The 133,176-nt window shown below is 39.9% G+C and overlaps 3 protein-coding genes across 5 annotated transcripts in view; 2 read left to right on the top strand and 1 right to left on the bottom strand.

The window, feature by feature from the left end:
- LOC149289117 (2-oxoglutarate and iron-dependent oxygenase domain-containing protein 2-like) overlaps window positions 1-1,948 on the top strand; it is a 4,833-nt gene extending 2,885 nt beyond the window's left edge. The window contains exons 6-8 of the mRNA XM_089491028.1: window positions 266-390; window positions 575-832; window positions 1,673-1,948. Coding sequence (XP_089347154.1) covers window positions 266-390; window positions 575-832; window positions 1,673-1,948 — 659 coding nt within the window. The remainder of the gene's footprint in view (window positions 1-265; window positions 391-574; window positions 833-1,672) is intronic.
- A 1,974-nt stretch (window positions 1,949-3,922) lies between these two features.
- Window positions 3,923-10,042, top strand: LOC149289118 (uncharacterized). The gene is made up of 6 exons (XM_089491029.1): window positions 3,923-4,020; window positions 4,985-5,181; window positions 5,840-6,154; window positions 6,577-6,694; window positions 9,335-9,404; window positions 9,989-10,042. The coding sequence occupies exons 1-6, from the start codon at window positions 3,923-3,925 to the stop codon at window positions 10,040-10,042; spliced, it is 852 nt and encodes a 283-aa protein (XP_089347155.1).
- Window positions 10,043-15,171: 5,129 nt separating this feature from the next.
- Window positions 15,172-73,351, bottom strand: LOC149289119 (membrane-associated phosphatidylinositol transfer protein 2-like). 3 transcript variants are annotated; one of them, XM_089490977.1, is made up of 24 exons: window positions 73,268-73,351; window positions 53,398-53,612; window positions 53,046-53,167; window positions 49,520-49,753; window positions 42,416-42,745; window positions 41,211-41,306; window positions 40,786-40,890; window positions 40,080-40,147; window positions 34,051-34,295; window positions 32,903-33,092; window positions 31,144-31,263; window positions 30,416-30,627; window positions 30,104-30,279; window positions 29,178-29,348; window positions 27,962-28,111; window positions 24,473-24,637; window positions 19,505-19,653; window positions 17,942-18,058; window positions 17,460-17,576; window positions 16,950-17,098; window positions 16,643-16,792; window positions 16,374-16,557; window positions 15,708-15,836; window positions 15,172-15,510 (listed from the first exon to the last, which is right to left on the bottom strand). In XM_089490977.1, exons 1-24 carry the CDS (start codon window positions 73,343-73,345, stop codon window positions 15,172-15,174), a joined length of 4,011 nt encoding a protein of 1,336 aa, XP_089347103.1. In that variant the 5' UTR covers window positions 73,346-73,351. The 3 variants fall into 3 exon arrangements, with proteins under 3 accessions (XP_089347103.1, XP_089347102.1, XP_089347101.1); XM_089490976.1 differs by lacking the exon at window positions 27,962-28,111 and having other exon boundaries at window positions 30,104-30,228; window positions 73,268-73,345; XM_089490975.1 differs by lacking the exon at window positions 27,962-28,111 and having other exon boundaries at window positions 73,268-73,345.
- Between the last annotated feature and the right edge of the window lie 59,825 nt (window positions 73,352-133,176).

Below are 133,176 nucleotides of genomic sequence, written 5' to 3' on the forward strand. Positions count from 1 at the left end.
AATGTGCCCCCTTCTTTACAGTAAAGAAGGTCATAATATATGAAGGTGCCGTAGCAAAAAATCATTTCATTATTTAGACCAACTATTGTAGGAAAACTATATTGTGGATGTCTCTTTATACTTCTTTTTAAATCCTAACCATCTTGCAAGGTCCCAAAATAACAAATACTGAGAATTTTATAAATAAGTGTTTGCATCAGATAAATAATGTTAATAGTTAGTGTGCTCAAACACAATGATTCCAAAATATTTGGTTTATTCTTAGGAAAGAGGGCCTATCGGCTCCCAGTGTTTGTTCCGGAGTTTTGCAGAGATTTCTTAGAGGAGCTTGAAAATTTTGAAAAATCAGATTTGCCAAAGGGACGTCCGAACACAATGAATAACTACGGGGTAAATTTGGACTGAGACGTTTTTAAATGAATCTGTGGACGGTAATATGATTATCTGGGAAGATCAGCCCAGCTTGATGTACATTGTTTAATTGTACCTTAGCTGTATCGTCTATGGACTGTTTCATAATATAACTAGCTCCCTTTTATGTTATCCGTGATGGGTTGGCTTTTTTTTTTCTCAGGTTCTTTTAAATGAGCTGGGATTAGATGAAACATTCATCACTCCTCTGCGAGAGAAATATCTGAAGCCACTCAGCGCTGTCTTGTATCCGGACTGGGGTGGGAGCTGCCTGGACAGCCACAAAGCATTCGTGGTGAAGTACGCACTACATGAAGACTTGGACTTAAGTTGTCACTACGACAATGCAGAGGTTACACTAAATGTTTGCCTGGGCAAGGACTTTACTGAAGGAAACTTGTATTTTTCAGATATGAAAGAGGTAAGATGTTGGTTTCCTTCCTACTAAGCAACTATAATGTTAAGGCTGCTTTTATAAATATACATATATTTAGAAGAAATACAAGCAATAAAAAAAGGGGTTGTGGTCACTTAAAGTTAATATAAAACAAGTGAATTGCATGGGAGCTAGAGAAGTTCTAAAGATTTGGTGGTGTTCTTTCCCGGGAGGACTGGTCTCTGATCTGACCATAGGAGGATGGTCGGGGGAACAATTTTGATGCCGATTGAATGCCAGTGGAAGTTTAGGACTCTTCAGCTATGGAATCAGCAGAGCACTGGGACTTTTACGAACATCTAAGAACTTGGTGACCCTGCTCTGTAGCTTGGCGTGGTCTACTGCTTCATGGCTGAGCTAAAAGCTTCCACTTTCCAATACCACTTGCCGTGGAATATCTAGTAGGAATTAAATTTCATGTACTGACACTGCAAAGGTGGCATCCTATCACAGTTCCACGCTCAACTTCACTGAGCTCTCCAGAATAACCCATTTTTTTCACAAGTGTTTATAAGTGCAGAGTGCATGATTACTTGATTTTATACACCTTTGGCAATGGGTCTGATTGAAACACCTGAATTCAATAATTAAGAGGTGTGTGATTTTAAAGGAAAATTAACAATTTCTTGCAGCTCATAGTACATGACATTGCAGAGTTATATATCAGGGGTTGCAGGGCCAAGATACAATTATATCATGATGTGTACGTTTATTTTGCATTTGAGGGATTACATGTCAATTACAACTATTGCTAGTTTATTATTGGTTTCTTTATAAACCGTGGTTGAGCTGACCTTATCCTGTTTTCACCTTCTATTGTTCAAGGTCCCTTCCAATGAGAGAAGGTACACAGAGGTTGAGCACGTTGTTGGTCATGGGATTTTACACAGGGGGCAGCAAGTTCATGGAGCCCTTCCAATTGAGTCTGGAGAGCGATGGAACCTTATTGTATGGATGAGAGCCTCACAAGTCCGAAATAAACACTGTCCTATGTGCAACCAAAAGCCCCAGCTGGTGGAGACCCTGGGGGAGGGTGATGGATTTACGTATGTTGAAGGGGAAGACCGAGCAGGAACCGTAGATGTTTGTTCTTTAGTTTAACAGAGGCTTGGCTGGTCCCAGATACTTTATAAAAGATAATGCTAGTCAGGTGACTATTTAATGCCTTACGGGAAAATCCAGCCTCGCTTAAATGATAATGGGACCCAGAACTACTCGGATTGATACAAAAAGATTGTAAAATCTAAATACCTTGAGGCAAAACTGTTGTTTGGTCAAATGCAAACAATGCTGTGCCCTGGTTGTTATTTTAAATTAAACAAAAATGTTCATTTATTTTATCTCTATGCATACTTTATATTCTAATTGTATTCTATCTATACTTTTGAAGTCTTTTACTGCGATTGGGACTTGTGACAGATGCTGGTGTCATTTATGGAAACCAACTAACCTTTACATTAATTTTATTTATTTATATAGCACCAGCAGATGCTGTAGCAATAGGGGACAGTGTAAATAAGGGGGGCTGAGTCTAATTAACAGGGAGGGCTCTGGGTAGAAGGAGCCTGGAAGTTCTCAGGTATGTTTGTGTGTTTCTCGGAACCGGTGGTGAGTGCATACCTTTTATTAAAGTACTTTATGCAACACCGTGCTACATTTTGTGAATTGTGTATAACTAATTTAAAGGTGGATGGTTTTGGTGATTTTGGATCAGTTATGTAATGTAGTGTGAAATACTTTTTTCTCACAGTCTACACAGTTTTTACCAATATCAAATAAAGTTATGTTATCAGCCCTTTGTTTTTTGTCAGTAATGGCTGTTTCTTTCCCATATCACAAGCAAAATTAGTTTATTTCCACCTTCACCAAATGGGAGCAATACCTTAAGAAGAAGGAATAGCATGCAAACCCTAGAAGAGAAGATCACTGCTGCCAGTTATATTTATATACTAAGAGGGATGGGCACCTGATACCTAGAATGTTACTTTGTTTTTTCTTTTCAAGGGATCAATAAAGCAAATTCATTGTCTCTTTATCAGTGACTTTATGAAATTAGGGCGCTCTAATTAAGAAAACTATGGTTGATATAGCCTTGATTTTTGCAGCACTGTCTGTGTGGTGGAAATAAAATGGGGTTATCTCGGTTGTAAAGAACACCAAGTCTAAATTAACGTAAATGGTATTAATGTGGGACCTTTTGTAAGGTAAAAAATATAATTATTAATCAGTCGCAAACAGAGGCTTTGTAAACCACAGCGCGGAGGAACTGTTGGAGAGAGTTATGTTTGCTAGGGGGCTGAGATAACTGACGGACATGTAGGCGGAAGTCCAACATTCTGGGAAAACGAGATTCTTAAGTATTATGATTACATTAACAGACCGGGTTATTGCTGTAAATCTAACTAACAGTAAGTACGGCTGTATTTATTCACACACTCCTGTGGACAACATCCGGTCTTATAAAGAAGGTGCTTGATGAACGGAGACAGCAGTGCACATGCGCTGAAATAGTGCGAGGAAATGTGTTTGTTTAGGGACCGGAGACATGGCCGTATCAAGCAGCTCTATATCCGCACATTACGTTGTAGCAATATCCGGGCTCTCCAGGGTTTTACGTCATGCTCCTGGTCTGTTATTTTAGGGCTGTCTGCTTGATATTCTGCATTCTGTGCATTCAAGGACTGTTTGAAGGCTTGACTGCCACATTCACTGTGCCACTAGTGTGGGAGCTTTATGCTGGGCCATTATAGAGTTAAAGCTTCAGTGTCGATACATTTATGGCGGTGTATTGTATGGTAGTGATGTAATGACATTATTTTCTGAGGCTTTATGTATTTATTTAACGCTTAAAGTGGATACTGATTGTGTTGCTGTAAATAGTTCACTAGAAGGTGTTTTAGAATATTGTATATTATATTATAATTTATTATTATTATTTATTGAAGAGTGACAGCTAGCAGATCCATTATGATTTCCCCACGTCACTGCTTGGTTTATTAGACCTTTATTTGTATAAATCATGAAGTTAGAAAGTCAGTAACACAAACAGCACCTGTGTCCAGTCCTGTAATAGAAATGGCGTACAGCATACCCGTTCCTTCAGAGCTTTACGTCTTCATTGTGGCAGTGCTTCAAAGGCAGGCCGCAGACATTAACTATATGATAGCGGCACGGCAAGTTAATGGAGATGAGGTCCGAGACGTTGAGAAACCATAAACTCATTTAAAATGACCTCGCAAGGCCATGCAGCCAAATTCACAGTAAGCACTCCTTGACCCATCACCTTTGAGCTTGTTCTGGAATCTTGTGATTTAGCTGGGTACAGGCAAAAAGAGCTGGATTTGAACATAACCTTCTCACGCTAATAAACTGATACACCAAATACATTAATATTGGATTGGCAGAGAATGAAGACCAGGTACACACTCTCTCTCTCTTTCTGTTTTTCTTCAATAATTTACTGATCAGCAAACACTAGATAGCGATGATTCAGGTTCTGACCTCCAGTTGTTATTGAACGAGAACTATCTGGTCATAATTCCATAGATGAGGTGTTTTTAAAGAAATCTTAGTAATTTAACTATATATTATACATGGCCAACCAAGTTCCTCCCGCCAGACCAGCTCGCAGACTTGGCTATTTATAATGCAGAGTAGAGTCAGGGAGATCTGAACTCCTGTCCACCTCTGCTTTAGTCGCTGAATCTCATAAACTGCCAGTAAGCGGGTCTACATTTTACTGCCCTGTGTGAACCCTAAAATAATAATAAAAAATTATCCATGAGCATAAAATACAATGCTGCACGCAGTCATGTAGGAAAGAATTCACAAAACCCCAGGTTTTATCTTATTTACTCAAAAAAAAAAACTTCCTTTATCTGCAGACCTTTTGATGACAATGCCAATGAAGTTCAATACTCAATAGGTAGTAGGCTAAGTCAATGTGTTTCTACTATTCAGCTGCTGGAAAACAGTATGCAAACTGTTTAAAAAAGAAACTGCATGGTATTTTTGAAAACGTAATGGTGGAGGTTCCCTTTTTTTACTTGTTTCTATAAATTTGTAATAATGTATTTCACATCGTGAGTGCCTGTACATCAGTTCATTTTTAAGTCAGTGATTTGTTATTGAAAGCAGACTGTATGGTGAAGAAGCAGTGATGGAGAACAGTCTGACAAAGAGATGCCGGAGCAGAAGCTCAAGTACATCTCGCAGTAAGTCGTTTAAGAAGAAGAAGAAGAAATCTAGATCACGTTGCAGCACTCCTTCTCCTGTCAGGAAACCATCCTCCCTCGCCAAATACCATTCACAGTCACCGGAACGAAGTAAGAAAGGCAAGTGTAATAGTCAGTTATGTGCCTGAATTCCACATCTGGGTCTATAGTTAGGAGTTTGATAAAACACTGGTTTGCTGTAAAATTAATTCTTTTGGACGAGGAACTGAAACTGCATAAATACTTTAAAAATAACATACAGATTTGCAAGGTAATTAAAATCTTTCTGTTTGGCTGTGTAAGCAACATTTTTAAAGGTATCTCAGCTTCTGAGCCTATTGGCTTTATAAATTAAGATACCTTTAAAAATGTTGTTTGCATTAAAGGGGGAGAAAAGTTTAAATGAAAGAATTTATGAAGCCAATAGACTCAGAAGTCTTTCGTTTAAACTTTTCTCCACCCCCTTTAAGTATTCATCTTCGACTGTTTGTGAAGGCAAAATCAGAAGGTTTCACCCAGGATGCAAAAAGCAAAGTTCTGAAGAGGTGAAATAAATCCCTACAATGTATCATCATCTGTTTAAATGGTCACTGAAGATAGGCACCACTTAAAATGTCAGTTTTCAGCACACAAACATGAAATAGATTATGTTTGCATGACCTTGGTTACATCGTATAGAGGCAGCAATATTTGCATGGTTGCCTCTTATTGTAGGCCATATTCATTTTACCCGTTTGGTTCCAGTCCTCAAGTTCTTCTCATCTTTGTGACATTTTAGAAAGAAGAAAGAAGAAAATGAGAAAGAGGAAGGCTAGCACTTCATCATCTTCGTCTTTCCGTAGCTCAAGTTCTTCCTCATCGTCATCATCTACTGGCTCATCCTCAGATGACTCTAGTGACAGTGACAAAAAGTATAAACAAAAAAAGAAAGCAAAGAGCAATAAAGGGAAAAAGAAAGTGAAAAAGAAAAGCAAAAAAGTGAAGAAGAAAGATGTAGCCAGCACCCAAGATATCAAACCCAAATCACAAGAATGCTTTCTTGGCCCATCTCCAGATTTGTGGCAGAAAGACTCTATTGAAGACTGTGATCCGGGTGAGATGATACGTGACTATACTATACTATGTACTATGTACAATGTGAAGGAAGCGCTCAGTTGTGTCTGTGTTTCCTTGAGGTACCTGCTTCATATTTGTTTTAATTAAATTGTTGTTCCATGACTATCATGTAAAGCAAAACACTAACGTGTGCAATTTTTTATACACAATGGTACTTCAAACTGGCTATATGTATCATGCAGCAGCAGCATTTTTCATGTGCAATCATTTTGGTAGCTGTGAAATAGCACACATTTTTTATATAGCACAGATATAAAAGTAACTTGCAAATATTGGAAAATAGTATGTACAAATGTTTTTTAAATGGCTTTCAAACACACACCCAGTCATTAAGTATCCTAATATTAGGGAGAATTGGAATCCATTACAAGTATATTATTGTCATTTTTTGCCTTCTAGCTCTGACTGATGAACAGAAGACCCGAATTCAAGCGATGAAACCGATGACTAAGGAAGAGTGGGACGCACGGCAGAGTGTTATCAGGAGAGTTATGGACCCAGAGACCGGAAGAATGAGGTACTGCTCTGCATGCTATTAACTGGTATAAATGGAGCACTGAAATACCTTCAGGTAATCACTTTGATGTTCGTTATGATTTACAGAATTATAAAAAGGCTGACTTAGCCAAAAGGGAAAATTATGTTAGATATCCTCCAGAAGCATTTATTTTGTTCAGTAATCATGCCTGTCAGTGTTGACATAGATATATTGTCTCAACATCAGATGTATTCATTTATTCGCTATAATGGGAACATGTATATGTATGATGTATTCTCAACTAATAATTGACAAATATAGATGTATTGTTCCAATAATCCATCATTTGTATTAAGATTTTTTCCAGCTATGTACATTTTCAAGAACATAAATGCTAAGAATATACATTTGTATCCAGTGAGTTATTGCAATAGTGATAAATGTGAAATGTGTGTAGCACGTGTGCATTATAATCAGCTCAGTAAGGCATACTCCATGATTGTCTCTTTATGTACATTCTGAAGGCGAATAGATTATTAAACTAATAAATAGTCACTATGATACAGAAATGTTTTCATTGTGGTATCCTTATATTATTTATCCATCTATCTAGCATTTGACAGAAACACGTATATGATTACTTTTCTTTTGCCACTAATTTATTTTGCGAATGACATAACTGATGAAAATGTGCATAATCTATGCTTCTTTTCAGTCCATTAGAGCTGTCAATGTCATTCTTCACATAGTAAAACACAGTGGCAGTGTATACTAAAATGTACGTGGGGTTTATGGGAAGCTGTAGCTCGATGGCAGATACCAGGGAACTAACAGTACGGCTTATAAATTAGTATTACTTTCATTATCCTTTATTTATATAAATGTGGGTAAGCCCGTATAAGTGTGGTACAAACCAGAGCCTAGCCGTACAGTTCCAGATCATGGCCTACACATTGGACCATGAAATTGTTTGCATTTGATTAGTGTTAGTAAATTCACGTCTCTTTGCATTTACATTTTGTGTATTACATCATGATAATCTGGTACGATTGTTATTAAGTTACATGATTGTATACAAATACCGCCAAGTCAAGACAAACAGGAGATAAGAAATTGGAAAAGAGGGCTACGGGGCAGTGTATCAACAGCATCTTGTGAAAGAAAGAAAAAGTCGTTAATAGTCTAGATATACCATGGGGTGTGGTGGTATAATAGTAAATGTCACATTTTATTTACTGTTTGATGTCATTACTGTGCTGGATTCTGATGGTGACCATCTCCTGATTTATTAGGATTTAGTGACACGAGCTCTGGACACCAATCAGAGCCGCACTACCTTCTATTTATACTTCAATATATTCTTCCATTGTTTCCCAGCTATTTAATTACAGAGGGCTCCGTAGATGTCTTCAGATTGTAAATTAGAAGCAAAGCTGCTTTTCGGGACCGTGAGCCCCACCACTAAAAAAACCAAACCTTTTCCTTTTACAGTAATGCATACTCAATCACTTTGATGAATATTCCGAATGCAAAAGTTTCACTAGCAGGAAATGACCCATTTTTAAACTGCTGAATGAATGCAAAAGAAAATCCTGCAGGACAAGCAGATTCTTTAAATAGACACGGGCTTGGCATGCTTATGGCACGTTCTTTTTTAAAAGCCAGTTAGCTGTCAGGGAGACACAGGAGGCATTCAGGTTATCTATTCAGCTATCCCCATCCATAGCAGAATTAAATTCAAAATACTCACTCTATCCTACAAAGCTCTCACTAACGCCACCCCCTTCTACCTATCCTCCCTCATCAGCAAATATAATCCAGCCTGTCCTCTAAAATCCAACAATGACCTGCTCCTCGCATCTTCACTCATCACCTTCTCCCACGCCTGCCTACAGGACTTCTCTCGCGCAGCACCAACCCTCTGGAACTCTCTTCCCCGTGCTGTCCGACTCTCACCATCTCTACCCTCCTTCAAACGCTCACTAAAAACGTTTCTCTTTAGGGAAGCCTACCACTGACATAAACTCCCCCTACATTAACATCATTCACTACCAAGCAGTCCTCCTGTTTCTCACCCCTTATCCACCTAGAATGTAAGTTCCTGCAGGGCCCTCCATTCCTCTTGTATCTGTATGTCAATTGCTTGTCATTTTGTTCTTGTGGTTATCTGTAAAATTTTTACCTTGTACAGCGCTGCGGAATCTGTTGGCGCTTTATAAATAAAGTATAATAATAATAAAATAATAATATTTGTGATACTGTTCCTCATTTACACATCACAGTATTTTTCTGCATCACCCTTATTGTATAATGCAAAAGAGATCATTTCTTTAGATGGGGACTTGTGGCAAAAAGTTTGATTAAGATTGGCAATTCCATTAATAATTTAATCTATTAACGTTATACGGTGCGTGTGAGTGATTACATTATAGAATATTGTCAGGAAGCACCATTAGTATGGGGAACAAGCAGCGTTTTTACCAAACCACTGTTTACTTTGCAGAGAGATGTCCTTCACTGATCCATCCATCTCTGACTCGTCGAATACGTTTCTATTCCATAGTATGATACAACACTTCTACATATAGCTAAAATTGTAAAATATACATCATACAGTCCTTTGAATTTCCCCAAATTCACATTATTTGAAGCCACCCTCTAACTTTTTTCTTTTTTCAGATTGATTAAAGGAGATGGTGAAGTTCTTGAAGAAATTGTAAGCAAAGAACGGCACAAAGAGATCAATAAAGTAAGCCTTCTGCAAAATAATTTTGATAATAAACTGAAAACTTTGTGCTTGTTTCAAGTAAACTGTCGCCAGTCTAAAATAAGATTCAAATGCATTGAGAGATCTTGTGTAGCCGGGTGTATGAGATGTACTCTATAGAAACATAGACTCTGAATTAGATTTTTTTCTTCTCTGGAATTTGCAGGCAGCAATGGGTAACTTTATCATTTCGATTTTTGTTTCAAGCACCTACATCCCTATGCATGAATCTCTGGCGTCATGTGTGGCCCTTCTGTAGTCATCTCAGGCTAGTAGCTCCCCTTAGTCTCTGTATTTAATTCAGGAATTAAGGAACATCCATGCAAAGGCTTATTTAAGTTTTGTTACTTGAAGCAGAAAGCAGGAAAATCTACCTGGCACACATTGCTGGGTACCCTACTGCCAATTTAATCATACATATAGGGGAGGGGTCGGCTATGAGAGTTCCTCTATAACAAAAGGTTGTGACCACTACAGATTGGTTCATTTGCTTTGTGAGATGCAAATGTATGGATCGCTTGAACTTCAAAACACCATTATAACAGTCTCCATTTTTATAATTGCAGCAAGCTACACAGAACGACGGCCTTGCTTTTCAAATCCGATCTGGGATGTTCTAGACACAGGCACTTCAAGGATGGATGCTACGCAATGTGAATCATGTCCATGTTTTTAGTTAAAAGGCAGTTATCGTTTATATGTCATTGTCTAGAACTCTTATTAAAAAAAAAAAAAAAAGCAGAACAAAACATAAAAAACTTGTAAATGAGATGATAGAAATTTTATTTAAGCAAGATAAATAATGTAAACTATAGAATTGTAATTTTTGCACCAACATACAATACGTATAGTAAGATGGAGTATACTTGTGATGTAGTCTGAGGTCCATCAAGCTCAAATTTCTGTGTTTCTCTCACTGTAGTCTGTATGATCGTCTGCCGGTGTCGGCCTTGAAGACTGAGATGAGGATTTTTTTTTTCTTTTTTAATAAAGTTGCTTCACGTACCCTGCCTAGTTTAACACTTTTTAGTAAAAACACAGAACCAGAAACACGATTCATATTACTGTTAAATGCCCAAATATCCTTTAATCACGTAAATATTTGGCTCGCTCATCATTTTTTGGTAAATGCTTGTCATGTGATGAAAGCAGACACGCATAGCTACTGAAAAGGCATCATGAAGTTTAGAGAATGAAATGACATCTGATTAAAGGGGAGGCTTTGTGAATTAAAAATAAAGCTGTCTTCTATAAAATAATATGGTCACCAAGACAGCAGGGTTTCCTGTTGCTTTGTGTATATGTAGATCTGGTTGCCATTGTAAGGAGGCACGTAATAATGATTGCATTCTAATATCAATCACCACACTGAGCTGATTCCTTATGGTGATAATTAAATCCCGTTCCCCATAGACCTTAATTGATTGGTCAGAGTTCCTTCAATGTGGCATTCAAGTGAATACCACAAGGCAGTGTGATAACTTTGTATGTTTGTCTAGTAGATTAGGTCACAATAGTAGGTGCTTAGTGGCTTTGTGTGTGTGTGTGGGGAAGTACCCCAGCAACTTTAATTCTACTTTTTTTCCCCTCAATGGTTATGGTGACTGATAAATTGCAAAGCCTGTGTCTGGAGCTCTGGCAGTGTAAAGGATCCATCTACAGGAAAGAACAATGATCCCAGAGACATTTCTATGCTCTGAACCTGTCTCTCTAGTGTTTGTTATGGAAGTGTTATATATTTTAAAGAGGGTATTGGAAGTTAAACTGCTTCTTTGTAAACATTATATGCTCCTTCCTGTACTTAATATTGTCTGAAAATGCATTGTTTATCCCTGGTAGTTACTTACAGCTGCTGAACCGGCAATCAGACCGAAGAGCAGATAACGGTCATCTGATTTCTTGTTTTGCAGTATGGAAAAATCCAGAGCCCTTCTGAACGGGGAGGGATCCACGCTTGTTTGAGAACAACCTCTCGTCACTTCTAGCGCTGCTGTCTGAGTGAAGTTGCCTTTCATTCGGAGTGATGCTTATTCTGTCATAAACAAAGCGTGTCTCTTTAAACTCCCAGCTCTCCAATGCAGCCGTCTGTAAACAGGCTTCTTGGCAGGATGGAGACCAACTGTCAGCACCTCGTTTAGTATGACAGCACAAGAAAGGTTCTCAAGTGTTTCAAAGTGGGGAGAAGAGACCCTTGTTCCCCTCTCAGATTAAATCACGTTGCTTTCACACATGGAAGAGTGACTGAACCCTGACATCTGGGTCTGCAAAGCCACAGTCACTTTGGTTATGACCCGGGGAGCAGATCGCCTGTATCCATCTATGTGTTAATATCATGCTGCAGGCGCGCACATCTTTTTATTGTATTTTTATATACCAGTGGCTGTGCTCTGTGAATCCATTGTAACCCCCCCCCCCGGTCATATCTTAGAAAAGTAATTCTGAACACAAAACTCTTCACACACCATCAAGTCAATAGCCTTCCCAAATCTTTAATCTGTGTAACGTATAATGGGTACTGCACAGAAAGCACACAGAATTGTGGAACAACGCACAACAGCAAGTGGTCGGTATGGATTGTCACATACAAGCAAAAAAGCATTTATACACATTTACACCAAAAGCATACAAGAAATGAAAACCAGGAAGCGACAGACATTTGGAAGAAGGTTGAGGTCTAGTGCCAGTCTGTCTAGCATTAATACGCCTTTACTTGTTTTGTTTTTTATTATCCTTAACAAACATCTCTTTATAAATAAAATATTGTTAGATATAAAACAGGTAGCTATAAGCATGGTGATAATACAGAGCAGGATAAGAGAAATGTAAGGCTACTGGAACTCACTGGAAATGCAGCAAAGGTGAAGCCCCTCTCTGTCCAGGCTTCTAAAAGTGCAGGTTTAATACTTGGAGAGGGGGGGCATCTACGCTTTTATTGAGAGGGGTTGTATTTACAAGCCACCCTGGCAGCAAAAGCGTTAAAATCCATAACATCCTGTGAGTTACTGGTTTTCATTTATTGTATCAAGAAATAAACAGATATGGGAAAGGCTGAACTTGATGGACGCATGTCTTTTTTCAGCCTTATGTAACTATGTATTTTTGAAATGCTGTAAACCTTACTTTTTATATTTTGGTTAATTGTGACTAAGATTTTTTTTTTAACTAATATAAAGACAACTTCTAAAAAGGAGAGGTTGACAATAAAGGATGATAAAGCATTTTGAAGCAACAGAAACCATGAAAACAGTTTATCCAAACCCATAAACGTTAGGCATTTTTACCTAAACATACTCAGAACGGGCTAACCCCATGTCCCAGTTAGAAGCAGAATTCAGCTATTGCTACTGGATAATGATTACAAACTAAGGAGGTGATCACGCATTCACTAACGGGTAATAAGGAGCTTGTGGGCAATGGAGTTTCGCAGCACAATCCTGCTGTCTGCTTATCTTCAGAATCGGATGTTATTGCAGCCACACTTACATACTCAGTTCTTTTTTTTGTTTCTCGCTTGGCAAAACACCCGTTACTCTATGTAGGAAAGGCATGACACTGACAAAGCTAACAAAGGGTTAATGTATAGAGAGAGATATGATTGTCAATTCTACATTGAAAATATAGACTATGGAGCTATAGAGGTGAATATATATATATATTGCACTTCTGCAAATGACAATTACGCTATAATTGGTCCTTTCAATTAATTGCTCTGTACATAATGCCTGAAACAAAACTAAAACAAACGAAAATAACTAATGTTTAACCTTTTTTTCCATTTTGAACATATTCATTAAAAACCCAGAGGGTTTCCCACCCACCCAATGCATTTTCTACATAAATAAATAACTCACTTTTTATAGAACCACTTTTCTGAACATTTACAATGTTATGTTTTACAATATCTACACACGATAGGTTATCATCCTTCTGCACATTACAAGAAATTTACATACATCGTCTCCCTTTTGTGCATTTTCGAACTTTTAGCAATCTGGATTGTAAAGGCCATATCCAATTCTTCACCTCCATGTGCTGCTTTTTAAGTAAAATAATGGGTTTCAGATAAAAACAAAGATTACATTTACCTATCCTTTAACTGGTGAATAGTTTTTACATTATTTATAAAAAGTTACAGGTGGTATGTTTAAACAAAATTAAAATGTTAAACTAAAAGTCAGTTTTAGGGTTCTAAAACTTTATATTCTATATCTATATCTATATATCTATATATAGATATATATATCTCCATCATAATAACATGGGTATTGAGTGGAGTAAAATGTAAATGTAATACCACTTTCTGGCAGCAGAGGGCCTGGTGGAAAATGGGGCTTGGCTTCTTAGAGTGAGCGATGTCTTGCAGTATAAATGTGCCGATGTCCACTCCTGCAGCATTTCTAGAATAGGGTGCCGCTGTCTGAAGCTGGCATTTAAAGCTCTTCCCTGCCAGAGGAACAGCGGTGAGGCTTACTAAAAACACAACTTTGTACACATAAAATTCTATTAAACTTCAAACTTATCCCTTCTTGGCTCCTGGGCTAATTTTCTAGGCAAAGAACGGGAACATTTCACAGTGCTGGATCTAATACAAATGTACTGCATTCCTTATTTAACACGACTTGCTGCATAATGGTTATCTCCTCGAATAAATGTGCACATACTCGGTAGAAAGCCATTTCATATATAATATTTTGGAATAGATACCGAGATGAAGTCTTTTTGACAGGAGACCATGTTCATGCATAATTGTTTCGTATAAATGGTTCCAATCACCATTTCGAGGAGCAAAGAAGATTAAGATATGGCCTTTATCTTCTCTACTACTGTTTGACCAGCTTTCCTCCTAACTGCGAAGAAACATTTGCACAGAAAAATAACTATACCCTGGCTTAGCAATATTTAATTAACATGCACTACCGACAAGGATGTGTAGCAACATGAGATGGTAACAGATCTCCAATCTAAAAATTATTAGTGCAAAGAATAAAAACAAAACAATGAGGTCTTACAGTTGAGCAACCACACGCAAAGTAGCTAGCTTGGACACTTAAGGAAGCTTAGAAACCAAATGATTCCGCTTTACTCGTTTAGTTCTGCTCCAATCACAGAAATGACGTTTTGTTACATCTGTAAGGTGAGTTTATCCTTATCTAACTTGTGGCGTTTTCCTGAATCAATATACAACAGCAATATAGAGCAACTAGCGCCATTGGGGTTCTAATGTACTGTGCCTTGGTATCCAAACGATGAGGAGTGTGTGTTCCGGGCATTGCTGGCGCCTACTGATTCTAAGGGTTTCAGCATCATATTATGGACGTTTCCTCTTCTGGCAATTATAGTACAACAAAAACCAATGAAACACCCAAACCCTTATTTCTTTTTGATCCAGAAACGTGTTTGTGCATTACTCAGGATCATTTGGAACATGGCTAAGAAGGTATAGGAGGCACGTATTTACATTTATATGTCTCTGAACCTGGATTGGGGCAGAGAGGCCGAAAAATCTTGGGCAGTATACATCAGTTTGACCCACGGTGGTCCTGTCTGAATTTATCTTACGGGTATCACTACCCGGTTTTAAGGCCTGCAGTTTGAACTCGTCTTATGTCACCAGCTTTGCTAAATGTTGTTATATTGTAGCACCATTTGATTAAACCTATCTTTCCCGCAAAGTTACGCTCTGTCCCTTTTTTCACCTCCAGTTCAATGGCAAGAGCCAAGCACAAGCATATGTCCAGGGTGCGAGAACTTATTTCTGACTTAAAACGCCAGATTCCAGCTTAGCAGTGACTGCACTCCTCCCCCAGCATCCTGCCGCAATGCTCATGCTTCTTTGGCTACGCTCTTTTTCACGATCCCGGTCGCTCTCTGACTGGCTTTGCGTTCTCTCGGGTTTATGGTTGCTGCTTCCCGTGGGCTGCGAGGAAATGGTGCGAAGCAAGTGGTTCCTCTTCCTCAGGAAATCCGACTGGCCAGGTAGACAAAAGCTCCCCTTTCGCAGAGCCATCCTGCTGGTGTTCTTGGCAGGCCTAGAGCGGTGGTTATATTCCAGCTGAGCAAGGTGAGCAGCATAGCCTTCAGTGATGAACTGCAGATAACACAAGTACAGAGTTAGTTAAACATTCCCTTATGCAACTGGTCATTAAGTCTTTAAATCGTTCTTTAGTGCTGAGGAAATTCTACCATGACATCAAACTGGAATCAGAGTGGTTCATGACAACTAGTGGGTTACTAGTGAGACTACAACTTTCCTTCTCTGTGAGGATCAGAAGGATGGACTGTTACCTGACACTGGTGCTGTAACTTCTTGGTAGGTCGTCCTACAATATAAATCTGCATTGGCGACAGACCCAGGGAGCTGTACACAGAAATATCCTTAGTGGAGCCATATGCTGCATGGACCTTCATATATACCTGTGGAATCAGACACATAAATGAGCATGGATGCAAACAGATTGTATGCTGAACCCCAATTCTATTCCACAACTTTTTACAAGTACACTTTAAGGTAATTACTTTTTAAGGCTCTTGTAAAAGGTTCCGAACCTTAAATAGCAAATATGAAAAAATTGCATGCATTTAAAAAAGGCAAAATGCCAATATTCATTCTACCAACTAAATTATTAAAACATGAACTAAAAGATTTTTTTCCATCTTATATCTGTATGCTGGCTTTGAAACACAAGCTACAATTATGTTAGCTTGTGAACTGCATGACAACTATGTCATCATTTTTAAAGGCTTATGAATCTCCAAATACCACTTATAAGAAGGGTGTCTGTGATAGATTCATTACAGCTACCAAGCTTCTAGTATACCATACAACATCTAGTGCACAACGGAAGAATGCAATAAATACTGTCACAAAATTGATGTTGGGCACTGGAAATGCTAGAGCTTTAAGTGCACACATACAAGAGAATAGAATCTGACTCCCAAAAAGTAACTTACTTCTGTGATGAGGCTTTTCAGAAAGTTTGCTTTGTGCCGCAAGGGATCGTGGACCAATCCATCACAAAATGACACAATGCCGTGGGGAAAGTTGTGCTGTGCGAGCCATGCCACCACCCTTTGCTTCTGCATGTCAGGTCTGCCTGTGACATAGATAATGAGGTAGCCAAGGTCTTGCCAGTGTCTGCAGGGATAACAAGGCATGTGTTAATTCAGCTGCCTGTCACCGATCCATAGATGATTAACTTCAACAGACAGAGGCAACAAACCTCACTACATCAACTGCCCCTGCTCGGACTTTGGGGTCGCTGCCCATAATAGAAACGCTGGCTGCAAATGATCCATCAATGCTGAAAACCACAAATTCTGTCCCTTTTGGTAAAATCGTAAGATAGCTGTCGGCAAATGTGTGGTCTCCTCTATCGCAAAGAAAGCAAAGCATGTTAAAATATCAACACAGCTTGCCATTCTTACAAATAACATACACTAACATTTGTTATACTGCAAGGACTAAGACCATATAATTTAGTCATTTGTGAGTGAAGAAACTAAATATAGTACAGTAAATGACAGCACCTGACAACCATTTTGACAGGGTACACCCCAATTCCAAGTCTTTTATTTTCGGGAATCAAGTAGGAAATCCTTCCACTGCTATTGCTTATCTCTGTATCAAAGTAGACCCACTCTCCAGCTGGAGGTTGTGTCATAATATGAATATCAACCTAAAAGGATAAAAAAGCAACAGAAAGTTCTTGTAAAGGGAAACTGTCACATAACTATGACTGAATCCGGTCACTTGTGTTATTATTTTTAGTAAATCAGGTATAATCTGGAATGTGAGTTTTCTTTAAAAAATCCTTATTGATATAAGTTTAAATTCCCTAAAATTAGTTAATGAACATGTTCTCTAACATGGGAAGATGCCTAAACTGATTAACAGATTACCTAGAGATGTAATAAAGAAGGTATAACTTAAAAGTATCGTAGGGCACATACATGGCATTTGGTATCATTACATTATTAAAAGGTCCTCTCATAAACACACAGTGTATGCACAGATTGATAAATGTAACATGAACAAACCTTTTCCCCCGTCAGAGTGACCATATCTAGAGGACCGTACATAAACCTTCCAGTGAGGGTCTGCGGACCATCTTCATTGGCAACCGCATCATTAATTCTGTGATTGGCAGCAACGTTCTGCAAACAGAACACAGAGGATTCACCGAACACAGGAATGCTGTTATGTTAATGACACTTTGAACACTAAGGAGTCTCAAATGAATACTTGCAAAAATATTTATTAGATTCTGTGTGCGTTCCCCAATATTGTTCTAGCCTCCCTTAAAGTGATGGTCATCCACTATGTTGTGTAATAAACATATGCTAATGTAGAAGTTTCATTCTTGATTATTCATAGGATTTGTCTAACCGGGTGCCTTTCCATGATGTAGGCATCCAAGCCCACTTAAAGAGTTTATATGCTTGCAAAATCTGTGGTAATGTTGCCCTACATGGAAACCTGTTACACAGGGAATGTACTGTATACTGTATTCCACAAATACCCTTAATTTCACATGAGTTCTCTTCCTCAGCCACTTCTCCCTCGGCTTTGATGGGCTAAACACAGAGACTTCTTTTCCAACCAGCTCAAGAATGCTAGAATTTTCATGTCTCATGACCTGTGGGGAACCCCCCCCCCCCCGAAAATGATTAGCAGGATGAAACCATCTTATCACATTATTAAACATTTTCACAAAACCACTATGACCTAATAACAGATAAGCCTCACTTAATATTAAATACAATTCATTTTCCACTGTTTTAGTTAAGGTAGGGTTATGTCCATGTCAGCAAAAAACATCAAGAGTGTTTATCAGGGAAATTCAAATTTTGGTGGTAAAGTGCCCTTTAACTTTTCTTTCGACAGGGGATTGTAAAAATGTCAGTTAAAACCAAAACCCCCTTGGGTACATGCCTTGCCTCCTGCAGATATGGAAAGGTCAAGGCACAGATGTATAGGAGTGGCGTTAAGAGGAACAGAAGGAAGGTAACAATCCTAAAATGAGACATGCAAAATCATAAGCCTATGAGGGAAAGCCAAGGCACATAAATGTGCAAAAATATTCACAGCACTATTGTCAGGAATGATGGATTATCTGGGGAGAGCAAAGTATTTATAGCTATGTGATGGAGAGAAACAAATAGGATACAGAGAATGGAAGAGGGTCGGAGGTTGACTAAGGAGAAACTGGTCAACATTGTAAAAAGCAGTAAAGGGGTTAATATGACTGGGATTGGCATCGTGAGATCGTCAGCTAATTTACATAGGGCTGCCTCATTTCTGTATGTGGCGTAGAAAGCTAATGGGTCAAAAGATCTTGGGATGTTAATATGCAAGGCAAGAAATGGCATTTAAGGCCATCAGTAATAAGAAAAGTGATCAAGTAATATCAAGATCAAGTTACAGTGAATAGTAATTTAAAGAATTAACGTAATAATATAAATATGAGGTGCCAGGAGATAATTGTGAGTTGAAGATATTAATAAAAAATGTGATGTGTTAGGAGGAAGAGCTTCAGAGTAAAAAAAAAAAAAAAAGACAGTAAGACTAGCACAGCATGCAACAGAAGCAGTTGAAAATGATGCTATACGAAAAAGAGACTGTGACTGTAGACCATCAAGGGGTAAGCAAAGTGTTTTACACGAAGGTAAACAGAAGCGGTTACTGAAGTTTGTGTTTAGTAACTGTTTTATATAATGCTAATATTACATGCACCACTTTTAAAGACTGGGATTATAAATCCCACTTGCATTTCTCCATCATACCATTTTTCCCAGGTGAAATGGAAGGTAATTCATCATCTGGTAATAACTATTGACGATAGTCCTATAAACTCTATTACACACCCATAGTTTAGTGAATGTATACAGGCCACCTTATGTCACACTGCTAAGAGCCTATTTTACAACATCTAACACAGTACCTTTTATGTGTCTCCTCTTTGGTGTATGCTTGTCTAATAACCTCATTGAAGAAGTTAATGGCGAGTTTACTAAGAGCCTAGGCTCATTGTGGTCAACCTACTTCTATGAAATGGGAAAAAAAATAAAGGTTACCCTCTTACCTGCCTCAATAGGAATGAGACTACATCTGTAGATTCCCAGTAGCTGGCATGGAAAAGGTGAGGGAGCGCTACCGTTGGGAAAGCAGTGAGGGCGTCAGGACAATACAGAGCGTAGTCAATTCTCTTTGTGCCCCACCACTTAGCTGCAACTGACAGAGGATGTGTGTTAGCATTGCAAACCAAGTACCCGGAAAAAAAGACAAGTAACCAGACCAGTTTGTAAATATCGGGTGATATATACAATATATTACATTGTAGTAAAAGCAGTAAGACATTAGTTGCCCCTTACATTTTCCCGGAAATGAGGTGCCACCAATTTGCTTAGCAGTGAAAAGTGTTCAGATATTAGTTTTTGCCCCCCGGTTTATTATAAAAAGTTTTGAAGCAGGTTACTGGACACAGTTTAATCAAACATACGGATATATTAGAGCAGAAGCTGTTCCGGCCCCCTTTTAAATATTTTGTTTGCTAAGGATGCCCAGAGACATTAATATTGCAATATGTAATGATATATAGGATATACACATAACCCATATCAAACACCTACTTTCTTTTTCGATGAACCAACTTTTTATAATCGGCATATGATTTTGTATGATTTTTTTTTTTTTTTTTCGGGCCAGCTGAAGAATTTCCTTGCTTTAAAAGTTCACCGCCTAACAAATTAGGACCCTCAAGCAGTTATTGTGTTATTTGCAACAAGGTTAGAGTTGCTGCATCAATGTGTTCCTTTAGGAAGGATAATGTGTAATCAACATGGACACAGTTAGTAATTAGTTATTAACACATCTTGTTAGTTTGTTCCTGAAGAGGAGTCTAAATGCTGCAATATTTTTATTTTTTTTATGAGAAACGCACAACAACATCTCTGCTGTAGCAATCATAATACGACACACTTGCTATTCAGACTTAAATTCTTGGATTTTTTTTAGGATGCCTTAGAATGTGGTTATGAGAAATGGCACTTGTTGCTGGATGCTAATACAGAAAGACCTAAAACAGCTGGCATATAGAAGGCTTTGCTCTAAGTAAGAGAAGTCCAAAGATTAAAGAGTTTTTACTGAATGGGAATACCCAGAACACCCAACTCCCCAAAGGAGAGGCTAGAAAATGAGGCTGTGCCCAGGTAGCATAATACGTACCGGGAAGAGAAGTCAACGGAATATGCCATTGTGCAGCTTAAACTCATCAACAAGAGATTCCATGTAGGGGAGCAGAGGATGTGACCCCCACAAGGGTACATTTGGTTATGGTTAATCAGTTAAAGAATGGAATGAAGATAGGTAGACATTGTTTACAGGAGTTGAATTAATCACTTTTAACCCATTTGTTGGCTTAATATTCCATTTGACTTGAAAACTTACAAAATCTTCTCTTCATAGAGCTTAATTTAGTATCTTTTTTTAAAGACATTATTTTCTTGGAACCCGGTTCTTGTCTCAAGCAGGAGTAGGCACGTGTGTCAGTACATCAACATCACTGTCTTGTGGAATTCAATGGCCCACATGGGATATTTGGCGACCGTCTCAACGTCAGTTGTTGCCTACCCCTGTACTTAAGAAGAAGGTGTGAGTATTCCTTTCAGCCACAAAGGGGTTAAGTTGTGTAATGATAGCTGATGGGTTAATAGTAGAACCGCTGCTCTCGCACAATACCTTTGGACATATCCACGTCTGTAATATGTGGGATCATGGTGTGTCTCCAATCCCCCACCTCTAGCTTCCTTCCTAAGTGAGTCTGTTCAGTATGGTATTTTCTATGTGTTACGGGGGGCTCTGGTTTTGTATTAGAGGTGTATGGGAGGGCAAGCTCTGACAGGAGACTTAGCTTTCTCGAATTGTTAAGTTGAGTTTTGGTTTCTAAAGGAACAAAACAAACACACCAATTAAGAACACAAACATGCAAAATCATAATGGAGTTTAAGGTTTGTCTTCCAACACAATGCACAGCATTAATAAAAACATATACTTAAAGGTACTGCTCCATCTACTCTGTTCAGTCTAACACTTTTATAACCAAACACAGCATCAGAAACATCCAAACCCTTTGCAGAAATAATTAATCACAAAAAATGTTGTCTCATTCATAATGGTTTTTACAGGAGACAATTGTTCTGGGACGTTGTTATTACAGAAACTTAAAAGTTTCTGTGATCGGGTGTTTATTTGCGCAAAATACTAGAAAGTGCAATAAATGTTTGGTCTAAATGGAACGGCACCGTTAAGTTGGCACATTTGTATTGGTTATTTTATATTTTTGGGAGTTAGTGTCACCTGCTGGAAGACAAAGTTAATAAGACATGAGCAGTGTATATCTTCAAGATAAAAGTGGGCAGAATAAGGATTATAAAACTTCTATAAGAAATGATAATTCTGAATTGATTTATATAGCGCCATCATATTCTGAAGCGCATATGTTACCACTGCAGGACCTTGTACGATCGCTGCACTTTGCTTGTTCAATTATTTCCCCAAAGACTCTGGTCAATCCCCCTAAACCTTGAGCGACCAGGACCCAAGTAGCACCACAGCCTATTGATACTCACCTTATTTATCCATGAATGACTGTTGTTGCCTAGAGAGTCTATTTATTCACTTAATAATAAAATCCCAAGAAAAATCTTGGAGTTTCCCCTCTCCAGAATTTGCCTTCTTCAAAAACCCCACAGCACGGATCCAAAAACCAAAACATTTAGCTAGTTTACAGATAAAAAAAAAATGTGTGCAAGAAACCCTGTGCCGCTTTCAAAGAGAAACACGCGCTCCACTATTTAGACCTGTTGACAAAAATGATGGTTCTCTCCCTTTAACTATTCCCTGGAGAGGTTTTTCAATCTGCCGTCTAGAAAATTGGAACCAACTGGTTTGGAAGGTAGCGAACTGCCCAAGAAAATGATGTGAGCATATTTAAAAGGGCACAGGTTATGCGGTGCAAGGGCTGAGAAAAACACGCAGGAGTCAAGATGAGGAATTCCAAAGTAGAACTTCCATATTTAGCATTCTAGATATTAACGACCATTTAATATTGAGGTAAGATAATAATCTTCTGAAACAGCAGCGTGTGCTGGTTATATGTTACACAAATCCGTAAGCACTTTCAATCTATTGACTGCCAATGATGCCCACAAAAAGCTAATATTATAGGGTGACCAGATGCCACCATTCACTGGGTATGCTCATGATTGCCTTATGCAAAGGAGGAGTGATACTTTAAGGATCTGATTACCCCGTAATAGTGTCTTGGGTTTGCAAACATCTTAAAGATGCTCAATGAAATGCCTGTATATATCAAGCAAGTCTCCCTCCAGCACCGAAGCAGATATAATGGATTCTATATAAAGCATGGATTCACCAGGGTGGACCATGATCCATATCCACAGTCCTCATTTAACTCTTTCAAGTAGTACTGCAAAAGGCATCCATGTGACAATGTTTCCATCAATCTCAGAAGCAAGCTAGTTTCAAGGGGTCTAAGGAACTTATCAGCCAGGTGATCACTTGTATTCTGTGGCTCAAATCATAGGAAAGAGTGCAGAAGACTTACAATAAATGTAAATATGTTGAAGCAAAATCAACTAAAAAAAAAAACAGAAATATAGCAGAACATACACAAAGCACACGTGGAACACATTTAGCTTTTGCATATGTATCGTTTCAGGCCTTTAGATGTTCTCACTGACACATATGCTCTGAGCTTAAAGTCTGGCTAGAGTTGAAAAGAGAGAGAGAGAGAACATCTCTGTCAAACAGAAGCTTAGAGACTGAGCCCTAAATTATTATTTTATTTTCAGTACAGTAAGGCATCCAATTAAATTCAACCGTCACCAGCCTGTCCAGATCTGCTTCCAATACACATATAGTCAATGTTTACATTAAAATAACTTTTGATTATTTATTTACAACTTTTAAATGGCCATTTTTTATGATTACATCTAATTTTAAAAATAATATTAACAGAGCTGTCTCCTCCCCACCAAAAAACAAACAGTAATATGTTCCTATATCTGGATAACGGTATTTAAGGATCCACAGCTTTACTCTAAAATAGGAATGAATGGGGACACACTGAAGTGTTTGAATGAGCCGCACTGAGCGATTGCTCCCTACAGTCTCCTTTCAGGCTTTCAAGCACGTCTGGAATGGTCATAGGGATAGGGTGACCACATGAGTATCTTTTTCCAGGATAAATATACATTTCACATGTTAGTGCTGCCCTGCAATATGTGGGATGTATAAAATAACAGAAAGGAATCAGTTACTCCAACACATTGCAGGGTATCCCCTTACATATGCTGGTAAGCAACATGTGATTTGTATCTGTAAATATGTTGTGGAAAAAATGGCCAATGCGGTTGCCATAAATAGGGTAAGTAAGCGGTCAGACGTTGAGTCTATTTTTCAACTGCATAAAGCATGCAATCATCTAACCTGTTGGATGGTCTTTGATGCACTTAAGATGGTGATTAAGATATAATAATACTAGAATATATAGTAAGATGGCAGAATATTGTTTCATGATTTTACTGACAGTTGTAAATGCACACATCAAAAAGTGATTATGAGACACAGTTATAGCAGCAGTAAAACAACCTTTTCTGTATATACACAATGCAGCGCTATCCATGCTCTTGTACTGGAAAGGAGACATATGTTTCTGTGAATTAGCCACATTAAATGACATTTCTCTTCAAAGTTAAGTAGATCAACACCCACTGAACACAGCACAGTGGCACACTTGTTAATGAAGTATGCCTCCTATCACTCCCAGTGGGTCTGAGGGTGATGGGCTTTGCACTTCAGCAACAGGTGACGGGGCCACTTACATGACTTTGACATTAGTTGGCGTGCTTGACAGATTAGGGTTGAGGCTCCAGTAGCAGTACTGAGACTTGTATACTCCATGAACCCTCCCTGGGGTAAAACTGGCACTGAATCCTTGACCACACTGTTTAGGCAACAAGGCACTTACTGTTGGCTATGTTGGAAGCTGTGTAACTGTCTGCCATTCCAGAGACCTGACTTGCAATGCTGATCTCACTTGCTCTTCGGTATCCCCTGAAGTGAGGGGCTGTTATAGGGGAGGAAGGGGAGGCATTTTCCACGAAGACTGCACCATGAAACTGAACAACATCCGCTATGAAACCGAAAAAATAAAAACAAACAAACAAAAAAAAAGAACAAAGAAACAAAAAAAAAAGAACAAAGAAACAAAAAAAAAAAACAGGGGAACAGGGGCGTGGGGGGAAAAAACAAACAAAACAAATTAAAATTTAGACCCAAACAGGACAAAAAACAAGAAAGCATTAGGAGGGATGAAGATGCATAGCAGACAGCTTAGATGTACATGTTAGAGAGCATTCAGAAACACAAGATAGAATGCACCGAATCCTCATAGCAAACCCGCTACAATGGCAAGCAAATGAAATAACATTATTTCATTAATGCTTAGAGACAGCACAACCACACAAACCATACAGCTCTTCTTTATTTAATCCTTCAGCTTCCATAACACACAATACAGAAGGATTAAGAGAAGGACGTGTATCTTCATGAATACAGGTGTGTGTATCTTCATGAATACAGGTGTGTGTGTGTGTGTACATGGCCTTGCAAATATATTCAGATAACTTACAAGTTCTGTCATGTTACTTAATTATAATTGGTACACTGAAGTTTCATTCTGTATGATGTTTAAAGCACTGGAACTCAAAATCAATTATTTAAGGCCACGATGCTTCCTTTCTTTTTTTTTTTTTATTAAATATGTTGGGTAAATAAATATTAATCCCCCGCACTCTGGAAGCTCCCAATTTACACAAATGTTTTTAAATGTGCTAACAAGGGCACAGTTACTTTACCAATGGCTTCCATCTGTAAACCATTAAAAACGGAGTCTGAATGTCTGGTGTTTGCCGGAAAGCAGAGGACATGGCAGAGGACGGAAGCCACATGATGAGACCCAAGATAGGTTGCTTTAAAAACATCTTCCCTACAGTGTGTGATGTTAAAACCCAATGAAGAATGCGTGCAATAATCAATTTTGAAACCAAACTTTTAGGTACCATTTGCAATTCAGTAATATGAGACAAGTGGTCTAAACAGACTTGCAAGGCAATGTTCACGTCTGTTTATATCAACATATGTATGTGAACATACTTATATTCACATACATACACACACATGTATATACACATATACATATTGATATATATACCTATGTTCGGATATATATCCGAAGATATGTAATTTTGTGCGGCAATAAAAGGAAAACAGAAATATTTTTGAGGAGCATATCTTGTACAAACAAAAAAAAATACATAAAAGGGAAGTATTGGTTTCATAGGACTGTTCTTAGGATTTCCAGATACTTTTAAAGAGCTTATGTTTTTAATAGGCTTTTTTCCCCTAAACTCTTCTTGCTGCCAGAATGCCTCCTGAATAGTTTGTTAGTAAGCATTGTAAATGTGAATGGAAGGACATAGATACAGACTGCTACTCAACAGTTAAACAGGGCCCCCAAAACACCTCTATACACCCTGTTCTTTTTAAACAATCATTTAGAATACGTTATATTAATATACAGAGAATGCATATTTAAAATAGAATAGAACTATCGGAATATCTCAAAGCACAACTGGCATCGTTGTCATGTATGCAAAGGAATATATTAATCTATTTCTAGAAGTAGGTATAACCATGTAATTCACTACATGGGTAAAGAGTGTAGATCATACATAGATGTGGAGATGCTTTGTTTGTTATTGGCGACAGTAAGCACTTTCAAATGACATTAAATATACAGCGAGGCAGGAGCCTCTAACATAGAGACTAAGAGAGAACATACTTTATTTAGGGTAGCAATTATTGTGATAAGGGTCCAGCAAGTAAACTTTTTAGCTTCAATTCTAATTTCCACAGTGCTTTATTGAAGATCTGCAAACTAAAGGTTAAGTTGCTATGGGTAAACCCTGGAGGTGAAGCCTCTTGGATTAACAGCTCTGCACTACTCACACGAGTTTGACGTCTCTGGGCTACAATAACCTGGCAGGATCCCCTGTGACAGTAATCTGTTTAATGGCGATCCGACAGAAATCTGCCATGATTTACTGGAAGGAAATCCTGGACAGTTCTAACGTCAGCTAAAACAATTGTTTAAATAGATAGATTCTTTGGTGGGAGAGACTAAGCCATAAGGCAGAATTTTATATATAACCGGTCCATAATCTTTCAGAATAACAGCACCCCTATCAGATAAGGAAGGTCAACAGCTGGCCAGCAGAGGTCGTCGAGGCTAATACAGTGAGGAAATGTAAACATACATGGGATAGGCATACAGCTATATTCAATCTTAGACAAGTTAGGCAGAATAGATGGGCCAATTGGTTTTTATCGGCTGTCTATGTCTATGTTTCAATGTTTTATCTAGTCACGCTGTAACTGTTACTATTAGTAATGAATATTTTAAAATTAAATAATAACAATGAATTACTTATATTTCCTGTACATAAGCACATAAATAAATGGCATCTTGACTTAGGATGCTTAGACCTCTAAACCCTCACACCACAGATTTATAATATGAGCAAGGATAAAATATGGAAAGAATGGTTGTCTGATCATAAATTCTGCCTCCATTCATGAAATACTCTATTAATGCAATAAAAGTCCAAAAGTGATGGAACCCCCTATGGAATATGCTTATAGCCTAGCTTGTGAAAAGGTACCTTAAAGGTAAACAACGTATTCAGTATGATGTCTGATGGTGTGTTCTAAGGGTTAACATTATCAAGATGTTAGAGGCAATTATTTAGAATTGCTTTTCCACTGTATGGACATATTTACACAGCACACACTACTTACTACATAGTCACACACAGCAGTCACATAACAGCTACCGCAGAGCATGATATCAAACGTTCACGTGTTCAACCACATCAGCTTATAAAACAAAGGGTAATACAGCAATGAGACTAGCATGAGCGTACACTCGATACCAAGCATAAGGAAGACTGGGGAATAAGGCACAGCCATATTGTCTATTTTGTTTATAAAAGCCATGCATCAAAAGGGAAATTGAATTAACATCTTCACACACAGAAAGAACCATTAAAACCAAAAGCTCTTCTACTTTTTTGATACCAATGGTCATGCTGCTGTTGAAACGGTTAAAGTCATCACCTCCTTTACTAAAACCAAAGAATATCGCAGTTGTAAAATAGCAGGTCATAGTGGCTGGTGCGCTGTGTTTGTGGATTAGAAAATAATGACCCATTATCAGAAGAGGTTGCTGTAGTCCTTGATATGTCTTATGTGTAATTTTTGGATTCAGGGACCCAGTTTTTTTTTTTGTTGTAATTCTGACCATTTATCAACTATATGAAGAAAAGCTTTTGGTTGAGAAAGACATATTGAACAAGAGTATGGTGCAGAGAAGACAAAATGAGAGCAGCATACACACATTCAGAACAAGTGGCATGTTTACTGGAAGTGTCTTGGCAGCTTAGGACAGGAACAGGGATACTGGTTTCCATGACGCCATCTTGACGCTGGAGAGCAACCGCTGGGCTGCCTTCCATGAGCAGGATGGGGTTGTTCTGCACAGCCTCAACTGGATGTGGATGAGAGGGAAACAAAAAAAAAAACAAAGGACAAAACACTACAAACATGTAGCAAGACAACGCAGGGCCACTTTGAAGGTGGATGGGAGAGGAGAAGGGAAAAAAGGGTATTGACCTGGGACCAAGGTCCATCTTTGGGCAGAAGTGTCCTAGTAGACTATTGTGCTTATGAGCCAACTTAGCTGTGGGAATCTGTTCTCCTTTGTGTATTAATATGGAGACTGCTAGCCTACTCTGAAATATCACTTCTCTGAGAAGGAAAAAGGGACTGAAATGGATTTTCTAGTTAAGGGGAGACATAGTGGATGAGGAAAGCACCCTTTACCGATTACATGTTGAATGAGTCAACTGGGAAATAATTCAGTACATTGTTGAATAATTTACATTGTATTATTTCAATTTCTTTGATAACCAACATAGATGCGAATGTCAAAACAGAGTGTGTTCTAAATCATTTCTCTGCTATAGTGTTTTTAAATTTAAATTTTAAAGCATTTTTTTTCTGGAAATCTAAGATCTTAAAGCTACTGTAGATGGACTTGAGCTGGGATATTTATGGCTTGCCATCACTTTAGAAGCAAAAATTGCAACATGTGAAGTTATAGGAATATTAACTGTTCAAAGTGAAAACTGTTAAGTGTTAATTCAAAGGAGGGTTGTATATAAAAAGATATTTTAGTGCAAAGTCCATTCTGCAGGAACATCTCAGTAGTTGCTATGGTGAGAATGGTTGCTATGGTGATAAGCCTACTTTTTAAAGTTTCCACCGGATGCACACTTTTATATATTACCACTAAAGTTCTCCCTAACTTTGGCATAAGATGATACATTAAATATTCTGCCCTACTTATTTTTTAAAACTGCTGGTAGCCTAAGAAGACCTGTTATATCCTTTAATGTACAGGAGGCAACATGAAGCCTAGTCCTAAGCCTTAATGTAAAATGTCAATTTCAAGTGCATGTAAGACAGCACTTCAATATATTTTTACACAAATTGCAGTTGCAGACCTGATGTTAATACAGGATAGGAGGTCATGTTACAGGCTGGCCACTTACCCAACACAGCAGAGTTGCCGTCACCCAGTGGGAATCTCTGATATCGAGGGACATTAAAAGGAGGCAACACATGAAACTTCTTTTCCAAGAGTGGCTCTAATCGAGAGGCAGAAGGGTCAGCTGGGTGAAACAGATTATAAACCTGCTGGCAGCCAGGTCTGAGCTGGAAAACTGGCAAATAAAGATGAAAAATATTGGGAGAAGATGAATCACAAAAAAATAATCACATCTGGTTAACAGAACATAAAAAAATTACAAAACAGAGGTAAACACTGCTCCGCAAGGAGTCCACTACAAAATATGTGTTCCTCGTTCCAGGGTCAAAAGAATGTATTCTCTAATTGATGGTGAGCTGAGCTAGGACACATTGAAGGAGTCTGTAAACATTTAAAATAACTTTGGCTTCTTTGATAGAAGCCAGTAATTTTTAATTTTCTTGTTTTGTCTCAAACAGTACAGGGGATGTACTTGGCCATTTAACAGTACTAGGAATGATGTTTACCCGAAGCTGCATTTAGTTACAAAAGTAATAGTAAGCTATAACCTTTTAACTATTCTGTTTACGTTTCAACCCTTTTACGTAGATATCTAGTTTACTATTGAATCCCTTTACATCTATAAGAAACTTCTACTCTTAATCACTTAATACGAAATGGGGTTCTATTTAATTCATCTTATACTTCCACACAGCTTTGTGTTCTGGGTGATGGTCCATATGTGGATTTAGATTTTGCATGGCAACCTTATGCTTTCACATTCTAGAAAAATGCTACTGGATGAAACTATGGTCCATGCTACATTAAGAGGTTCTTGGGTGAACAGTGAATTGTAGGTAAGTCACATAAATAAAAACATTTGCAGGACACTATAACAGTGGAATACTAAATCCCTTGACCTGGCATGTCTTTGAAATCCCATACAATTACCGTCCAAAGCAGGAATCACTGTTTTCCTCAGAGCTAGTACTAGACCCAAAGGTGATCCAAACAGGAAGAAATCTGTGACCTCAAAGTCAAACTTTCCAACGTTCCCCCCATCCAACATTGTGGAGCTACTTGATCTTCTTGATCCTGGATCATTCCTCAGGACGCTAGAGTGTAAACTGAAAAACAAATGGAGACAACTCCTATAAAATAATCAATATCTATAGCAATTTTAAGGCCTTGGCCTTTTTAGGGCCATACTTTGTGCTGCTAGGCTTAAATGTCCCACGTTATAAAACAGGGTGCTTTATGTACCTGGAGAGAAAAGCTTGGTGCTGTTTGATGGTATCCAACTCATAAGTAGAAGAATCACTCCGCTTTCGAGGAAGATGTTTCTTTGGGTCCTCACCATTGCTCCGAGGTATGTCAATATTGCTACGACTCAGATGCCGACTGGTCTCCAAGTTTGAACTGCTGGAGCAGTAGCTATTGTTGACACTGATACCGGGGGATAAGAGATCTGTGTCCTAGCACACAAGTAGGAATGGATATTAATTGTACCATGATCACTTCAAAATGTAACAGCTTCTGCAAAAGCAAAATGTTCTGCAAAAATAATAATGCGGTATCTTATTATTAAAGGGACACTCCATCCATCATATACACATTTAATAAAATAAAAAAGCTCTTACCTGACCTAGAAGTTGCAGTCCTGCTGCAGCAGCTGCCCACCTCCTCCATGGTCTGACATTTCTTGCCACTGATTGGCTGCTAGAAGCAGCACTTACCACACATGCACACTGGGGTCTGAATAGACCCCTGCCCAATTCCCCTCTCATGCATTTGCAAAATGGACATAAAAATTCAAAAGGGACCATGCAGCTATTGCATGCATTAAAGTGAACACGATGGCTCTAGTGTGTCTTTAATGCCTGCCACAATACTACATTTCCAAGACTGATATTCTTGTTTATTTTACTAAAGTAACACATCAGACTATGAGAGGGAATGTTTTGATGAGGTCAAGCATAGCTGGTTTTTACCTGCACACTCACAACACTCCCTCTTCTGCTGCTATTCTGACTCTCCGACACGGTCTGATTGCTGTAACACAAGGCATCAAATCCTAGGATTCCTCCCACGCAGTCGCCAACTAAGCACACCTGAAAGGAACGGCAAAGGGAGGTAAAGGATGCAGAATAAACAAGGTTTGGGGTTTTACAGAAGAAAAAAAACACAAGTAGACCTATTAGTATAGCTCGATTTGTTCTTTACTTATATGTCACTGTAAATAGGCTTCAATAGTCATTTTCCCAAAAATCAATTCAATAAATAAGGTGGATCTTCTTGGTGTTCTAGGGATGCCTTATCTGACATTTTATTTATACAACTCTAATTTTAACAAGTTGCTGGCCACTACCTGCATCACAGGTTTGTATAAACCTGTAATTCATTGCCTTTTGTGAGTTTATATACCCCACATACTGCAGAGTAGAACTATAGGTTGTATTGTCAGATGTGTGCTGGGGAAAAATGACCTTTATGGCAGCCCTACAGACTTCCTATTTGGAGCTGAAAGAAGCGTGAGGAAGCTTCCATCTGATGCTTTTGCAAGGATCACAGCATTCCCTTTACAAACAGAATTGATGCTGCTAAGAATGCAGATCTAACCAGCGTTCCCTCAGCTATCTTACTATTAAAGGCAGCTAAAACAATGCAGGATGAGCATCCAGCCACATAATCTACTGCACTGAAATACCCTGCCAGAGATGAAGCCAAAGTGAACTTTAACAGTCTAAAGAACGGTCGATAGAACAGTCGATGACTGCAAATATCAATAAAGTGTTACTGGCACCCATAGCCATGAAACAAAAAGGAAAATGTGAAGTCCAATGCTTTAAAGGGGTTCATTCACTAAAGGAATTCAGTAAGATTGAGTTTGGGTAATGCAGATTAATACATTTGTGACCTCTTTCTATAATCCTGTAATTACCTAGTGTTCAAACAGTGGGTCTTGGTTTATCATGTAAAAGATTAAATCCCAGAAGATTTCCTTGGCAATTTATAGCGATTAATTCCAACTTTATTTTATATTTTTGAAGTTGAAAGGACTGAATGGGGTTTCATGTTGCAGTAAAATGGTTGTTCTACTCAGAATCCTTGGTTGCAGATGAAAAATGCTTCACTGGATGTGGACACTTAGGAGACATCTAACACAACTGGTGGTGCTATCCCAGACTTGAACACAATACAGAAGGATGTGTTGAACTTGATTCCAAGTTGCTGAAAACCAGTTAGACTGCACATCCAGGCTGCCATGTTGAGAGCCCCTGACATACTTTGCTCAAATACGGCAATTCTTTTTTGGCACAATGTGCTTGGCGGCTAGAAGCTGCTGAGCCCTGAACCATAAAAACAAGCATACTCCTTACTTCAAGTGACACAATGCCAAATCAAACTTATTTATGATATGGTGAACAGTTGGAGAATGTCATTGATCACTCTGGGTATGGTAGTTCCTTTACAGCAGAACACATTCATAGTTCTTTTTAGAACCCTCAAGACAGAAAGATTAAGGATACTCTCACAACAGTGGTGCTGAGCTTTTTCTAAAGCTTAGCGTTTTGTTTTACAGGTTGAAGAAGACACATTAAAATACTTACAAAGTACTTTAATACACATTCCTTTGTTAGTAGTGCTGCATGGGACACTGGACTGTGCGGTGCGGCCCAAAACATTCCCCACCCCCCCAAAAAACATGCATAATTAAACAGTAGCACTCACTTTCCTTTGACAACTCACCTGTCCAGTGAAGGAAGCCCCCTCATGTGACTTTGTGAACTCTGCATACACCTGGTTGGCACGATGGATGACTGTGGCCACTGCTTCCAGATATTGTGGAGAAGAGGTGGCCAGCAGCGGCAGGGCAGCCAGTGGTATGTGATCCTGGCTGTTAGATAAGCAGCCTTCATCATAACTGTATGGACTCAAGCTGCGGACACACACAATTTCCATTCTCAGTTACATGCCTGGTGCTGCATCCCTAGTACCCTATTTATAACCAAATGCCATTATTATAATTGCATAATCAACTCAAATGTTGGCTTTTAGGCTTACATTCCTTTGAGAAATGTTTTCATTTTTAATCAAAGGCACATTGAATATAATACTTAAGTGGTATTACTGGTTATGTACCGTTTATATTGCAACTCGCTTACATATCATGAAGCAATATGCGTTATGTAAAAAAATTGTTAAATAAAAAAAACAGTATCCTCCAGTACAGTTAAATTTTTGGTGAACAGCACCTTGGTGAATAATCAAAAATATTCTAGATGTTTAGCTCAAAATAAACCAGGTTTCAAAACTGTTTGCACTGTCAGCATCATGAAGAACCTAATGCAAACGAACTACAGAAACAGAGAACAGTTCATTTGCATAAGGCAAGATATGGTGATATAAACATTTCAATACAATAACTTAACGTTTTTTATTCTTCTTCATGAGGCATACATCCCAACGTTTCAAATGGCTAAAGTGGCTAGTACCAAGGTTATTTATGAGACTTTCTGAATTATTGATTTCATTGAGTGCAGCACTCAAAAGATTATATTTTATTTACAAAATTAAACAGAATTATGTGACATTTATACTCAACACTCTGAGCTCTTAGACAGATGGATTTGCCCCCCCCCAAAAAAAGGACACTTAGCAGGTATCAAGAGGTGTCACTAATTTATTTGCAGTTCTGCTACAGAAGACTGTGTTCTATGCTTTTTGCGTTGTAAATACTTTTTCGTTGAGTCCATGAAATGGCATGAAAGATGTGAAAGAGAGGAAGAGATGACTGAGAAGATATATATTTGGTAGGTCATAATACGGAGAAATAGTATAGGCAAAGGCAGAATAGAACACATGGAGGATGAGTGGAAGCAGTGAAGGCAACTTACTTGGAGACCAGTGAAAATGCTTCTGAACAGATGGCTGGGCAGGGCACAAGCTTGACTGCAATGTGTCCCAACGCAGCAGGGTAATGGACCCTCATCACGGTGTCAAAAACGGAGTTTATGGTGTTGACGTCGCCCTGCTTGGAACTCTGGTCTCCACTGCCTGTATCCAGGATATTGCCCCCGTGGAGTACCATAATTAGGACATGGATCTTACATGGCTGCATGGAGACCTGTGCGGAATCATCCTGTCAAACACGACCAGCAGAAACATTATATAATGAGACCAAGATGCACTAAATGGCTATGTCAGATCTAGTAGGTTCTGACAGCTCAAAAATCTTAACATTGTAGGCAACATTCCATCCACAGTGGTTTCCCAAATGGGCCATAAAATCCCATCACAGACTTTGTACTGTTTGAATAAAGGGGCATGTTGGGATTTATAAAACACAGCTAATGCGCGGCTGTAAATAACTTCATACTGTTCACATTTTAGATGGGTCTATAAGCATAACCATGTGCTGACTATGACTTGTGAACCCAATAATAATTTGATGCACACTCTTAGGTTACTCTTTGAATTGTAAGGACGGGGACAGCTTAGAGGTACCTTGGTTGTGCAGCCAAAAGGAACCTACTACAAATAACATTTACATGACCTTGATATTCTTAAAAAAGTAACCCTTCAATTGAGTATCCTTCAAATGTTATGTAATGAAGTTATAACTGTGGCACAAATAAAGGAATAATCTCCATACTACGTGACCTGATAATCTGCCCTGAGATTGGTGTAGAAAGTCCAGAGTTCTAAGGTATGACTGATGTCATGGGCAGAACTGCATAGGGGCCGCTACACACACAGGCATCTCGCTGTTCTTGCTATTCTGTTTAGGAATATTAACATTCTTAATTTATATAGTTAGGGAATGTAAGCATGCATGGAATAGGCATAAGACTATTACGCTCTTGTTCTCATCTTATTTTATATGAGCAGACTAGACAGGCTGAATTGTTACCTGCTTTCAGATTCTGCTCCTACACAAAACATGCCCCTATATAACTCACACAAAAACTATACATCCTTAGCCCATACAATACAATTTTGTAAACATGCATCTCTGAGGCATCCTGTTATTTTCCCATATTCTTGACTAATAAACCCAGGACTTCAGCCTCCCCTAGTAACAATGTCCCTGCCTTGCAGAAATAAGTCCAAGACGCCGATCACTATGTAGCTCTCCACAATAAACATGCAGCCCCTTAAAACCAATACATAATCAAGTCACTAATGGTATTAGCAAACCGGCTAGCTGCTCTCCGCATGTTTATGTCGGATTCCACGTGGCTCAAAGAAGTGGCAGGATTCAAACACAGAGATGTTTCAGACTGTGAACGTGTTTGGCGCATGTGTTAAATGATTTGTTTAGACCGCATGCTGTCTGCAACTTACATGGGGAGAACATGGAAAGCGACAGACACTAAACTTACTGCGTGTGAGGAAACACATCTGGTGCTTAGTGGAAACTGAAAAATGTAAAGATCTGATCTTTTTTTTCCAGGGTAGTTTAAACCGTAACTTGTACAAAGTTTGTGTATTGTGTAGTAAGAGTTTGGCAGAGTTTATGATATCTTTAAGACTATATTTTAATTACCTTAATATTGAAATCATTAAATGGGGAACTTTTATAGCCTGACGCTAGTTTACTGAGCATCTTAAAGATTTCAAAACACATACGCCAAGCACGCGATCAGTGGGGAGGAGGTCAGGCGCGTGAAGAGAAATAATGGTTTAGATCAAAGGTGATGTGAGAAAAAAAATGCTATTTTATAAGTATCTCTGTATGCACATAAAATGTCTGTCTGATACTAGGATGAAGACTAATATCTCTAAAGGAGGAAAAGCCAGGGTCAGAGTAATTTTCATGCCATCATTTATTTCAACCAACCAATCCTTGAATCAACCAACTCAACCCCTTCGGGTGCATAAGGCAAAAGATAAGGGTGGGGGCAAGAGTCCATTTTTGCCCCAAGAACACTGAAGCATGAGGCAGAAGTCCACAGAATGCCAAGTGCGGAATCGGGTGAGTTGGTATCCATCTAATTGGATACCACTAACAGATAAGTCAAAATGCATGTAAGTGTCCTCAAAAGGACTGGACCATGCACAATCCAGATTTAGACAGTGGAACACAATACATTCAATAACAGATGTTCGGTTTTAGTGCACACACCTGGGATCCATTGCATTATCCATGAGACACGCCAAAGCATGCAGAGGGCGAGGACCCGACGGGTTAGACTTGTGTGCAAATGGTTTCCTTGCACTATTCTAATAATACTACTTGTATTGCACACGCAAGGCAATCCACAAAGCTGTGTCTTGCTGTACTTACTGCCGCAGCGGAGGTTGCAATGACATTTGTGAGTGTGACAGCTGGAATGCTGGGAATGCCTTGTGCGTGGATAACAGCTGTGTGCATCTGCACAGAAAAGCACAAACACGGCTCGCTCTCTGTGCCAGTCTGGAAACAAAATAAACTCAACAGATACTCACAATGTAGAGCTGTCTGGCATGCTAACAAATATGGCTGTTTAAATTGCTAAAGGTCAAAATATAAACTTGGAGGCTCCTTAACATTCACCAGTTCATGCTCAAATGCCTTCTCTTATACTACTCTTCACACTGAAGTACTGGCCAGCACTGGGTTAAAAGGTAAAAATACAGCCAACATGCTAAGGATTGCTACGGCTGTTAGCCGTCTCCATGATGTCATAGCAGTGAAGCATGACGTTTGATAACTTCATGGCATTATTAATTAACAGCTACACCCGACTGCAGCAATATCTATAACTTAAAAGGAGTAGATACGGATTGGGAAAAAGCAGACTAATTTACAAGGATAAGATAGGCAGACAGCTAGCTTCATAAAACAAATGCACAATGGTAAGAGTTGCACAACACTTGCTTCAGTGGTTAAAATGCAAGCATGAAGCTGAATGTGAGCAAATAATCTAACAAACATGATATTTTCACCATCTTGATTTCCTAACAAAAAGAACGTCCCTGGCCCCACCACATATACAACATAGGAAGAGACGGAACCTCTCCCATGTTGGAGGGGGTGCCATTCTTCTTCTAGGGCTCTATGAACCATCACGCTAGCCTTGGGGAAAAAAGGGCTAAAGGGAGAATAGGCACAACAACATATTTATAGGATACAAGACATTAAAAGAGAAAAGCACAAGGACTCTTTACTACTGCTAAACATACACTATGTCAGGGGCGTCCAACATGCGGCCCACGGAAGCTCGAGGTGCGGCCCGCGTGAGATCGGTAGCCAGGATCACAAGAGCCCTGCTGCTTAATTGTGGGAGGGTCTATTCTCTGCTCCAGCTGCTTCCTCTGTGGGGAGAACGAGGGAGGCCGCGCCCCCTGCTGAAGTCTGTGAGCAGCATCGAGAGCTGTAGAGCAGGTAAGGGGGTGGGGTAGGTTGTGTGAATGAATGTCTGATTGAGGGAATGAATCTGTGAATGAATGAATGAGTGTGCGATAGCATGGATGTGTAAGTGCTGGAACCTAGGCATGATGGGACTGTGATTGCTGTTAGCAATCACACTCCTATCATGCCAAGTCAGCCAGTACATGCTGAAACCTGGCTAGCTGCCCCCCTTGTGTATTGATGCTGCCAGCAGTACGGGGTCTGCACTTACAGCCACCCTGCACCAGCACGTATTGGCTGACTTGGGATGATAGGAGTGTGATTGCTAACAGCAATCACAGTCCCATCATGCCTAGGTTCCAGCATTTACTGGTTGCCTGGGTATAAAAAGAGTGTGTTTGCTGTTAGCAATCACACTCCTATCCTGCCAAGTCAACCAGTACATGCTGAAACCTGGCTAGCTGCCCCCCCTTGTGTATTGATGCTGCCAGCCGTATGGGGTCTGCACTTACAGCCACCATGTACCAGCATGTATTGGCTGACTTGGGATGATTGTCCAATTGTGGTGTGTTACTTTTAATAAAAGTGTGGTTACACACTACAATTGGACAAAAAATACAATGCCCAGCCAACCAGTACATGCTGGAATCTGGGTATGCCTGAGATTGCTGTTAACAATCATAATATATAATTTTTTTGTACAATTTTGGTGTGTAACTTACTTTTATTAAAAGTGTGTGGGGGGGTCACTTTCAGTTTTGGCTAAGTGAACCCTGAATTTTCGGTTTTGGTCCAGAATTTAAATTTTAGTGCATCGCTAAAATAAATAGAACTACCGTATTGGCTCGGATATAGGCCGCCCCCGTATATAGGCCGCACCCTAAAAGTTTGGTGCTTTTTTAAAGAAAAAACTCTGCCCCCCCCGAGATATGCTGCCACTGTGTCTCTCCCCCCCCACACCCGAGATATGCTGCCACTGTCCTCCTCCCCCCCCCCCGAGATATGCTGCCACTCTGCCCCCCCCGACTTACCAGAGGAGACTCCCGGGTGTCTTGCGGGCACTCAGCTGATGTGCCGGCACCGGAAGTTGTATACGCGTATTGCGTAGATGTCCCCCGCTGGCCCCGCAAGAGACCCGGGAGTCTCCTCTGGTAGGTCTTGGGGGCAGAGGTAAAACGCATCGTGCGGACGGTCACCGGTGACCATCCGCACGATGCGCTTAGACAACCTCCCTTGCCGGCACCCCCCCCCCCCCGTGGAAAGTGCTGGCAGGGGAGGCTGTCTAAGCGTATCGGGGAGTAGGATGCAGGTCCCCTGCACCGCTGCGGGGGATCTGTATCCTAACCCTGCCTGGCGCTAGACCCCGAATATAGGCCGCACCCCCACTTTAAAGACTTAAAGTGGGGGAAAAAAGTGCGGCCTATATTCGAGCCAATACGGTATTTCATTTTTACTTATCCAGAATCCTGAATTTGTAGGCCCAGAAATCCCAGAAATCAGTGAGTGAGAGGAAAAGTAAAGGTTTTGTGTCATTTACTTTATTTTAATCTGCATATTTTATTAAAGGCCATATTTTCTCTCAGTGAAAAAAAAAGTGCGGCCCTCGCACGTATACAATTCTGATGAAGTGGCCCACTGCAGAAAAAACTTGGACACCCCTGCACTATGTGGTACAACCTCTCTATACTATCTTTTGACTGAAGCCAGCATTATACCCTAAACAGAAATGTGTATTCATTTTCTTCTTTAGCTTTGTGTGCCAGACTGTTTGCTACCTAACGTAACACGAAGGGGCAAACAAATTGGACTGAAAATCACAAATGCAGGGTAATCAATAAACAAAAAACAACACCACATTATGACCTACACCTTGACAAATGTCTTCCTTGTCCTACATCATAAGTATGTATAGGGTTAAGATGATGTATGTAGTACAGCTACTTCTGTGTTATTGTGGGTCAGAGGGGCAGTAAAAAACAGGCTTTCCAACTTACTTTTATGCCGTACAGCTGTGTATATCCATATGTTATCATGCTGCAGGCTTAGTAATAAATGGAAGCTGTGCTTAACACCAGTGCATGGGGGACAGACATTTGTGGTCTGGTGTGGCTGTAATTACTACTTTTTAATCACAATTACAGATTCGTCACTCAGCAGGGAAGTGAAGATCTGCTTTTATACAGATGAGCAGACCGTGTCATATTTTCAGGCCAGGTCCTGTAATATACCCCTGTTTGTACTTATCACAGAACCCAATATAATAACAACAGACAAAAACAATATAGCTGGTGATTTACTAATAGACAGACATTGAGGTCGGTGCTGATCAAATGCAGTAGTGGCCTAGGCTAAATCCCAGGCCTATTTAAATCCACCACCTTGCTGAAAGGAAGAACAAACAGACTGGAACATATATATTTACAAAGCTAATTGGATGATGTGGGTTTAGTATCAATAGCACTTCTCCATTAGGTAAGGCGTGTCTTATAGATCCTCTATAGTGCATTTGGCCAAGATCTTTATGGCTAATGCTAATGGAGATCCTGGAGCCGACACCGTAATTAAGTCATCAGACTCCCTGGTACCTACCTCCATTATGCTTAATCCTTCCACACTTGAACTGACTGTGTATTCTGCAGTTTCATGGTACGAGTCACCTAAAACAAGGAAAATCGAAAAGTCAATATCCCTGACCGGGTAAACATATATATATATATATATATATATACACACACACACACACACATATATATATATATAGCGCAAAGGAATGTCGGATGACCTGGAATCTGTTGAACAGATACAACAAATGGGACATGGAATCTTGAAAAGGCCTGCTGTGTGTTTCGGATGTGACATCTGCTCTTGAGTAAGATGTAGAACATTCATGTCAAACTCCAGGCCTCAAGAGCCATTAAGAGACCAGGAATTCTGCACACACTTGCTCAAGCCTGTTTGCCTTTTCTCAAGCCAGGATAGCAAAAATGAACCCTGCTTGTTTTAGAACCCTTGAGGCCTGAAGTTCAACAACCCAGATATAGTTGTTCTTTCTTTTAAGGGACTAGAGCTTAACATTAAAACTGTTATGTCTGCAAAATACTCAATTCACAGGAACGGCCTACGTGTGTCCAGTTAGAGATATTTGGAGGTAAAACCTTTATGTTGGATTAGAGGTCTTACTTTGAGCTGGGTATTTATAACAGTGATTGCCCCACACGGAGTGCTGTATAACCATGGCTGTGCAATCTGCTTTCTAGGAATATCAGAGACGCTAACGTGATATACTCACACTTACCTTGCAATTCGTCAGTTTCCGTTGTTTCAATTTTGTCCATGAGATCGTTAGAACTCCATTTTGTGATTTCTTTAGGCAACACTTCCTCATTATCTGACAAATCTTCTAAACGCAATAGAAAACAGGGTTATAAAAAAAATTATTGAAAGGATGATTATTGTTGACATAACAACCATGCATGGTGCACAGTTTTACCCATTCTTGCCTAGTGTCATCATGCAAGCCAATAAGATAACTTTAGACAGAAAATAGTCATTAAGTAGTTTTTATATTATAAATAGCATTCTAAATATTTTTTTTTCCATAGCACACAAGAAAAGTCAGACGATATCGTACAACAAATTCTGTGTTCCAATAGCTCCAATCCCAAAAGCAATCATGGAAAACAACATTGATCAACCAACTAATCAACTGGTAGCACTTGCCATGGGCGTCAAAAAATTCATCATCCGAACTCTCATCTGAGTCTCTGGCAATGCTCTGCATCCTCCATTCTGATATACTATGGCGAGACGGGCTGGCTGTGAGTGATAGACACAGGAAGGGAATGTTTTAGCAAAGTGTGCAGCAATACATAAACCTAGCACGTCATGGAATATACAGACGGATTCATTTGTAAAGACTGGGAAGCATTGTGCTTCTACACGATCTAAGCCAAACTCATGCGCTTGCAGTTACTTAGCAAAATCATGGTGTTCCAACTTCAAGAAATTACATTATTATTATAAATTCAAATCTTGTGAATTTTGTTCTGTATTGGCCGATATGTTGAATGTTAGTGAATGATTCGTGCACCGCCCTTACTACATTTAGTATCCTAAACTCTCTGCTAAAAAAGCATAATACTGCACCATTGTCTTTTGAACATAATTCTCTATTATCCTAAAGTGGGGCAGGGTGCGGAAGAATATGTATTTCCTTGTACTTAAGGTGATACCTGCTTGCCCTGAACAAGTGTGCTATGTGTGTGAGGTTTCCAGCAGTGAAATGGTTATCATTAGGATGTCCTTGCTATCTGCATAAGCCCCATGCCGCTCTGCTCCAGCATGTTCTGTTTATTCTATGGAAGAAAGGCAGCGAGGAGCAAGCAATGTGCTCCAGTTCTCCACTCATGCATATCAATTCGGAATCATAATTCACCTTTTCAGATGTGCTCTGCACAATACAGGTCACGGGTTGCTGGATTATACACTGCTTTCAATACAAACTAAATTGGGGTTTGGTTTCGCTTTTATGAATATGTTTTATTAAAGCTGGCAATTTTAAAGATGTTCAAAAGGAATGACTGATGTGCACGTAGACAAACATATGCAATGCCTCTCTCTTTACAGCATCAAACAGCTTACTGTACAGAGCAACAGGCATTACGAGAGGCAAGGAGATCTGCGTGAGTCTGTGGAAAGGCTTCCCAACTCATTAAAACGAACAGTCTAGTTCCCAAAACTGTCCTTTTATTTTTTAATGCATATTGGACTCAATTTTTCATGGACTTCAATGCATTGTACGGCACACAAATCAGTGCATGTATTCTTGTTTTGACATACGTCTCATTTTGCTCCTCCTCCAGATGCCTGAATGCTTTCTGAAGAACATTTATACAAACTGGGTGAATATTTGTGTGCGCTCTTACCACCTCTCTTTGAAGACCTAGATGATCTAGACGAAGTGGACCACTGCTTGGTAAGTCCTCTCCCTGATAAGGACTCTGTCATGCCACTGGGTTCATTGCTGGTCTCTATGGACGTAATGGCCTTGTTCTCTGAATCCTTTTCACTAGGGGATTCCTTTGTTCCATGTTGTTCTGCTTCATTTTCATTCAGACTGAACTGTGCCATTTTTTGGGCCAGCATTAGCTGTGCTTCCTTCTCCAGCTGTCTGATATCCTCTATGGTGAGGCCATACCATTCATCTTGCCAACACCAAGCCTGCCTGTGAGCTCTGACCATTACTTTCCGGAGTCCTGACAATAAGGGGTAGATGTTTAAATAGAAATTTAAGATATTATCAGCAACTTCATAATGATTTAACTTCAATAAACCCAATTTTTTTTTTTATATAAAAAATAGACCAAAATCAAGATACATGTACAATGAATTTACTTTCAAGTTACTCTTAAAGGTTGAAGTATGGTATCTGGGGAGAAAGAGAAATGTAAAGGCATAAAAAATGAAAGGGGGAAAAAAATAGAATGAACATTATTTTACAAGTAACCAGAGCAATGTGCACAATCAGTTTATTGCCAGTTTGTTGTCCTTAGAAGAAGAAGAAGAAAAGAAATATTTAAAACGTTGAGTCCTGGAAACAGCACACGAAATTATAAGATGTTATAGAGAAATAATGTTGCAGATATATCATATAGGTTTCTGTATTATTAACATTTTGAATGTTTTTTGAAGGTGAAATGTTATGTGAATTAAGGTATTTTAAGGCATAGTTCTTTCCGTTATTTTTTAATGCAGTTTAGCTAGCTAAAGCAGGACTTGCAGGGCCATAACTTCCAACGGGTAAGAGGGGCAGTCGCCCAAGGCACCACGAACTGAAGCGTGCTTTTGCATCACATGCGTCTTTTAGAAAAAAGGTATCATGTCAGAATTTACGTTTTTGAACTGACTGTATTTGTCAGTGGAGGAATTATGGAAATACATATATTACCAATTGCACCTTTAGACATTGACCCACACTCAAGTTCCTTAAATGAAAATGAAAAAGATTTCCATCATCACATAGTAACAAGATGTTCTCACTACATCAGGGTCTCTATAAAAGAAATCAGGGCCTCAAAGTATACATACCAAATAGTTTCCAAAGTAAGAATTTACAGCCCATGACATGACATTAGGCCTCGGAGAAGTTATCATGTGGCTTTCCTGTATCAGCAACATAGTTATAGCATATCAGTACTTTTATGACAATCACTGTCCTAGAGGCTAATGTAATATCAAAAGATTAAAAAAGAAATCATTTATAATACCCAAAGTTCTATAATTCTACATACCAGCATTAACATAATCTCCACTCTAGAAAATGATTTCCAGGTTTTAAAAGAAGGCCATCATACAAAAAATAAACAGGTTCTTCTGCAAATATCTACAGTCGCCACTTCTCTTATCTTAACTTTGAGTTTTATTTTTAAAAGAATCATGCTACTGCATCTTATGCGGAATAGTACTTCTTCATATATAACGTGTATAGACGTGTATTCTTAAAGAACGGACATGCAGTGTTGTGTGCAAAGTAACATCTAGAAATGGGATGCTCCCATGCCATGACTGGCACAGGACAACCAAGCTAAATACTTAATAACACATAACTTACATTAAGTTACACAATAAGAGTATAGTAAGAACAACCGCACAATCTGCAACCATGCTCCTCAATTCCTAGGGATACTCCATTACTTCAAACACCAACATCTAGACTGACTGCTATGTGGAAGCTGCCATATTGTAGTAGTTTTATGCTGCTCTACTACAGATGCTGTTGGGTGCAGTGAGTCCATACCAGTCTAGTATTATTATTTATTTTAACGATGCTGACACCGGGATTCACGTGCGTGGATGGAACATTTAAAAAGTTTGCACTTCGTGTGTAGATTGCAGAAGTGGTAGAGGCTAATCACAGCAAGGCAATTTAAACATGCATGGGACAGACATAAACCTATCCTGGATCTAAGACCAAGGGCTGATTAAGGTCTGAATCAGGAAAAATAGGCAGACTAAATGGGTCAAATGGTTTGTATCTGCCATTAACCCCTTAATGACAAAGCACGTACATGTACGGGCTCAAAATGCATTGTTTTCAATGGGTTTAGGAACTGCCCATTGTCCTTAAGGGGTTTCTAGTCCTAAACTTTTGTTTGTGTATGTCAAAATTGTTACATAATATACTTCTTGCTTTCCCATTGTATAGCGTGCTGTAGTTATTCTACAGCACACGATACAATTGGAAAGCAAGTAGCATCTCATGTAACAACTACAAATAATAAATGTAAATATGTAATATAGCGATAAGTACATATGAACTATGTGGCCGCACACAATTTTGAGTGAACAGATCACATGTGCAAACTCCTCATCAGAACACAGGAAGCGTGTTCCAACTTCATGCTCAGCGCGACCGCAGGATTCCTCGCGGCAGGGAATTATGGGAAATGGAGGGAAAACTATTTCACGGCATAAAAAAGGATAACTTAAAACATGGAACATAAAGGTCACACAAAAGTTGGATGGCCGCTACTGTACAGCAGATTTTCCCCAAAGAAGCGTAGCTATGATTATAATAGTTCAATATATATTCCTACAACCAGACATAAAATGTGCTATGAGACTGTATTTTACGGCACAGGTATCGAGCGCCAGGCAGAGGTGTAAGAAAAGCGAAGTGTTAATGTAGACAGAGTACAGTAAACCTCACAACAACGCAAGATGACTCTTTATTATACACACAATGTTTTACAGGTGCAAAGGCTTGTCAAAGCTGTCACTTGTCTGGAAAGTGTTTTCCAGAGCACAGCGAGATGCATCCAAGAGCACATAAAGCTATCATAAAACATTAATAAGCCTCAAATGAGAACGTAGGACTATGAAAACAGCACAGAACAATATGTACATTCATGCCACAATGGAATCGTTGATCTGATTTTTGTTTCTTTAAAAAAAAAAAAAATTATGCTGCCCAAATCTCAGCTTGGACCTACATTAAATAAGCCACTTTGTATGATCCAATATATCCCTTAATTAAAAACACCCACATGCCAACATGCAACTGGAGTAGAGACCTCTGAAGTCCCAAAAACTCAGTAACTTTACATATTTTACCATGTTTCCCTTGGGCTATCATGGCTGTATCGATTTTCCTGATCAAAGTATGGTAAGTACCCAACTAATCTCAGCTGGCGTCGGTGCTTCAAGACAGAAAGGAAAGATTTCCATGGATCACAGATTACTCTGCTACCTTAAATATGTGCTTTCACAAAAGCAGCGCCTGCATGCTGCTCTACCTTCTGAGGTTGCCATGGTAACAGTTTGGCATATTTTTTTTTACTGGTGGTCTAAGTTTAGCTATAAAATATTACAGTAATTGCTTCTATTTGAACATACAAATATGTTAAGTTGACCTTGTACCGCTCAGCATATTCTCCAGCCATATTTACTTTAATGCATAGGGTAGCTGACGGGGCCCTTAATGTTTCATGTGGTCTTGCAAATCCATAGAAGGATTCTACAAAATCTCCTCCATTTGCATATGACTCTTTCCCTGTCCTCCAGCTACTTGGCTTGTGTTTGGCTGAACACCCTACTGTGGCATATTCATCACCATTCAGCTCCAGTGCTGGCTCTGCCAGGGTTCTAGGGGTGGGTGGTCTACTGAGACCCCACACACAGAAAGTTCTCCTGTAATTTGTTTTAGATGAGCTCCAGGTTAGTAGTTGAAATGTAGTGTAACAATACCATACATTCTACACTATTCTGTATGATACTTGCTCAGTTCTGATAGAAACACAAGAAAACCCCCCAAAATAACAGGTAATAATATATTTTGGTTTTCTTAAGATCTTATAGCAGAAAGTACAGATTCTAGACTCGCTCTAGGCAACAGATCAACATGAAGGGTTAAGGATGTTCAAGCTATTGCATCTCTTTATGAGTCTCGTGCCAAGGCATATTTTAGAATCCAATATCCAAATAAAGCGTGGTTCCAGCTCTTACTAATCATGAACTTGGCAAACTCCCTATGCCCGTGATGACATGCTATAACATTATAAGTTCTCTTCTGGGGATGAAGACATCAAGATGAACAGGCAAGCAAGTTAAATTAAATTATTAACAAGTTGTATTAAGTAGTTTAGCAGCCATGTTTGGTAAATATAAATGCAGTTTGATGATATTTAAAGCCTAGTTGAGCTGCATTTAACTTGGCTTTGACTTTAGAAGATGTCCTAACTCATGAAGTTGAACTTTCTAAACTGTGACTAATAAAGTGGAGGGTTAACGATCCCCTGGGATAGCGTAGCACTATGTCATTTCTGGAATTTGTTTCCAGCGGGCCTGTCAGGATGATCATGAACTTGCTAGCAAAACAATCTTTGTCTTGACAAGAACTGACAGAGCTGTGTGTCATTTTGGTTTATAAAAAAAAAAACTGTCAAATACACAAACACACACACACACACACACACATATATCGCAGCTTCCTTATCTAAAGATACGTGACTGTGAAACTAACACACTGAGAACGATGGTGCTTAGAGAAGGGAAGCGGAGATTTCCTTGACGTGTCTCTGGCCAATCTTACAAAAGGTCACCGTCACATGCTGTTCTCACACAGACGCTCAGCTGCTGGCAAAACAACAGCTTTTTCTGCAAGTGCTTCTGCAGGGAAATATCCATTTTTATTTTTAATTAGAGATGAGCAATGACAAGAAATTCCTGGTACCCTGAAGTGGACTATAAAATTAAGGCAGCTATTGAGTAAATGGACCGTAGTGTAGGAATCAGTTTATAAAGGAATAGAGATTTCCAGAAAAGGGAAAAAAAAAATGCATATTATCTGGTAAAACTGGTAAAAAATATGGCGAAAAGAAAGGTTAAAGTGTCTTACCGGGTTGTTTACACAGTTAGGGGAGGAAACCTTACACCAGTAAAGTCATTATGCGGCCGTTTGCTCGGTTCAAACCAAATAAACACATTCTTAGGCCAAAGGATGTTAGGGAAGCTGAATTAGTACAGATATCCACAGCTGGCTATGGATAATGGGAATTTTAATCAAAACACAATTTTGTTATATAGCTATAAACTGGATAGGTGGCATCCTACGGGTAAGCAGTCAATTATTTGGGGTACTTTATTAATTTTTATTGTTTTATATAGCGCCACCATATTCCACAGCGCTGTACAATGGGTAGACAGGACATGATTAGTATATAACATAACAAGATGACATACAGAAACGGGTGAGGAGGGCCCTGCTCGAATGAGCTTACAATCTATATGGGGCAATAATATTATACAATGAAACAGGGACATTTTCTAGAGAGACAGAAGAAGGCACTTAAGGGCATGCATGAGAATTATTGCTACACCAAAAAGGATCCTCCCATGTAATACATGAACTTGTCTTTGTGAAACAAAAGCTGTATTTCTGTATACCGCAAAAAGAGGGAGCTACTACCCCAGTTCCTTACGCCACTATAGATTTTAAGGACCGATATTTAATGACAGCATGAATGATGGACGGGGTTAGAGGTGTCCAACTTAAGTATAAAAAAAAAAACCAAAAAACTTAATCCCTGGCACTGCTGACTGCTTAAACCCTTCCTACAAATAATTTATGTATTTCACAAAAAACTGGGCTTCATTCATGATTCGTGCAAGGAACGCTTATCATGGGAAAGTAAAGTTGCCACTGATTCAGCCACACGGCGTTTTTTTTGGGGAAAAAACGCTGCGGCCAGATGTTAGCTGTTCTTCAGTAGGAAATCGCACAATGCCATATCCACTTGGCGTTTTTCTGTTTGGCGTTTTTTCAGTCCTCTTTGGCATTTTTCTCCTTTTTTGGGCTCTGTGGCAGTTTTTCTAAATTGCAGCATGTTGACACTCTGGCGTTTTTTGCAAGGAAATCTTGGCGTTTTTCTCCAATAGAAGTCTATGGGAGAGAAAAAACGCCATGAAAAAGCCATGTGGGTTTATTGCCTTGGCGTTTTTTATGGCGTTTTTTTCCACAGTTACAATGCAGAGGATGGACCCAGTATCTGTGTGTCCTACGAGAAATAGGCTGGAAACAAACAGTTTTAACACAAAACAAAGTTCATATTGAATTTTACACCATTTGGAACAAACAAACCGACTGGACCCTGCGTGCCAAAAGCAACAGCAAACAATTTGCACCATCATTTGGGGCCAATCTTCCTAGAGGAGCAGACATTCGGAATAAAGCATGCCTTACAAACCACAGAAAAGAGACAAAAGGGTCCGCCGGGGCGTCTTTAAGTAGAACTCTACCAAGTAAATGACATCAGGGGGCAGATACTTGCCATTTATCCTAATCCCTTTTAGCTGGGTGACAATTCTAACGTGTAAAGGATGGAAAAACTGCCTAAGGTCAAAAAAGCAATTTCCACAGAAAGGTTAAAACGCCAGAAAAAACTCCAAAACGCAGGTAAATGCAGTGGCAGTTTTCTTGGCGTTTTTCCTGGAGTTTTTCATCAAGAAAATAACGCAGGACAAAAACCCAAGTGGAAACCTAGCCTAAAAGTTTGTGTTTTTTGGCGGAAAGAATAAAATGACAAATCTGTTAAGGGTATACTAGAAAGCGCACTTAATGTTTTGTTTAAGTGGAACAGCACCTTCAGCTGTGTATGTTATCTATACGTATACATTTTAAAGTCACTAGAACGGAAATATTTCCATATTACTGGCAAACACATTTTAAAATGCGCACGTCATGCTCACAAAATCCCATAACGATCTCCAAACATGGTGTGTACTTATAGTGACGGCAGAAGTTTGCAAATAAGTTTGGAGTACTATGGGTTATGAAAAGAATGTCTAAGCACTTTAAACCAAAATCTATTTTATTGACGAGGCTTTTTTTCCCACTGCATTTACCTTTCTCACTAGACCAACATAATAAATTATACAGTGCTATCATGTGCTGGTTCCACAAATGGGGATTGATATATATCGATATATATATTTCACACTGCGGTGATAAAGCAGGATAAAGCAGGACTTACCAACATCATGAATGAACCTCTCAATTTTGGACTGCATGCCCCAGTAGCGGAACTCCACTTTACACAGTTTATAGGCGCACATGATGGGGCAGTTTCCAAGGTTATTCCTGTACTCCTCTATCCAGTCATCAGACAATGGACCCCTCTTAGTCTTAGAGGACTTGTAAAGCTTGGGGTCCTCTTCAGCCTTGTACTCGTGTGGTGGAATTGGATCCTTCACAATGTCAATAGGATCTGTCCACGGGTAGGTGTGGGGGGAAAAAAAATCAAAGTTTATTATAATATAAAACAATATGGGCAATGTAAAGGTTGCCAGAGTACGAGTGTATATACCATTGTGCTTGCCTCAGCACCGTTCTACATCTTTTCCTGTACTAGAATAATAAAATGTATCATCCTCGACGACAGACTTCATCTTCTAAAAGCCCTACACGGCTATGTCCATGAGAGCGCCTATTGGGCCACTTTTGGTAAGCAGAATTGGGGATGCAGGATGAACCAGTTCAGTTCAGTTTCCACTCACTTCATTTCCTTGTAAACCTGAATGTCTGCTTTGGATTATTTACGTGTGCCCTGTTTTCTACGAAACCTCTTTTGAACGAAACATCTTTAAATGTCCTTATGTATGTTCCACTTAAATGTAAAATATGCAGTATGTATATAGTAGTATTAGCAAGTGTTAAATACAGCCAAACAAAGGGAAAATCTATAAACTTGCATTTAATGTTCACATGTATATGGAGCTATAAATCAAACCTTGAAATGAAACTTCTTAGGTAAGATCGGCATCTTGCTTAACACATCATATAACGGCCAGTGCTGCTTATGTTATTTCAGGCTGAAATTGAAATTATTAGGTTTTTGCACCATCACTGTATGTAAAGCCTTTTAAAAGTTGTTGCCTAATTGTTCTCAGGGCTATCCCACTTTTACAATTGGTTTATAAGCAATATTATCACAATTGTTGTTGCATCGAAGGGTCTTACAAAAACCTAGGGTGGCTGTTTAAGGTAATGAGGCTTGTGTTAATTGTGTTAATTCATATCAAAAGAATGTGCGCTAAAATGAACAGCAGAACATCTTTTGTAAAGGTAATTCATCTAAGAAAAAAAGTATACGTGTATAATAGGGACTCCTTGAAAAGCTTCTAGAAAGATGGAGATGCGTCCAGTCAATAATGAAAAGGACTTATTGCAAAATGTCTATTTGTAAAACATTTGAAGTTAGAGTTTTAGAAAGAGAATATGTTCCTCTGTGAGAGTTTCTCTCTTTACATTACATCGAGTTAAGTCAAATAGTATTACTGGAACTTAATCAGCCTTAGAGGTGAGGTTTAGGCTCCTATCCCTTCTCCCACTGTGTACATGGGTGTCTATAAATACATGTATGCACAGGATTCAAATATGTGTTTGTATGCTTATAGCAGATACAGGATTGTAAAATCCCACTAGCACGCTCATCTTTTGTGTGTGTATAATATATATATATATATATATATATATATTATACACACACACACACACACACATATATACATATATACACACACACACTAAATAATTTTGCTTGTATGCAAATTGCACTCAGCCATAAAATGTAGACAACACAAAGGAATGAAAGCAACATTTGTGATAACAGTCAACATTTCAGTCGAGCCTCAGATCAAGATCATGATAAAAATTCTTAGGACAACGGAAACACTGATTGTTATCAAACATTTGTTGGATGGATTTGGACAAATGAGCAGTACTTCTAACAGAACACAAACATCCAAAGAATAAATACAATTCCATTTATCTGCATGGTATTTGTTGACAAGTAGCTTCTCATAAGGCAGGAATGCAATGGGACTTTATGGCTTGCAGCCGACAAATAACATGGATGCAGTCGGTATCTAGCAGGTGGAAGCACGGCAAAGGAATGGATTAGCTGCGTGAGCATTGGCGCTATCAGGCACCATCCTAAGGGATGTTTACTAACCAGTCAAGGCCTGTTGTCAATTGCTTTAAGAATCCATTTTTTTTTCTTCTAAACAATATTTTACAATTTTCAGCCACAATATGACATTTTATCTAGGCTATTCCCAGCCTAACCTTAAACTTCTATTTCTTCTAGAAGGTCATTCCTTGCATCCACCTCCTTTTCCTTAAAAATCCTAACACCATTCCTTCGCCAGTAACTACACCATTCCAGCCACCCTACTGCTAAAAAACAGTGCACTGTTACAGAAACAGGCCCCGGCCAGTGTGCTTTATCACGTGCGGTCATTAACGTCTCCGAGGTGCGGGGCGGCTCGTGTTAAAAATGAATCAGCAGCTGCCTGTGACAGACTGACTGCTCGAACATACAAAGAAGTTCTAACACCTCTGTTAAAAGCCACGGGCTGTATTTTAAACTATTTTTATTTATTCGTGCTGTAGCAACTACTGTAAACATTACTTGAGCTTTGTCTTGTTGTATTTAGTTAGAGAGCAACTGATATTCAAACTGTTTATAAAATGGTGACATTTACTACAGTGAAAGAATCTCCATGAAACCTTCAGGATTCTACTGCAGGCCCCGTTTGCTGCTGTAATTCTGGCTGCCGCCTCTCACTACATCAAAAGAATCCAGGCAGTTTTATTTTTATCATGCTATGAGAATTGGCCGCCTTATATGTTTTCTTAAGTTCATCCCCCCTCCCGATATTCCTCCCTTCTATTATTTTCTGCCTGCACTTCACCTGCCCACCCACCAGCACTGCCAAGTGGGCTAAAATTAGCCACCTGAGTTACAGTTTCCCTGTTCTAGCGTCACCTAAAGAGAGGCTAATTCAGAATTCTCCGACCAAACTGTGCTACTGGGTTCAGCTGGCTACGTCACGCTTCTCTTTTATGTCAGCATGCATTTATTCCTCGCCATGGCAACAAGCTTAAAGGATGAGGAATAACAGTTCTCTTACGAACGCCTGCCTGGGTGCTAATTAGTGTCTATCTGAATGGCGGCTTCAGGAATGAAGACATCTAGCCAATAAAAATAGTTTATCTCCCTGAGGTCGATTAGCTGTCATTAGTGGGCTCTCTCAATGATGGTGGAGCTGCAGATGGCAAAAAAAATGCAGGCTCTAATATATGTACACAGTACATATAGACAAACATGACATGGTAAAATAAATAAATAAATAAATAAATAAATAAATATATATATCAATATTTAACGAAAACTCTTAATTGCCTATTTTGGTTACTTTTTTACATTGTCACTTGTCTCTACCCGAGGAGGTACGGATCTCTCTTTTGAAGGGCTACATTCAAAAGCATAATGAGTCCCAGTTTCTATTGGTTGGGAGGTGATGCACTAGCCAATAGGAAACTGAGCCAGTGTGTTGGCTCCAGGAAAACAAATGAACTAAATACGGCTTAAGAGTTTGCAGCCCGAAGCAAAAAAAAAAAAAAAAAAATACAGCTGGATAATCCGATGTGCTGTACACAAATACAAAAATATTAAACAAAGAGTAGCTTGAAGCAGCGAGAGGACAATCACTTACCAAGCGTTGTCTGTCGTTTTTCTGCTGGAGACAGATTGAACACATTGGCGAGCTCTCCAGATTCCGTTTTATAGAAAGTTTCTATGTCGATGGAAAACTTCTCCACAAAGGGACAAGTGTATCTAAAAGTGAAATCACAAACCTTAAAACAGCTGTAATCTGTGTAATTCTATGTAACATTTATCATACCATACATAAGAAATATGACAATATTTCACATATATATACACACGCCTTTGTGTTTAAAAACATTTTATTACATGAAGTCATCTGCCCTACATATGGACTGTGCAATACTCTGTGGATCTGCGTGGCCCATCCACATTGCTGACATATACAGGCTAAGCGTTACCTTGTTCTTGTGTAGGGATATGCATTCCATGATTCTTCTTCCACCCGTAAGGCAGCCTTGGGTAGAATGGAGCGGAACCAGCTCGGTATGTGCATGCCAATGTGGTAGACCTTGTGTGTGTACTGACCAGCACCCCCAGGGCCATCTGTATATGGTCGATTTTCCAGGATCTCCACCCCACTGCCCTCGCCACATGTCTCCTCTCTGCTCTTCTTCTACAATGAAATGAAAACCAACATTCTGACATTTCAGATCTAACATTTTCTGGTTACCCCAAAGCTACTTACAATCAAACTTATCCATATCCCTCACATTTCAAATTTCAATTAAATGCAACACTGAGTAAGACATCTAGAACAGTGTATTTTATTCACACAGTTCAATTCCTACACATTATACGCAGTTGTCATACACATTATAACGAGTTTTTGAAGACACACTAAGCCAAGGACTCCAAACTCCTAGAAAGAGGGGCATCAGGGAAGGAAAGAGACACATGGGAATTTGGAGCCTGAAGAAGGCCCAAAAAAAAAGTATGCCTTTCTGCTGAAAGGCATACTTTTAGGCTATTGAACTTGACCCCTGTTTGTTTAGACACAGGGATTGGATAATAATGTAAATGTAAGCTAAAACAAATATGAGAAAAAAGGTTTCTATGAAATGAGCTGATGTCTGATCTGTCTGAATCCTGGAACGCTATAGATAGAAAGACAACATCTTTGTCATTTTTTTTAAAAAAACACTGCTGTACAATTTAAGTTAGCATTTGTTTCTTTTGTTCTATACATATAGCCGAATATCGGTGGCAACAGGAATTAAGATTTGGTTGCTTATAAACAATAGTAAATTCTGGAGTATATATATATATATATATATATATATATATATATATATATATATATATTTATTAATAGCTCATTATGAATCCAACATCATTTTAAAATGATGTATTGGCTTGTCAGTAGTTCCGTAAGCAACAATGAAATTATATAAAGCTATTTATGAGAGTGGACATTGCAATAAATCTGCAGAACTTGTGACTTTATGAAAGAGAAAAATCATTTCAGAGAGAGGTCTCTGAGTTGTATCAAAATAATTTTCATGTGACGGATTGTAGAGCGTGACATGGAAGACAACAGCGCCAAAGCATCTGGTTTGTGTATTCAGGGAGAATGGAGACTGCACTAGGCTGATCCACACCGTAACACACCATTATAATAATACTTTCCCAATGGTCACTTGGCTTCTACAGAGTGGTTTAGAAGAAGAAGAAGTATTTATTGACATGTTCTGCTGTTTGAGACACACTCATACCTACCTACACACTCCTTCAGGAGGGTGCGGGGGGGGGGGGGGCAAGGGCAGAGGTATTTGGCTCCCCAAAAAGTTGTCATTTCTGACCATAAACCAATTGAGTCACTCAGAATGCTCAAGCTCTTTATTTGGCTACATATTCAGATGTTTGTTCTATAATCCACTAAACCATACTGGTTAGGAATTTACTTATTTATTTTTTTTTTTTAAATAGCAAAACATTACAAAAGGATATATATATATATATATATATATATATATATATATACACACACACACACACACGTGGTTTTTTTACAATTTTAACTGAAGGCATAGTTCAAGTTTCAGCTATACATTTAAGTGTATTCCTTTTATTTACTTGTATTGTTTCGGACAGACAAGGTAGCACCTGTGCATGTTAAGTAACATGCTAAAAAGCAACAGGTCATTTTCTCTCGTTAAGCAGAAACACAATAGTGTCTGGTGGTATGGAAGCAGAGCCATTCAGCTTGCTAGTGTACACTGCTTATGTCACTTGGGCAGATCCTAGAATTCAACAGTCCTTGAAAAAATATATAAGGGGAAATGTACAAGGGACACCGTTTCACAAGGTTAAAGAATTATTTCTAGTTTGGGGAATTCAAAACAATAAAGATAATAATTAACTTGTCAAGCTGTTATATAGTTAGCAGAATATGCAGAGCCCATTTGTCTGGGAATATGGAAAACTAGAAAAACTAGAAACTAGAAAAACTATGACTCTGGCTTCCATTTCTTTTCTTATGTATCATAAAAATATACGTCAGCTTGTCATTAAATTGTACTGCACTACAGAATGTGCTGGCATAATACGGTAATAATAATAACACAAATTCAGTTTAGATTCTGTTTTGCCTTTTATTCTATGTGGTTATTTGTGGGTTTAGACATATATATATATATATATATATATATATATATATATACACATATACACACACACAAACTGTATATGCACATGTATTTGCTGGAGTTAAAGCTCGTTCTATGAGGGATAACAGCCACATTTTTGGCAGACACACCACTGGCAGTATTGGATATTGACCAGACAACTTATATTCCCTGTTTCCTCATCAATGATGCTTTACAATGATTATGGGCCTGTATGAGCTAGGTAATTTAGAAATAATTGAGACATTGGGTTGTGGCAGAGCATACAAGGACCAAATTCCAATAACCTATTGTTTTAATTTTTTGAGAATTAGGGTCCCTCGATTAGTGGACAACTTGTTAATAAACTAAAATATACAAAACCATCTGACAGTTTAGTTTTTACCCAGCTTTAAACACTTTTTTGACTCGGTCCAGCAATGTTTTTTGGATGAGGGCTACATCCATGACCTATATCGGTGACTACTAGACTGGTGCATTTGGACTTTCTGCCAATTTCAGCAATTCGTACAGACGTCCAAATAGAAGAGATTCATTGTTTTTTTCACTCACACTCTCTCACGTACTCTCTCAATGTTTCCTTCTTCTTCTTCAATGTTTCCCCACTTCTTCTCTTGCCTCTTCTTGTTCTTCTGTATTCTTTCTTAATCCATTTCTCTGTGAACCAGGCCTCCCGGAGCACTTCCACGAAAGGCAGAGAACTCTTCCCCAGTCAGAGGAATGGTGATGAGTACGCATGAGACAGTGAATGAGGAAGTATGTATGTTCATATGCTTGTGAGCATGAATGTCTATGTATCAGTGTATATGAGCATGGATGTGGATGTGTAAGTGGTGTGAGATGTAGTGTGTGTTAGCATGACTGGTGTGAGAGGGATGTGTGTGTTAGAATGAAAGTGTGCATGTGTGTGTTAGCATGTGCAAATTTGTGTTTTTACATGTGTGCCATAGCGTATGTTGGAGGGGGTGGCAATGATGGTACAGACACGCTGTTTGGGGGTACTGATAAGCTGTTTGGGGCCAAAGGTGGCAATCTGTGACATGTTACTTGATGAAGTTGGGGGGGCCCAGGGCAATTTTTCCCACCAGGCCCTGCGGTTTCTAGTTAAGCCCCTACACTTAGACACACACAGCAATACATGTACAGTCACACACACACACAATATGGAACATCTGCGAGTGAACTAAACAGTAAATCTGCATCTAAAAGATTTATCTGATTTAATCTAAATATTGTTGCTCCGTACATAAATACATTTTTTTGTTAAGTATGTAAAGCCACGCCCACTTTAACTCAAAGCTCAGTATATCATAATAGGCTGGAGTTATACAAGCAGGTTTTCCATATAAGGCTTGTTAGAGCCACACCCATATTACATCATAAAGCTTGGCTGGAGCTATAAAAGCAGGAGCCTGTGTGTGTGAGCTCAGAGTTACATAAAAAGGATCTTGAGTTATTTAGAAAACAGACGTCTTTAGTTAGGGTTTGGAGATCCGTCCGTCTCCCTCTCAGGCAGCACAGCACATTATCAGCTCTTGATTAATGTTTGTGTGGATCTGCCATCCCTCTTCGATCCAGGGACATTTCATTTATTTTGGTTTTATTCCGTTCTGTAGTGTTAAAGGAGCCGATCGCCTATTCAAGGGGTAAGGAAGGAATTTTTTGCTTAGAATAGAGACAACCTTTTCTCCCCCAGGTTTTTTGCCTTCCTCTGGATCACTAGGCAGGGAGTTTGTTGTAGGTTACTGGTAGGGTCTACAAGGATTTTGTTTTCCTTTTTTGCCCTAAAAATTTTTTCCTTCATTGTCAATGTACTTTTTTCTGTTATAACGTAAATAAAATGTTTTTTTTATGTAAACTCTTGTGTGTTTTCATTTGAATATGATCTTAACGTAAGAAAAAATGAGTGTGAATGGAACTCTTATGATGTCATAGCACTTCAGCATCAAAAGTAAGATTGCCTAAATATTTTCACAGCTATGGGGAGGTAATACAAAATGGCTCAGAAGAAAGAAAAATAATAAAATTCTCCCTGGGAAGGGGATGCGGGGTTAATGGGGACGGTACCCCTGATAGAGACTAAACCAGCAAAGCGAGATAAAATCAGTACTCATCAGCTAAAGGGGCCAAATCAACCCAGCTAAAACGAATCGCTGGGCTTGATTCAGGACGGTAACATAGTGTCCCAGGTAAATCCTATGTTTATTTCCAAAGCCATCCAAATGAACGATGTGGCCTAAAATCAAAGGTAGCATGTTCAGTAAAGCAAAAATGGGATAACATACCTCCTAAGTGTCCCAGTTATCACAGGACAGTCCTGATTTTCAAGCACTGTCCTGTTGTCCAATATAGCTGCCATGATTCATGTTTTATATTACATGAGCAAAAAAGATTAGAACAAAAAATCATAATCAGGCTTATTAATGAACGGAACTTTTACTTTCCTGAGAGGGTGATAGACAGCCTCCCAGCAGAAGTAATAGAGGGTAATACAGTAATGGAATCTAAACTGAATCTAACTCACATTGCACCTCATGCAAGTTAAAAATGTTTAAAATACATTTATCAAAAGATCTTTCACATTTTTTTAATGCTGATTCCTGTACCAGTTGTAAAATAAACAGGGAGGATGGAAAGCCAGTAGCCGGTATGGAAGTAGAGGTCAAGTGTGTGTTGGAAAAGAATATAGGAAGGAGACAGTGAATAAATGTTAACATACAGCATGTAAACTGATACGTGCTGATAAGTGGCGAGTCTGCTTTGTAATTTCCTGGCTTGATACTTTGGTGCTTAAGATAATGTAATAACATCAGTATCAATGACAATACACTAAACAACAAAAAATATGTGGCCACCCCTCCTAATTATTGAATTCTGGTGTTTCCACCACACCCAGTGCCTACAGGAGTATAAAATCAAGCACAGAGGCAGTCATTTCCATAGTCATTGGCAGTAGAATGGGTCGTACTGAAGAGCTCAGTGACTAGTCATAGGATGCCACCTTTGCTACAAGTCTGATGGATTAATCTGGGTTTGGCAGATGCCAGGAGAACATAACCTACCAGAATGGATATTTCCTACTGTAAAGTTTGGTGGAGGAGCAGTTCGTTAGGGTTTGGCCTCACAAAGGCTTTTTTGGCTGAATGGATACAAATTCCCACAGACACACTCCAAAATCTTGTGGAAAGCCTTCCCAGAAGAGTGTGTGTGTGTGGGGGGGGGGCAATCCCATATTAATGCTTATGGTTTTGGAATCGTTTATATAGGTGTGAAGGCCAGGTGTCCACATACTTTTGGTCATATCGTGTTATTTATGTGGCTTGCGGAAAGGAATATACACGTGTAGTGGTGTAACTATCTGGGGGCCGGGGTGACCCCTGCAACCACTTGTTCCTACTTTCTCGTGCCCTTCTCTTTCGTACTGCCTACTATGAAGGCTGCACTGGCAACGCTACCCGTCATCCTCCCTGGACGTGCCCCGTAAGCCTAAGCGTGTATATACCACAAGCTCAGTTAATGTCGTCAATCTAGTATCTGAATAAAACAAGAAGCAGACAAGTGTTTTGCCCTGCACGGCAGATCAATACTTATAGAGAACAGATGTTCTGCTAATCTCCATGACAAACGGCTAGTTGCACACAGCAACAGCATGAAAGCTGTCCAGAGAACACCACTGTAAATAGTCATACATGATGAGAACATTCATGTAGGATTTTGTTTCTATAGTTTGTTTACAGCAAATAATCAGCTTGTAACATAGAAAAATCAGAAGCCTTTTGGTGGAAAAGGGTAATTTGACCGGAATCTGTCCAAAATGCTACATATTTCTGAACAGGAATATACTTTTACATAAATTAAGCTTTCCTGCATTTGTATTTTGTTACATGGGTTATTTTACGTGTTTTGCCATATGGAATGTAATCATCTCATTTTTTCCAAGCTATCATTAGGAAGCAGACATTTGCTTCATGGTATATGTCATGGAAGGAGGAAGTTATGCGAGGTCAGTGTGTTCCCCGAGGGAAGGATATAAGTAGGACGTGCGCTGGTTGCACCATCAGCACGTGTATAACAATAATTAAGGCAGCATAAGCCATGCATCCAAGGCTAACTTTGACGTTATAGCTATGTACACACCTCAACACACCAGCAGTAGGATTGTCCTCCATATTACACCCCATGGGTCAGGGCAGAGCAGTACATACATAGCAGTTGCAGTCTCACTAGAACTGGACTTCTGGAGTGCTGCCATATGCATGCTCCATCCTCTGGGACAATGACATGAAAAACTAGTTATCGATGGGCATTTACCCTCAGACATTCATGAGTGTTGCAGCCACCAGAATATTAGAGTTGTTTAGTTGACTTGTAGTCACTTAATATTTTCTGATGACTCCTTAAATGCTAAATGTAAGTGGCATACCGTGGCCCATTACAAGCGCCCACACTGCTGTCACGCGCGCTCTCATTGACAATTTACTTTGCTTATTTGTTCATCAGGAAAAATACATAAAATAGATTAGAACACAAGAAATCGATTTCAGAAACTATAAGAAAGACTCAAAAAAATATTCAATGTCAAAAGCTATATGAAAAGTTAGAAATGGGTGAATGAAAAAATTGTATGAATAGCTTCTGACGCAGGTACAAGCAGTAAGTGGGATGCCAAGATGTCAGGAGGAAAGAAAGCCATTGTTTCTTATTAAAATTTGCCAAGATAAGCAGCAATTATTCTATCTATAAACCGGTTGTCACCAGGTATTAGGTATTAATTTGAGGGCTTATTTTGGTAGCCTTATCTACAAAAATCTCAGATAACAAGTAACTAAAAATAAATTATGTTTTAGGACTGTAACTTGATTTGTAAAGTTAAAAAACAAACAGAGTTTAGGCCTAGATACACCAATATCACATTATGACCACATGCCTAATATTGTGTAGGGACCCATTTTGCAGCCAAAACAGACCTGACCCATCGAAGCATGGATTCTGCTAGACCTCGGAAGGTGTGCTGTGGTATCTGACGCCAAGAACTGAGCAGCGGATGCTTTAAGTCCTGTAAGTTGCAAGGTGGGGCTCCATGAATTGCACTTGTTTGTTCACCACATCCCACAAATGCTCATTTAGATTGAGATCTGGGGAATTTGGAGGCCAAGTCAACACCTTGAACTTGTTGTTGTTCATCCCTAAACCCTTCTTGCTTTGTGGCAGGGCGCATTATCCTGCTGAGAAAGGCCAACACCATCATGGAATACCATACGTGTCAAAGTAACATCCACATGTATAGCAAGCCCCAAGGTTTCCCAGCAGAACATTGCCCAAAGCATCACACTGCCTCCGCCGACTTGCCTTCTTCCCATGGTCCATCCTGGTGCCATTTGTTCTCCAGGTAAGCGATGCACCCTCATCCAGCCATCCACATGATGTAAAAGAAAACGCGATTCATCGGACCAGGCCACCTTCTCCCATTGCTCCGTTGGACAGTTCTTATGGTCATGTGCCTATTGTAGGTGCTTTCTGCAGTGGACAGGGGTCAGCATGGGCTAAGCAGCCCCAGCCTTCGACCCCTGCTTGCATCAATGAGCCTTGGCCAACCATGACCCTTTTGCCCCACAGAGCTGCAGTTTTGGAGATGCTCTGACCCAGTCATCTAGCCATCACAATTTGACCCTTCTCAAAAGTTGCTCAGATCCTTAGGTTGCCCACTTTTCCTGCTTCTAACACATCAACTTTGAGGACGTCAGGTTCACTTGCCGATTAATATATACCACCCACTGGCAGGTGCTATGATAATATCATCAATGTAATTCACGTCACCTGTCAGTGGTCATAAAGTTATGGCTGATCCGTGTATTTTATACTAACAGTAGTATAGGCAATACATAAGACAATATTTAATTTGTTTGGTGATCATTGTTTTTGTTTTGCCTTTTAACACTAGTTAAAACTTGGTTTGTTTCTTTCTAAGGAACACTTAAGAAATTAGCATACTTAACGTTACCGGTGCTTTGCCACCTACTCTGCTGAACCTTTTTGTAACTAAATGATTTGAAACATCATTCCTAATACTGTTGAATGGCCAAACCCTTCCAAAGTATAATTGGGGTGTAATTGTATAAAATCAGAGCCAGCAAAGACAATGTTACAGAATTCAAACACAATTTTGGGTTAGATTGAGTCATCATTGTGTTTTTGCTTACCTTACAGAGATCTGCTGAGGATAGGTCTAATTAGACAAGGAGATCATTTGTGACAGGTCTAATTACATCCTGCTTGTCTAATGCTAATTGCCTATTTGAGTTAATAGGTGCCTGGAATATACACTACATCACCAAAGGCACTGACCATTACCAATGGGCAAGTCGGTCCTTGTGGCATAGTTTGGAGATGATTTACTGCATCGGGACCGTCCGACCACCGAAGTAGTAATGTATTTGGCTTTTAGAGAGCTCTACAGGAATATGCACGGCCGTCTGTCAATCAGTGTGCATAATAAAGCGAGGAAACCGTGTCACAAATTGAAACCTAAGCAGTCATTTTAGGAGAGGAAGCAAACACAAGCGACATGCATTGATAAGAGGCTGGCACAGATGAGTAGTGTAATACAGGCAAAAGAAACACTTTTATATTGGAAAACTAAATCACTCTTCTATGCCACACAGCATTTGTATACAGAAAGAAAATGGTATATAAATAGCAGCTAGCTTATCTCGTTTCCTGCAAAGAACGAGGTAAAAAGTGTCGTTCCCCCAGCTATTTTCACTAAAATATTACATTTTAAAGTATATGATTAACAAGAATCTCAGCATAAACAACATGATGTGTAGGAGGTATTTAAAAAAATATTTAGATTAAAACATTAAGGAAACAGTATGATCACTTTAAATTCCCAGGATCAACAAGGCCAACATGGCTTAAAACAGGGGTCTCCAGCAGGTTGTCCACCATCTACCGGAAGCCACTGGAGTAGCAATAAGCATGCTAGGTGGCTTCAGAAGTACGTGGTGCATGTACCACAACTAATGCCATGATAGAAACATTTTGTTAATTAAATATCCACAATTTCAATCTCTTTTGGGACTCCATGAACACTATATAAAAATGTGGAGAGAAGCAATGCTATAACCAAGAATCAGCCAAGCTAGAGTTTTAAGCTTCAATCACGTGGAGCAGCCACAGCTAAATAATAATGCGACAAACACCACATTGGACTGAATGTCATTTTACCCTCATTTTGTTTTCAAGTAACTAATGCGAGTAAGGTCTCCAGGAAAGCAGCCATTATGAATGCAATTGTGGACCCACTCAAAGATCGTTATATGGCAAATATCATTAATGTGCTTCGTTACTTATTAAACTGAAAATATAAAACTGCAAATATGTCTGTTAGGTAGCTAAGTGCTTTCTCATTATTGTGTTACTAAGTGTTCTTTGTTTACTTACATGGTTTGCTTTGTGTCTTAGAATTCAAATATCAAGAGAAGGCAGTGGGGGCAGTAGGTACCATATTGAAGAAGAATCTTCGCAGAGGCTGAATCTTTTTGGAAGATGGGCTGTGGTGTGCAGTTACCAGAAGAAATGTTAAGTTCTTTCATTACAGAACCGGGTTTAAATCAAAAAGAAACTTGGATTCTTTATCTTCAGGCTTCTCCTTTATAACATGCATGAGGTTAGGGGTTGGAGAATATGTGGGGAAATTTTAAATGCCAAAAACAAATTTTAAAGTTGCAAAGAAAGAGCTACCTATAAAGAAGGGGGAGAGAGAGAGAGAGACAGACCGAAATATCAGTTTTTAAAGCTATGGCTCCCACAGTGCAGAAGTCCGTCCTGTTCTGCATTGGACGACACCTAACCGTACCAACTATGAGTCCTGGTGCACATTCATAGAACCAAGATACCGATAAACCTTATGCAGGTTGACGGCATTACAGTTTTATCCCAGTGCTGCCTACCCACTTCTCAAGGGACACCCAACAATGGCTTTCAAGATCTCAACACAAGCACCACTGATGGTACAAATGATTTGCTGGGTCTGAAAAAAAAAATAAAAAAATAAAACAAATATATATATGTATGTATATATACCGTGTTTCCCCGAAAGTAAGACAGCGTCTTACTTTCTTTTTATCCCTAAAAGCCCCACTATGTCTTACTTTCGGGGTATGTCTTATATTGGGAAAATTTTTTCGAATTTAATGCTTTCCTACCTTTCCTTTCTTCTTTCAGCTTCTTTTCCTCCTCTTCGCCAGTTCTTGTCTCCTTCCGGGTCAGAGGGCACGGACAGCGGTGGGCGCGGCTTCAGTGTTGTGCGCCGGGATCTGACAAGAAACCCCGGCGCACAACAGCTGTTGCCGCGCAGATCACAAGGGAGCGGTATCGGAGGTCATTAACAGACCTCCGGCTCCCTTGAGTGATTTTAAGCCGGGTTGAACCCGGCTTAAAATCACTCAAGGGAGCCGGAGGTCTGTTAAAGACCTCCGATACCGCTCCCTTGCGAGCCTGCTCCTCCAGCGGCGGACATTACTGTCCGTCTCTGGAGGGGTGCCGGGTGCCGCAGGTTGGCACCCCCTGGAGTGTGGCGCCCTGTGCGGTCGCACACCCCAAAGGTCGGCCCTGCTCTAAGGGGCCGGCCTTAGGGGTCTGCGGCCGCACAGGGTTTAAATAAAAACATCGGGGTTTTTTTTCAACTTTATTTAACATCCTCCATGTTAAATAAAGTTAAAAAAACTTTATTTAACATCCTCCATGTTAAATAAAGTTTTTTTTAACTTTATTTAACATGGAGGATGTTAAATAAAGTTAAAAAAAAAACCCCGATGTTTTAATTTAAATCCTGTGCGGCCGCAGACACGTAAGGCCGGCCTTGGTGGGGACTTCCCGGCCCCTTAGAGTGGCGGACCCGGTCGCAGGTGCGGCGGGCCTAAGGGGCAGGCGCCCCTTATGCCCTGCGTTAATGCGGCCGTAGGCCGTAGGCAAATCCCCCGTGTTTCCCCGAAAGTAAGACATATGTCTTACTTTCGGGGTACGGCTTATATTAGCTGACCCCTCTGAAACTCCCGATACGTCTTACTATCGGGGGTGTCTTACTATCGGGGAAACACGGTATATATATATATATATATATATATATATATATATATATATATATATATATATATATATATATATATATATATATATATATATATATATACAGTTTCAGTAAACAAAGTGGACTATATATATCTCCCCACCATATATTATATATATATATACGAAAAATGTTGTGAAAATATTTTTTGCATAAAAAAACCAACACACTAGACAGCATGTGATCTAAAATGATTTTGCACTGAAATCCTGGAGATTAATATTACTGAAGACTTCTTTTGGAGCCTTTTTCCATAGCTGAAGAGAGAATGAATAAAGAACTGGCTTCTTAGTAACAGATATCGGAAATCAAACAAAAGGAAAAATAATAATAACTAGGATTATGCGGATCAAGCACTTCAGTGTACAGTGTTGGATTAACCCTTTAATATTTATATCTGCATTCATCAGAGTAACAATCTAATGGGTTTTATTTATTTTTTTAATGGTCACAGATCCTTGTATAACGCCACTACTTTGTGTCGTGTCTTTCCATTTACTGCTTTAACCACTTCAGCCCCATAATCACATCTTCTGCAAAAACATTTACCCCGTTGTAAACCATTAAGGACAATTGTAAGAAAGAATTAACTATAACTTGGTTATCATTGTGCTTACCGATGGTGATACTAAGGGATTACTGGAAGGCTTTATATTTAGATTGAACTTGTATTTTTAGGTGGAACATCCTCCCAGCAGAAGTGGTAGAGGATAACAGAGTGAGGCAATTTAATGGAGCATGGGATAGGTATAGGTGGCTATCCTGAATCTTTGAGGGGGCCAAGGACTGATTAAGGTCCAAGTTGTTAAAGCAGGAGAAATGGGCAGACACGGTGGGTTGAATGTGATCTGTCAAATTCGATGGTTTTATATTTAATCATTATCTGTACTTACCAATATATGCTAGACAAGGTTTCAATTAATAAACAATGCATTTACTCCCCTTGTATCATTTAGTAATTAAAGGCTTACTGAAATATTCATTTCCATGTTTTGCTGTACTACACTTTCCATGACCCCTGGCTGTTCAAGGAGCTGCAGAGGATCTTATAGGAAATGCAGTTCTGCTACTTTATGGCCGCAGGTCAGCCTTACCGGTCTATAGTTAGAGGCCTTTAGCCTACTTGCAACCTTGTAAAGTTTACATTTGCATGTGCTCATACTTTGGGATTACTCATGTCAATTGCGACTGGGTAATGGATCGGTAGGAGGCATAGCATGCATATCCCTTAAGCTCCTTTATATGCTTGGCTGTATGCCATCTGGCCCATTCATCACATTATGTACTTTCACTTATAAGGGTTCCTGAAGGATTTGCTCCAATGTAAACAGATCGGTGTCATTGTCTGGCTAACCGATACCAGTTGAATACCCGCTGTTTCAAAACACACACACTGCCTATATTTGTTTCATAAACACGTGCAACATCCGCCGCTGCACTCGCAACCAGCGTCTGCAATCAAGCAAGTAACTCCAAAGTCCACACTTCCCCGTAACATTTCCTAGGGTTACTGACATATAAGAACATACTGTACTGATAAGACAAAATGTACCTATACAAAAAAAGAACATGGATCCATAAAAGTCGGTTTCTGGTGGATGAGTATGATGAGAATTGTTGTACAAATTGAGAAGACTGTCAATCTCTGCAGTGGCAGACACTCAAGCAGGTAGTTATGTTCTCAGTAGGGATGGGCTGATAAGGAGATTCCGGGGTTACAGGTTTAACTTGCTTTGAACTAAAAAGCATGCATTGAAGATAGGCTGAGCTTTCACAGGGTAAGTGAGTTGAGTGCGTGTTGCGTGTCTGGATATGTTGTTGTGTGTGACTGGGTATGTCTGCATATGTTTGTGTGTCTAGTCACGTTAGTGTGAGGGGTAAGTGTGTTACAGTCTGTATTGATGCGAGTGTCTGGTAGACATGTGCACGGTAACCAAAAATTACTTGGGCAAAAATTCGGAGGCCACTGTTTTAACAAATTCTACTCAGGAGCAGTATTTCATCAACTAAAGCACAGTCACACTGCGCGCATGCACCGTCAAATGCCTAGTTTTCACCAATAAATTTAATAACAATTGCTTTGTTTTTACCAAGGTTATTGTGGATGTCAAGTATAGAAACCAGGCCAGATTTAAAAAGTAACAAACAATATCTCTCACTTAGTTTCATATATTATTTTCACATGTATGTAATCAGAAATCACTACATACATGGGCAGACTAGACGTGCTGAATGGTTCTTGTCTGCAATTGAATTGTATGTTTCCATACATTTGTCTGGTCTCTTTATAGGGGCACTCATGTTAATTTCATTTAAACTGTGTCTGCTTCACCATGCCTTTCTCCCGGAGATGTGAGAATGTCCCATGTGCATAAACGTGCCAAATAGGTTGTGATGTTGAATTTTCACTGGTGTCACCAGTCACTTTGCGGAAATGACCCAACAATTCTGGGTTACTATGGAACAATCTGGTTAAAAGCTGACACGACGGCAGCATTCCTCCCCTCCGTTAATAAGAGACTTTTATAACGTGTCAAAACGTGTGCTGCTGTAGATTCCGGATTCAATTGAGCCGAGCAGAAATCTGACAAGTTATCATAACAGAAGGGGAAAACATGTACTTCCAAACAGACAGTCTATATTAAGGCATCTTTTGGCTCAGATTGATGAGAATGTGGGCGAGCAACTCAAAATATATATTACCAAATGAAAAAGAACGCTAGCTCGTTAACCCTATCCCTCCTAAAGGCGACTGCCTTATGTACATTCTAAATATTCTGGAAAAACTTTAGCGTTCTTCAGCAGTAGTATAATAAGCATCAAAAATTAAACTGCAAAAGGCTACAAATACATAGTGTAGTACTAATCTACGCACAACAGAATATATTGTGTGCTTTATTCTTAAGAAGAAAAAACTATTCTCCAAAGGATCTGCAACTATATTTTGCATGCCGTAAGCAACAACGGGCATATAGCTGAACAGAACAACGTGCTCATTATAAATTGTCTGTTAAATATAGTCCTTGGCCTCAACCGTAACAGCGCTACGGAATCTGCTGTGTTTGGGCCTCTTATCGACAGTGTCATTAAAAAGTATACTTAAGAAGGGTCTTTAAGAGCAATGCTACCTATTCTTCCAGCAAAAAACCTTAAGACTGCATAAAGCTTCTTTTACAACAATTTAGAAGTTTGAAAAACATTTTTGGTGTCAACCTTTTTACCACGGGGTGCACTGTTCTACTGGCATCCATGGCACATGTTTCATTTACACCCCTTCTGTCTTGAAGACCATCTGTCTCCTGATTACTGCACTTCTTATGAAACTAAAGGCAAAAATAGAAAAATTAATCAACAAATTTAGAAGAGGACGGCAGCTGCATGCTGCTTAGTATGATGGCAAGTAAGAAGTGCCAAGTGTAAGATAAAGTACAAGTAGCAGAATTGGAAACGTTGCAGCCAATCGCTGAAAGGAAGGGTCCCACAGACTTCAATCTTTCTGTGTATGCAGGGGCGGAGGGAGAGGTGTTTGGTGGTCCCATCAGGCCCAAAAGAAACCCCTCATGAGCCAACAGTGGAGTTGGCAATAGTATCCTCACATGCATACTTTTGATGCTTTTGATGGAATGCATCTCCTGCAAGTCTAACGTGTGTGTGCGTGCGTGCGTGCGCGCAAGAGAAAATCGTATGGATTTATTTCCTAAATCTATACTGCTCTCTTCTGCATCCATGACTAATATAGGGTGGTTGGTGCTAAGATTTGTGTGACCTGCTGATAAAAGATAGAAGACAAAACAGATCAGTCATCATTGCACTAAAGATATAAGCCAGAGATTGGGAAGCTGTCAGGTAATGACATCCACTAAAGTTGGATTTATCAGCACATAAACTGTTCTGCAAACTCTTTACAACTAAAACAAAACATATAATAAAGACAACTTGGGAGTAATAGACTTAGAAAGGACAGTTAATCACCTAATGGAAATTTGGTAAAAAAAAAAATTCTACTCTGCTGACTTTAACTCTTTTATGATTAAATTAACAATTAGGAAACATCACTGGTAGTAACATTGAATGTCCAAATCCTTCCCAGACATAAAATTATTTGAGTTTGATTTTGTTTCATTCGTAATTTTGCAGGGAACATTTAAATGTCACGTGACACCAAAGTAGTTAATGAAAGGTTGTTGCTATAGAAAAAAAGCTTCTTAGAAGTTTTTTATGTGATTTAACCTCCAAAGAAAATATAAAATAACAGACTGCTATTGTTTATTTATTTAACATACTATAGGTGCGATGTATGTTTAGCAAGGAAAAATTCTACATCATAGCTTAATATAAGAAAATGATGTAAAAACACACTAAGCAATGAAGTTGTTGAAGCATCCTGCCCTGGCGGTAGTAATAAATTAAGAGAAAATGTTACTTAGATGTCATACAGAACAAACCACACATTGGAGTACGGGCTCTGCACGGTGTGTGTTTACGCTATCAATCGTTAAAGCCACAGTGTACTTTCTGATTTACCCGTATATACCCATCTCTTCCACGGGGTTATGCTTCTCTGAATCCCTTAATACATACAGAAGGACCTATAGTCATCCCTCACAAGTATTTCTGCACTAATTGGACGAGGGGGATGCAATAAAAAAGAACTGAGCATCCTTATCCCTAAATCCAGGCTCAAGTAGAGCTCACTTCCTAAAACCATACCTGCTTTAGCTAAAAAACAAATAATATGAGCACACTGTTCGAATCATAAAAGATGCTCGGAGCGCACGCATTATCACAAATACAAAATCACTTGATGTGGGCTCAGCTGCCAGTATGAAAAACAAAAATAAAACAATAATCAAGGGAACATATTAAAATTAGCTTGAAGCGGCTGCCTCTTCCTGGAGCCAGAATCAGCCTGGGTTCTGTTAATGACTCCTCTGTGTTCATTAGTTCCGACATCACGTTATTGCATTCATTCTTTCTCTTCTTTTGTGTACGGATACAGATCAAGAGATGGGGCCTCATACCAGTATAGCCTTTTACTGAACACCAGGGATGTATAAACCTAATTTCCTTAGATTCCAGACACACTTGTGGCCCAAGCAACAGTATTTGAGATACTTTTATATTAATAATAATTAGTGGCTGTCAAACTTCACTGAAACACTAGCATAAAAAGGGGTGGCTTTAGCAGCCAGGAAAATGCAAGCAGGACACTCGAGAACGGCAATAAAACCCCTGCCATTACCAGAATTCAACAAAAAAACTTTGATAAGCAACCCCTGGATAAGTTATGGACCGGACAGAAGGTTCCTCGGGATTTGTACAGCTTTGAATCAGAGGAATGGTTTTAGTACCAGCACAAAGTATGGCGCCTAAACGCGTTAGGATGTTTTCCCATACCTTTTTCCAGCTGTGACGGTGTCTGTGTTTGGCCATGCATATCCGTGACAGCAAAAGGGTGGACACACCAAATATTGATTTAGATTTTTATTCCGTTCACTCACTTTACATTTTGTTAAATTACATTAAAAAAAGTAAACCACTGACATATCTATTTTAGAAAACTTACTGACTTTACAGACTTTTTTCAAAAATTGACATGTCAATGCTAAAACTTTGGCACAGGACTCCATATATCTGCTAGAACGCAAGACCCCTTTAAGTGATTCACTGGCGTTCAATGGGTAAGTTAGGTGCAAGACTAATTATTGGCATGCGCATGGTAATACGCAAGTTATTAATTGTAATTATACCCCATGTGAGAAGACTCCATAGAGATTCTGTTGAAACCTCTAGGGCCATGCATATCAATGGACTTGACCCCCTATTGACTTGACTATCACCAGTAAGTGATTACAGTCTGTACCTTTTGATTGCTATATTTAATCACTTTTGTTATACCTATAAGATTATCAAAAAGTCTTCAGGAAAAGAAAACCGCTTTTGAGACCTGGGTTCAGCGAAGTCAAGCTGTTCTAATACCACCTCAATTCCTCATATAAACACTGCCCCACCAGAAGATCCCGACTCAGGGACAGCCGCTAACCCTTCTCCTTCCTTCACCCCGGCCCCAAACTGTAACAGAAAGCACACTTTTAGATCATCTGTTACCCTGGAAACCCGAGTGCATGAGGAATCCATCGGGTTTAGCTCAGGACAAAGCCTGCCGCACGCCCTGCACACACCAGCCTGCGCCGCACATAGTGATGTCAGCCGTAACCATGGAGCCCCGCAGCTGAGGCTCGCGCCTGCCCTTTCCAGCGTAATGTGCATCCTTCATGCATGACACAAGATGATTTTAATCTAATTAGCACTGTGAGAGGGTGTACAGTATTTGGTTTAACCCTACCATGTTTATAGACCCATCATACCAAGTATTAGAAGTCCTTCTCAGGCTGGGTGTTTGTATTCTGATCTTTCTGGGCATTGAACACATTCCTGCACTGCAGGATTATGCACGTCTTCCTTCAATGATCTAAGCACAATGAGTTAAGTGTCACAAAGGCATCTATCTGATGAAATCCGATGTTAATATGCATTACTGTACCAATCAAAACCTATATAAGCTTGGTTACTGCGTGAATTTTAACCAGTTACGGTAACCACTTCTTTAAAGTCTAATGAAGCCTAGCACGTTTATATGCTTTTGCATGTTCTACACACAAAAATACTACTAATTATGACATATACTCTTTATAACATGACCTTTGCTTAGGGGAAAGAAAAATACTGCAAACTCCTCTGCATGATGGGAGTTGTAGTCTTCAGATCCGGTGTATAGCTTTCAGTTTACATACAACTCCCCACAGTCAGATTCTAGGCTTTAGGACACCTCTAACTATACTAAGAAGACTCAGCTAACACATATGACTCAGATATCTAAGAGGGCCGGTTCATGTACAAAAAGTCCATTTATAGACCAACATATATATCCAAACCTCTCTGGAGGTACAAACAAAGAAGTGAGAGCTCCATGCTGAGAAGGCGAGAAATGAAACACAAATTATACATTTATCTAACAAATGAGAATCATATTAAAGTCCTGAAAAAGGGAGCATCATTTATCTCCACTATGAAATGTGATTGTTTCCACTGGGTAAAAGATACTCTTCTTAAGAAAACAAGCTCTCCAAGTCTTTTGAGAATAAGGACATAAAAGAGGCTCAGCAGATTGGTCTTTCCATATCAGACTATCATTGTCTCAAAGACCTTTGGGCTTCAGAAAAGGAATCTAATATGGACATGGAAACTTTTGTACCCCAGTAACTGACTTTACACCAAACATCACGTTTACCTCTCACATTGACGACTATCCGCATAGTAGCCTTTTTGTCCAAATGGTTACTAGTGAATTAGAAGCATTAGACGGGTTACCCGTTCCATATAATTTATCCCTCCTGTGAAGGTAAAGCTTTCAGGGAATCAGCATAAAATAACAACATTGTTATTAAACCAGTGGAAAGCAGGTAACATTGTCATTTTAGATCCAACAATACTTACAGATGTGTAAAGATATTCTATCAGCGGAAGGGGATATAAGAGATTGAGCAGGGACCCTACAGAGGAATAGCTGCTAGAAGTGAAGGAGCCCCTACTGGATGCTTATCAGGTGCATATTCTGGCCCAAGGGGAATAGAAACACCTTCTACTAGACTTGGGCGCTAACAAAGTCTTTGTGATTGTCTTTGGGGGGGAGGTCTTCTTATTCCCCCATTCCAGAGTTAGTTTCAGGAGAATATTCGTATATGTTTTTCGTATTCGTTTTTCTCTTTGTTTTCTGACGGTTTTCTTATCTTCCTAAGTCTTCCGTAGCATAGCAGGGTTTAATACGTGAATCGGTAGGATGGCGGCAGAATGAAGATTCTTCGTGTTGTGTGTCTTTGTCTTTGTGTACGTTTATCCTCTGCTGTATTTATTTGTTTTACAGCTACCACTGGGAAGCTATTTCAAAATGACTTTGTTCTAGACTGTAAATATACTACAGCATCTCAGCCCGGTGTCATAATAAACTCCACAGGTATTATATATTACAGCTTTCATGTATGGAAAATTAAACTTCACAGTTAATTTACAATCCAGATTTCCCTTATGGAATGTTAAACTCCACAAATTATGTATAGTACAGCAATCCTTCCTGGAAGAGTGATATAGAACATTCATCTATTCTATGGTAATATAACAGCATGTGTTAAGAAGATCCACAAGAAATGGATATTTTAGTAAAATATGCTACACATTGCATTCCTTGAGTAATAGAAACCCCAAGGTCGGTAACATACAGCTCTTCAGAAATAGTACAGCTCTTCTCTCTTCTGTCTGGTGTAAGGACAGATCATCAGACAAGATCTTCTACAGCTACGCTGTCTGGTGTAAATATATAGTATATGAAGCCATCCTCCTGTAATACACTCTGCAAGCAATGTATACTACTGTATGACACCACTGTGTAAGAACAGCCTCTACGATTAAGTTTTCAGCATTCTAGTCTGGTCTAAAACACATTTTTAAACTTCAAACCTGAATCATGTAGAGCTGGGCAATACGATATTCCTCCACGGTCATAGGAAGCGGGATGCGGTATTCCTTAATCAGCATCTTGAAGACCAAATCTTTGCTTCTCCAAAGCTGCCAGAATCAGTCACCACAGGAACGCAGCTTAAAGGTTTTAAAAAGCCACCAAGGAAGTCATTTGGAGGAAACCTGAAACAACACAACATATAACTATTATATTGGGACACCTGACCATTACACCAACAGGGACTTTTATGATAGTGTATTCTAAATACAGATATTAACATGTAGTCCCCCCCCTTTGCAGCTATATCAGCTTCCACTCATTTGGGAAGGCTTTCCACAAGATTCTGGAGAGTTTCTGTATGATTTTTTGCCCATTCATCCAGTAGGGCATTTGTGAGTTCAGACACTGATGTTGGACAAGAAGGTCCTGGCTCGCAATCTCAGTTCCAGTTCATCCCAAAGGTGTTCAATGAGGTTGGGGTCAGAGCTCTGTGTTTCCCACTCGAGTTCTTCCACACCAAACTCATCCAACCATGTCTTTATGGGCCTTGCTTTGTTCACTGGGGCAATGTCTTCAAATATCTTGGTACGTCCATTTGAATAGGCTAAGAATCCCACAAACTCTCCAGAATCTTGTGGAAAGAAATCCCAGACACCCGTTTGGTGTAATAGTCAGGTGTCCCAAAACTTTCGTCCATATAGAGTGTGTGTGTGTGTGTGTGTGTGTGTGTGTGTGTGTGTGTGTGTGTGTGTGTGTGTATAAAACATCTCCCTTTTCTCTTTAGATGGATCATCAAATTAATAAATGGGTCAACCACTGTCCTCGATCCTTGATTTTGGTTCCTACCTCACAACAATCATTATTAATTACTAGAGACACCAGCTATAGTAAACATTACAGGGAGAACATAGCAATATAACTTATTTAAGGAAAAGAAATTCCATATAGACAATATTTTTCTTGCTTCTCTTTTCTCTAAAGCTGCATTACATATACGTTCCGGAGAAGTCCATAAAACAATTTAGTTGAAATAAATATTGTGTTGCTATAGCAGCAATCTTGGTATTAAATTGTATGGGAAAAGTAACCAGCAACCCCTGGATTAACAGAAGGGTTTCAGTAGTAGATGAGAGATAATTAATCAGGCATTCATTACATATTACAGAGTAACGCATAAACATATAGTATCCCAAAACATCTGTCTTTTGTACGCTTTATGCATATTTGCGTTCCTTAACCCCTTGACTGCTAACGACGGAATGGTGACGTCGCTAGCAGTCCCAGTCAGATGCTAACGACGGCACCATGCCGTCGCTAGCACTACCTTACCTTGATGGAGGTCTGTGGACCCCCATCACCACCTACCCCTCATATTGAAGGGCATCACTGGGACCACCCGATCCGGCCGGTAACGTCGCGCGTAATGACAATTGTCAGTTAAAGCGGTATGGGGGCATGCTGCTTAGATGCCTGTATCTCAGGCATCTAAGCAGCTACAGACCCCCAACATATACCGTTGGAAAGGTAATGCTTGTGAAAAAAGAATAAAAAATATAAAGTTAAAAAAATGATTTGGGGGTCTCTAAAGGCAGATAAATAAAGATCAAAATTGCCTAGAGACCCCCTAATTAAATTATCTAAACATAAACTAGTTTAACTTTATAAAAAAAAAAAAAGTTTAAGTATTCTAGCTAAATGATCACTGTGGTAGCCAATGTTACCACGGTGATCATATAGCTATGAAAAGTCACATTCCCTTTTTAAAAATGGCCGATACTAAATTTTAACCCCATGATCCCTTTGATCAAAATCCACCATTTAGCCTGTGCGGTATGTGAGTAACCATCTCATCGCTGGAGCGCCTTGCATTTTTTACTGCAAAAACTTATTTTTGCTGTAAAAGTGATTTTTTTTTCTCCCTTTACCATCATTTCTTTGGGGTTGTAAGAATGGTGTGTGTGCTTCTGTGAGTGAATGTACGGAAAGTATGGTGTGTGCTTCTGCGAGTGAATGGTCAGTAATTAGGGTTGACGCCTTAACGTGGCATTACTGCTCACGTAAGAAGTTAAAGTACACATTTGCAAAAACTACACCCCTTGGCGCATCAAATGAGGGGCTGTATGTGTTTCTAGTACAAACCTGGAGTGCGCAAGACACAAATGAACATGTCGCTATGGTTAGAAAAAACATATTTTCTAGCCAAAGTGACATATTCCATCAATATTTGTTCACTCAACTTTTGTCCTAGAAATACATGTAAGCTCCAAGGGGTGTAGTTTCTTGAAATGTATACTTTATGTACCCTAATTTAACTTCCCAGATGTCTAGACCACTTTAACTTCAGATATAGCAGATTGGAGAATCTTGTTAAAAAATTGTCTTAAAACATTTAGGGGTGATGTCTGCATTTAGACAGCTCTAGACAGCTAGGAAATTAAATTATGGTACATAAAATATATATTTTCAGAAACTACACACTTGGCGCATCAAATGAGGGGCTGCATGTATTCGTAGCACAAGACTGGAGTGCGCAAGACATAAATGAACTTGTCGCTTTTAATAAATTTTTTTTTATTTTTTTTTTTAGAAGTGTGAAATTCACTTATTTGTTGTGCACGTCAGATTTGTGATCCAAATACAACTAAGACCTCATTTGCTGAAGCTGGGGGTGTAGTTTCTAAAAATATATAGTTTTGTTGGCATATTTTAACATCCGAGGCAGCTAGAGCTGTTTAATTGACGGCAGCCATGCATTAAATTTAAAGATGTCTTTTGTGATCTAAAATAAATTTAACTTTTAGCAATAAAATATTAGAAAAACAGTCTACTGTTCTCAATTTCTGTTTATTTTAGACCGGTTACCTACTACAAATATTTAGCAACACAGCTTTTGATATTAGAGTTTAGAAAAATAACATTACAAACTAGTTTTTATTGAGTCGGAAGTGACAAATTACACTTTTTTCCCATTTTTGGCTTTATTTTGCAAACCTAATGAGACATACACATATAAAAATTGTATATTTGGAATCTGCTGGGTGTGCTGAAAAAGACAATATATGGTTTGTAGAATTTATTCCCAAGAAATGTACTTCTAAACGCGTTTAAACGTGAGATGCACCAAAATGCCGAAAACCAGTTTAGCACCAGGGTGGGAAATGGCTTAGCAGCCAAGGGGTTAAAATACAGTGCTGTATCAATATAAGCCTTCAATACTTAACATTCTGTCCAGGAAGATGTCATTTTCTGCTATAAAAAATGTTTATGCTCCAAGCATAAGAAAAACATAAAGCAAAGACTCATGGGACTTTAAGAGTTAAACAGAATAAAAATATAAAAATCTAAATGTCTTCATTTTTTTAAATACAGATTTTATGTCTTCTTAATTACTTTTCCATTTTGTTCCAGGTGTAGACTCTTCCGCAAAAAAAATATTCATGGAAAAGCCATACATTTCAGAAAGCTGGGTCCAAACCAAGGCGAGTGGGAGATTAAATAAATAAAAATGGCATTCCTAGCATTATATTAAGATATAAGCTTGCAAGCAAGTCCTCATTTTTATATTGATTTGTCAAGTGGAGCTTTTCTCAAAGAGATAAAATTATTTTTTAAATGCAGGCAATTTAGGGCAACAATCCTATGATAACCAGTGTAACATATAGACTAGAATTCTAAGCTATTTGAAGGTACAATGGGGGGAAAAAATCCAAGTAAGGTTTTGAAAAGGCTTTTCTTTGCAGATACATCTTATTTCAGACTACTACGTATCCATACAGTCTGCTACAGACACAACAGCATGATTATTACCGTGTCATGTCAACTTCTTATATCTGCATGTTAAATGCCTTTAAGTTGTAAAATGGTTTTTGTATAAAAAAAAATAGCGTCTGATATGCTAGAGACAGGAAGACCTCAAATATGACATTTTTGGTTCTTGAAGAACAAATTACTATGTAAGTTTCTTTTGTACTTTAATATGTAAGATTACAAAGCTACACTCTCCAAAAACGTAGCGATATATATATATATATATATATATATATATTTATTTATTTATTTATAGAGAACAGCTCTAGGGCCAAATGCTAAATGTGGAACAAACAAAATATTTCACTGGTTTCCATGGCAATTTTTCCACATTTATATCTGTGTTTTTTTTAAATATGGCCCAATTGGGGGTTATGTGTTAAAGTATATTCCTCGTGGAAGTTTGAAAAGTAGTCTTATTACCGTAGCAACCAATAGAACAGCTCAATTGCTAAAAACACTTCATCAGAGCGACTTTTACAGTGAATACCCAATTGCGTCTAGAATCCCAAAATAGTCTGATGTAGATCCAACGGGCACCAGCATAATTGTTCAGAAATCCCTGTGTGGTTCCTTCCTCTCTTTGTAGTAATGAGGCTTGGCGTACGACATTAGCAATGCACAAGTAGGCCATGTTATGTACGCTGGAGAAGCCAACAAGCCAACAACATGGAGTGGGCTATAGATTTTTGTAACATAACAGTGATCTACATATCCTGACGTTAGCATTAGTACTATATATTCAGAGGTAGACACAGTATAAATGGAGTGAGACGGGACAGGTAGTGGTTATAAAAGGTAACGCTTATGCTGAATAGATCCACAAAATGAAAATAATACAATATAACTCGGCACTTTGTTAATTGGCATGTTTATTCCACCACGGGGCAACGTTTCCATCCTACTACAGGTGGCTTGAAAAAGATCCTGGAGTTGGATCGAAATGTTGCCATGTGGTGGAATAAACACATCAATTCACTGAGTTATATTGTTTTACTGTAATATTTTTATGTGATATATAGTAGCCAGACCAGCTCTGTTAATCTTTAATAATTTGTATTACACTCAATACCAAAAAAAAAAAAAACCCCACTCCGTTACACAAAAGACCACTCTACTGCAACGATGCCAGCCATCCTTGCATCCAGCAAACGTGTACAAGTTGCTAGGAATCTGGGCCAGGTTTCTTGTGGGCCTTAGGTAACTATTTCTCAAGTCGGGTCCTCAAGAACCAACACAGGTGATCTCTTTCTTCTCACCTGAGCACTGATGGCAGTATAATTGGTCTGAGAGACAGACACTGATTTTATCTGCCGTTGATTAGATTAGATGTCTGAGCCCTGGGGCTGAATAAAAACTCTCTAAGGCATCCAACTCATTTGTCAGGTAGGGTGACCACTTGAGCCATTTTTGTTTTTACATGTTGCTGACCAGCACACTTAGGGCTACCCTGCAGTATTTGGGATATATATGAAGTCACAGAAGAGGATTGCTTACGCAGTTGTACATCCCACATACGGCAGAGCAACGCTTTACAAGATCTGGTCAGCAACATATGAAAAGCACGCATGTGGGCACCCTACTGCTAGGAGAGAATACAGATTGCTGGCTACGCGAGATTCATGATGATGTCCCAGGACATTTGTGCCTATGCCATGCTGTTAATTCTTTACACTAATAAAGTCTGTACAAGTGCTGTCTTTGGGGCCACAAAACTTCATAGCTTATGGCTCCCAACCCACATCAGCTAAGCTATGCAACACGGGCTCTTGGCTTTACCCAGAAACAAGGCGGATACGACCCGCGGGGTTTCACACAAGGCTAAGCACTTTTGTTATAAAACACAGACCCTCACTGGCATTTCAGAGAAAACCAAAACCGCTGCAGATCAATATTACTGAGCTGTATGCATTCCTTCTGTTGCTATTATGGGAAGCACGCTCTCCTGTGAAAGCTTTCATCCGATTCCAATCAATACCCTCACTGGAGCCTTCTCAAACCGCACGAGCGGCTTTACCCCGCCACCCACACTTTTCCTTCCCAGCATCTTTCTTTTTCTGCTCTACAGGAGGGAAAACTGTCTTACAGCGTGGCAGTAAAAGGATGGTTAGAATCGCTGTTTGGATTGTAACACTGCCTAGGGAACAATGAGCCACTCAGATCTATTATGTGGAACGCACCACATATAGCACCAAAACATTGTAGAGCACTGTATATTGTGTCATATAGCAGAGACACTCAACTTACAATACACTGTTTAGACTGCAATTATGTACTTTTCATAACTTTTATTATTTAAGCTTGCGCATGGACAATAAGAGAGCAGGTATAACTCAAGGACTCCATTGGCGCCATAATGCAACACAGTGTTATGATATTTTCATAAAGAGCAAATATATCTTCCTCTTAACTTCTGCCTTCAAAACAATTTCATTGCAGAAAATGCTTTCAACCATTGCTAATGAAAACTCAATTTTTTGGCTCCATTTAATAAGACCCCAATACCTATTCAGGATGGCTCTTTCTAATTAGAGCACTCACAGGACTATCCTATACGTCAGCCCAAAACGTGATCCATCATTCTTAACAACCCAAGAACTCTGCACCTAAACCTGACAAGGACCATCCGATCACTACTGAATTTGATTGAAAGGGTTCTGCAAGCTTCCCAGCGGCTAAACGCTAGAATAACTCACGGATCATTCGGTTCTTTAGCTTTACTTGTAATACACTCACCACAAACAACAAGTCTGCGTTGGGGTTCACCTGGACTAAAATGGTTATGTATGATGTGAGGTCTGGGTGAATCCAATCTGAACAGAGCTCTAACAAGATAGGTGAACAGCTAAAGCTTCATTTTTTAAATGAATATAAATATTGCTGAAGCACAAAATCCACTTGTAAATGTGAGATTCAACAGAGTCAGGGAATTTTCTTACAAACAGGTGGTCATGGAAAATGCCTATTGTGAGGGTATATTAAGGGTCAAAAAGGCATCTTGCATAAATACCCAAACTTTTAACTTTTTTCCTAGACTGGATCCTGTAGTAAATGTTATCTGAAAGACGGAGCAAATCTCATCATAAAATCTGTGGGTAAGTAAGAGCATCCCCAAGCAGACCATATTGAAAGGATGCCAGGTGTCCTGTCTTGGGTGCCATAAAGTCTTATAGGGGACCAGGCACTGGGGTCACGCATGGGAAGCAGCACCTCTTCAGAGTTATGATTTAAGAAACATGGTTAAGTTTCCACAGCAGAATCATAACAGGAAGGTGTTCTGTGTGCTGACAATGTGACCTTCAGAATGATAGCAAACGTGGCAGGAGAGAGTTAACAGGGCCTGAGAAGTAAGAATAGGTCACCTAGCTATCAGGTAGACAGGGAGTGTTTAGTATTTTTACATCTGTAATAACATGGGGGACAGTTACCATAACAACAATATATGACAAAAGAAAACATCAGAATGCCAAGGTTTATGAGCCAGCTCGTTAGGCGTGCCGTAAAGTGCCTGCGCTACACACTCCCCTCCCATGTGACCACAAAGAGGCGTCTCCCAGAGACAAAGGAAAAAGATTCCTATAAGAATGGGACTCCGAGGGAAAACTTTCAATTTCATTTTTTTGTAACATCTTTTGACAAGGAGCTTTCAACCTCTAAAGATTCCCACAGATTATTTTACTTCTGTATTTCATAATTTTTCTGTTTTTATCCCTGTTTATTTTATACTGCGTTGTATATATTTTTGTATGACCTCTGTAACCATTATTCTTTTAATAAGTCCTACGACTATTCTTGCTCAGTTTAAATATAAATGAATCGGGTCGGTCTTTATGCTCTAATTTGGAACTAATAGCTTTCAGGGATAACTGGCGTTATCATGTTACATTTTTTTTTAATTGGGAAGTTTTATCTTGTTTGACCACATTTGCTTTTTCTATAGTTTGAGAAGTTTAGGGGGTTACCGAAGCCTCCATAGGTATATTTAAAACCTTAAATAGAAATCACTGGTGTCAGTAAATAAAGTTTTGGGGTCATGGGATGAACAGGTTTGGGGTAGTTGCTCTGGGCCCTGCAGGGAGAGCAGAAAGTGAGCTTGTGGGCCGTTTTTTCCGCTTAACCTTTTCATACCCATGTCCTCCTTAACACCACGGTAAGAGCCGGCAGGCAGGCAGAGGTTCCTGCTGTCGGAGCGTCCGTGACACAGGTGCATTGGATGTAGACACAGCAATGCGAAACAGGTTTTTGCTGGAGAGAGCTCACTTTGCGCCACATTTTCTATGGGATATGCTATTCCACAGATGGTCAGATGGTACTTTTCTATATGATCATTACCACACATCTATAATAATGAGAAATAGTTATCTGATGTATTGATTTGCGTCTGTCAGATGAAGCTTTTAATTCCTTTCTTAGTACTTTTTAACAGAGATACAGAAATTAGCAAGATTCTATTATCCTTATAAGTCACCAAATGTTCCTCAAAAACAACCAACACAAATGGATGAGATTATGAGTATTTAGGAGAGATACTAACTGCCCAGATAGCTCACTGCAGCCTTAATAATTCATACAACCGGTTTTTGTTCCCTGTTATAATGAAAAACATATCCATTTTAAACCCCATATTGGAAAAAGGTCCTACCTATATCAGATATCTTCAACCATGAATGGGTTACTAGAAGTTTTCAGAGAAGAAACACCGTTTCCAGGCACCCAAAATACTGTCATGGAGATGGAGTTTTCAAAAAAAGGGCAGAGATTATAGCGCTTAATCTTTTTTCCATTAATAGATATGATTTGACGTCAGATGCACAATTTAGAAGCAAAGCAGTGCAGAGGATGGAAGCAAAGCAGAAGCCTCCGATCCTACAGATTGTAGGGAATCTAGTTATTGTTTGCAGGACGGTTCAATGTCGGCAAGGGGATTTCAGACATTTGCCTTAATGCATGGCTACAGAGTCATTTACACTCCTTGTCAAGGCTGGGATTTTTTTTACAGTTCATGTTGTGTTTTATTACACTACCACTATCAGCAGAATACCAAGTCTTTATCACACTGCTAACTGGCACTTCGCTGCAGCTTGGAAGCTGTTAAAACATCTTAACACTTTCAGCGACAATATGAAGGCTATGCCACACACCAAACGTAACAATGCTGTTATTGTGGGATGGAAACTGGTAATGAGAAAGAAAAAAACAGGGCTACGGGGACAGAGAGGATATGGCATCAAGAAAACTCATACATGTCCTTTTGGGGGTTTCACAGTTCAAGTATATTTTGTTGTCTATCTCTGGTTCACAGAAAGCTGAACTCGACAACGAGTGCGTCACAGAGAATACACAAGATGTATATACTGCCCATGTTCCACACATCCAGCCTATACTACACAGAGTAGAGCAGGAGAGGTCAAACTGTAGCTTTCCAGCTGTTCTTGAACTACATATCCCATGATTCTTTGCCAAGATGGTGTACTCACCATATAAGGAAAATATACCGCAACCTGGTGATATCACTAAGACTATTTAAATTTTTTTATTTTTTTTTAAATCTCAATGCATTTCTATTTTTGAGGATAGTGGAAGAAGATGGATATGAATGAACTATCCATGCGGAAAAACTACTTGTGGACAATGAGTAGAGGCTGATGCATGAACGCGAAAAAGAATTTATAATATAGTACAAGTGCTCTTCCACTTCATTTCTGGCATCAATACAGCCCTGTATGCAAATACCAACAAGACAGATCTCTTTGATGGTCAAACGCAATATAAAAGTAAACAGACCAACACAGAAGAAATATTAACGTCAAATCCCTCATTAAAATGCTGCTGTTCTTGAAATACATGAAATGTGTCGCTGAATTACCTGAACCCACCTAACAGACCATAACTCCCATCCATCTGGGCTGCACGATGCATAAAGTAGACGTCCAGGCATTTTTTGACGAGGTGGTTCTTCCACAATGGCATGCAGTCACTGGGAGAAGTCAAAGGCATTCCCCCCCCCAAGCTATTTCTGGGTGTTTTTGACACAGATCTCTGTAAGCAGATACTTTCATGTCTAGTATTGCATTTCTAGAGGTCAGTGCTCGCAAAGATCTCGCCAAGGAGAAAAATAATACAACTGCAAATCATTATTCCTTATTACCCACATATCAAAATGACTACATTTTCACATTTAAATTTGCAAATTAAATCTCCATTTCACATTTGGAAATGCAGATAATGCACGTTAAATGGCAATAAAGTACACTGCCATGGGAATTCTTGCTGCTTGCCATTTTCTTCCAGCGGAAAGAATCAGTACTGAAAAGGTTAATAGGTTATACATCCTTTCTTTGTCACTTTAAGGGTTAACTGTTCTGTTTAGTATTCTACTCATAAATGTGCAATAAGTACAGAAAAGGAGATTAATTACAGAATAATATGCTAAATTCTGTCTCCATGGGATCATCCGCACTGGATGAGACATATGTTGACACTTGAACCACCAACAGGACTCGGCTAATGTTTGGGAGATGGGGGCAACACACTGCCTTGTACCAGCTTTTCTGGACACGCTCGTCCCTGAATAGGCACTTGTTGATGAGCTCCATATGAAATATCTTTTGAAGACTCCAAAGTGTCCTCTGATCACCGCAAACACATCATATTCCCAACTGTGGGAGACGATTAAACTCCACCTTTCTCTTTTCAGTATTTGCTTAATATTACTGATTACCAATTTGCCAGAATTGCCATCTGCTACTGTGGTTCTTATCCTCTACGCGAAGCAGTAGTTAGTCCAAACTAATCAAGAGTTGTTTGTTAGTCAAGCTCCCAGGGTACATTGAGGCCAAGTAGGACCTTTGGATAATGCAGTCAAGAATAAATAAAAACGGGATGAGCACAAAATGAAACATTTTCAAAATATGCTAAAAATACATTAGTGAAAAGTATTGTGTTTTAGGAACACATTTCAATAGTGCAGTACTGTCGAACTCTGTCATGTTCTGTAAACATTCTGTAAACATATTACACATGTAAAAATGGGTGCAAGCTATGAAGGCCAAGTTATTGCCATAGAGTGAAGTATTATGGAACGGTGGACCTTTCACTGTTACAAACATTAGTTGGCTTTGTGTTGCGAGGTAGTAGGTTACATTCAACTTACCATCTTTGGCTTACAGAACCATGAGGCTCCAGCAAAGAGATGGCCTTGCTGATTTCTATATTTTCAGAATCCAAATTCCGTAACATTATGTAGGTTGTGAAGTTACTTTGAAGTTATGATCGTACAAACACCAAATACCTTCTTGCGCAGACTCCATAATGAATCGTGAAATGTTGATCACATATTGATACATTAGAATTACTTGGTCGAAATAATTCTTTTTTTAATCCATCATTGTGTAGTGTATACACATATAGTATTTGTTACGTCCAACATAATTTAATACAACTTATTTGGTTTGAAAAATTGTTTGCTAAATAGTAAATGTAAGTGGGCAAAGACTTTTTACTAAGGGCCCTATAGAGACTATTTTGAGTGTAAATTATAACACTATGATACAGCACACATGTTTGAGAGGCACAAAAATGTGTAAGTAAATGGAGGGCTATGATTCATTAGGGTCTTAATTCAACATATCAGACTCCTGTAGGAATCTAGGAAATGTACTGGAGCAGTAATGGGGATCAAGGCTCAGTTATGTTACATGAGTGAAGGTCAATCCCTAAAACTGAGATAAGGTGCAGAGCTACACTATTCACAATAAGATCTTAGGCACCAAAGCAACCTCCAGGACAAAATGCTTGAAGAAAAGGCGTAGCCCCTGCCATTGCTTGGTGAAGTACCTGACTTATCTACAGCTTTCACATGTCCAAGCAGCAAACCGGCACTCTAAATGGAAGTGGATTTGAAGCTTTGCCCTGTTTTTTTTTGTTTTTTTTAAAGACATGACATCTGTCATTCACAAACCAAAAAGTGGCAGCTAGGGACATGTACAACATACACTTTGAACTGATTTACAACTATTAACATTTTATTATTTTGGCAGTTTCAAATGGCACAGAGCAGTCCGGTGGCTTTGGTATCTTTTGCCTTTCTATAGACATGCCCAAGCACCGTTACCCATGCATCAAACAGTTTCTTTGCTACAAGAATTAATATGAACTGAACAACAGCTATAGTGCAGATGCCCCCAAGTGTTGCCCTATGTCGGGTCCGAACAATATTTGTCTATCGCTCTTTTCTCTGAAACGGAGACTACTTCTCATTCGCACTAAACCATGCTCACATTTCCTTCCCCTCCTAGTTTAGTATTTGTCCTTCTGTCAATTATATAGTGCAGTTATACACTTCTTGCATACCTTATCATTATTATTACGGCTGGCAAGTTACAGTGTCAACACAATCCATTATATGCTATGTAACAGCAAAACAGAATAAATTAGAGAGACTACACAAGTTTAGACGTACATAAAAAATGTACCGGGCAGTCCGACATCTAAAGCATTTACTGCTATCAGTGAACTACAACTCTCACACCCTTTGGGATGGTTTGTAAGCTTAATGTATTAGCACATGAAACATGATTATATATATATATATATATATATACACATATATATACACACACACAATGGATCAGCCCCTGCGTTATGTGAAACAGACTTCTACAACTATGTATTAAAATCAGAAAGAAAAGGTATCTCTGCTCCAGTAAGGGGCAAAGCATATATAATAATAAAAAATAAAAAAAGAGAAGAAACAAAAAGTAAAACCCAAAAACCCATCAATAAAAAAAATCTAGATTTGGGAATCACTTACCTTGCATTTTCAGTGCTTGCCTTAAGTCATTAACAAAATGAATCCGAAAAACACTGCATTAGACAATGCAACAAACTTTAGTGAGTATTACAAAATTAAAAACTCAAAATTCCCAAACATTCTCAGATATGTAAAAAAAATATATATAAATTCTGTATTTTCCCAAAACGTGCCATTATGAGAAAACGGAGAAGTCTTTGTGGGCCAGTCTTCATCCACCAGCTGAGCGCTCCAACCGAGCAACAAGGCTCTGCATTAAATAAACATTTGAAAAAGCACAAAGCCTCCAAAAGGATTAGCCTAAAAGGACTATTAATTATGATAATGGAAGCAGCCGTAAAAACACAGTTACTGTAATTGCGAGCGCTCAACACAAAATCTGTCTTGTGTAATGCAGTTAGCGTCTCTGTTGACAGAGAAAGGAAGGGAGGGGTATTTAACTCTGGTATGTTTGAAATGACAGAAGCATAGCTGGGTGGTGGTAAGAATTTTACCTCTAAAAGGCGTTAAAAGAAAAAAAACAAGAAATACAGAGAACAATACCTATATCGATGATGTTGATCTTAAATTCTAGATACTGACGGTAATGTAGTTTGAAGGAGAGCTTCCTATACTAGACAGGTCACCAGCTAAAACTGGAATAGTTATAGATGATCATGGAGCTGAAGGTCATCACACAAAGCTCTATTTGAGTCGTCCAAAAAGGCAATATAAAAATAAATAAATTGAGCAAAAAAAAAAACCAAAACAACAAATGATACAGTCAGGTGTTATCTCCCAGCCGGAACCCACAATAGAAGCAATCATTGTAACAACTAAAAAAGGATGTGACATTTAGAAGGAACAAAACCCTTCTATGCATAGAGATAGATGTACTTCCAAAAAGAATTTGGGACAGATCAGTAAAGCTCTGCGGGATAACGGTCTAATATCTTTGGGATGGTAGTACAGAAATATGGTATCTGACAGATAAAGACGAATCCGGCTACTTGCCCATATATAGTAAAAGATTTATACATACATTAATGGTTTCTTTTGGCTAGATGATGCATCACAGAATGCATCTGATCGTTCCTTGATTGATTTGATGCTTAACGGCGTCAAATGGTACAAAAACAGGAAGCAGATGATCATATGAGCTCACCATTGTGCCAACGGCCTTATAACATCTACATGTCTTGGTTGGTTTTTTTTTAATTAAACTGTACCATACCTCCCAAGTATCCCTTAGGAGGGAGAGTGCCTATTTGGGACTCAAGTCTCTCTCTCTCTCTCAAGAGCTCAGAATATTTGTCCAGTATGAGTATATTACAGTGTTTTGCAGCCCTTAAAATCACAATAATATGTAAACAAGTAGAAGAACATGTGTTCCAATACATCATTTTTCTTATAAAAAAATCTTACCCCAAGCCATGGCTCTAACCTTTCCAATGTTGGGAAGTGTGTAAGAAGTTGACAAAGCAAACCTTATGTGGAGGCATTGTGAGCCCTACTGCCCAGTGGCTGCACTGTGACCCAACTTCAGTGTTATTATTTTGTGTTTAGCTATCACTCCAAAGGTCAGGCCACTCAAAAAGTAGACAGACTAATCCAAGTCCACTTAAAGACACTGACATGAGCCACACCTGTAACCAGACCCCCTGAAACAAGTATCACTCTTTGGCCATTTGAAACTTTGGGAGGTATGAAGCTGACAGATATATCAGGGATTTATTGGCCTTAGTATAATATTATCGGATATTTAGCAGTCAACAGAGAGATACCGTGAACCAGAGTACACTGCACGTCTGGCAAAATAATTGTCCTGAAATTCAATGTATGCCAGCGTGCATATACAGGGCTGCCTTTAACGATAATAGGGCCCTCCATTAATGGTTAATCCAGTAGTACGTGGTGCCACAGTCCGATGGTGTTAGCCTTCATTTAACACAGCACTCAGCTCTTTTACAGCTGGCCATGTATATATCCGACTACTGCGTGCAAGATGTCCCACCATTGTTTGTTTATTTTTAAAAGAGGTGCAACTAGGACTGCTGCTCTCTTGGTGATGGGAGCCAACTCTTAATTACATAGTAGGTAGCTACAATGGATCCATTATAAGTAACACTTAAACGTTTGTCTCCTCTTCAGGTTATTCTGATGCTGGAGAACTACATTTCGTTGTTTATTAAGTCACCACAGGTTCAAATGGGTTAAAGTTTAGGTCATTCCTTAAAAGGAAAAGCGGAATCAAATGTGTCTTATTTGCTTACTTTTCAGAGGCTGCCAGACAACATAGTTTTCTAAAATAACACATTTGTCCCGTTATTAATTTCAAAATGAATCCCTGGGGCATGCTTGCTGAGCTGTGCAGATTAATTCTGCTCGCTCTAGATGCACATTCACATGACAATGGTCATAATCCCACAGTTAGAAGTCAGGAATAAAACCCTCTTTATAGAAGAAGTATCATCTTTATAATTACAAGGGGAAGTGTAAGACAGCAACCTTCCTGAAACGCACAAATTAGCAGTATGGTAACTATTTTAAGACACTGAACATCCACGCAAAGGCTTACTAAAGACCTGGGTAAGATTTTGCGTGGTTGTTCAGGGTCTTAAAATAAGGAGAGCAACACAGGGTCTTAAGACAAAAGAGAATGACACGGCTTTGTGCTATATTTAGTGTTATCAACTTCCAAGCAAAGCATAATGCATTAGAGATCAAAGACCCAAAAAAGCATATGTCAACAGAAATCCAGTAAGGTCACCCGATGAGTGACACAACGTGCTATTGCCATGGCTTTCAGGTTTGTGTTCTCCAAGGAGAAGGACCAGCAGCTGGGTTTCACCAAGAGTAAATAATGAATTCCATGATCTTTAATCCAACCCTTTCTTAATATTCATATTAGCTCTACCTATTTACCATAAACAGAAACACATGAACAAGAAACAAATGCAGTTACCTAGATTGAGCTACGACCTATAGGATGATACAGTGGTAAGAGGCTTTAACAGCTCAGAAATATCAAAGAGAAACTGATACTAGTTTAAAAAAAAAAAAAAGTTTTTTGGAACATGGTTATAATGTACCAAGTTTTTAAAATAATCTTCTTACTATACCTTCTCAGATCATCACTTCCATTGAACAGCTGTACCATATTACTGTGTGCATGAAACTGTCCATGAAGAAGGGGACAGTGGTTGACATCTCAAATACATGATATGGGCCTATGTTTCTTATTCTTTTTCTAAATAACCTTAGTGTCTGGTTTCACCAAACAGGTACAAAACATGTAAAGCTATAAGAAGTTACTCATGAGATCCATGTACTTCAGTTTAAGAGCGGCTGCTAAGATAGACCTACAAAAGTGTCTTATAAAACTTCTCTCTCATCTAGGTTGTGAAATGTTCTTAGGTTTTTGCTTATATATATATATCTAATGTGGCAACAGACACTGAGACACAGCATTCCATTATATGGAAAATTCTATATGCAAAAGTAGGTTTGATAGAATGTCAGGCTAAAACCTTTTAGATCTTTGTAATTCTTGGCCAAAAAGAGCTGCTGAATTATTAAGTGTTCAGACTGAAGAAAAGGAATTGAGGTGGAAAAGCTGCACTAAGTTTGGGGACAGAACATATCTGGATACAAAGCATGAATCATTTAACTAATGAGTGAGGAACAGAAATAAATTTTGCTTTATGACGATAAACATGAATCTTTCAGAAGAACTTCCCTGTCTATTTCTGCCAAGGAGATCATCTTTCGTCTATTAAAATGCTACATCTAAAAGTAGCTATTGTGTCTGTGCAAACAAATGCATTCATGGCATACACAATAAGCTGTTGTTGGGCTTAGAAAAGATATAAAAAGACATTTCCATCCCACAGCGACAAGGAAACACCATAACTTGGGTCAGATCCCAAAAGCCCGAAGTTAGCTTATACGAGGAACTATTGTGTTTATCCACAAAAATAGTGTTTACCAGCCTTTTTCTATGATTCCCAAGTAGGGACACCATGGAATTTACACTACATTACACCTAGAAATAAGAAACTGGTAGTGTAACAGCAAGTAGAAATGTTTGAGCAGAAGCATACATGCAAATTTACAGAGTCAACTTTACACTTGGGGAAAATGGGAGCGTAATAAGCCAAACACATAGGAGTATATTTATTAATGGGAGAGTTGTGGTTTCATAGACTTGACATCACTATACATTATGACGCGCCAACCACAGTGATCTTCTGCTGCAGGGGGAGTTTGGCTGGCCCTATATAACGTATCTGTGACGGGAAAGACCTGTACCCCGACTGGATACACCCGCCAAACGATCCTTCCTTCTCCCCATGCTCACCGGGAACATAAACATAAATCCAAGGTAACCAGATATTGCACTGCAATTAGTGTACACTGTCACCTGCTGGAAGCATGTTACGCAATCCAGGGGTCCACCATCTATATAGGGAAATACAGCCTCCAGGCACCCCCCAAGTCACAGAGGCTTCCGTGAACCCCGTGACAGTATCGCTAAACCAGAAAGTTGTTTTTTTTCCCCTAAAGTATCCTCGTCCGTTGATCAATGCATTATACAGGGCCAACTCAGTCCTTCTTGCTGGAGAAGCTTGCTAATGTTGGCTGGTCAGAATGAATTGTAAAGTGAGAGAGTTGAAACCATGACTCTCCTCCAAGCTTTGCTTTTTAGTGAATAAACCTCATAATGCCAGGTTTGCCATTAAGGCAAACATACTCAAGTATGACAGCAACAACTAAGCCAAAAAATTACAAAGAATAGGGAAGAGATCACTCTGAACAGTCTTCTTCATTTCCCTTCAAGGTATGTGAATTCAAAACAGCTATAATTGTCAGGTAATTAATCACGAAGAAATGGGAGATGGAAGAAATGATGATATAGAATGTATATACAATTATACATAGAGACACAATGTTATATACGGGTATTTGTCAAATGGAAAAAAACTTTGCTCATTGTGTCCATACAGAGAACCATGAAATGAACAGCAGAAAGCATACTGAGATGGAATTATTTTTTTTCTTGTGTGCCTGAGGTCCTAGACAGACATGTGATTGAATTGGTATTGTCATTATTCCCAATGAGGATTTTGCTCCAAGCTGAAATAATTTCTTTTTTTTTTTTTTTTCCCTCAATTCTCAGTTTATTGCACGTATGGTAACAAATACATGGTACATAATACCTGCTACATAGGTAAACCGCAGAGCATAGACACACACAGCATAAGAGGAGACAGCACACGTACCGGAGTGGCCGAGAAAACATGAGACATCGAGAGCATATACTGGAACAAATCGGGTACAGAAAATAGTAAAGCTACCCCTATAGAGGGGGCCAACACCAGGCTGGCAAGCAGTGGGGTACCCAATAGTACAGTGCTGGTAAACAAGAAATAAAACAAAAAGAAACAGAAAACAATGTATAACAATGTATAACATATCCGTCCCAGGGTCCAATGGGTATCTCCGACACAGAGCCATTACAACCTACAGTACATACTAGAACAAGAAGAGGCGCGAAAAGAAGGCGTACACCCAAAAGAAGAACAGCAGCGGTCCCCTAGAGGGAGCCAGGTAAGGGGCGATGTTCCAGAGACGTAATAAAAGACCTCCAATGAAACCATTTAAGTTCAACTTTATGACCCGCACCCCTAGCTGACCACACCAGAACTTCCATCTGATAAATGAATTCGACCTGGTTAACCCAAGCCATGAAGGAGGGAGGAGTGGCTGACTTCCAGTGGCGGGGGAGGACTGCATTGGCCGCGTTAATCAAGTGAAACCTTAAGGACCGCTTATAGCCCGAGAAAGAAGACTGCGTATGATGTAGCAGAATGGCTTCAGGAGATGCCTGGAAATCAGGGTCAGCAACATCACGGATCGCCGTCTCGACGGAATCCCACAAGGGCCTAATAGCAGGACAGGACCACCAAATATGCAACAGGGAACCAGGGTGGGTACCACACCTCCAGCAAGTCGGAGGTACCTGAGGGGCGAACCTATGAATGTCCAGGGGAACCCTGTACCATCTGGTTAGAATCTTGAAAGACGTCTCCTGCACTCGACTAGACACCGACCCCTTGTGGACGATAGAGAGGATCTTAGACCAATCCTCCGGTTCAAACGAGCAAGCCAGGTCCCTCTCCCAAAGGCTAAAATAGTATGGCTTGGCGACCGGCTCAGGAGAAAGCAACAGCGCATATAATTTAGACAAGAGATGGGGCGGCTCCTGCTGTTCAAGGCATAACCTCTCCAATTGTGAAAGCGGTCGTTCCATATGCGGCAAGACCGCTAAAGAAGACGCAAAATGCCGAAGTTGATGGTAGAGGAACTGGAGGGAAAAGGGGCAGGCTCCCGGGCCAAACAAGGCCTCCAAGGGCTTCAGAGCTGTCCCAGAAACCACATGGCAAAGGCGTAAGGTACGTACTCCCGGCGGGAGGAAAGCCTGCAAGCCTCTGCCTGAGCGACCCGGAGGGAAGTCCGGGTTCCCCACCAAGGGAGTCAGTGGGCCGGGGACCCTTGCAACCGAACCATCGCGCAACAATCTACGAAAGACCCGCAAGGTAGGGATAAGGAAGGGGTGGGCAGAGAGAGTGACACAACTCACGGGGTCACGAGTCCACGGTAGCGAGGAAACCGGGCACGTCAGGAAAGACCCCTCCACGGACACCCATTGCTTAGTCGAGTCAACGGACCATTCGATGACACGACGTAAGTGAGACGCCTGCCAATAAAGCTCCAAACTCGGGAGACCAACCCCCCCTGCAAACGCGGCCGAATCAGATAGGAGAACGCTAGGCGCGACGGTCTGCCTCTCCAGACATATCGCAAAAAGGCCCTCCGACACCTCTGGAAAAAAGACCGCGGGAGAGCTATGGGCAGCGTCTGGAAGAGGTAGAGGAAGCTGGGAAGAAGGTTCATCTTTATGACCCCCACCCTCCCAAACCAGGAAATATGAGGATACGCCCATTTACGTAGGTCTGATTCCAAAGTTGTTAACAAGGGCTCAAAGTTAAGAGAACGCAACATCGAGAGATCCGTGGGGATAAGTAAACCCAAATACTTGATATAGTCATCCCTCCATTTGAAAGGGAACCCAGACCGAATGCATTCACGAAGGTGCGCCGGGATGTGAAACCCCAGGATCTCCGATTTGGATAAGTTAATTTTATAATTGGACAACACCTGAAACCTGGCGAGCTCCGACAGGACGGTCGAGAGAGACCGAACAGGGTCAGTAAGAGTCAAAAGAATGTCGTCCGCGAACAACGAGAGGGCGTAAGAACGGGGACCAATCCGGACCCCCGTGATATCCGGGTGGGCCCGGATTGCATTCGCAAAGGGTTCGAGAACCAAAAGAAACAAAAGGGGGGAAAGGGGGCAGCCCTGTCGCGTACCATTCGCCAGCGTGAAAGGAGCAGACAAAAGACCATTAACAGCCACCCGCGCGGTCGGAGATTCATACAAAGCCTTGACACAGGACATGAAGCGAAGGCCAACACCAATTCTCGAGAGCACCCCAAATAGGAAAGACCAGGACACGCGGTCAAACGCCTTCTCGGCGTCCATTGAGGCCACGATCAACGGAAGGCGACAAGCCTGGGCATGTGCAATTATGTTAACTACCTTGATAGTGTTGTCTCTAGCCTCGCGCCCGGGGACGAACCCCACCTGATCCGAATGTATGAGATGGGGCAAAAAGGGCAACAAACGATTCGCTAAAATTTTTGAAAAAAGCTTCAGATCGACATTGATCAGAGAGATCGGACGAAAACTACTACATAAATCCAAGTTTTTATCTGGTTTAGGGATATGAAATAATTTCTTCCTTGAAGACAAAAGCCAACCTTGGTAAAATCTTGAGAAGTAGCAGACTGCCTCTTTATCCAACTCCGTGCAGCCCATTAAGCCGTACAGCAGTGATCCAGGCTATTTGAAAATCTGCTATTCCGAGCCTCTTGTAAAACAAAAGGTAATTTGATCATTAGGTACGTGGTTTGCTAAACTGACCCAGAAACAGTTGATGAACGCCTTTTCTCAGGGCTCAAGCTATTCATCCAGTGCTTTGGGGGTCAGGATGCACAAAATATGTACTTCTAAGTTTTCTTGAATGGTCACTGTTTTAAAAGGATCTGATAATTGAAAACCATATTTGACATCCCGTCGTATATAATAAAGTGAAGCTTTAGCAAAATATCTTTCCTGGTGGTAACAAAATTGCTACGAAGCGTTGAGATCAGTAGGCAAATGGTTCCCATAGCGTCTGATGCCGTAGAGCAAATAAAATAAACCTTTCGTATATTTTTCTGAACAGTGATTTCTTCTATGACATTAACTTTAACCCCTTAACGTCCATTGCCGGGTCAGGCACGTCATGCAAAACGGTCACTTAACGACCTATGACGTGCCTGACACGTCATCAGACTTAAACAAGCTTAGAAAGTGATCAATGATCACTTTCTAAGCTTAAACGGTGTTGCTGTCGAGGCATTCAGCAACACCGAGATCGGCATGATGGGCCATGTCTAGCCCCTCCCCGGGGCATCAACATCCGCCATACATTGTATGGCGGCGGACGCCCGTTTTAAAAGCATTTAGGAGGCGATCACAGCCGCAGCTGGACGCAGTCTTCGCCATCCGCAAGATGGCGGCGGCCCGGGAAAAAAAATAATAAAGTTGAAAAAGTTCGCTAGACGGTCTCCAGACCCTCTAGAGAACTCTGGCTCCACTTGCAGGTTGAATAGAGGTACTGCATTCAACCATACAAGTCAATGGAGCCCAGCTTTCTAATCACTATGTGATTAGTAAAATATTAAAAAAAAAATAAAAAATAAAAAATAAAAAAAAAAGGAAAAAAAGAAAAAGCTTAAAACAAACATGGTAACATTTAAAATATATTATGCTTTAGAGGAACTATCCAGTTCCAGCAAAATGTAAAAAAAAGTCCAAAAAGAGTAAAATAAATAAAATAAAAAAATAAAGTTTATTATTATGAGCAAGTGCTAAAATTAGCGCTGTATCTTCCCAAAAATCCTGACATGGAAAAATTTAAATAAAAGCATTTCAAATACCCAAGGGGTGTCTAATTTAAAAAAATGAATGGTTTGATGGGGTAAATTGGAGTGGCCGGGCTCAAAGATAGAGCATAGGCACAGACTGACCGAAATGGGGGGGGGGGGGAAAGCGCACTTCCAAAATGTTGCATTTTAATCCCAAACATTAGACAAACCCATACATGTGGGGTATGACTGAACTCGGGAGATGTTCCTGAACACATATTAGGGTGTTGTTTGATAGTGACATATACCTGGAGCTATAAATTTATACCCAAAGTACAATTTGTGTGAAAAAAAAAAAAAAAAATACTACCAAAGTGTGGCAAAGGCTGGTGGTAGAATCTGATGCATGGAAAGGGTTAAATACTACCATTTTAAGTACCTTGGGGTGTCTAGTTTTCAAAAATATATGGTTTTATGAGATAAATTGTAGTGGCCATGCTCAAAGATAGGGCATAGGCACAGACTGACCAAAATAGGGAAAAAAGCGCACTTCCCAAATGTGGCCTTTTAACCCCAAACAGCAGTCAAACCCATGCATGGGTGGTATCACTGTACTCGAGAGATGTTGTTGAACACATATTAGGGTGTTGTTTGATAGTGACGTATACCTGGAGCTATAAATGTATACCCAAAGTACAATTTGTGTAAAAAAAAATACCAAAAAAATACTAACACAAAGTGTGGCAAAGGCTGGTGGTAGAATCTCATGCATGGAAAGGGTTAAAATACTAGCATTTGAAATACCTTGGGGTGTCTAGTTTTCAAAAATATATGGTTTGATGGGGTAAATTGAATTAGCCGGCTTCAAAGATGGTCCTATTAGGACATGGGGGCAGAATGACCAGATGTAAAAGTTCCAAGTTAAAAAATGTGCACTTCCTAAATGTGGCATTTTACCTCCCAAACAACCCGACAAACCCATGCATTGGGGGTATGACTGTACTCGGGAGATGTTGCTGAACACATATTGGGGTGTTGTTTGAAAGTGATGTATACCAGGAGCTGTAAATCCATACCTGAAGAGCAATTTTAGCGATAAAAAACACAAAATAAATTACTACCACAAAGTTTGACAAAGACTGGTGGTAGAATTAGTGCATGGAAAGAGTTAAAATTCTAGCATTTGAAATACCTTGGGGTGTCTAGTTTTCAAAAATATATGATTTGATGGGGTAAATTGCATTGGCCGGCTTCAAAGATACCCGAAATGGCACATGGGGGGAAGAATTACCAGATTTGGAAAAAATGGTTTTGAAATAGCAAAACGCTACTTGTACTTAATGCTCCATAACGTGCAGAAAAAAGCAAAAAAACATAAAAACATTGGGTATTTCTAAACTCAGGACAAATAGTAGAATATATTTACTAGGTTTTTTCATTAGCTTTTTTGGATGAGTAAAAGATTTTTGGGGTAAAAGTCAGAAAATTGGGTTTTTTTTACATTTTTCATCATATTTTATTATTTTTTTTATGGGAAATTAGATACTATGATTAAAACAATGGTATCTGAAGAAAGCCCTTCTTGTCCTGAAAAAAACAACATATAATTTGTGTGGGTTCACTAAATGAGTGAAGAGAAAATTACATCTAAACACGAACACCGCAAAAGTGTTAAAACAGCCTCGGTCCCAATAGTACAAAAGGTAAAACACAGCCTGGTCCTTAAGGGGTTAAGGGTATCCCACGTCTGCCTGGGTGCAACGTATATATGCCTCACAAAATCTAGAAATCTTTTGGCCACGCTAGGACTTGAGGAATAATTCAATACCTGTACTGCACTTCTGTGATTACTTATTCTCTATAGGGAGGTAGCTCCATGAAACTACTATACTTTCTGAAAATCATTGAGTCTTAATGACCCCTCAAATCTCGACACCCACTAGCTTCACATCTGCATGTTTACATTCCTGCTCTTCACGGCTTCCTTTGCATTATGATAAAGAGCTGCTTTCTTTCAATGTTGCTGCAAATTAATTAATCTAACAACTCAATTAATTAGTCTCATAAGGTGCTTGTAGTATTGTTTGGTAACATCTATTCCCTCATTCTCCTGCTAGTGTGCCACATTCTTACGGAAGCACAAGGTTTTGGGACATAAACTTGGTTACCAATGACAGAAATAATATGTGTCAAAACATTTCATTGTCAGCTTTCTCTTTGCCCTTGAACACTTTGAGATTTTATTTATTTTTTTATTAATATACTAGATTACCTCCAAGCTCTACTACCAGAGATAATGTTGTTAGCACCCTTCTCCTCATCCCAACGTTACAAAGGCTGCATGAACCAATGGACGAAACAGCCACAACCGAACAGAAACGTAACAGTAGGCAAGATATACGTTAACGGGAAGGAACGAGAGCATAGTTACTGAGAACTGGAAGTTAAGATAGCTGCTTCCACAATATACACCTAAGATGTACATAATACATAAACTTTTAATGATGGCTTTTACCATGTATTTCTCAATGAATGTTTTTGTCTGTCATGATATACTGGGTATTCAATGGGCAACCTCTCTAAGGGCTTTTGGAATACTTAATATCTGACCTTTTATGGTTCTTGAACGACTTTGTAGAAGCATTAAAATACACAAAAGCTGCTACAGGAGCCATTTTGAGTAGCATTTATAAACAAGTGTAGGCATTGCTTCTTTGACAATCTCCAGATGTTTTAATATTAAATGTCATTGTGCGTCTATCAAAATGATGTTCTGTAAAGTCTACTGAAAATTAAAGTTTGTTAATGTGAAGCTCTACTACTCACTCCAATAATCTGAACCCAGAGGAGGCAAGAGTCTAAGGAACCATACGTTCTAAATTTCACCCTCCCCTGCTGTCGCCATTCATCGTCTTTAGTCCATGGTGACAGCTTTTATTGGTGTAAAATGCAAAAGAAGATGTAGATGTCTGAAGAACACCTGAGGGCCTAAAAGATTATGTGACTCTACATCTAGTTCTGTGTTGGCCCAATAAAATGTACCACATTCAACAATAAAAAAAACTCCCTCTTCTCTTGGACCAATAAAGCCATCTCCATGTTCCTTATCCACTCATTCTGGGGTCTATTTTATGGTTTCCGCCAACAAGTATGTCAGTAACACTTTTCATCTTTCTCTGCCGATACATTGAGGTCAGTCTGAGTCACCCATGTTTAAATCCCTCTGACTCATTGCTAGGATTCTGGTCACACTGTATGCCTGTTCTCCCTACCCTGTCAGATTTATTACATCGCAGCAGCCGAAGCATCCTCATTAGTGTAATATTATTCCAATCGACCCCTTTTATGCCAATAAGATACTTAATTGCATTGCTGTGGCCTTTTTCCACCTGATTTCCAGCTAACATGTATGAGAAATGATTTAAACAAATGGATGGTAATGAGGTCCTGAGACCATAAAAAAGGCTCCCCCCAGCATCAGGTGGATTTGAGGAGAAAACAATCTGCCCAAATATAAAAGCAAACGTGTTGACTAATTGACCTCCATGACTGGAGATATCCCTGACCAGTGCCCTCCATTCACACACATACAGTAGTTATTAATGGCAAAAAAGGGAAGAATATTCTGTGAATGAATTTTAGAAGACTTATGGATTGTAGTGTTTGCAAAGAACAGTGGTTTTAACCAGAATGTTAAAATGGTGTAACATACAGAGACAACCAAGCTCTTTCTGTCAGGGGGCTTCATAATGTACCGTATTTTTCGCTCCATAAGACGCAGTTTTTTTCCTCCCAAAGTAGGATGAAAAATCAGCCGCGTCTTATGGAGCGAAGATGCATGCAGGCAGGCAGGCAGGCAGGCAGGCAGGCAGGCAGGGAGGGGGGGCAACGATATACCGTATTTATCGGCGTATAACACGCACTTTTTTAACTAAAATCCGGAGCTTAAACCCTACCTGCGTGTTATACGCCGATAAATCCGGGGTCGCAACTGAGGCAGGCGGCGGCGGCCGCCAGCAGAGGAGTCCTGGATTTCTGCCAGTCAGGGGGGCCCAAGGGGTGCCGAGCGGTTGCTGAAGACAACCGCTCGGCAACTCTCGGGCCCCTCTGCCTGACAGATATACAGGAATCCTTTGCTGGCGGCAGCCGCCGCCACCGCCGCCTGCCTCAGCGCTTCAACTCCTGTGTTGGAAGCGTTTGTCTCGGGTGCCGGCGCTTTACGCTGGGCGCCGGCATATGACGTCAGACGCCGGCGCTCAGCAGTGAAGCGCCGGCACCCGAGACAAACGCCTCACGCTTCCAACACAGGAGTTTAAGGTAAGTGACCGGGGCGGGGGGGGGGGAGATCCTGAGAAGGGGGGGTTAGGGAGTTAGAGGGGAGATCCTGAGAAGGGGGGGTTAGGGAGTTAGAGGGGAGATACTGAGAAGGGGGGTTAGGGAGGGAGGTCTTACTGTGTGTGTCTTACTGTGTTTGTGTGTGTGTGTCTTACTGTGTGTGTGTGTGTCTTACTGTGTGTGTGTGTGTCTTACTGTGTGTGTGTGTCTTACTGTGTGTGTGTGTGTGTCTCACTGTGTCTGTGTGTGTCTTACTGTGTCTGTGTGTGTCTTACTGTGTCTGTGTGTGTCTTACTGTGTGTGTCTTACTGTGTTCATAGCTTATTCAGTTATTGTAATAAATATTTTAGCCCATTTTTTAGCTCAAAATATTTTTTCCTTTTTTTTCTCCTCTAAAATCTAGGTGCGTCTTATCAGCAGGTGCGTCTTATAGAGCGAAAAATACGGTATATATATACAGTGAGGTTAGCGAGTTAAAAAGGCAACTCAAGCTACTTTGGTGCCAAGCTTAAAAAATAGTCATACGGCTATGGACATTCCATTGGTTGCTAGGTGATAAGACCACTTTGCACCAGAGTCACTTTTTACGCATAACCCTACTTGGACTTTCTAATATTAGCTACAACAAAAGTCCTCAGTCCCTTTAAAACCATTTTGGTGTGTCTTGGGGTGCACATGCTTGGGGTGAATCTGCTATTTCCAGCACAGCGGAGGAGAACACATCCCCACGTATGTTATATACTTTCCGCCAGTCAGTTTAAGCCCTGGCTTGGTGAAAGCTGTAAGCAGGGCTTCAAACCCCTGGCACATGTGCGGCAAGTAATGCTTGCTTTAAATGGGAGAGTAGGAGAGGACACAGCAACTTCTGTGTCAAGTATGTGCTTCATTTTTGTTTGTTTTGTATTATTTCCCCCCCCCATTTTGAAGAACTCATATTAAAGTACTCAGAGAATGAGAGAAGGGTTGTCTCACTTAATTCTTTCCTCGGGTGTCTCTAATAAAAGGGGCATATGGCGGTATGCTTCTTTCATAAGCAATGTTCAACTCCTATTCTAGTCTATGGTACTCAGCGGCAGCCGACGATCACATGAATGTTACTCGCATACATGAGGTTGACTGCTATTTTAGAGACATCAACTGCAGCATTAGTGAGCATGTGCTTCTACTTTAGATAATAATGTTCCCGGGTTTGTAATGGAGGCAGCCAGGCAAGGAGTTAAATGAGACATAATTCCCATTTTCAGCTCCAATAACTAAAGAATACATGCGTCATTTTGCATATGGTAAAATGTACCCCAATAAACATTAGGGGGAGGAATAAAAACCCAGTTTTGAGAAAACAAGGGGTTAATTGCCTTCCCTGGAGAGAAAATAAAAACTATGGCAAATCACCACAAAACATTCATTTGGAATGGCTCCTAATTTAGGACAAAACTGAATACTTATCCGAGTTAAGAAAGAGTAGGGGACACTGCCAATAAATACGGGAATTCTGTAAGCCACCTATATCACAACACATTAACCTCGTGAAGAAAATCAAACTTTAAACGGGGGCAAATGTTTGCCTGCAATAACAAGCAAAGCATTTAAGACTCTTCAAATCTGTCCTGACACTCGTGAGGGCGATCACCTGCTGAGGGCAGGAGGTAAATCTAGACTTAATTCCTCTAGGGAGTTCTAAATAATAATTAATACCACTCACGCTGCCAGGATTCAACCTAAGCAGACTCATTTGCGTAATCACACACACCAAAGCTGTAGGAAAGCAAAAGTAACACAGCAAATATATCTCCCCCATGTCTCCAGATTTCAAATGTGTTAGGTCTGCATCAGCTAAAAACAAACTATTTAAGGCATTCTATTTATGAAAATGTCATACCAGAACTATTCATCTACCAGTTTCACTTCTTCTCTCTATGTACGGGTCTATTTATACTGCTATCCGGCAGTAGAGGATCGCCGTTATGAATCCATTTCTTACCACCTAGTTTCGAGTGTTAAAAAGTGCAAATAGAGTGAATGCGTCAGACCACTGCACATCGAGATAATACTCAACTGTACAGATAATAAGTGTAAAACAATAAAACAGAAAGTTATGGCACGAGAGAGAAGCAGATGTGACCAAACTGCTCATGTTTCTGAACCTCTACTGCAAGCACGGATAGCATTTATACACCATGGCTTGATAAAAAGCACCCAGGTGGAACTGAAAGATCAAGATAAGATGTATCACTGATAGATGAATTTAAAATACAACAACTCTTTAAAAAAAATGCTTGGTGTGCTCTTCTCATATACACACACACACACTAAATGAGTAAGAGGGTAATTCGGGTTGTAGTGAGATCAGAACTGCTCTTGGTTAAAGAAGGCATTATGTACATAGGTGTCCCTTCACATTCTCACTTATGTAGTGCATATAAATATGTACTAAAACTGTATTTTATCACAAACATATATATTAGTAATTAATTTTACAGATCTAGCTCAAACCTATTTACCGACGTCATATTCCCCCCTTGATAACATGAATGGTACTAGGCAATTACAGTAAATATTAGTACTGGTTTTCAACTAAGCGGTAAAACAAAAAAGAAAAAAAAAAGCAAAGAAAAAGAGACGAGTGGCCAACATTTACATTTGTACAAGAAATAAAAACAAAAATAAAATGTAGAGTAACAAGAACATGCCAGACGGAATATAGGCTCCCAAACATTTGTGAATAATTACACATTCCATCTGCTGGATAAGAAACATTGCAAACAATGTTTGCTGTACATGCTCCAAATGTGCAAAGCCTGGCATCAGCAGGCATCACTGGCGTGTTGGAGTACGTGGCAAAGAATATAAGGGGTTTTGGGCATCTGGGAGAGAGCAATAACCAGCCCTTATATTGATTAGGATATCAACTCATAGACAGACGGGCTGCAGTAACTGTGGCCTCGGGTACCTGGAACTAAGAGAGCGTGAAAATATATTGCAAGATATATTGCAAGTTGGCATGAAAGCAACCCACGCTAGGTACACAGGGCTAGAGGTTAAACGATTAAAATGAGGTCATTCTTCAGAGCTGTTCAGACAGCTTAATCAAAAAGGTGCCACAATAACGAGCTTAATGTGCTTTGGCGAATATACAGCACTAAAGCCTTATGTGTGCTCAATGGATATTTTGGTAGGTTTTTGTTTGCGTAGTAATAAGTAACCTTTGATATATGCGATGAAGATAAAGTTTTGGTGCTTTAAGTGATATTTTATATAATACAAACTCAACTATTCCAGATTATTGCAAATTAGATAATAGAGCTGCCCCTTTAAGCTTACATGCAAATGCATGCGACGGTTCTAAAGAATACTCAATCTGTATTTTCCCGTTCCGGCATCCCAAGTTATTTGCTCCCAGCAGCCATTGTCGAATTGTCAGAGCACAGCCGCAGTTTCTCCCTAAAGTAAGTGCCTTTTTTCATTTGCCCCGGGCTTCACTCATCAGGGGATTCCACCCCGGCACAGACCTCCAGCCCTGAGACGGTGACAGGGGCGTAACAATCATGGTCACTTGTCCGCCCTCCTCTTTCTCAGCGAATCCGTCTGCAATATTCTGGCCTCCTGGAGTACCTCGACAAAAAGGAAGAGCTACATTGTGCACCCCAGAGGGGGGCAGCCTCTTCCCCCATTCCTCCAATCAGGGGATAGGGTGTGCAGGGAGGCTCTGTCCTTTTGCGAAGGTACCAGGATAACGGAACGGATACCGGGGAGAAGCAGAAGAACAAGAAGAGGCAAGAGGAGAAGTGGAGCTGCAGAAAAGAAGACAAGGATACGGAAGCAGTCGGTGGAGAAGATAGAGAGATATTAAGAGAGTTTGAATGAGTGTGTTAGTGAACACATGAGAGAGCATGACAGAGTGAGGGTGGATGACAAGCCCCTAGGCCTAGTTGGCTGTGCCACACCTCTGAGAGCTGAATAACAGATGACCTCAATTGTAAGACAAGGCTGTTTTTCTGAAAAAAAAAACCTGTCTTACTGAGCAAATTCAGTAACTGCAGATGGACGTGGAATGCTGCATTCTGAGCACTAAGACCAACAGAACACACAAGATCAAAGACAACTCCTACACAACAGAACTGAACAATACAACATGCAAAATATTCACTGACAGATAATAGACAGAAGGGCATCAATAATAAAAAACACGAAAAGTGCAAACTGGGTGATAAAACCTATATTCATTAGCAAATCTAGGCTCTGGTTTTCTGGTTTCAACCGAGAAGATCCAGATAGTGTCCAGCAATGTTCCTTCTAATTTTTAGTAGTTTGTGTGCACAGAAATCTTATGTGGTGCAATTTTTCTTCCTGTTACAAAAGTATGTGCACACTGGGTGCTTGTGTGAATCTAAACGTGAAATTGTTTCAAAATAATTTTGTCACATCCCCTCTCTCATGGGTAATAAAACTGTATTGCCAGGTTTTAAATATCATACAAATGCAATCTATGCAGTTACGTATTTAGTTAAGATTTTACTCTATACTTTGAAGTTTGAACTACTTTCTTCAGTTTGTTGTTCCACTAATTAAAACATCAAGGAAGGTTCCCCCAATGTCTACCTACAGTACTTGTGTATATACAGTGCACCCTTGGTAAATATGAGGTTGTTTTACCCTTTGATCTTGTCTTAAAAAAACTACACAAAAATACTGTGCTCTAATGGATATCAAACAATTGCAAACACAACACAAGTAAAATATATGTGTGCCACAATTATTGGCATGCTTTTAGTCAATATTTTATGCTACCCCCCTTTGCCTAGATAACATCTCTGAGTCTTCTATTATAATACCTGATGAGGTTGGAAAACACATGGCAAGGGCTCTGAGACCTTTCCTCCATACAGAAACTCTTACTTCTTGAAACCCTTCCAAGCAACTTGTGGTGATATAGGTGACATCGGATTGTAGCTTTGGAGACTTTCTGACCCAAGACACAACTAACATCCTTTACCATCATCACCCCATATTGCATCATAAACACCCCCTACCATAACTTCTCATCCTCTCCATACCCACTCGGCATTATTTCTCCATCACCTTCATACCCTTCCCTTAGCACAACCCTTTTATATTCATACAAAAATATTTCTCCCCTTATCTCCCCATCATCATCCTCTGAGCCTGGCCATCTGCGGTGCGGTATTCCTCTGAGCGTCTGCCAGTCAGCACCGTGCCAGATACAACACCATATCTGGTGCAGGACTGGCAGGTGAGGGGAGAAATAGGTTAGCAAGCTTTTGTGGCCGCATACATTTTCCACTGTGCCCTGGTTGCAAGCGTGTGCGCGCCCCTTAGAGGGAGAATTGGTGTCCAGAGATACTTGAGATTTAGAGGTCATTTTAAACATGTCCACAGCACACGTGACGTAACAAGAATACATTGAAAACAGTTCTAGAATCTTAAAACATGGTTTTCAAAATCACTATATTGAAAGTATGATTCTCAGAAGATTAGTTTTATGGCATTAGTGTGCTTATTCTTCAATTATCCCATCCAGTAGCTTACAAGGGCAGGTTACTTATGACATTTTCACTCAATCCTTCTCTATAAGCCACACTGAGATGAACCAAGACCTTTCACTCTTCCTGCAATAGTCATTTGTGACAATATTATATAAGATTTTTTATACTGGTTAACATAATGTAACGATAGAATTTCTACTACTCTGAAACAGAGTAATAGTATTTCATTAATTAAGATAGGTAAGGGTGATACCGCTCACTGAAAATAAGTCTATCTATGTAAATGTTAGCTGAATTGGTTCAGTATTTGCCAAGGAATCTCACATGACCAAATCACGTCAGAACAATCACATCATGTGAGAGATCTGAATTTCAACCAAAGTTTGTGACTGCATCACAATTCCATTTGGGGATCATGCGAGTGGATAACTGCTTGTACCCTTAGTAGAGTTCCCGTTTGGAAGGTTGGTGGGGAACAGCTCTAAAAAAGCTGCATTTTCACAGGACAGCCACATTATATTTTTTCTGCAGCACGTGGTGAGACTCCTTCACAAAAATGTACTTTCTCTGAAACTAAACATCTTTCCAATCAGAACTACAAATTGCAAAATCCAATATAACAGATACACGGATTGATAAGGCATCAAAGATCTAACTGGCCCATCTAAATCCTGTCCTTTTACTTATCGATTCTTTAAAATAGCTGTAAGAACATCTCAAGCTCAAACATCTCCAACTATAAAAGAAAGCCCTCCTTCTGCAGCACCCAAGAACAAGTGCCACAATAATCATTCCAAAGCCGCTTTATAGGTATGTGCATGTATATACGTAGCTTTTTTCCTTGCAATATCTACTTGTGCCCCCTCATAATTGTAAGGAAATCTGAGTATTTTATGGTGATGAAATCTTCAGGAACTCTTTATATTCAGGATCCAATATTTCCATTAGACAGTGAAGGGACTCCTTGCTATCAGCAGCAATACCTATTTTCTGTGAACCATAAGTTATTACTTATTGCAATCTAATTGAAAGTATTGGTCATCATCGGAAAACCGCCCGCATCCATGTGCTAAGGTTAAAAACCCAGGCTTTGAGCGTGGTAAATTACGCCGAATGCCTTCCTAGTACCGTCATTACTGTTGCAAGATGTTAAATGGACCCATGGCATTGACATGCTTGGATTGTGCCATAAGCCAAAGTGCGTTTCTCATATTACTGCCACCTTTTCCTCATAAACAACTCAAAACAGATTTTGGCTTCTGAAACTTATCAGGATTCTTCGCCCTTAACGGAATTATCAGCATGTGTCTTCCTTTCTCATCTGACTCAATGCCCTTCTCCTCGCGCTTCTCTTTCCCATCTTCTCTTCCTACGCACCTAAGCTGATTACATGCAGCGCCCGAGATATTTATATTACAGTTGGTAAGTTCAAGCAATTACTGTACCTCTGAGTCCTAATGGCCAGGCCATGACAGAGAAGAGACAAAGATGCAGCACACACCCCTCCCAATTATTCTCTCAACCATGAGAATTTTATTTCAGTCTTTTAAGTGCACCGCACCAGCTGCGCTTGCTAAATACATAGCAACTGCCTGGGAGAAACGCGCAGGGCACACACTTGCAATAATCTGCCCAGATGCACTCATATTAAGACCACTGCAAAGCTCAATAGACCAGAGAATAAGCAGAGGATGAGATCACTTTAAGAAATTCAAACATCCAACAAGTCACACAAATTAGAAAACCACCCCAGTTCACTTCATCATTAATAAAAACTCAAATGATGTACTAAGAATAACAAATATGCACAATTATATGAATATCCCACTATAGAGTCCCCTAAAAGTCCACCTGCAGGACACGGTTAAAGGGGAACTGCCACCGTTTTTGTTGTTGGGTAGGGTACCGAGTGTTCTTTGCTAATTAGTGTTACGTGAAGCAGTGTGTCGGCCAACATGCCTTAAGTTTTCCATGGGTTTCCTTGCTTCTTGGTCCCCTACATTTGCTACCATATTTTGGTCTTCACAGCACTGCTGTGTCGCCTCTCCTAGCCGGACCACCGACTGAATGGGCTGCAACATCCTAAGATGACCCCAGATGGCCCTTGTGTGAAGACGTGTTTTGTTTCATTCAAAAATACAAAAATCTCTGATTTGAATGAAAATCTAGTAACAGGCATGTATAGTTACTTAAGATCATAAACAAGGTGTATTCCTTTTCTATCATAATAATGGAAATGTACACGGCAAAGAGAATCCCCCTTTCTATACTTTTCTTGACATTGACAGTCACGTACATAGAAATACATGTCATTTCTCTTATGTTGACGTACACAGGAGCCCAGAATGTTATAACACTCTTTTTTGTATTAGCTTAATTAAAAAAGATCTTCTACCCTGGTACCATATTAGATTGGACTTGTAGCGTTAGTAAAGAAATGCAGTTAAGTAAATTGATTTTAGATATCCTGTACATTAGGTTTCCTAGAACCCACAGCACTTACACTCAGTGACACACCACGGCCTAGATGAATAGGGGGAGGCAGATTTCCCTCTCGGGTGATCAGGCCCCACAGTGTCCCACCACTCAATGGGCTGGTTACAAGGGAGTTCCTAGATCTTCCCAACGGGCCTATTTCTGCTATGGACCGCATAACAGGATCTGTGCGCACGCCAGGATATGACATCATATCCCAACTCTTAAAGGCGCACAAGCGTCTGTTCAATAAACCATGACACGGTGTAATATGTCATGTGTCGCTGTTCATCTGAGGTTGTATTTTCCTAATTTGTAGACCTGCTAAGGAACAGATAGAGGGTATACTTTATATTGCCACCCTACTGTAAGTGCAGCATTAGAAACATCATTCCTATTACTGAAATGGACATTTTCCAGAAATAATGGTTTAATCATAAACCACTGCTCCTTTTATACATTTTGTTGGGAATGTGTATGTAGCACTAACAAACTGAAAAGGCTTCTGGTGGTCTTTTTTTTTTTTTAATGCGATTAAACCTTCAGCGTAAAGAATAAAATAACCAATCTGCTGAGGTTTATTTGTTCTGCATACTAGAGTGCACAATTAATAGTCTTAGTGGAACAGCGCCTTTAAACACACATGCTCAGGGGTTTTTATATCTCAGGTTGATTAGTAACGTCGTCAAATGAGAGAAAATGTAGCTTTCGAAAGCTGAACGGAATGTTGGGTCGATAAAAGAAAAAACTAGACACCAGTGGATACTGCACAGCGTACGCGTGGCTGTCATCCGACTACAGACATGCCGTGATATTGTCTCATTAAGCACTGCACATTTCTCATTAGGGAAACACAAGCTGGGTTTACGCAGAGCACATTAGAAATTGGGACATCCAGGAACAGAAAGGAAATGAGATCTTAAAATACACAAGGGCTTTGGTAAATGCATAATCTATGTACAGAGTAACGGGTGCGATCTGCTATACATTGTACCGCAGAGATCCAGGATTATATCCAGAATCATTTTAGTGAAACTTATCGGACAGGAACTCTGAATCTGTATGTATTTCTGTACTAAAAACATCCACATTAATAAAACACTGTATGACAACAACAAAAAATTATATATATATATATATATATATATATATATATATATATATATATATATATACACATACACCTATTTTTCATAAAGAAATCTAATATACACTTTTTACAGAGGAACAAGTAAAAAAAAAAAAACGGATTTATTACATGAGGAAATATCAACACCATTAAATAAGAAGGTAAGAGTTACGTTTACTTTATACCAGGCAAAAGGGGAACACGTGTCTACATGAATGAATCATACAGCACTACGATATATGATGGCGCTATATAAAACAATAAATAATAATAATATAATAAAGGAAGCCAATGAAAGTCTACAAGTATACCTATATCATATTACTGAATGGCATAGCAGCGTTGATATTTAAAAAGAATAGGAGTATGCAGACTATGATCACCAGTAGAGTTGTGGACTATCCGTAGAGTGGTATACGCGTGAACCATTTTTGTTCCTCTTATCACTGTGATCTCTCCAGCTACCCTGTCTGAATGCCTAATCAATGGTGTAGACCAGGGGTTCTCAAACTGCGGCCCTCCAGCTGCTGCAGGACTACATCTCCCATAATGCTCCTTCAGCTAAGGGGCTGGCTGAGGAGTATGGGAGATGTAGTCCTGCAGCAGCTGGAGGGCCGCAGTTTGAGAACCCCTGGTGTAGACCATTGTTATCTCTCAAATGCTTCAGGCTCACTACACAGAGAAAGAAACAGAAAAATGAAATCTGACATGAACGTTGTTAACGTTTTGTGCCCTGTAGTATAGAATATTTGAATATATGCCCCATCTTTTGGGCATCTGCTGTTGGAACCCCGGAAAGCCAAGCCTCCGGGTAAAACAGAATAATGTAATGTAATGAATGCCGACGGAAAAGGCTGCACACTAGACCTAAGGCAATATTTCTGGCCCTTAATTCTCCATGTGTAATTAGAGGATGGAAAAAACTCTGCATTTAAAATGTAGATCAGAGTAAATTACTCGTACAACTTCAAAAACCTGTATCACCAGATCAGCAAACGGAGGTATTGCAAACGGAGTAGATATAAGCAGAGAGGCCCGTGTTATCATTTAGTTTGCTCTAGGGCTGAAACAACTAATCGATAAAATCGATAATAATCGATAATGAAAATCGTTGTCAACGATTTTCATTATCGATTAATCGAATCGATTTTTATCGATTATAAAAAGAGGTTTTTTCAGAGCATATGCTCTGAAAAACTCCTCTCTTTATATAATCCGACCTCAAACAGAGATCGGATTATAACACTAGAATCCAGATCCCCCGCAATGCTGCAGGGGACCTGGATTCCCCTCACTGTCGGCCGGTCTCTCACTTCCGTCTCTCTCCCCCCTCCCATACACCCCTCTGACTCCTCCCCCCTCCCATACACTGCTCTGCCTCTCTCTCGACTCGTTACTGACAGGCACTTTCACTGCAGCCTCAGCGTAAGTGAAGGGCAGTAACGGAGGCTGTCTGTGCGCATCGTGCAGACGCCCACCGGCTGACAGAGAATCATCCTCTCTGTCAGCCGGTGGGGGTCTGCATCGCACAGACAGCCTCCGTTACTCACCTTTACTTACGCTGAGGCTTCTATAAAGCTGCAGTGAAAGTTCCTGTCAGTAACGGAGCCGGGTAGAGAGGCAGAGCGGTGTATGGGAGGGGGGAGGAGTCAGAGGGGTGTATGGGAGCCACCCTCCCCACACACCACTCTGGCTCCTCCCCCTCCCATACACCACTCTGCCTCTCTACCCGGCTCCCTGGTGTCTTGTGAACCTCCGTTGCTGACAGGAGGCAGAGTGGAGTATGGGGGGGGGAGGCAGAGTGGAGTACAGGAGGGGGAGGAGCCAGAGTGGTGTATGGGAGGGGGGAGGAGGCAAAGTGGTGTATGGGAGGGGGGAGGAGGCAGAGTGGAGTATGGGAGGGGGGAGGAGCCAGAGTGGTGTATGGGAGGGGGAGGAGCCAGAGTGGTGTATGGGAGGGGGAGGAGCCAGAGTGGTGTATGGGTGAGTTATAGTGGTGTATGGGGGGTATTATGAATTTCAGGGCATATAGGGGGTATAAGGCATATCGATATTAGGCATATCAGGGGGGCATAAAACATATCTGGGGGTAAAAGGTATATCAGGGGGCTCAGTGGCATATAGGGGGTATAAGGCATATCGATATTAGGCATATCAGGGGGGCATAAAACATATCTGGGGTAAAAGGTATATCAGGGGGCTCAGTTGCATATCACTGGCATATAAGGAGTATAAGGCATATCAGGGGCACAGTGGCATCTGGCATATAAGAGGTATAAGGCATATATGGGGGCAGAGTGGCAAGCTGGGGGTCAGATGTGCATAACTGGTGGCAGTTTGGTAAATTAAAAAAAATGTAAACAAGGCTTTCTTCTCAGTTTTTATTAAATATGAAAAATAGTTAACATATGAATTAATATTTACTAATAACTTTGCATTAAAACCTAGTTTGAGAAACACTGTGTTTGGGTTCTTGTAGCTTTTATTATTATGTCAGTAAAATAAGAAGGTGAATAGCGAGAGGCCATTGCAATAAAGAGATGAAAGTGTAAATTGTACGGTTTTTATTACATTATTTTAAATTGAAAAAAAATTGCATTTTTTTATCCGATTAATCGAAAAAATAATCGGCCAACTAATCGATTATTAAAATAATCGTTAGTTGCAGCCCTAGAACTTTGCTCAGCTCACTTTGAGCATTCAAACTTCTTGGTAAACCATTTTCATAGAATTTTATAAGGAGAGGGGGGAAAAGCATATCATCATAATTGTATACTAAAAACACGGAGTCTCATTGTTTATCTTTATATTATTCCTTAAGAGCATGCACCCCTTTTTTTAGGTTATCATGTGACACTTGGCATTCTTCTGAAACATATATCATGGATTTAGTATTTTTCCTACAGAACGTAATTAGCCCTTAGGGAAGCAACGTAATATAAATTACTGGTATGTTCATTTAGCAGGTTTCGATAAAAATAACACAGCTAGTATACAACAGACTAACTCATGGTATTCCATGAACATAAACCTCTGCAAGTCCACTAATAAACCTAAAAAAACATGTAGAGAGACGTCACCATTTTTCCATTATACATCAGAAATGTTTCCACCAAATGTAGGCAGCAGGGGATTCTGTGCTCCTGATCCGGGGTCATGTGACACTGCGGCACCCGGAGGAAAAGATGGCTGTGTTCATAGACACAAATCATCTCCATAGCTAGTGAAGGTGGAAACCATAGGTTCCATGATGCAAATCGTAGTCACCATGGCGCCTGGGTTTTGTTGAGCCCTGCTTTGCAGCTCCAGGCGTGTAATGCAAATTACCGATAGTTGCGACACTTAAACTGGGATAAAATCTGGTCACAGATGAACGAGTGCAAGTTTTGTTTGGACTGGTGGACAACTTAAAATAATACCTAATGAAATCATTGTTCGGCAGCCACATCTGCTATTAGATCACTGGGTATTGATAATTATATTTGCAAAGCACTGGTCCAGCGGATATTAATGATGAAGACTGTAACCGAGACATATACACCAGTAATTAGGACTTGTCTATCAGTTTCGACAGAAATGGAAAGATTCCTATTGATCGTTGGTGGGAATTTGTCTGGGGAACATAGTTAAGTCCCACTTTGCTTTGGAAGTCTAGATAGGGGAGGAAGGTTATTGAGGTATTTACTTTCAACTCTAAAACCTGGACCCCTTTAGCTGCGACATACTGCGGGATGAAAGATTGAATATTACAGTACCAAATATAGATCATTTTGCATGAAATTTGCAACAGTGACACATTTCTCGTATGCTGATATTTAAAACAGCCTGTGGGCTAACTTGCAAAAGAAATTAACCTATTCTCTGCCACAAGAGCGATCTCTCATTAAGTATTTATTTTTTCCTTTGTGTGACTCACTCAAAACTTGGCAATGGTTCAGTAACATTTACAAGACCAGAAATAAATCTAGAAAGAAAAAAAAAAACCGCATGAGTCTATCAATACACAGCGCATAAAGCACTGCATGGTACGTTTTGTTAAAACCCCAGTTTTTCCTCCAGCTAAGAGGAATTTTTCATAGATGAAGTCCCCTAAATTTCACTTTAAGCCCTGAGTTCATATAAAATGCTTTAAAGGTAAACTGTCCTCCAAATAAATATTAAGACTACATGATTTGTTTGGGGAGTTCAAAACAATTACTCCATAAACCTCCTTAAGAAACACATATCGCTGCTGCAAATATGATATATACCATGGACAACCAAAGTAAAAAAAAAAAAAAAAAGGAAGGAGTCAGGGCAAACATTAAATGGGGACCATGGCGGTGAAGGCTTTCCTAGAGAATACAATTTAATCACAGTTAGATATTAGAAGGAGGCAATTTTCTTAGCAATAAAGGCACATTTAATAATGATTAATTAATTTTACTTTTAAGGCAAATGTCTCAAGTCTTTGATACACTTTTAAAAAAACCCCAACCAAAAAAAAAATGTATAGCATTAAACAGGAACTTCAGATGATTTTAGGATTTGCACCTCAACCTAGAAGACAGCATCACCATGTCCATCAACAGAGGAGAAGCTACGGCCAAGCAAGCGTTTCCCTTGCCACTTCCTTCCCCAATACAATTACACCGAAGGAAACTTTTTTTATGCAAAAAGAAAAAACCTTCTGTGGACACAGTTACGGTTGCAAAATAATGTAGTTCTCAATAAATCATACTTCTGTGGGACAAGGTTTCCCAACTTCTGGTAGAACCGAGTCTAAAGAGTAAGGTTTAATTCCAAAATGTAACAATTTGTGGAACAATTATTAGTGGGGGTGCTTACTAAAGAAAACCTATATAAATCTGGGATATTTTCGTGAACAAAATCAGGAAAAATATGCTCTGGGTATATACTTCACAAAAATATTTCCTTTATCTACTATCACCTTAGTGTAAATTACCTCCTTACTTTACAGCATCTACATAGAGCTGGGTGATGCTGGCAGGACTTCAACAGCAGGAGGGTCTTGGTTGTCCAGTCTTCCATTAAGCTATAGTTCTATGAGTCCTTGGTACCTTCTTACATAGTGAAGACTTTTTTTTTCTTTTTTAAGAGATGGCGCTACGGTGACTATAAGAGAAAATCCAGAGATACGAGAGGAACTGAGGTTTTCCCGTTAGCGGGGGAAGGTAAAAGGTGTCTACATGTACATGTGGCCAAGTCACAACAGTTTTCAAAAACAGTGACATGTTCGCTTCCCCAGCCTGTGAATAAAATATGAGTATGGACAAGAGAAATGTTGGTGTTTTCGTTTGTTCTAATGGGTTCCTGAATTATTAACACATTCATTAGCAACTCCAGCAAACGCTAAGAACATGTCTCCTTACAAACAGATGGAGGTTGAGTCATGTACTGTCAGACATATCATCCTAAATTCTGCCCATTAGGTTGTATAAACAGATGATGTAAAATAGTTTAGATTCCCCGTATGTACAGCATCTCTCCGCATACAAATACACAGAAATTATTCATGGCACAGTGTGCATTATTAATGTTACTTTTCCTATATGTCAAACAAATACAAATATGCGCTTCACATCAACCTGTGATTGTGGGAAAATAAACAATGGTTAGTGTTGGTTGTTGATGCTGTTAAGTGTCAAAACCCTTCCATCTAACAATTCTATACGAGTGTGTGTCGGCAACTAAGCAAAGAGGGGGTCAGGGTAACCAAGCGGTTACAGAAGAGGCTGTAGTATATGCCAGCATGCATAGATACTTGCTTGCGAAGGCTGGAACATTAGTGTAATCAAATTGGGTGCATTAATTGATTGAATGGCGTTTGGGGTGGTTAATTGCTGCCGTTCTAGGAGAGGCTCTGGTGTAATTATAACGAGAGTCTTTGCAGCAAACTTGCTAGATAGAGAAGCTGCTTCTAAAGACGTAGCTTTGGATCAATATACTAATTTACTAGGCTAGAATTTGCTTCTAATCACGTATCACGCTACACCATAAGGAGTCTTTCAATCAGGAGCTGTCAGCTGATGCAGACTGTTTAATCTGTAGTTCTGCGGGATGAATTTATCATATGAAAATAACAAATGTGAAACACAGGTTTCTTCTGATTGCATGGAGTTGATTATATTATACATTATATACATACATACATATATATGTATATATGTAGCTAAGGGGCTACAGCCAGAATTGGAATCACTTATGCTAACCAATCCCTGCATGGGTACATTCTACATGCTTCCCAAAATCCACAAAGCAGGTAATCCAGGCAGACCTATAATTACAGGTATGGACACACTCACAGAACAGATCTCAGGACTGGTCAAAAATACCCTAAAATATCAACACAAACAGCTTCATAAGACACCACTGACTTCCTCAACAAACTCAACCAAATCACCAACCTCCCTGCTAACACCATCCTAGTAACCATGGATGTGGAATCCCTGTACATCAACATTCCACATACAGATGGCATTAAAGCCTGTTCACATTTTCTCTCAGGCACTGACAACCAAAAATACAACCCCCGAATCATCACAGAATTCGTAAAATTCATCCTCACACATAACTATTTTGCTTTCAACAATGAGATCTACCTACAAATCATGGGGACGGCTATGGGGACGAAGATGGCACCTCAATATGCCAACCTTTTCATGGCTGACCTAGAACAGGGATTCCTTGAAACACATGACACCAAACCACACAAATATTACAGATACATCGATGATATCTTCATCATTTGGACCGCAAGTGAGGAAAAACAAACAATTCCATGCCTCTTAACCTCATTCCACCCGTCAATTAAACTAAAAATGGAGTATTCCACAAAATCCGTAAACTTTCTCGACACTACAGTAAGATGTACCAATGGTACAACCCACACCTCTCTTTACAGAAAACCCACAGACAGATGCAGCTATCTCCACAAATCCAGCTTTCACCCCTCCCATACTAAGCGGGGCATCATCTACAGCCAAGCAACCAGGTACCATCGAATATGCTCTGACCCCAACGACTGCAACCTGCATCTAAACAACCTCTCCAAATCTATGAAACAGAAAGGCTACCAATCAGAAACTATCAACAAACAAATCAACTCTGCTCTCAAAGTTCCACGCACACACCTGCTACAATATAGAGAAAAAAGAATCTCTACACCTGTACCACTTGTAGTCACCTATAACCCAGCGCTTGAAGAAATCCGGAAAGTCATCAAAGACCTACAGCCAATGCTAGCAGAAGATGAGACACTAAAAAACATCTTCCCTGAAACCCCCATTTTGGCCTTCAGACAACCCCCAAACCTGCAACAAAAATGAATTAACCGGAAACTACCCACTGACAGAATTAATAAAGAAAAAGGGACCACACCGTGCAAAAGGCCCTGCTGCAAACTGTGCCAACATATATGCACAGACAACATAGCCACCCACAACAGCAAGACCTACAGTATTAAAGGATCATATACCTGCACATCCAGCAATGTAGTATATATGATACAATGCACGAAACGTGACCTAGGATGCTACATTGGAGAAACCAGCCAGCAATTACATGGCAGAATGAACATGCACAGACATTCCATTAAACATCACAAGGAAAATTCCTACTGCACCCCTGTGGGACACCACTTCACCCAAAATGACCATTCTATCAAGGACCTAAAAATCAAAGTACTGAAAGGGGACTTCAGTAATACCAACGAAAGACAGACATTTGAAGTCAGAATGATTCAACTATTCAACAACAAGAATAGAGGAATCAATGTCGATTTGGGTTTCCTGTCCCACTACACAGGTTTTACATAACCCCCCAACCTGCTATATGTACTGTATTTTTAAGTGCACCATGTTCATCTATATGTACCTGTATATATGATAACATGTGTAGACATATACATTCCCATCCCTATATTCATCACTGCATTCCTATTCCCTGTATGTGAGCACTAGCATCTTATGTTTGTGTTTTTTTTGTCAATTTATCTTCAGCAGTGCTAAACCCCCCTCAAAATTCCCTACTCAGAACATTTATGACCCTCTGGAGGGACACATACATTTACAACATCTCACCCCCTCAGATCTGGGTAGTAAGCCCCCTCCCCTGCCACACAACATTGAATTCTATGTGTCGTTTTGCTCAGAAATGTTTTAGACTTGAGAAAGGGAGAAGAGCTCCCGAAAGCTTGTCATTCCAAAATTCTGTAAGTCCAATAAAAAAGGTATTATCACAAGATAATTATTCCATCTGTTATTTGATATTGACTAATACGGCTACAACCTCTACTCTACTACATATATATACATACTCACACACACATACATATATACACACACACACACACACACACACACAGTGTGACCAATATGACCAAAGGAGGCTGTGAAAAATGTCTAACAAAAATACTCTGCTCATATCAATATCAAACAATTTATAAAAAAAAATGTTAAATATAGTATGAACAAACATGCTGGCCTTGCAAAGGGAACTTGTTGGGACTGAACTTTTACAATGCATTAAGTCAAGGAGTCAAAGCGGCAACGGTACTGCAAATTCTCACTTTAATTAATTAAAGAGCCAGACACAAATGCAGGGCCTATGTGACAAGTGCAGAAGACCCGGCCAGTAGCGTAAGCAAGATGTGTGGTTGATGGCATAGCTATACTGGACAACATTTGGGCCCTCTTTATAAACCCAACTACTAATTCAAAAGATCCAGCACCCTTGTTTTTATTTTAAATTAATGTTATTAAAAAAAACAAATATTGTTGATTAGAGGAAAATATATTCTAAGATTATTCTACCACAGGGTTCTTCCTAAACCAAACAGGAAAGAACCAAGAATATGAAGCTACTTACGGCACTCTTCTGTGTGCTGAACAAAGGAAATACCTGCTGCGTAGGGGACACCTCTTTCATCAAATAAAAATGGGCACCTGTGTCAACAACTGCCTGCTGTCCTTGGTCCTGCACCGACATTAGCTATAAAGCCTCTGCGCACATCTTATTTACAGCAGGGATCAAAAGGTGCACGTGAACCACTGAGCAGGCAATTAGAGCAAACGGCAACAAACCCACTTCCACCGGCCCATCTCTAAAATCAGAGGTTTAAGCTTTTAAAATCAATTTTTTAAGAGCACTCCGTACTCACTACTAATGGGACTATAGTGCGATGATCCACAGAGAGAAAATACATGATAGTGATGGGTTTCAAAAAATAAAAATTGTATACATTGTAAGGAATGATGCCAGTCTGGGCTTCTGAGATACTAAGAGGGCAAATGACCCACGGGCTGCTGTGACCTGGGGCAACTTTTTGTGCATTTTACTTGCAGTGCCACATATATCTAAACATAACTGGAACATTACACTGCATATGTACCTTGTCCCGGATACTTTCTGGGTTCATGCTTTTGGTGATCGTGTGTTGGAGAGCAATGAATAGCACACACTGAGCATGTTATGTGTTAATCATTTAGGGCACTTTATTGCTGGGCCCTAATCTGCACCGTGACACAGCGAGGGGATATATGTGGTCATTTATAAGCACAAAATCCTTGTAGGAATCATAAACACAGCCAGTCAAGAACAAAGCAAACACAAAGAACACACAAACACATATATATTCAAGAAGACGCTCCTGTAACACCCGCAGCCAGTGCTATATATATATATATATATATATATATATATATATATATATATATATATATATAGATATAGATAGATATATACTTAGGTCACAGGAATCTACTGTAGAACCAAATATGTAAAGCTAATCACACCCGGACTGGCAATCTGGCGCACCTGGCAATTCCAAATTCGGGTACGGCGGCCTACATCCAACTCTGGATATACCCGGCCGCACGCTATGCCAGCATGAAAACCTTGCTGGCATTGTCAGTCTGGCCCTGAAGCCTTGCCAAAATCAACGGTGGTTCAGCGTGAGACTACTTATATAATGTATATTGTAGATAAGGAAGCCATGGCTCCGGAAATTTTAAATTTGGCTCCTACCCTTTTGTGCCATTTTGCATTGACCTCCATGACTATACAGATCAAGATGGCTCCTGGATTTGTCTGTCTGGCTCCTAACGCAAACACGGCTATAACGCGTATGGTCCTACAACGCTCGGGTCTCGCCCCAGGATCAACGCTTTCCACGTCGAGTACAAAAATAACCGAGAAATGGTGCATCCTTGTTTATGGTGGCATTACAATCCAAAATAGCTTTCAACACAAGGGGAATTTGATTAAATATAATTATTGTGAAATTCTCTGGAAATAAACGGAGCGTGAATGACAAATAACAGGCTCTCCGGGCAGCAACAGAGAGATATCTGGAAATAGCACACAAAATAGATGTAATCTGGTTAAAGTACATGTCCAGCTGCAAGGGCAAGATAGCTTATATGCCACAGAGGAAACAGGAAACCATCATCGTCCTGTACTGGTTTTCCCTTTCCAGAATAGAACAGTAACCTACTTACACAACAGTTAAAGAGATGGGGGGTTTAATGAGAATTTACCTGATGGATTCCTAGTCATTTGAAGCCGTCGATAGGTAAGGGAATCACAGACATAAGAGCTGCTTCACTTCTGAATCATAGCTCATCCTGTTGGAGAGACGATACAAACAGATTACACTGGGGGGTTTTCACTCATCTCACGGCAGCCGCTGGGTACAAAATGTCATGTGATGAGAGGAGAAAACGGGAGAATGGAGACGCACGTAAGAATCGCAGGCTGCAGCAGAGACCCTCTAAGTCTAGGCATGAAGACCCACAGCTGCGTATTGTGGCCTAGAACAGCAGGTCTGGTGGGGCATTACGGGGGAAATGTTGCCCTACTCAATGAGCCAGTTGGGGAGATGCGAGATGTTCCATTTATACCATAGAGATCTTTGCCTGGCCGGGATTTATTTCCAAACTACTCACCTTCTAAAGAGAAGGACCCTGAAGACACATTTAAGGGGGGCAAAGGCATAATAAGCAAATTGCTCTGTATGGTCTTTTTTTTTACTTACCCTTTCTACTTCTACTTTTTTACATTTTAATTTTAGACACTGCCAAAAATGTACGTGTGATTTATATTTTTTTATATTGCGTTGGTTTTTGTTTTATTGAAAACAAACAAACAAAAAAAAAACTGTCATCATTTTCCCTATTTACCTACTTTTCCTTGACTTTGGTGTACACGTTCACATAAATCTATAGACTACATCCACAAACTGTAATAAACAAAAAATCACTAGCTATACTGACATTTTTTGCTCCTCTACATTGCCAAAAAATACACTGGATAGATCAATGGACATTACTGAAAAGCCACCAAAGTTATTGATAACTCTTGTTTTATAAGATGGAGGGACTCTGTGGATACGCATCATAGACAGGGTAGAAAAAAATGTGGATAATATAAGAGCTTGGAAAGAAAATTTCTTGGTAGAAGCTGGGACAAGATATAAGCATAGAGATCAATATAGAAAGTGACGGCAGCTAAGAACCAGTAGGCCCATCCAGTCTGCCCAACAACAATATAAAGCTGCACAAAAACCGATGCACTGCAGATTACATATTAGGGAGCTGTGGCTACTTGACTCATGGGCGTTCAATCCCAAATCATCATACAGTATTAAAACTAAAGCATATTCGTGCTTCACAACCACATGGATTGGAGTCCGACATAGGATTATGTCATTCCATACTTCTATATCTAATGTATTTTCCTCTACGCTGCGTTTTCTGGATTACGAATTGTTTAGCAGCGCCACGCTAACTTTCCTACCTGGTAACAGAAATAAAGAGTTTTTTCTTTGACCCCTATTTGAATGAACATCTGTTGAGGCAGCCCACAAACTGATTTCACTGAGCCGACTTCTCATTCCATTTAGATCTGTGCAAACGCTGAAACTCTGAGCCATCTGGCAGGTTTTTTTAATCTATTTTCTATTTTTTTTTCTATGTAAGTTTTGCGTTCTTATTAATAAAAAACATATATGAAAAACATAAAAAAAGGAAACTTGCTATTATTAGACACACTTTCTCGATACAGCAGGTTAGAAAGAGCAGAAAATGATTTCTAGCAGAGGCCCCGTGGATGATTCTGCAGTATGATAGTAAACCTGATGGGACCGATGACCTCATAACATATACAAGATAGATGCTTTCTTCCACTCAAGCTCCCTGACTAGGAAGATATTTATAGCCAGACACCAATACTCGGTACATGACTTTTGCATCTCTCCCGGAATAAATGCTCACACGTGGGAATAGGAATCTAGCTATTGCAGTACCTGACCTACGGATACCGCCAGTTAAAAATAACACCTCAACCGTGTTGTACATAGTTCAACCTTCTACCAAAGGGATTTGCACCACCGTCCTCGTGACTGCAGTTAGGGGGCTAATACAATAAAGGTTAAATAATGATGACTGGGGCAGTACGCCAATCCTAAACTCAGCAAGTTGGGGAGAATGCCCACCCAAGCCCAAGCATGCGCCATTCCTCACTAGAATGCTGTTAGTATGACACTGCTTCACGGATGCTGAAAAGGTCAAGATTTTCAGACATAATGGTGGTTGATGGCTACAACTGACCCATGGACATCCATATCTAAGTTTAAGTAATATGGCTGATCCTCTTCACTATGGATACTCAACAAGTAGCTTTCCAGCTACCACCATGCAGAGTTCTCGGTACAATCTGTTGCCGTCTAAAGGGCCAGTCTGAAACAGAGTACAGCCCGGCGAATTCCTAGCTTACCTACATATGACAGAGCACTGACAGACACGCACTTAAACAAGCTACGTCCGCTCACCAAAACAATAAAACATTTTGGTAACTCAAGCAACAAGGACAATGTTTCTATGATGCCAGACAAGCCCGTCTCACACATTCATACACATTTCCATCCCACTGGCTGTACATTAAAATGGGATAAACACGCAAATTCCAAAAACATACTTCCCTCTACCGATTCAGGATGTATAACAATCAGTTAGCAGCCTCGTAGACGGCTACCTTAACAAGCACACCTTGGTCATAGGACTTCAGGCGACGACACTCTAATAAAACAAATGGAACCAATTCATGAGATATAATAATATAATAATAATAATTTATACTAAAACCAAGTCCCTCATTTTTCACAGGTTTCTGAATGATTTCACTGTTCCACTACCATGTTTTTTCTTCTGGAATACTTATGATAAAATATGATAATTTAAATAGTGCATCTACTTAACACCTACATATAATCTCTGGATTGGATTTATGCATTTTTGGATGAAATTATACATAAAGTAAAAATGCATATCTAAAACAAAGAAATGGACAGATCGAATTTTCTTACCAGTTGCTGAGAGAAGCAAAAACGTTTTCCGGTCTATTTCTGTTTAATGGTGCGGTGTGAAAAAAACATTTCTCAGCTGCTCAGGCACCCAGTGGGTTACGGTATTAGGAATCCAGCTCTAGTTTAAACAGGACAACGGCAATGACTGTCCACGCAGGAAACATGATATAGAATATCCTTCCTGAGATACAGGATATAGAACTAATGGGCATTTTATAACTGGTGCAGCGGAGATGCACTCGGAAATGACAGAAAACACAAGCAGATTTTAGGCATCGCCTGCTTATCTGCCATCACAAAGCCATCACCCATCCACGTACAGATTTTCATTCTTATGGTCCAGCTTTCCAAAACAAGAGTCTCCTCGGTCCTTGTGGACCAAGGTGTGATCTTTCACGTTGTAAAAAGCTCTCGACACCTATAAGGCACACTGGATATGTATTCATTCATTTTTCATTCACACGGCGCTACGGAATATGGTACTATATAAAATAATAATTCGTTTGGATTTGTGAATATCACCTTTGCGAACATGGATACTGTCTCATAATGTTTTATAGCAAATATTAGCACGTTTCAGGGGCATCTTCAACTAAGCGAGTCCCTCGTATTTAAAGGCTTCTATTATAAACCATGACTCTCTCCCATGTTACTCTACCCAATTAGACCCCCATCTAACACCCTCTAATATGCATCTCATTCACTTCAAACACAACACCGCATATTCCAGTTCTCTCTGCGTTCCTTCCATGCACGGAAGACGTGCTGTAGCTGGGACCATGTTGTGCCGGCAGAATTTTCTTAACGACACAACAGACACGGTAAACAAGTCCAATAGTTTGTGTGTCCCAAATCGGATCCTCCAGGCTTTGTGTGCATATTAACACAACTAACTGTCTGCACGGGAGTACACTGGAGCAATTACACCGAGATAAGAGAGCTGGGATCATTCACACTTATCAAATCAGACATAAAACTTTATGGAACTAACCACTGTATTAACCAGCAGATAATCAGAAGTGGCATTAAGCGATAACTGTTTCATTACCAGACAAAAGTAAAGAAGTTTTTTTTTTTAAATAAAGAGAAAGCTTTCTTTTAACGTTAGGAGAACTGAGGGGAAGTAGTGAAAATAACAATGTTTTTTTGTTGTTTCGTGGTATAGGTTACGGCTGTCTGAGTTTAGGTAAAATGCTTTCAATGGCCGTGGATCAGAATCAAAAACATAAATAAAATTAATATAGCCCATGGATCGCAGGCAGCCTGGGTGCCAACAGAAGACCACAAAAGGGTGAAATGTGGCCGACTGTAAAAGGTACAATATTAACAATAAAATATGGATGTGATTTATCACTTGTGAATTTTTACTACCCACCTTTCACAGCTAAAGCAAGTCTGGGCTGGTCAGGTTAGCTACAAGGCCTGAGGACATCGGGGGTGAGCTATGGGAGTGCAATAAAAACGTATGAGCAGGGGATGGGGCCTTAACACGAATTTTCATGTGACTTTGCAACTTACTGATACTCTGATTACATCTGATTCTTCAGATGAAATTGGTGGGAAGGTCCCTCTCAAAGTGCGACTGTCCACAGAAAAAGAGACCCGGATGATCCTCAAAACAGTGCTTCTCTTATAAATGGAGGTCTGATTTTCTGCCATACCTGGTATTAAAATCCCTAGATCATGGCTCTTCATGCCAGAAACATTGAGAAAATCTGGTTAAAGAAGCGGATCTGGAGATCGGTAATCTTATGAAAACCCGCAGGAGATTTAATCCCTGTTTAAGAAATACATTTGGCAGTTCAAGTGACCTAGAGTTCCGTTGAAGTACCTACAGGTTCCAGGTAAACTGGGGGGTCTGGAGATACCCAAAGTATAATTTAGCACCTATACTGGCACAAGCCATTATGTTACATGCCACAAAGGGATGCTCATCATGAACCCAAACACTATCCCTCAGATACTATTGGTGGCCCGGCACCATAGACCTTATTTGCCAGACTTGTTGCCTACCACGACTACACTCTTGGAGGTGCAGGACAGATGTAGAAGAACGCCTCACCAATAACCGTGCTATCCTTTTTCGATTCTGGATTTGCAATTGGCTTGGAAGGCACATTGGGAGATTGCAACATTTTTTGACAGAGGTTCCTTGAAAAAGTTGGAAGATCTGCAACACAAGTGTAACCTTCCACAGGTAGACTACTAGAAATGTATTCAAATAACACATTACCTTCAGGTGCTACTGCAAGTTTCTGCAGATTACATCTCAGAAGGGAATCAGATTACCAGCCTTTGCCTAAGGGTTCTGCATTCGGAGGGTGGAATCTCAATCTGCTACCTGTTGCTGCTGCTGTATTCTTTAATGGAGTGTAGAACAAATTCTATGGAGGCATGGGAAGCAGAGATAGGGAAGACCTTCACAAAGGAAGAATGAAGTCACTCTTGTAGCTCAGCAGGGCTGTCACGCTGTAAGAACCATACGGAATTGCTGCACAAAGTATTATATCGTTGGTGGCTGGTGCCAGCAAGACTAGCCAAAATGTTCCCAGGCACAGTGTCAGACAGATGCTGGAGGGGATGTGGTGCCATGGGCACATTGCTGCACATATGGTGGGGCTGTGACAGGCACAAGGAGCTCCGGATCGGGTTATACCATATTGTTATCATGGGGCTGGGAGGGGAACAGGTGGTGGTTTTGGGGATGGGATGTCCCTCCCCAGACATTCCTTCAAATGTCAGAAAGCTAATAACACACAAAACTCTAGCAGCTCTTACCTGCATAGCTAGAGGGTGAAAGGACCCTCACCCATCCCCCATCAATGAAACAGGTGAGAGTGGTGCTGAACACTAATAGGCTATATGAAAAGATGTCTTGTGAGACAGATACAATCTCTTTGAGAGTGTTTGGTCTAGGTGGATATATCAGTCTTAAGGTGGTATTTAGGGGCCAACAAGGAGGAGGATAAGGATGGGGTAACGCAATGGAAGGGATTGAAGGAGAAGGCCTGGAGAGAAAGGGACGCGGTATGGGTGGTTCTTTCTCCTTCCTCATATCCCAACAAACTCCCGGAGGCCCACTTTTATTATGATATAAAGGCATGTTTGTTTATTTACTGTGAATTTTTTGTCTATTTTAACTTTATACTCCACATTCACTTTTTGTTATGTTCTTGGAGATACAGTTGATCCTTCTTTGGAATGTGGTAACTCATGTTCTTTTCTTTTTGTATGATTTGGTGACTACACAAAAACGCATCTGTCGATGCTACCACTTTAACACGTATGTTGAGTCTCGGGAGGCAGTACTGCCTTTTGTGTATCGTACCGCATATGTATTCTTTTTCTTGATGATGCTATAAAATGCGATATAAAAAAAAGGAGGACCTCCATGACCTATTTACAGCTATTTATGTAATTAAGGTAATATATTTTATTTACACAAATTTATAAACACATTCCTTGCTGTTTTAGAACACTGATACAGTAATACTTCACAAACCTATAGAAGAGATAACAGCGGATTTTGGTATGAAAGAAGGACTGTCCCACCTTTACAAGGACACTTGGGAGGCATGTTGTACAAATGTTTAACTTTTTTTTTTTTATAAATACATGCTTTTTTAAAGTAAAGTATAAGAGAGATTGTTTGGTAAACAGGTATAAGCTGACCATTATCCCTTATGTTCCCCATTCCCGGTAAGACGATCATACTTGATTATGTATAGGGAGGATGTTCTTGATAAATGAAATAAAGTACCTGATCACAAAAGCCACATGTCACGAGTTTAGGAATATTATGAGTTTTTTTTACTCTAGTAACAAACATATTGAGTAGTGGAGTGATGTGAAAGCCTTTATAGAAATGAAGGGTTAATTTTTTGCCTACATAAAAGACTACAAAACAAGACACATCCATTTGAGCCAAGCCTGCTATCAGAAAGTCCTTATAATCAAAAATGCATTGGTGTAAATGGAAATGTGTTCTTACTCCATTCACCGCTCACCCCAGTGGGAGGCAAACCTGGGCAAATGTTTTATAGTTTAATAGAAAAAGATTAGCCTGCCCGTACTTCCAAACTACTTAAAGACCTCAAACCTTACTTGGAGATGGGCGCTATATGGCCTTGCTTTACATCCACCTGGACGCATGCCTTAAACCCCCAGCAGCCAGCGCACCTGATCCAGGCCCAGTGAGCTTCATTGCGTCCCCCTTACAAATGCTGCACGGGAGACAGACCCCAGTGTGCATGCGTGAAAAGTCTTCCCTATTAGAAATCCGTAACAATTTAATCAATATATAAATTTTTCCCCTAATCGAAAAGATCATGTCTGAATAACATGAGAAAGGGATATTACTTATAATTTATTCCTATGTAATGTGCAATATGTTTGTATGTGAATTTTCTTTGTGAGATTGTATGTATATCTATGTGTATTTATAATAAAAAAGAAAAAAAGAAAAAAAAAGAAAAGTCTTCCCATTGATTTGTTACAACAAGCAGCCAGTAAGCGACAAGAACGGTCGCAACGCAGGGGAGAAGGCAGCGTCTGTTTCAGGTGCTTTCGTCTTTTGTGGTTTGGGATGAATGCATGCTAAAGTAATCAGTAAGTCTGCTTTCATATGCACTCTTCTCCCGTGAATCGGCCGGTGACATTACACTGTCCCTTTATGTATACATATCCATAACAGATGTGATTCATAAGATTAAAGGGGTTCCAGAATTCCAGATTTCCTCCTAGCGGCTTTCATTGGATGATCCCCGTTTCACAACAGGAATCCCAAAGGCTGCCAGTGTACGCAGAAAGCAGCCAAATTGCCCTGATATATTTGCTAATCTTACAGAGAGAAATCTTTGCCAGAACAGTCTTGGCTGAGTCAATGCTATCCAGAATAATTGCAAAATCCCTCGGATGGGACATCTTCCAGGGTTTATTAGGGAAACCATGTAATAGATCAGGCAAAGTATAAAAGGTCTGACAATATGTCACTTTGCAATGTTTATTAACTCTTTGGTCGCCTGATGAGTGCTTTGTTCAACAACATCTGTGTCGTGCTGCAAAGCACATGTGGAGGTGTATGTTCTGGAGCCGCAGAGAATATGTGAGATTACAAAGAACCAAAAATGGGACAATCAACTAAGCGCTACGCAAGAAGAGGCCTTGATTTTTCAAATACTTTTTCAACAAATACATACAAAATGGATTTTACAGGAAATGACGATGATGACAGATTAACGACGAACGAGTGTAGCAACCGATAGCCTTTGGATTTCTCCATTTCATGAAGCCCAAGCAAATAGTGTGAAACATGCAGAATAATATAATCATATAATACCTGGTTTTGAAGAAATGGAAATCCTGTAAAAAAGATGAACAATGCCCTTTGATGTTGAAAAGCTAAAGGATGGACCATACCATGAATGGGTAGGGTGGGGGGGTTCTTTTATCTATATGCATGTGTGTAGAATAGGGGTTTTATTACATCATCTTTGGCAACACTGTTTCTTCCAAGCAGGGGTGCCAAAGAGTCCAGGAACTCTTTATATCCCTACACAAAATCAAAACAATGGATTAAATCATTTGTGTTCCACTCCCTGCTGCTCCAACTGCAATATCTAGAACGGGGCTTACTCTGTACTAAAGACCCCAAGAGCTGGGCTCTCCAGGTGGCTGGCAGGTGGCAGACATCCGGATATGCCGGCTTTTTAACAGGTTTCTCACAGGTATCACTGGTACTCATCAACATGCCAGCTGCTCCAGATCACAGCTCCTATTATGCCCAGTCAGCCAGCTGTAGCATACAGAGACTCCAGCGGTTGATATCTCACCTACAACAAGGCATTCAACGCGAGACTAGATTTCCTATGGACTATTTGTAATCCAGACACTAAGACGCTGTCTTAAACAAATATACGAACGTAAGAAACTCAAAGAAAGGTCGTTTACGGAATGACAAGCAGACTTATATTATTGAGCAACCCATCTTTTTTTCTCCTACATTTCGCAATTTTGTGGAGAGCGAGAGAGATGGTAAAATACAGATAAAGCCAGAAAAATCCTTTCTAGAAAACCGAATCTCGCTATTTTTCTCACTCGAAAGCACATTGATGGTTTTTACATAACATCCCGCTCAAAGTAACCTTTCTGTTGCCAGAGAGCAGTCTGACCTGTCGCAAACACGGCAAACAGGACACGTAACTCCAAAAAAGAAAAGAAAAAGCAAATACAAGTATTTTAGATTTTTCTATCTCTCAGGAGAAACCTTTTATCTAGACCGTCCAATGCAAACAGTTTTGATTTGAATATTCAAATAATTTTAGGTACATCCTTTAGGTACTCAGCCCAAGAAGTGAGTATTGTGGTATGGCTCAGCACTGAGCCAGGTATGACTGGTCAACAAAATAATTGCTCCTGAAGGACATACATCCTTTCTCCTTATCTTAAAATACATGTCTGAAGCTATTGAAGATACATATATGTATTAATAAAAGGGACAAGCTAACAGCTTCTGTTTGCCAACAATCCGGAGACAATGACAATATGCCAGTCATTATCATAGCGACAACTGGCAGTTTCATTGTCGGGAACAAGAGATCAGCGGCCTGCTCGCTCTGCCATCTTAACATCTGCTCACCACCGGCAGACGCCGGACGCAAGACAGTCTTACCCGACATACAATTCACTACCAGCGCCTCTACTGCCTGAGGATTGTTAGCACGCTGAAATATATATATAAAAAAACAAATAATAATAATTATATATATATACATACATACATACATACACACATATATATACAGTTTTAACCCTTTCAGCGTTCACTGGAAAGAAATCCTCTGGGACTAGAACAGCGATTAAAGTTGAATTAACAGAACCCCCCGCTGGGTACTTTGGACTGGGTTCTGTAATGCAGACCCAATTCCAGAAACGAGTTACACTCGGTGTAAACATTGTCAAGGCAAATGATGGCTATTGGGGTACATTAATATACATTCTAATACAATACAAAAAAGGTCGAGACATTTACAGTCACAAAATATCAGAGGCACAAACACAATGCATACATTATTCAGCAATAAGCTGCGGCTCCTGGAACTTTTACGGCTCTCCAAAGAGTTTGTCAGAGGATTGGATGGCAGATAAGCATTTGCTCCATCTAGTCGGCCCATTTTTCCCTGCTGTGAAGACTAAGACCTCAATCAGCCCTTGATGTTGCCTTAAATTTAGAATAGCCATATGCCTACCTCATGGATGTTTAAATTCCCTTTACTGTGTTATCTCTACCACCTGCGCTGGGTGGCTGCTCCACTCATCTACCACTGTTTCCGTACACAGAGTAACAAACGTACCATGCAAAAGTAATACAACAAGCTGTTTATCAACCTTGTATCCTAAGACAGATCCAACAGACTCCAAGTGTCTATGACAGGCTGTCTCAAGTAAATCTTGCACATGTTTTCACACTAGAAAATATTTACACAGATCAGCTGATGGTTTGGCTAGTGGCCACCGTGGACTGGTGTCAGGTTCCTGGAGATTAGAGGGCTAGTTTAGGACTACGCACTATTATGAAAGGCATAAATCAAGTAGAACACTGGCTGTAAATGTGTTTAGACTAGTCCAGGAGCTACAGCTCTCTTTACAGACACGCCGTTTACCGGACATGTAGAAGGTCGCCCTGCACAATGTAACACATAACCCTGTCATAATTCCATCATTCAGCTGAAATGCCAAATAACCACAATGGCATATTCTGCATAGATCAGCAGGCCCGCAATCTAAACAGTTCTCTCTCTCTCTCTCTCTCTCTCTCTATCTATCTATATATATATATATATATATATATATATATATATATACACACACACACACATTATATATATATATATATATATATATACATACACACACATATACATACATACAGTTTTACTCTCACTCCCTACACTTTGAGGGGGGACTTGATAAGTCCCAGGTGCCAAAGCCGGGGATCCCTTACATACTGCTGGCGCCTAGGATTTTGAGTATATTCTATAAAGCTTTACTCTTGCATTTTTTGTGGGCTTCATAAAAAAAAATCCTGGATGGCTCATCAGTCTGTCTACAAACATTTTTCAATCGGAGTATCAAAGAATATAGACTCGGGGCCCGAGAATGGGTGAGAGGGATTTCTGACGATGGACGTATACTGCCTTAAAATAATATACGTTTTTATATATATATATATATATATATATATATATATATATATATATATATATATATATATATTGTGATTAATGTCAGAATTAAAAAAAAAAAGCTCCCATAAAGGGTCTAGGGCTTTTAAAGCAGGTATGAAGAGAACATCCAGGATTATGTACCCTATAGCTGATATACTGACACATATGGAACCCTCTACCCCTGTGACACAGAACAAAACATGGAAGCTTTATGGAAAGAAAAAGCAAAAGTGTCATTGAATGACACAGTGAAAGCCTGCCTGTCATCGCTGTATTAAGCAGTAATAGCCGGCATGTTTACGAATCGCGTGAAATATCTGCCAGGTGAGCGAGAAGACGAGCATCTATTTACCAAAGCATCCGATACATGGGCACCATACTCCATCATACCCCAGCATACTCCATCATACATCAGGTGGGCAGGAGATCCTGGCAGATCGGCCCAGGGGCTGCCCCATAGGCGACAGGCTGCCCCAAATGCACGGTGGAGAAGATGCTGCAAAGGGGGTGGCGATCGCGATGCCGCTGATGTATTATGCCGGTGATGCCCATTCATCGTGCGGGAGTCCCCGCTACACACACAGGAGCCTCACCGCGGCTGCCGCGAGCGCATTAGACGTATACAGGGGGAGGGAGCCCCGAGGACAATAGGGACCTGCAGCCTACGTGCACGGTGTGCGGGACTAAGATGCCACCTACCTCGGATTAGCGGTCTTCTGCCAGGCACACGAAGGCCTACTCCGTGCACGACCGTCAGCGGGCACACGGTGCAGAGTCCCCCGGGAGATCCGTGCACCCCATCCCCGCAGCACCAGCTAGGCAGACCCGGCCTCGTACATAGCACGTTTACGCCTCCCGGAAAAGGCTCGCATGGCACGGGTAATGTCGGTAACAGACGATACCCACCCGTCCCGTGTTTTTGGGGGGATAGAAAGCGCGGTTTGCCCGGTTCAGGAGGACTGGTTTGACAGCTTCGGTATGAATAGGAAGCCTGGCCCACCGCGATGACAACGAGTCCGCATCACATTCCCTCACTGAGACTGGGGAGGGGTGGAGGGCACACCGCGGTCCGTGATCACACAGCGCCCTCTAGAGGACGAGGCCGGAACAGCGCGGCGGATGTGGGCCACCTACCGGCGGTACTAGGCCCCGCATGCGACAGACGTCATATGTACACAGCATGTCATTTGTCAAGCAGTAGCCCGAAACCATCACTAGAGCGTGAAGTAAAACACATACAAATCACTGCTTTCTTCAACAATAGCACCCTTTACACAATCTTTAGGTTTCCAAATTTCTGATTCATTGTACTGTCCGTTAGTACTTGTTGCTTTTATTTCCCATCCTTTTTTTTTTTTTTTCAAGAAACAGACTAATAGCGAATTCCAGGGAATTCATGGAAAATTACGACCCAAAAACTCAGATCCCCACTTTTCCATTGAACTCCCCTGTGAAAAAGTATTTGCCCCTTTTCTTCTATTTCTGCATATTTGTTTCAGATCATCAAACTTATTTTAATGTTAAGTACACAAAAATAGAGGAGTGCACAAACGAAAAAGCACAAAAGGCATACAAATTCAGATTCCCGGGTTGCTGCTATAATAATGACCATAAGTACGCAAAACAAAACCAGAATGGTCACTGGACAGTGCATGCCCAGTGACCATTCCAAAAAAAACCCCCAAAAACCTAAAGCTTAAATATTGGGGATTCTGTCACACTATTATATCGCCATACATTTCTCAGCCTGACACTACGGCAAAGCACCCCAAGTTTGCTGCATATGTTTTCATGGCTATATTGCTTACCAAGGATCCGAATCATGGGGACTGCTCTGCATTTTAACCCAAAAGAGGGGGCAATTATCTACAAATGGATAAAACACGGAGGTCACGAAAGAACTGAGATTAACCCGCCTCGCTTAATGTCAGTGTTCACAATTCCACAATAAGAATAAGATTATGCATTAAAAAAAAAAAAAGGCATCCACAGGTGTGTTTTACAAAAAAAACATCTTAATGACCCCAAATACCTTTGGGATAATACTCCACAATCCCATTCCACAATAAGAACTTCATACACGGAGGTGGTGGTGTGATGGGGCTGCTTTAAGGCCTGGACAATTTGCCATAATTGATGGAGCCATGATCTCTGCTCTATAACAGAAAATCCTGATGGATAACGTCATCTATATGAACATCAGTTCATCACCTAAAGCTCAAGTCCACCTCTGAATGGCTCAAAGGAAACAAAATGAAGCGTTTGGAGCTGCCTGGTCAAAGTCCTGACTTGAATCTGATTGAGATGCTGCGGCATGACCTTAAAAAGGCAGTTCATGCTAGAAAACCATCCAATGTGGCTGAAAAGTGGACCAAAACGTCTCCACAGTGATAGCAAATGTTTGATGACAGTTGTTGCCTCTAAGGATGGCGCAAGCAGTTATTAGGTTTAGAGGTGATATAACTTTTAAATAACTTTTTACCTTTACTGATCTTTAAAACTGCTGCATTTTGTGTTTACTCGTGTTGTCTTTAAAGAAATGAGTTGGATGATCTCAAACATTTAAATGTAACAAATAAGCAATAATAGAAGAAATCGGGAAGGGATGTATGCATCCCGAATGGTCACGGAGCATGGAGGTAAGTGTTCAATAGCACATGCAGACGTACTATAAAAAAAAGACAGTTTCAGGACTCCAGAATATAACCGTCACATAAATGCAACAAGGCACCTCAGCCTTGCAAACTTAATAGACCCGTTAGGACTTGTGTGTGTGTCAATTTTTTTTTTTTAAAGGCAGCGTGGGCAAAAATACTTATATCGACAGTGTACGGTACAGTAATACTCCGTGTCCAATGTGTATTCCTATTACCAGACAGGCCAATAATAACCTGTGATTTTAAAAGAACATTAATGCCAAAGAACAGGTGCAAAGTAGGCCCAGAGAGCCACACGAATAGAACACGTTTGGCCTGGTTGTGCCGCTATTGGGGAGAGCTACAACAAGCCAGAAGAAAGCATTAGACGGCTGCCGCACCAGTAGTGATGACGTAAAATCAGGGCTAGGCACCAACGTTTCTCATGATGGACATTTACTGGGGTCTGTGGTGGACAATTTAATCCTGTTCTATGGACCTTCCCAATCCTTGTACGGACACTTTGCCTATCCCTGGATCAAATAATGTGCACATCACGCATAGTACGTGGCTGAATGTTATGTCCCCAAAGTCTTTTTATTACCATA

Source organism: Sceloporus occidentalis, unplaced genomic scaffold, assembly GCF_023333645.1.
Source record: "Sceloporus occidentalis isolate IW3139 unplaced genomic scaffold, rSceOcc1.0.p SCAF_48, whole genome shotgun sequence".
NCBI classification, from domain to species: domain Eukaryota; kingdom Metazoa; phylum Chordata; class Lepidosauria; order Squamata; family Phrynosomatidae; genus Sceloporus; species Sceloporus occidentalis.

Coding starts and splice junctions, on each gene's coding strand:
- LOC149289118 (XM_089491029.1), top strand. CDS start 3,923: ATGGCGTACAGCATACCCGTTCCTTCAGAGCTTTACGTCTTCATTGTG. Junction 5,182..5,839: donor ACCGGAACGAAGTAAGAAAG/GCAAGTGTAATA, acceptor GTGACATTTTAG/AAAGAAGAAAGAAGAAAATG. Junction 9,405..9,988: donor GGCACAAAGAGATCAATAAA/GTAAGCCTTCTG, acceptor TTATAATTGCAG/CAAGCTACACAGAACGACGG.
- LOC149289119 (XM_089490977.1), bottom strand. CDS start 73,345: ATGCTGATTAAGGAATACCGCATCCCGCTTCCTATGACCGTGGAGGAA. Junction 42,746..49,519: donor GAGGTTCATTCATGATGTTG/GTAAGTCCTGCT, acceptor CCTTATTGTCAG/GACTCCGGAAAGTAATGGTC. Junction 40,891..41,210: donor TGAATTTTTTGACGCCCATG/GCAAGTGCTACC, acceptor TATTGCGTTTAG/AAGATTTGTCAGATAATGAG.